This window comes from Pholcus phalangioides, unplaced genomic scaffold (assembly GCF_987345545.1).
Source record: "Pholcus phalangioides strain wild (caught in Gottingen) unplaced genomic scaffold, Ppha-v1.0 ptg000003l_1, whole genome shotgun sequence".
Classification (NCBI taxonomy): domain Eukaryota; kingdom Metazoa; phylum Arthropoda; class Arachnida; order Araneae; family Pholcidae; genus Pholcus; species Pholcus phalangioides.
In genome coordinates this window covers 56,701,242-56,815,090 of record NW_028301596.1, presented here as the reverse complement: position 1 = coordinate 56,815,090, position 113,849 = coordinate 56,701,242, and the positions used below count along the sequence as shown (strand labels likewise).

Sequence of the window (113,849 nt, the reverse complement as noted above, 5' to 3'; positions counted from 1 at the left end):
GAAGCCGCAGGTAACAGCAAGTAGCAGACAAGATGATATGAATTTTTATACATAACGATACTTTTATGCAATAAAAAATAATAAAATGATAAAAATCAATAAAGAGACCAAATAAAATGGCTACAAAACTGAGACAAAGCAAATTTTGATCTTGGCGATTTGGCATAAACCATTTATTTATGGAAACCAAGCATTTATAAATGCATAAAGCGAGACACGCAGATCACACACACACACACAGGTACTCCATACATGACTAGTATAAACACTGCTTTCGAAACTCTCTTTCTAAATGTTCATTCCCTACCCCTCCTATACATATAAAAGCTACCAAATAAAGCTCTGATTCACCCTCTTTTCTTACAAACTATACACGCAACCAGGGCTTAACAAATGGGCACCAGTCTAATATTTCAGGAACCAAGCAGACATTTTTTTGAGGGAAAACGTTAAAAAGTGATATATTTTATGCTGTTACCTCCCACTTTTCATGTTGATGGATACATTAACATAAATTAAAAAAAAAAATTGTTGTACCCCACTTTTTAGTAATCACAGAATAATTTATCAAACTGACAGAGTCCCCCCCCCCCCCGCTTTGCCTCTAGGGGAGATGTAAGTAGTGTACATGCTACAGTAAATGTAATAAATCTGGTTTATTACGCAAAATTGCATGTTTGTAAGTTTGATAAATTTCCCTAAATTAATCACTTTTACTGGCAATTATGCATAGTACCCAAGCATCGTTGATAAATTTCCCTAAATTAATAATTTTTAATTTGATAAGTACTAACAAATTATCACTTTTACTGCGATTATTCATATTACACAATTGTTGTGTCATTGATATAAAAATGATAAATCTTACTATATATGATATACTATACATGATAATTCATATGTGTATTGTATCATTATATTGGGGTATGATCCTAAAAAAAACTTGTTGTCTCATTACATCAAGGGGTCAGACTACATTCATCACACATACTAGACTCATTTGGATTTTTTTTCAAACTTATCCAATTCACAAATTGCACTAGGGTATTATGCATAATCACAGGAAAAGGTGATAAATTTCAAGTATTTATTAGATTTACCAATGACACTTGGCTATTATGCATAATCACCAGTAAAAACTAAAATGTATTTGGTAATTATTAAATTTGCAATGAAGCTTGGGTATTATGTATATTTATGCAAGTAAAAGTGATAAATTTATCAAACTCACCAAGACAATTCGTAAGTACGTATAACTGGCTATTATACATAATAACCAATTTATCACATTTACCATAACATATAAATAGAATATTTCAGGCGCCGATAGTGAGTTTTTAGTTGCCATGACGAACCTGGTGTCTGTGATTTGTCAAGCTCTGCTTTAAACATTAGAAAGAGAAGAATTATTATTGAGAAAGAAGTCGTTATAATGGTCTGTAATATATATTCACACCAGTGAATGACTTCATAATTAAGTTTGAACTATAGTTAATTGTGTATCTGCATCCACTTACACTTACTTTAATGTTCTTATTATGATACACGATTCCATGATTAACTCACTGATATATCAACACAGAGAGGCTTGAAAAAAAAATTATACACCCGCTATTCGTCAATATCATTTGAATAAATTGAGAAATGTCATGGAAACTCACATGGTTCATAGAAAGAGGAATACAATTTACTGGGAAAATACTGTGAGGTGAGGTTTGTTATGTTGGGATTCAACTGGACTAAATCCATCTTTGAAGACACAGTGTATCTTGAAATGAGAGAACAGTCATTTTTAATACACAGTAGCTACTACTTATTTACCAAACAATCAGAACACATAGCTTAATCTAAGTTCTTTAAGCTCATGCGATGAAGTCATCATCATTTTGTAAAATGTGTGCAAGCCATTGGATGTCACTGGAACTGTCTAGTATGTAGGCAGAGCAAAGAAAGTGTGGGTCCACCCCGAGAAGAATTTATGCAACACGTTCTCAAGAGAATACCACTAAGGGTTCTTTCCATCTTAGGTTGGAGCTTAGGGTGGGGGGGGGGGGGGGGTTATTAGAACACTTTCTCAATACCTACTCCAAAAGTCAAAGTTGTAGAGCCTTAATTAGGGGGCAATATGAGGGTTGGCAGACACATTGCTCACCTCAGTGATTGAAAAAATCAGCTACAGCTTGTCCTGCATGTACTCCAACAATTTTAAAGGTGCATCTACACCAGGGCTAGACAAATCCTAGGTGCCAGATTGCCATGGCAACTACAAAATTAGCACAATGGCACCTAAAATTTCCTTTGCATAGTTACTAAATAGCAGAAAAAGCTGCCGCCCAAAATGTTTGGAATTTACAGCAGAATATTTGTCAACACAACAGAGAGTAACTATGTCCTGACAAAAGTCAAAATAAACATTATTTTGGACCTTTTTCTTGTGGTAAACATTTTTTGACGCCTAAAAAATTGTTCTGGTGCATAGATTTTTTTTAGTCCAGCCCTGGTCATTAGATTTGTCCAGCCCTGGTCATTAGATTTGTCCAGCCCTGGTCTACACCCAGCAGGCTATGCACTGTCCTTGAGTGATTTGCAGAGCTCCTGTATAATGGGAACAGGATAGGTTACAATGTCTTACGAAAGAAACGGCCTTGTGGGATGTGGAGATGCAATCGCAAGTGGTCTGAGGGTGGGCAGGAAAATAGAATAAAAGCCAGACCTCCTAAATCTCCAAAACCTCCTAAAGCCTCATAACCTCCTAATAAACCACAGTGCACATCGTGTGTAGGCCCCTTAAGACTTTCTCATCCAGACTTTTACTCACCTTGCTTCTTTTTTGTGAGGTTACAGTCTCCTTGGAGAACTTGATGACATTGATGTGAAGCCTCAATCATATCCAATTTTCACCCTACTCAGCTGCTTCTGTTTTAGAATCATGACTGAACAGCATTAGCCAGCTCACTTGAAAAACAGGCCTTATTCTAGTCTACACTGTTCATGTGCAAGGAATGCAAAGACCAATTGCTCAGAAGCAGGGTAGGTAAATAACCAACTTGTGGTATGAACGACATCACCTGGCTCTGTTGCAAGGTGTATCTACAAAAGTGTGACCATCACTACAAAGCCAACCCTTATGCACACATTTCAGACATAAATAATACTTGACAACTGAGAGCTGTAATCGAAGCTTTCACCTCCAACAAAATGGTAACACCGTATTATCATAGACACATTGGGAGAAATTTTAATGAAACCTCCATCTGCATGATGATAAAGGGTCAAAGAGGTGCCATTAAGTGTCCAACATGGTTAACAGACCTAGCAGTTCTCTGCTTCTATCCAGGGCCATCTTAAGAGCAGTACGGGTCCTTGGATCAGGTGATTTTTCTGAGGCCCTACCAGGCAAATTAACATGCTTAATCTTGAAAATTTTAATCAGATCTTACCTTTTTGTGAGGCTCTCTCCTCTCTTGAGAGCTCCCAGGCCATGCTTCAAGATGACACTGCTTCTATCTATATAGAAGACCCTGTCCCTATCAGGTGGATATAATTGGAAGAAAAAAATTTAAAGAAAGAGCACATTTCAAGTGCAGCTATCGCAACGACAACATTACGAAATGCTGTATGATGGTGGTGTAGGCCCTCTTCATTGATTTTAAAATTCAAAGATATTTCTCATGCAAATTTCGCTTTCCATTTATATATGCAGTAGTGTTGATGTTACATTAATATTTTCATTATTAAAGTGTGCACTCATTTGCTTTCAAGCCCCTCTGTATTAGTATGCAAAACATACACATCAAATAGCAAAAGGGGATTTCATCAATAAAAAATAAAATAAAGCAGCAAGATTTTTGCTGTCTGAGCATTTAAAGTAAATACCATGACTTTCAATTGCATATATCGACTTGAATGAAGACGTACAAATATGTACTCTACGTCAAACACCCTGATTAGAATATGTGTGTATATAGTATATTACTTAGTACCAAATAGTTTGCAATAAACACATATGAAAATATGTTTCCTTCCAACTACAAAAAAATCAATGAAAAAGACAAAAGCACATACAAGATAAACACAAAATAACAGAACATAAAACGTACAGAGCACTCACTGAGTCATGACCACCTATGCTCCAATCAGGCACATCATGGCACCATTAAATTAGATCTGAGCATTAGATATTGCTGCCTTGTCCACTAAACCACACATGCATACTCTCATAAACATTCTTTTGGGGTGTTGGACTTATGTGTGTTTTATGTATTAGTGGTGCTGCCATCTGCCTTCCATATTTCCAAATGAAAATGAAGGATGCCAGAATTTTTGTGTTACCTAAGTATATTGTGTTGGCAGTCTGCTTGCTCTCTAGGGATAGACTTTTTAAATGGGAGAGCAAGGTTCTAAAATAGGCAGAAAACTTAAAGGCGCAAGTCTGTCTTCCATCTGAAAAGTGATGCTATATCTAGCAAAAAATTTTTTAATGAATAATGTTTTTTTGGTACATAATGTTGCGGGTCAGCAAATGCCAATGCCATCATCATCATTAAAGACACTTCCATTTTAGTGGTTCTTAACTAGGGTGTCCACAGATCCCTTAGGGGTCCTTGGAGAGGTTTCAGGGTTGGGGTGGGGGGGGGGGTCCATGAGCTTGGAAGAGATAACAGTTAACTTATTGGTTTGGCATTATTATGTGCCAGAAAATATTGTTCTGTTAAGGGGACCGTGACATTCATCTTACTGGTGAGGGGCGTAACTGGTCTTTGTGTCATTGGCACAGTATCTGTGTGACACACAAAAGGTTAAAAATGCCACTCAATTTGAAATTTTACAGGAGTTCACATTGCATTTTCCCAATTCATCACCTTAAATATTTCAAGGTTTAAAAACCATAAAATTTTCTCCAACACTTTTTAGAAACTGGTAATCAAAATTTCCTGAAAATTCCAGGTTTCCCTGACCCCATATAAACCCTACTATTACCCTGTCATATGACCCTATCAGATACAGTAGCTGCCCCTTGTAGAATGCAGAGGTGGTTCAGATTCTATGAGTGCCGAGTAGGTACACTACCACCTCATAAATGCATTAAAATCTTATCATAAGGTCACTCTAGGGTAGAATCTGACCAAACAAATCTGAATCAATATAACTAGAAATATTTATTGATTATGCACAAGACTCAACGTTTTATATACAGGGTGCATAGAAAACATAGGGCATGGCATGTTAGGGGCGAACTGTTGATCCTAGAGGTATACTTCCAATTAGAAAAAGTTTCCAAATAACGTGTAGTACTCAGATATATCATTCATTTTGCAAGGGGTTTTAAAGTCATTAAAATAAAAAAATTAACTTATTATACAGTTCCCGTGTGCCACAAAATCCAATTAGAGAGTTGTTGCTCTGTCTCTCTTGATGTCATGTTTCTAAATTCCATGCTTCTAATTGCAATATTCACTGAGATATTTGAATAGGAAAAATTAGGAAAGAAAAGTGTTAAATGTCGGACAAAACAGTTTTTCGCATTTAACACCGCTTGTTCCAAAATTGGTCCCATTTTTTGAATTTGAATATCTCTGTGAATATTGCACTTAGAAACATGGATTTTTTTGGCATCAGGAGAGATAGGGCAACAACTTTCTGATTGGAAGGTAGAGCACAGGGGGCTGTATAAAAAATTATTTTTTTTTGTACAGTCAGTACAAAATATATAACTTGCTTTGTCAAATTATACATTTTGTTCTTTTTGTTACACACCATATTTTCACTTCAAAACTGGTGTAGGGTAATTTTTGAATATCAGTTGAGAATTTTTTAATTGGGATCATACCTCTACAACGGACGGTTGATGAGATAAAAGCTGTGCTAGCACTTACAGGACACCACCCTGTATATATAGAATGTTATACATCCATTCACTTTGCTATAACAAAAGCGACTTTGTGAGTAAAAATGACCTTACAATGAGGTTTGTCTGCATCTGAAAAATCAAAATATAAAATGAGAGCTTGATGACATGATGCTTCATACTGATATTTCTTATTGCATTAAACAAATAAATGAATGTTCCACTCTCTCCCCCTCTATACAATTAAAAAATTGGTAAGCAATAGCAACCATAAATTCTGATTAGGCATCTTCAACCTTTTAGTCGAGAGCATTGTTGTGGCCACTTTTTAACCCTCAAACTGAGTGAATAGTTAGAAATGAAAAATTCCCCATGCGCTCACCCAAACAAGTATGTATATATTTATGCTGATGTATAAAGACTACAAGGTTATGCAAAGAGAACTATTAGGTCTTAATGCAGTTAAGAAAAACATTCACATAAATTTGTGTTTTTCACTCTTACTTATAAGGAAGTGTCCACGGACAGGTTAGCGGCCAACCACATGCAGAGATGGCTGCAGAATGGGGGGTGGTTTTGTATTATGTCTATAAAGCCTATTGTCTATTCCAAGAAAAAAGTGATAGAGATGGAAACTTGGTAGTGGTATAGAGGTGGCCGCCTATGGAAGTTCACTGTTATTTTTTTTTACACAATAAACTCACTTTTGAGAGACCCGTGAAAAAATTTTGAATGGAGGCCCACCAAAAAGATCTTGGCCAATGGGCCTGGCTCTAGGATGCTACTTTACCGCGCACCCACTCTAGTCATACATCACCATACAGTAATTTCCAACTAGAGGAGTTGGGTGGGAAATGAAGGTGCCATCAATTGGAGGTTGCCCTCAGGCTTGATGGGTAAAGAACTTGTTTCTGATGTTCTTCCCCCCTCCCCATTTGAACATGTGGACCTTGACGGTAACCTTCATGGTGGAAGACGGACATCTTACCACTGCACCACTCTGGCACTGGCTCTAGGATGCTGAAGCTACGAACATGGCTACCTGGGATTTGTCAAGTACTGCAATAAACATGCAATATCTATGCCCTTTTTATTCTGATGGGCGAAGACAGTGCGCGACAAACCAGAAAAAGGCTGAAGACCCCTGGTTTAGTTCATAGCATGAAAAAAAAGAAAAACATAACAATTAGAGATTCATTCATTGCAATATTGTGTTATTGAGTAAAAAAAAAACAAAACATGATTTTCTGGTAAATTTCTAGATTAATCAAGAACGACGAAATACACAAAAAGTTTTGAATGTAATCATCAGCAATTTTCTCTATCGACAATTCCACACTTTTTTTTCTAACAATATAATGACAGCACCTTTAAATAACAAAAACATAGCTCCAATGATAATAATAAAAAAATCAGACATGGTGAACCATTGAATATACGTACCACATGAAAAGATTTCTTAAATTCCAAATATATACACACATTTCCGCAACGTTGAATTCGTATCATATCTATAAGCTAGGCACTTCATACAAAACATGACTTATGGTACATACATGTTTAACTATTGGAAATTCCGAGCGAGAACAAGACAGACAAAATTACTAGATCTAAATGTCTCAAGGCACAAGTACTAAGTAATGAACTTTAATACTTTTCTCGACATACATTTGTTTTTGCTTCCACTCATACAACAGGTAAAATATTGGACTTTTATACTTCATGGACTAGTGGCAAAAGTCGTAGGTGAACGCTGCTATCCCACAATTAATTGTGACTTTTATTTTTTTTGAGCAACTATTATTTTACACTGCTATTGATCAAACTAAGCACAATCAATGATTGGTTTTTCAAACCACAAAACAAAAGCACTCCGGAGTAAATATGTTTGTGATGCATGATATGCTTATCGATGATAGTCACATAATAATTTTACTGCTGCGTGACAAGGACAGATTTTTGCAAGGCTATTGCATGGAGAGACAGAAATTTTCCAAATTTTACTATTTTCATATGGATATTTGTACTGAGGTTATTTATGTATTAGGTCATCGTGAAGTTCCAAGTGTTTTTATCATGATACATATAGCAGCTGTGTCTTTAAAAGAAATTAAAATATGTATTTTGTTCTGGCAACACTGGAAATCGGAAGTCTACGGAGATTTTCAGTCTGGTTTTAATAATGATTGCTGCATTTTGATTATTTTTTACAAGGTATTTACTATGACTGATACTAAAAATTATATTTCCAGCACTTGATGTTAACAATTTAAACCCCCCCCCCCAAAAAAAAAAACCCATAGATAATGGGAGCCTATAGTGATGATGCTTTACATGGTTTAGTTTAGTTTTAATTCTAGAAAATTCAGTCTGAAGATAATCATACTCACTTTGGCAGCATAGCCCCCTACATAAAAGACTGGACTTGGCTATGTCACACCATGTTGGACAATTCTACTCATTTTTTTTAGGTAAAGCGACTGCACATCAAGAATCGCTCGTCTCATCTCAGTCTTGGAAAACAGACCATACATATACATACTAAACTTGGAATGATACAGCGAGTCTGAGGATCGCAAGTTGAAGCAGATGACACAAGGACCGAATTTTGAGAGTCATAAAAAGAACTTTTAGTTTTTGGGTGACAATAGAGGATAACATACAGAGTTATGCATAATTACTCTTGATTTTTTTCCCCCTGCCCAATATTTCAAGAGAAAAACGCTTGGAACTTCCTGATAATTTCCTATCTTGAATCTGTCTATCATCATACATTTTCATTAAAAATTGTAAAATTAGATATGATTGTTAGAAGTTTATCCGTTTCAAGAACAATGATTTTTTTCATCACTTTTGTTAAGTAAAATTGCTGATTTTTTTAAAAGAAGAATTCACATTCTTATTACATCAGGGCTGGACAAATCAAAAAGAAAATCTAGGAACTGGCTGAATTTTTTCAGGAGATAAGAATATATTATTTTCCAAAAAACAATGTTTCTTTCTACTTTTCCAAACACATGGTGACCCACTTCCATGTCAAGAGATATGCTGATACAAATTTCAAAAATTTCATGTTGTACTCTGATTCCAATTTAGCAATCCCACATATAATATTTCAAGCGCCAACATCAATTTTTTTAGTTGCTACAGCGACCTGAGATTTATCCAGGGCCTTAACTAGGCTGGGCCAACCTGGGTGCTGGGCAGCATCCAGCCCCCAAGAAAAATGTACACTTATTTTACATAATAATTACCCTTTAAGGGATCCCTCCAAGAAAAAGTCTGTCCTGGAGGCACGAGAAGGCATGCTATGGCCCTGGATTTATCAAGCCCTGTATTACATCACTGTTCTTTCGTACAAACAACAACAGATTAGGCTGCCACCCATGGTTCAAAGAAAGCCGCCAAAGGTTGGACACAAAACCCGGTCTGTTTGAATAAGTATGTGCTCGTCGGATCTCAAATGCAGTTGTTACCAATTATGACTGTACCCCTTCACGCTTCACAAATCGTAGCTTTAATGACTATGGTAACATGTTTCATTGACATGTTGAAGGCTACCACAAAGAAGTTAATGAATAACCTAATAAAAAAAAAATATGGGAAGGTGCAAAATATTTCCGCCCACAACAAAAGATTTTTTATGCAACGATTAGTTTACTTAAACCAGTGCTTCTCAAAATTTTGCCACCCTCTGCTCCCTTACACTAGTCATAGTTCATCTTTATATAGTTCATATAGTTGCCCTGGTCATCTGCAGCTCCCCAGAATAGTCCAGTACATGTTTTGCACCCATATAAAAGAACCACTTAAATAAGAGAACAGGAACATATCAATATTGCTGGCAGGCCACGACACCCCTGACAAAGACTAGCGACACATACTTTGAGAAACGTTGATTTAGACTTGGATTTTTTTAAAGTGAATTTTCGTTGCCCATGAAACAAACATGAAAATAACATCTTCGCTTTCAATGCCTGATAAAAATTCAAATTTCTCAGATTACAATTAAGGTATTATGAGGAAAGAACTATGTATTTTTGTGAAGATTATTTGTCTTCTAAGACTACTAAGACTATTGGTCGAATATGGGTTTTTCCAAACATTTCTCTTAATCTTCTTCAGTAAAGTTTCACTCATATATGGGTCAAAAATAGAGATCATTATCAAAATTTAAAAAATTATGCTGAAATCAATGCAGTGATTTAGAGTGAAACAGAATCAATTTTGTGCTACAGAACAATTTGATCTCAAATCCAATGCGATCAAAGGGTCAAATAATACAAGATAAATTTGGGAAAAAATTCATAGGATAGTTCTATAAGGAGCGAAAAAATGGCAGCAGGGTTTGTCAGTGCTCAGTATATGGCAGATATCCTTCCCATTCTATGGCTCAAGGGCTAAAAATTAGTGACTGCCAATAGAAGAGAGAGAGAGAGAGAAGGTGGGGGGGGGGGGGGAGGTTCACAGCTCTGGAGTTTATGAAGCTATTATGACTTTTCAGGTTTTTGTGTTGTGACCGAGTCCTTCAAACAGCAGATTTTTTTGCCATTACTGCCCTGCATAGGGATAAAATGCACACTACCCAAGACATTCAAAAATTAAAAATTCTAAGAAAATTTATGTTTTATCCTGATAAACATATGTTAATTTAAAATGTTTTTGAAAATTAATTATTGTAAATTTAAATGCGCTTTCTGATAATTTCCTATCTTGAATCTGAATATCTTGAATTCCCCAAAAAAAAGATGATTCTGCATATATATGCCATGGTAATACAAGATTTTATCCACAGATATATTTACGGGAGGTGGGTGGGGGGGGGGGGCTATAGCGAATTATAGCATTGGGTTGCAAATTTGAGGAATGAGTGGGTCCATTAGTAAAATGGGAAAGGGCAGCAAAATTTGTCTAGCTTACAGGCATTATAACCAGAAATCTACCTCTACCTAGAAAGCCAGAGAATAGCTCAGTGAGTGACGAAACTAGTAACTTATAGAGTATGCAAGTATGAGAGTGACTTAGAGACAAAGGCATATTCATTGAGGCTGGGACTAAGCAAGCTTTGCGAGGACCTAGATAGTAAAGGATCAGGTCAGTGAGCAACCTACAGAGCATGCAAGCAACCAAAAGAGTGACCCAGAGAGCAAGATATCAGGCCAGTGAGCAACCTGGAGAACATGCAAGCATGTGAGAGACCAAAAGATTAACCTAGAGAACAGCGACCAGGTCAGTGAGAGACCACAAATGACAAAGAAAGTGTGCAAGGATGTGAGTGACCTAAAGAGAAAGAAGGGGGAGATATACAGTCTATAGTACAGGACAGTAAGTTTGAGAAACAAATGGTCCAGAAAACTATAATATAATGAGAGGATGGTGGCAAAATTTGTGTAGCCCACAGATGGCAAAACAGTTAATCCACCTCTGATTGCATTTGTCTTTTTACATGCCATCACCTGAATTAAGGGTTTCTACTACTCTATCAGACGAGATGTTCACAGCAGAAATGACTGGACAACAGCACTACCTGAAAAGTTATAACAGCTGTAAAAAATGCTGTATGACAACACTGTGTGAATGGCAGGAAATGCAAATATCCTGGACAGCATTAAAAAAAAGAAAATTCCACTGGGAAAATGGCAAATCTGTTGTGTAGTTTTGAAATCACATTATTCCGTAGATCCAATTCTCCCTGAGGATGATCCTCGACATTGAAGATGTGTCATACTGAGGAAGCTTGCAGAAGTAATCATATTTGAATCGCGCATGGGAAGGTAAATATGGCCAAGAGCACTAATGTAATGCATCTCTTATTGTTTTTGCAGTGACACCTACCAACACATATCTTGTGTCTATGAATCTTGTCTTCATCACCTAGTCCAGTGAATGCATTCACTTGCTGTCATTTATTACCTTATACCTTACTATATAGAATCAGTCCAAGATTGTTTTGATGTAACTACATAGTTGTGCTATTATTTGTGGCACATTTTAGCTGTGAGTAATTTGATTAACCCTTATAACTTAGAATAAAAAAATTGTACTTCGCTTAATATCCGTCAGATCTTGAAGAATGTGTGTGAATATACAATTTGATAAGTTGTAACTTTTATAAATTTGTTACTCATAATGAGATAACGAGCAAATAAACACATGAAATATTATAATCCTAGTAAAATAAAGTTATTATGTATAACAACAATAACAAATAAAAATAAATAAATGACATTATAGCTTAAAATGTTTTGTTTCAAAACCGAAAACAAACCAAGATTAATAGAGAATGTGAATCGAGATTAGTTAGGATCTCAGTCTGGTTTTTTCACCACGAACCCCCGCAACATTGTTGCTGCTTCGGAGGCATACATGCTGCTGGGCTGCTGGTAGTAGTGAACGAACCCTCCGGCTGCATCCCGTACAGACCAGAGTCATACCAGTTGATAAGCTCTGTGGCTAGAATGGTAAAGGCCTTTTCGACGTTTGTGTCATCTTTAGCACTCGTCTCGAGAACAGAAACAAGTTCTGGGATCTGTGCTTTCAGCGCTATTGCTTCCTCGAAAGTGACTTCTCGTTCATTTATTAAATCACACTTGTTTCCTAAAATAAAAAGAAACAAAAAATATTTACATCTTCAACTTTATGATGTTGAACCTGAGTCTAGCAGAATGATTAATATAATATTCAGCCACCTTGTTGGGCATTTTGCCTGTCGTGGTCTTTGTATTTGTATATACAATTTCACTTGTCCTCTTGTAAAAAAAAATAAGTCAGAAATAGTCACAACTGCAAAATTTACCAATAAGTAATATCGGGACATCAGATGCCGTGCAATTTCTAACTTCATCGACCCATTGTGGTAGATGCAAGAAAGTTGTCTGTTTGGTAATGTCATATGCCATTATAACACCATGAGCACTTCTGTAATAACTTTGCGTGATTGTTCTGAACCTCTCTTGACCAGCTGTATCCCATATCTGAAGCTGTATTCAGTAACAAATAAACACAATCAAAAAAACACATACTACTCATCAAAACAAGCACAAACAGATTTGACTTTGTGTTAAGAGAGAACTGAGAACAAGTCGAAGACCGATACAAGACTAAGGAGAGAGGTAAATATACAAGCACTTATTACTATGTCACATATGCAGATAACTTTGGAAATGACAGGTTCATGGTGATGCAGCGCCATCCCGAACCCGATTAAAATACTTGAAGGCCCTAAACACTTAAGTAATTTTGGTGCCCCTCTTCTATTTCATGCCATTAACTACAGTTCAGTGATTTTTTACAATTGAAGGCTAATAATTTTTACTTTCAGGCTTACTTCGCATCATTTAGTTTTCTTTTGCCGAGAATTCACAATATCGGATACTGCCAATTCTCACCAGCGTGAGCCATATTCCCATCTATGTATCCCCATTGAATCAATCAACTGAAAAAAAATCTTAAAAACGTCAAATGAAATTTTATATTTCAATAGCTAACAGTATAAGACGTGAATATTACAGTATTTCAAAGCATACACTTCATTTACCCGGAAGGTTCCTCCCCCCCCCCCTTCGATTTGTCTGGTTTTGCAAGGCTTTTGATGACAAAAAACCAATGCTACGTAACACACTTCTACTTTTAGTAGAAGCATCAAGCCGTATTGATCCGCAAATTTTTGTTTCAGTGCTTGACATAATTCTGGTTTCAAAATTACATTTCTGTAGCTTTTTCATTAGAATTTTGCTTGATTCAATACTTTCTTAATTAAGAATTCTAATAAGTTTCACATTCTATTTGTTAGAATTGAAGAAGCCAAGGAAACTAAAGTCATTATTACTATATCACTGTTATACAAATGAAGCTGGGGGTAGACATCTTTAGCTTCAAATGGAGCAGAGGCAGACATCTTCAGCTACGAATAAAGTCAAGGCACACATCTTCAACTTCAAATGGAGTGAAGGCGGGACTCTTCAGCCACAAATGAAGCTAAGGTAGGCATCTTCAGCTGTACATGAAGTGAAGACAGGCATCTTCAGCTGTACATGAAGTGAAGACAGGCATCTTCAGCTGGAAATGCAGCGGAGCAGAAACAGGCATCTAAAGCTACAAGCAGAGCAGAAGCAGGCAGATCTAATTTGATGTGTCAGAGAAGCGACTAATTGTGTAGGTGCGTCAGATCATCCCCATACTTCACGGGACACACAAATTTTTCCCATTATTACTCAGCTCTTGGGAAGGGCGATCACCCCACCCTCTTGACTTTGGTCGCAATTGATTTCCCCCCCCCCCTAAAACTCAGTCTCCAGACCCCTTAGCACACTTTCTGAATTTTGGCCTCCTTTGCGTTTTTCATAAATTTCAGACCCTTCCCCCACGATTTTTGATAGGCTACTTTAATAGCTGAAGGTGTGAAAAAAAACCCAAATAGTTGTTTAGGTAATAAATTTTTCTCACCTTAACGCGTTTCTTACCGACGTTGAGGGTCCTCATGGCGAAATCGACTCCGATCGTGTTACCGTGTCTTTCGACGTAAGTCCCTGTCCTGAACCTTTGGACGACACATGTCTTTCCGACACCGCAATCACCGATCATAACAATCTTGAACAAGTAGTCAAAGTGCTCGTCATCAGTCATCCTATTCATGTTATGAATCGCGATTACAAATCTCCTACAACACGGGAAAAAAATGACTCACGAAATCAAAACAGACGGCTTTGACCACTGAACACAAAATAGAGGGGCCTTTGTAACGCCCTCACTCCCCAGATGGAAGTAAAAAGTTATGAATTTTTTTTGAGTTTATTATAAATGAAATATTTCAGTTTTTTTCAAATGATACTTGGAATTACTGACTACTTACTTGACTTACTGACTAATTACTTGATGGTAATTTTATTGTCCTTATCCGATTTTTGAGAACAAAAATATTTGAAATAAAATAGAAGTTAATTCAAATAAAACTATACAAATTTCTTGATTGTTTTGGTGCTCGAATATTTCCCGCCAAAATATCAAAATAAATACTAGTGATATTTATTTGGCTTTTCTAATGCATTTCTATGGGACTCATGGCGAAGTTTCCTTCAAACAGCTGATGGATTTCAACAAAATTTGATGGTCCTTCCTTGAGCTTCGCTATCAAGTGAATATCTGTTTTATTTCCCCTCACTTTATTTTCTTTGTTTACACAATTCATATTTATTCATATTTTAAGGATTTCATAATCACAGTAGACCAGCGATTTTGAACCTGTTCGCGAGCACCGCAGTGCTCCCTGAAGCACCAAGAGTGCTCAATGCTCATGCCAGATTTTTTGCTTGCGAGCACTTGATCAACTCTTCAATTAAATACACTGTATAAATTGCATTCAAGAATTAAGATTATGCAGATTTCAAGCTCATGTTGCCGTAAAGCTGAAGTCATGGTCCGTGGTCCCTCGAACTTTAATATTGGGAAAATAAACTAAGCGACACATTTACAAATCACGCCAGTGGCCCGCGACAAATTTACAGATCATCTAAGTGACATGCAGCACGTTCACAGATCCTTAAGGTGACCCACAGTACACTTGAAGATCATTTAGCATTTAGATGACTTGAGGCTATTTACCAATTCCTTAAGTGACCCACAGGACATCTATAAATCACTTATGTGGACCTAGACACAATTCCAGATCACAATGGCAGTCTGCAACACATTTATAAATCACTTACAAGACCTGTGGCACATTCGCAGATCGCTTAAGTGGCTAGCGACATGTTTTACATGGTCACTTGAGTGGCTTACAGATATGTGTCATCGCTTAAGTGGCTCATGACACAACAACAGTTCATTTCATTTGAGTGACTCTTAGCACATTTCCAGATCACTCAAGTGACCAACGACACACTTTCAGTGACTCATACATTTTTAGATGACTTAATTGGCCCGTTGCATGTTTTCAGATCACCTGAGTGGACTGAGACATTTCCATATAACTCACATTACACTTTCAGGTCACTTTAGTGAATTGTACCATATTTCCAGATGACTCAATTTGCCAACGACGACATATTTTCAGCTCACTTGTGTGTGTGTGACTTACGGGACATTTGTAGATGATTCAATTGATTACCCAAGTGGGTTGAGGCACCGTTCCAGTTAACTCTAGTGGCCTGCAACACTCTTCTACACCAATGAAGTGGCCTGCACTCTCCTAAAGTGGTTGAGCACCCTTGCTGTAAGGGGGTGCTCAGATAAATAGGAGTACCAAGATAAATGGGACCTCTTCACTCTCATCTATTTTTTGTTAATTCAATGCAGGCCCGTAACTTGACTGGGGCACTGCCCAGGGCCATTGTGCCAAATGGGCCCCTCCCCTAATAAATGTACACTTATTTGACATAATAATGACCCTTTCAAGTGGGGCCCCAAGAAAGGCAAGCTACGGCCCTGATTCAATAGCTTAGTTCAGTGGTTCTCAAGCTTTTTCCACCCGCTGCTCCCCAGAATAGTCTACAAAAAAATCACTTCAAAGCAGGCACACAAATCACCACACCAGGGGGTCTTCAACACATGGCCTTTGAAGCTAAGATTCCATAAGCAGAATTGCACCAAATTTGGTGATTTCTAATTTTGCCAAGGTTTTTGCTCCTTGGCAACCTAGAATTTTTTTTATCACCAAATTCAGTATCGTAAAAATCAAGATGCCAAAAAAAAAAAATAAAAAAATTGACACTTCTCCTTTGGCAAGCTTGACCATTGTGAGGAGGAGTTCTAGAGCCAATGAAGAAAATAAATATTGGCCACAAAATTCACCAACCCATTACATTTGGGTTCTGAATTCTTATTCTGCAATCCCAACTAAATTTCTTTGTGCAGTTCGAAACAATGCTGGCAGCATATTTTGGGCGAGAAACTATAATTCCTTTTGCAGGTATCATGCAGAATTCTGTCAAAAACTGAAGTAATTTTCCATCCGAATGAATAAGAATACTCTCATTATTAGAAAATTGAAAAATTCCCAAAGCGAAGGATGCTCGATGACGAACAGGGTTTTGGCCTAAATAAATTTCAATAATGATGAACATGATAACGAGACCTAATACACTGGTGGTAACAAGAAATGAAAATTATGCCAAAATAGATAAGGATAGCACGTTTGTTTGAAAAAAAATATTGGCAGCATTCGAATTTTTGGAAGAACCAAAGCACGAAGGTAATTAGTTGGCGACAAGAAAGAATTGCCAAATTTGGCACGACTCGCCTTACAGAATCTTGGCTACCCGCTGCATACTTGTGGCTTGTTGAACGTTTTGGTAACATAGGTAGTATAGCTTTGTGGCCTATAGGCAGGCTCACAACTAGGGGGGAGCAGGCGGGGTACAGAAGTTACGCAATTTTCCATCAGCAACTGCAGAAATTTCACGGGTTTTCATTGATCTCAGTTACAGAATATTCCTTCAAAACAGATGAGTTTCTCGGAGCAAAATGCTTCTGTCTGCATTGAAAAGTTTTCTTCCCAATGCTTGTCATTAGCATGATCAGGAGGTGTCTAAGTTTGCGTTATTGAATTAGAAAAATCGTTGAAAAGTACTACTACTACTAAATCTCACACCTCATGAACATCCAATGAATTGATGCATGTCGAAATGTGCTCTGTGCATAGGTGTATATCTAACTTGAAGTTCATTTCTGAGTAATGCTTGCTACTATGTGTTCATGAAGCACTGCCATCTAACTTCCTAATTCAGAAGTAAACTCAGCAGGTGATTTTGCCTATTGTATTATACATGAATTTCAAATGTTGTTGGCCTCATTGTGTTCTCTGTGGAAAGTCTTTTTTTTTTATTGATAAATAAATAAATATTGATAAATAACGTGATCTTCACGTATTCCCAAGGGATCAGCATGATCCGTCCAGGGAATTTGTTAGTGTTAGTAAACATCCATGCCCGAACCAGGATTCGAACTCAGACCTGCACAGTGAGAAGCTAGTTCCCTAACCACTCGACTGCCAGGCGGCGATTCATGTATTATACATGAATTTCAAATGTGGTTGGCCTCATTGTGTTCTCTGTGGAAAGTCTTTTTTTTTTTAAAATATGAGATTGGCTCGCGTTCACGCTTTGAAGCTGATAATGCTGACCACTAGTATTAGTGAAAACCTTGAGAAGAAAATAAACTCGTCCCAACAACAAGCTGACTAACAGCAACAACTGAAAGCTGATGCACTTGTTCTCTTCGAGAAATTATTTTTGGTGTCCTCTTGTTGTAATATATCGTGTAGCAATCACTGATGTCAACAGGATGGAGATGTGAGAATATTCTTAGAGAACGATAATAATCTGAGGATGTTCTCCTAGATGTAAAAATTAGAGAATAATCGAGAATATTCATTTTTCTAAATACTAATAGTAAATAAGTAATTAAATTTGTACTAATTTTGTTTAAATTATGAAATATAACTCAGTTTTTTTTCACACTGCAGAAGCATTAAAAGTAAAACAATTTTTGGCATAATCACAACTTTTAGTTTACAGTGAGGGCTCAAAAGTTTCTGTTTTCAAGATTTTGAAAACTTTGAAAGATTAAAATATTTCTTTTAAAATTGAATAAATTTTCAGAAATAAGTTCAAAGCAAAAATTTAAACTAAAGCTGATTGGAAGTTATTCTTATAATCAATCACCTTCATTCTAAGATATACAACTGTTGTTTTTCTTCAGTGTTCATGGGTCACTCACAAAAAAAGTGTACATTCCACATTTTTGAAATGAAAAATTCAAAGTTGAACTTTAAAAATAAAATTGATCTCAAATTGAAGTCATTGGCTGAAGTCAATATTTCATAAATATTTTTCACTTTTATTTTGTAGCAATATTTTATTTTTTTGGATTTTATGACAGAAAATCATGGATTTTGTCCACTCTGTTACGAAAACAAATATCGCTCCAAAAGAAATTATTATTATTTCTTCTGTTTTTATCTCGTAAAATAATGAAATCAGCTTATTTCTTACACACGCTAAAAAAAATCAGTTCAAAATTTTTTTACTTTTTTTTGTCGTTTTCATGGTTTTTCATGATTTTTTTCGAATTAGCACATGGAAAAGTTTATTTTTTACATATATTTAGCAACTCAAAATCAAAACTTTTTATTTCTGACAGACAAGGGGTTGGTAATTTATAATTTAACATCTTAGTTTGACGTGTTCTTAAAAATTTTTTTGCCTGCGAACTGCAAAAATGCTTCCCGTAACAGAATGGACATTATTGCAGCAGAGTGAGCAGAAATGTTTAACTTAGAGAAAGATATCTCAAGTATTCTAAACAGGCCATACCAACACACTTTTATTTTCTCAAAAATTGCATACAAAATGTGATAGGGGACCCAGAGACTCCTCTATAACCTTTGAAAAACTCCCACTTCATGAGGAAATTCAAAAACATACCCCCCCCCCCTTGTAGTTTGAATTTTGGTCAGGTAAAATTATTAAAATCTGGTAGAAGTGGACTTGATCAGCTGTATATTATATCATGAGGATGATTTTTCTTTTTTTTTCAAAGTTTTTTGTTGAAATTGAATAGCAATTTGATGCTGGTATAAATCTCGCGTTTATGCCTCTCACATTACTGATCCAGGGTGGACTTGGGGGGAGGGGGATTAGACCTGGAAACAATAATATAGGAAAAGAATGGTTTCTGTCCCATAAAAAACAGAATGTATTGTTATATAATGACCTTCACTCATTCTAAAATGCCCCTTATGACACATCTTCCTGGATATGTGCCTGACAGTGATTTTAACGATCTGCACTACTTTACTTACTTAAAATTTAACTTAAAACATGATGGGAAATGTGGTAAAGGATTTAAATTGAATAGATAATTTATTTAATTTAATTTAAACCTTCAAAACCTTTTAACCAAGAAAACTTTACTTCAAATCATAGTTTTTATTCTGTTGCGTTGCTTGAGTTTTTGGAAGACAAATTAGAGCAGGCAAATTAACCTAAATTATTATTTTTTCATTATAAATTTAAATAATTGATGGGAACTTTTTATATTTTGAAGAATATCTCCATATACTTTCACTTGATGTTGATATAGAAGAAAAAAAATCTTAATTATTTATGATAATGACTTAACAGAGTGGACATCAGACAGAGAAAAATCTGGTACTAAAGACATAACGTGAATTTGCAAAAGTCAAATCCAAAATTGTTGATTAAGCATTAAAAGTAAACCTTTCAATGAGCTCAAAAGTGTTATCAAATTTAATCTGGTATAAAAATATATTTCCCATGACTAACAGAGTGGACAATTTTAATATGGGAAAAATTTCGGGACACGAACAAATAGTTTTTCATAAGAAATTTTTTTTTCAAAATTTTATTGTTAGTTTTATTTATCTATGGTACATGTATAAAATGTGATTCCAAGTTTTTGAAAAAAATTCCAGAGAGAAATTCGCACCAAAAGTATCTGTTTAACACTGTTTTTCAAGCTGGGACAGCAAGATTTCAGGGTTTTGCTACAATGATTAAAAAAAAAATTAGATACCATCTGAAACAAATTAAGAAATGCCATATGACAGAGAATTAAATGAAGTACTAGAAAAAAATTTAAATTACTACTAGAGTGCTCTGAAATTTTGTAAATAATTGCAGTCTTGGAAACGGTTTGTACACTTTTTTTTTTGGGAATGACCCACACTTTTAAAATTTTTATCACTCATATTTCTTTGCAAGTTGTCCAATTCAGCCATTTTGGTTTAAATTTTCCTGTCTTCTTGATGGAGAGAGAGAGACTACCATCATAAATTACTGGCGAATATTCTTATCAAAAATAAGCATTATTCTGAAGTTATTTATAATACTAGTCCTGCCAGAGAATATTCTCAAGCTGTGTTTATAGAAATTATTTTTATATTATATTATTATTATTTGGGAGAACTGCTGTTACAAAGTGTGCTGGAAAATATTCTTATTGAAAAAATAAGAATTGTTTTCAAGTTATTTATAATAGTCCTCTCCAGAGAATATTCTTAAGTTATATTTATGGAGATTATTCATTATAATATATATTATAATATATATATAAACATTCTTGAGAATTTATTCTCTTGAAAGACTGTTGTAAATTACTCCAGAATATTCCCATAAAAAATAAGAATATTCTCAATTTATTTATAATAGCAGTCTTTCCAGAGAATGTTCTCAAATATTCTTCTCGATGAGAATATTCTTGGGAATTTTACATCTCTAGGATGGAGTGTGTTCAATATATGCAAGAGCGGTTGAAAAATTATTGGCTTAAGAATAGGATAAATAAGTAAAAAAAGAAAAATTTAATAGGCTTATCTAAATTTTTTTAGGACAATATGTATTTTTTTCTGAGGAAAATGGCACAAAATGATGTTGCTTTCAACTTTTATGGGACTTGATGACCCTTGTCTTACATCAAAAAAAGCTACGGATGAGTGAATCCATCTGGAGCTATACACACTGAGTAGGTGCGGATCCAGGGTGATGTGAATTTCATGAGTTTTGATTGTCCTATATATTACAGAACAGAAATATTTCTTATATTATTCGCCTCTAGGGAGAGGCAGTTGTTCCCATCCCCACTCCCCCCACCAAGGATACATGCCTGAGCAAAGGCAGACATCTTCAGCTGTGAATGGAATGAAGGCAAGCATCTTTTCAACTATGAATGGAGCCAAGGTGGATATCTTCAGCTACAAACGAAATGGAGGCAGACACCTTCAGCTGCAAATAGAGCGAAGAAAGACATCTTCAGCTACAATGAAGCCGAGGTAGACATCTCAGCTGCAAATAGAGCAGAGGCAGATATCTTCAGCTGCGAATGAAGTGGAGGCAGGTGAATCCAGGGTGATGTGTCAGGGATGCGACTTATTGGGTCTGTGCATTACATCATCTCATATTTTATGGGGCAAGTTTTCTCCATATTATTCTGCTATTAGGAGGGGCGATTGCCCCTCTCTAGATCCACACTTGACACAGACATAAGTTATGTACAGTCTTTAAAGCACAAGACTACTTGGACACACCATGTTGGACAATTCTATTCTTTTGGGTAAAGTGATTGCGCATCGAAGATCACTCATCAGTGACTATGCTTTCATGTTTGGTTTCTCCTAATAGAAAAGAATGAAATCGTCCGACGTGACATTGCCAAGTTCCTGTTTCGTGCTTGGAAGACAATAATAGCATGAGTGCGAGTGACATTTTAGTGTAAGGGGTTTTTAACCCATGACCTACAATTTTATTGTTTTTTTTCTGGAAAATCAATTTGCAATGAATTTATCTGAGTTACCCTTGAATGCGAGTTTGGGCACCTCAATTTAATTCAGTTCAAATTAACATTTCCAGATTTTGAAAGAAAATTTCAGTACTGTATTCCCACAGATACATGACATCCAGTTACAGTGGATAATCTGGCCGTGCGTTAATCTACTCAGTCACCTGGGGTTTTCTCGCCAGTTTTGTTCTCTCATCAGACCTTTTTTTTACACTAATTCGCGGAAAAGAACACAAAGAGGAAAACAAATCAACAAAAAACAGCTTACACTGTGTATGTGACCTCAGGGGACTATATTCAGAGCCATCTTAAGGCATGGGACCCACCTGCACACCTCAAGCAGAGGAAACACAAATTATACCCTTTACATCTCTTTCAATAAAGGGGGGGGGGGCATATCAGTTACATTCGAGCGAGCATAACCAGTAGGGCTTATTGGTGGTTTATTTTTTTTTGAAGTTTTGTAAAAGATTTATTAAATTTTTATAGTGTAATCCTACCCTTAGTCTTGCAACATTGTTTTTCTATAGTCGTTTTCTTGTTCCAACATCCATAGTATTATCCCTTTTTTGGCAATATTTTTCTTAAGCAAAAAAGACATTCAAAACTATGACTCGATTTCACTCTTGGCAGGTTCTTGTCACTATTTTCAATTTTTCTCATCAAAGAAAAAAAATAGCTATAGCTGTTCTGGATAATGCTAGTGACACATTACTATTTGGCGACAAAAAGGTAAACCATATATTGGGCAGTGCAGTTTTAATGCATGGGCTCACCCAGTCTTCACGAAAATGACACTTGCATGTTGGCAACATCATAGTCATTTTTGCATAATGAGGAAATTAACAATAATATGTTAAGGAAATTGTCATGATAACTAAAAAAATTATAGAGCGCAGAACATACTACCATGTATATTTTTATTTCAAATTACGATGAATATAATCAAAAGTATTGAAATACATTAGTCTATGTGGGACCAAATCATGCTCTGCGACTTCTATCTTTTTCCTTATGGTCCCTAGATTTGTGTCCATGCTTGCTGCTGTGATGACCGCTCTTCTTTTCATGGCGCTTGTCTGGTGACCTTGAGCGGTGCTTATGATCCCTTTCTCGCCCCTTGTCCCTCTCCTCTCTGGACCTGCTGCGCCGGCGCCTGTGTCGGTCTCTCTCCCGTTCCCTGGAGTGCCGGCGGGGAGAGTGCTCTCTCCTGTTGTGTGGCGACCGACTCCTCCTGCGTCTTGGGGGAGGCGATGATGCAACTGTGTGGCGATTGTTGCTCCTGTCGTCGTAGGCCATCCTGTCATCCCTATACTCCGGCGCGTGGTTCCGGTGGTCGTCCCCGCGCCTCTGCAGGTCCTCGTACCCTTTCTCCTCTGCGAGCTCCCTGTCGTCGTCCTCCTCCTCGGATTCCGGACCCTCCAGGTCGTCCTCGAGGGCGCTGATCCTGGGATCAAGCTCGTTGTTCTCCTCGAGGACCTGCCTCTTCTGTATGCGCGGCAGGATTATGTCGCAGACGCGTTCCTCGTGCAGCAGCTCGTCGATGAACTCGTCGACGTGGACGACCTCGAACACGCCCTGGCGGTTCTGGCGCCGTATCTTGCGGTAGTCGTTGTAGAGGGGCTCGAGGTACTTGTAGCAGTCCAGGGAGGTGCCCACGACCCTCATGTAGGTGGCCCCGAGGGCCCTCACGTACTTGTAGTCCTCCTGCCTGATGAACTCGATGACGATGTCCTTCTCGGGCTGTATCTGCAGCATTTTCAACACCAGGCACAGGAAGGGCGTCGGTTTGATGTTGCCCCCGAAGACGCCCCCGACAAACTTCAGTTCCATCGCCTTGTCCACGAGCAGCTCCGCGGAGAGAGCGAAGCACTCCTCTTTCCAATACCGGCAGTCGTAGATCCTTGACCTGATGATCTTTTCTATCAAATACTGAGGGTTGGTACCCCTCACGCAATGGGCGTCTTTGACCGTGCGGTTCGCCATCGACGAAAAATCTCCGAGGACCCGAAAAAAACCTCTTCTAAACGAGTAATTTTACGAGTTTCATCAATAGCCCGTTATAACATATCAACGGGCAGCCATTTCCATATAAACATTACTTCATCCAGGGATGTGATAGTGATGATGATGTGTCGTATGCCACGAATGGGCAGAAAAAAAAACTTTTTATGTTTGCATGACGTCATTGTTAAGCAGCGCTACCTAACGGTTGACAGTGTAAACATTCAAATAACATTGATAACTGTTATTTCCGAATTTGAACTACACAGTGTTGTGTGATTGCCGTCTAAACCAGTGTTTCCCAAAGTAAGCAATATCGCCCCTTGGTGGGCGATAGAAGCTACGGACTTAACATAGGATCCTATGGGTTCATTTAAGTTGGGGGGGGGGGCGATGAGAGGAAAAAAAAAAGTTTGGGAAACTATGGTCTAAACCAGTGATTCCCACCGTGGGCGTGATGGAATGTTCCAAAGGGCGGTAGAAGCTACGGGTATAACATAGGATCCTATGATTTAGATTGCGTTGGGGGGCGATGGGACAAAAAAGGTTGGGAAACACTGGTCTAAACCGTATAATTTATGCTCAACCCATGACATGGGCCGTCTCAAGGGCATCATAAGCCCCAGGTGAAATTGATTTTTTTGAGCCCCCCCCCCCCCACCTGACTACAAATGTCTGCTTACCAATAACTTTACAATTTACGTGCTTGATCTCGAAAAATCTTAACCTGGCCGCATGATCATGATTCCCCCTTCTAACTTGGTGTCCCGGTGGGCGCATGCGTTAAGATGGCACTGCCCATGACCCACGGGCGAAATTTTGTTGTGGGCCCTCGGAGACATCTCTTGTGGTCTGCGATCTCAAACCGAATTTTGTATAAAAATTAACTAAGCAGCACATTCCCTGATCGCTTAAGTGACCCACCACCACCAAACCAGAACATGGCTCCCACTCTGTCCCAAGAGAGGGATATAAGCGATTAACGAAGCCACGCTGGAGAAAGCTTAAGTGACCTGCGGCTCATCTACAGATCACTTAGGTGGCTTGGTGGATCACTTATTATAGCCATGGCATGTATGAAGATCACTTGTGTGACCGACGGTACAGTTGCAGTTGACACGCGGCACGTTTACGGATCGCTGAAGTGATGTGGCGCACAGTTCCAGAGCACTTCAGCGGCTCGTGGTTCAGTTCCACATCACTCAAGTGGCCCGCGGCACGTTTACAGATCACTCAAGTGACGTGGGGCACAGTTCCAGAGTACTTAAGCTGCCCCCAGTTCAACTATCCCAAGATGGTCTCTCTGGGCGGTCAGTGGTCATGTCTGTCTGTCTGCCCCCAGTTCAGTTTCACATCACTCAATTTACCCGCAGTACATTTCCAGATCACCCAAGTGGCCTGCTTCGTTTTCAAACCATTGAAGTGACCCACACTCTGCTTAAGGTTGAACACCGTAGTCTAAACGCATAATCCCAACCAGACATGGCCAAAGGTGTCAAGTAGAGAAGAGGCTTCGTGATAATGAGATTTGGTTACAATATTCAAGAAAAAGGTACGATTTTTTCACCACAGCCAAATAAATCTATATTAGGCACATGCACTTGAGTACCCCCCCCCCCCACGCACACATTTGGAAAAATCTTTATTTTATTTGTTTAAGCATAAGGCCAAGACCATTTCTCACTCATAGAGGAAGAGAGTATATAATGTATATATATATGGGGTGATTATAAAAAAACTATCCCGACATATGGGCCCCTAACTATCATACCATTCACAGAAACTGAATGAAATTTTGGCATAAGGTATTTTGAGGTATGCGCCCAAGAATGATATGGAAAACAACAGTGTCACTCTAACAGTTACGGTTACAGTGAGAAAATTTCGAAAATATCAAATGGCAACACCAAGTTTTTTGTATTGGAATGCGATCTGCATACTGAAAAACACTAAATAGCGTTGGAATGGCACCTGTAGCACGAAAATCCCCGGAGCTAGGCAAGGAAACAGTAAAAAGGACTTTGCCGTGCACCAGAGCATTAATGTTCGTTTCATTCGTCACACCGTTTCTTCGGCTGAGATCCCAGCCTGATAAGCCCTCCACAAGGTCATGTGGGAAATTTGTGAAACACAATAAAATGCTTTATTTTATGCTGCTTCTCTGTCCTTATTGGTTGTCCTCACTTTTAGCCTATCTACCGCCGGTGATTTTCATGCTACAGTTGCCGTTCGAACGCTATTTAGGGTTTTTCACAATGAAGATCACATTCCAATACAAAAAACTTGGTGTTGCCATTTGATATTTTCGAAATTTTCTCACTGTAACCGTAACTGTTAGAGTGACGCTGTTGTTTTCCATATCATTCTTGAGCGCATACATCAAAATACCTTATGCCAAAATTTTATTCAGTTTCTGTGAATGGTATGATAGTTAGGGGCCCATATGTCGAGATAGTTTTTTTATAATCACCCTGTATATACCCGCCTATATACCTTTCTTTCTTTTTCTTTCAAACCGAGCACAACTGGCGTCTATCGCCATCTGGCAATTTACTACCTGGTGAGTTGTGCCGGAAGTGTGTGTGTACCCAGGGCTGCAACTAGATGTTTGGTCACCAGGGGCAATTGCGCATTTTGGTGCCTCCTTGTAATGTTGAAGGAGAGGTTTGAAAATAAAATTTGCGTCCCCTCTGGTTCAGCGCCCGGGGCACGAGACCCGCCTCCTCTCCCCTTAGTTGCGTTCCTGTGTGTACCTAACAGTCTGAGTGCGTATCTAGTGTTGTGTCTGATTTTCAGTGCTGCCATCTATATTTCAGGAGTGAAGCGGGTGATTTGATAGCCATATACTTATTCTCAAAAATTATACCACCAAACCTCATTATCATAGAGACGTGAACGGGCTAATGCGTTAAGATGCCACACCCCCCCCCCCCAAATATTTTTATTAACTTGACATTTATGATACCCACCAGATATTTTTGGAGTTTTAGTAAAAGAAATGCGCTTGACCCTGAAACATTTGGTTGGCTCCTAGATTTTTTCTCGATTTGTCAACCCTGCTTAAAGATATCTGATCCGCCTCTAAGGGAATATGCAGCGGTGCTCTGAAAGTCTAGAAAAATATCAGCGTGAAGTATATATATGGCTTTTCACATAGAGACGGACTCTAGCTCGGGAGAAATAATTCTTATTTGCCAAGATTAAATTTAGATAGAGTAGCGATTGTTTTCGCGCCAGGCCCAGAATCTTGTGAGGGTGGCCGGCCCTCTTTGCCTTATTACCTTAGCCAAACGCAATTGATTTCAGAGATAGGAGGTAGTCACCCCCCCCCCCATGTGGCTCGACTGCATGACCACAGCTAGAAACGCAAATTTAGTCTGAGAGGCCAGTATTCTTTTTTTGTCCCCCCCCCCATAATTTTTAACTGGAAAACAATGAACTCAGCAACACCCTTCCTGACAGAGGCGTCGGAAGTGTTTTGGACTTTTTGGTGCACCACTTGGTATTTATATAGGAAATTTTCATTTCTGAATTAATTCTAGAGTGCTCAATCCAGTACTACAAAATGTACCTCCGGTTCCGACGCCACTGCTTTCTGATTCAACGCCCGGAGCACCAGATTCCTCAGCCCTCGTCTAGTTGCGGCCCGATTGACTCTGTGTTTGAACATTATGTATAACATGAAGTTTTTTTTTTAAATTATGGAAATTTTGAATAACTTTATACGTATTAACATACTATTCACATATTTGTTGTAGGATGAGCGATTCGTTCTCTCTAACTCCACCACTGTCTCCAAATACAGAATCTGGACTGGAACAAAGCAAAGAACACTTCCAGGAATCTTCAGTGCTGAACGTGACCGTACCTCTCTTCTCCTGTCGTAGTCCTGGTTCTCTAACTTCGAATGATTGTACTTCCTCTTATTTGAGGAGCGACTATTTCAGAAAGATTTCTGAGCTGAAAGTGCTTTCTGAGAGATCAGGTGTAACAGTGAAACTATACGGTCGAGTGTTTGCTTCAGAAACTGCTCTTCTCTCTGATCATACACAGCTTTTTACTCTCACAGTCAAGAAGATCAAAGCTCTGAAGTCGGCTGCTCTGATAAACCAAAGAAATTTCGAAAGGTCAGATACTAAAAAATATTCTGACATGAGGAAAGAGATATGTGAATTTTTCTTCTATCTCAAGAACGCATTATTGAAGATTGGTTCGAAACTCGATGTCAGGAGTCAAAATTTCTGCGATACATGGTTCAAAAACTTCCTTTGTGAATTTTCCAAAGAACTTCTTCGGCTCCTGATGGTCGTCGGGAGGCTTAACTCATTACCCAGCCAAATGTTGTTCAATGGAGCATTCCAAGATAGTATAACAGCACTCGATAATCCATGTTACGAGTACTACCATGTTTCTCTCGACCTATGGTGGTCTTCCATCGAAGTGCTTCACATAGTGCAGCACATTTGTGACCGAAATAACATAGACATCGGCACGGAAATCTGCACCGATATCATCGATGACCCGAGGCATTTTTTCTTGCAAGCTACTTCGCTGATGCTGTGGGATTTATGCTTCCTGGCTGATAAAAATTATATTCGTTCTGGTGTGTGCTATGACTTAGCATCGCCCTTCCCTTGTTTGTGCGTCAAGGAATGCTGGCTCCTTTCAATCTTGCTGCTTGATAAAAGACACGCATCGTATAACGAAAGAACGTTCTGGAATTCATTACATCAAGTTTTCCAACATATATCTAACATAGTGAAAATGGGAAACTGCGAACCATCGGATGTGATCCGTAGAAAATTCACCTTGAACGATATCCAGCTGCAGTTGAACTCCACCGACGAATTCTTCCTGTGGATAATAATAAATGTAGCTCCTCTGTATAAGTATGATATCACGGGGACAAACGATCGTTCGACACAAATCAAGAGCGATCCTTCCCTAATGAAATTCATCGTCGACAGAATATTCGCTAATGAAGTTGTGATGAAGAATGAGAAAGCCCTCCGGAACATTTTGTGTCTACTGCTGCCGTTGGTGCAGTTATGGGTGTCCTGCGGGGACGTGCTCTTGAAACTGACAGATTACTTCATACAGCGAATCAACGAGCAGTTCAACGTCCCCAGCAAAGAACTACAGCTTCCTTATCTATTCAGGTCGAGCAAGTGCTGGCTACAAAAAATCCGAGAATTCCAAAATGACAGCAAAATTTCACCGTCGAAGGACAACAGTCTTCACATGTACCTGAAAATTCTCAGCGTTCTGTTCAGGACATCCACAACCGAGGAGAAGAGATTATGGTTGCAGTTCAGGGGACGTTTCTGCAGTAAGTTTACCCCGAGGAAGTTCGGAGACTTATCCGAAACGGGACTGCAAAACTTCTGCTCCGTTATGATTACCGTCGCCTGTATCATTCCTTTGGATATCTTCGAGGAATTCTTCCTAAAGATATGCTGTCTTACCAAAGCTGTTCAGCAAGTATCCAAAGACCCGAAAAAATCGTCGATCTTCTTGAAAGCAATGTTCGTATTGGTATTCATTTACCAATCAGAGGGAAGGGACTTAAAGAAATTGGCGGTGGTGATCGAGCAGGTCTTATGCATTGTTTGTAACGATTACACTCGATTGTCGAAAAGTTCAAAACAACACGATTTATCTAACGTGCTTATACTTTACGTGGACAGCGTACAGGAGGTCTTCGAATGCACCAGCAATTTCTCAGCCAGCGAATATCTCTTAGTGAATCCGACTTTGTCGAACTTCTTGAAGAGCTACCAGAGTGATCTGAGTCATATCATCAAGAGTGTCCACAATATGTTGATGGCGGTACAGCGTTTTGAAAACTCACAGCATACAGATGTAACACCAGAGGGTCAGTTTGCATCGTTATTGCACAGCATTTTCCAGAACATACTGCCGATCATTGAAAATCAAGTGAAATCAATGACACCGCCACTAGAAACGGCACAAATCGCAGCGATATTCACTTACTTTGGCCATCGTTACCCCGCCATAGTGTCTAAATTCTCCGACCACACGTTCGTTTCCTTGTTTAAATACTTCGGTGGTGCAAGCAACATCAATCCTACCACGATATGCCGATTTTTGACGTGTATTTTGAGAGATGAAACTGCAGTCTATGATGACTTGAAGCATTCCGAAAAAAAACTTCACAACTTCGTATTGCATTGGTGGTTGAAGTGCTGCGTCTATATCGTCCCACACTGCAACGAGATGAACCAGTTCACGCGTATAGTTCTCGGACAGAAAGAGGTCATAGCGAGCTTCCCTGTGGTAGAACACATGACGCTGGATGAAGGTATGGATCACGAACTCATGTGTCGCAAATTCTTCTACGTCGTTGGTGAGTCGTTCAAAGCTTGTTCCTCTCTGGAAGAGAAGAGTTTAATCAAGGATAATTTCATTCCACTCTTTAAAGATCCGTCGAATTTATCGAGGAGTTCTGGCAACAACTTCGGGATGGCTGTTTTCTCCTCCACGAACGATTTCTCGCAGTTTCTGAGAGACCACATCAGACAAAACACCTCGACTCTGTTTCTGGCTCATGTCTACAGATTGTGCGGGTGCCTTGTAGAATATTGCGCCCCCTTACTTCACAAGAGGGGCGATCCAGATAGCGTTCTCCCGTTACTGATAGACACGCTGCTTCTCCCGAACGTGGCTTTCCCGAAGGATAAATTCCTTCCTGCGACATTGACCAAGTATTCCAAAGAACAGCTCCAGTGCTTTCTGAAAGGCCTCGCGAGACTTGATTACAGAAAGGACGGTTGCATTAAGAGGAAGCTCAAAGAAATCATTGTTCATTACCTAAGCAACTTGAATAGCTCGAACAACCCCATCATAAATCTAAGTTTGGATATAGTCTCGAACAGATGCGAAAATGTCAGTTTCGAGTTCTTCATTTTCATCATGGAGATAGTCAAGGATGAAATGTCTCTCGGTATCTCTCCGAACATTGGTGTGCAGTTTTTCAATGACATCATGAGGAAAGTGAATTTGTCCGTGGGTAGGAAAATATGCGATTGCGTCTTAAAGGACCTGTTCAATTTGTACGTGAAGTTCGAAGGCACTTCGTTGAAACCTTTGAGAGATGTCCTACCGACATTTTTCAAATTTCTGAAGAACAACACAAACTTAGATTATAAAAACCATATACTCTTAACGGTTTGTCAGAGCATAGTGAAGGAGAAACTTGCTTGGTCTCAACAAAGAGTGTTCCGTCTACTTGAATACCTGACACAGCATTTCGACACTACCATGTCAGAACTGATACCTTTTCTTACAAAGCACATTGAGCATATCGAGTGCCAGAGAGGTTCAGGACATGATATGAATTTACGTCGAGAAATGAAGCGGTTTGCCGATAACATACAGCGGATCTCTTTGTTAGAGTCAAAAATTACTTGATACAGATATCTGTACATTTTTCATGAGATATATGCATTTAATAATGAATTTTTACGAATGAAATTTCTTATTTTAATATATAAAAATGATGTTGTAGCATGTCAAGCAACATTAAAAACATTTCTTAATTTAAAACATCTTGTAAATGCCCAAAACCGTTTTACACGTTGGATCGCATTAAATTTGTGAGACGTTTTTGGATTCTTGCTCTGATATGTGCTGATTCTATGTATGCATTACTTTAGTGCGCTATTTGATAAAAATGAAAAAAAAAAAAACTGCTTCCCTTAAATGGTTTCATCCACTTGCAAATCTTGCCATCATTCATGGCATTCAGACTATATGCAGACGTGCCAACTTTTGAAATCCAGAAATCCGGAGATTCTCCCGAGGGGGGTACCCCCCCCCTCCCCCGGCACTCATAGATTGATAAAAAAAAAAAAGTTCATAAAAGAATTTTTTTTTTTTTAAATAAATTAAGAAAAAGTTACATTCTTCCCCCCCCTTCCCCTCCAGGCAGGTTCTGCATTGCCCCTGAGAAGAATATAATTCCATGCCAGTCTTTCCATGCAGAATAGAGAAATCACATCTACATACTGTTTATAAAGTATGTGTTTTCTTTCGTGGATGCTATCAGGGATTGATAATCTTGGGTATATGAATTCTTAAAGGCTTTATATTTAGCTGTATATAGCTTAAAGTTTTATATTTTCTTTCTGAAGATGTTTAATCGGAAGAAACGTATTAAAAAAATTCAAATTACAAAGCTCCGGACGAAAAACCGTGTTTACCGCGCGGCTGTTAATGGAATACAATAACGATTATACAGGAATTTCGGCAACCAAGGGCTTCCCCCCTGATAAATGATTGCCGATGCTACGAAAACAAAGTCGCGTCTTTGCCAGTTGCTTAAATGTGGTCACAGAGACTTTTTCTTACGGCTGCTCAATTGAAATGACTACGGCTGTCCTCTATGGGTGTTTTCCCTAACGACGATGGTAATTATTGACGCCACGACAACGTGAAAGCTCGCGTAAAATCTAATTTTCTGCCAAAATCCGGAGAAATTTTAACAAATCCGGAGAGCGGGAGGAAGGATGAAAAATCCGGAGTCTCCCGCTTAAATCGGGAGAATTGGCAGGTCTGCTATATGCTTCACAGACATAAATCAAGGAGAAAGCATGAAATATTCCCAGATCGCCAAAGAACTTTGCTAGCTACGGAGCTCCTTAGTGCACATGACCTGGGATGTAGTTGCTCCCTTGAGCAACTGGTAGCTAAGAGACTTCGAGGAGAACTGACAAGAATTTTGTGCATTTAACAAACAGCAGCCAACACTGATCAGATGCGCCCAATGTTACAGATATAAAGACAAATCTCTCACAGTCAGTGCCACATTTGTTGTGTTGGTGAAACAGATAACAGAACATTTCGCATGTAGCGGGATGCTCGATTTAATCAACCTGTCATTTGGCTAAACCCACCATTGCCACAGTGGTGCTCGGCTGAAGTTGGTTTTCTATTGTTCCCAACTTCGAGGGGCGAATGAGCCATCTCCCTATTAAAAAGTCTCGCCACAGAGAGCAACAGGCCTACAACGATATACTTATTGAATCATTACGCTTCACTCCTGAAATACAGATTACAGCTAGTGATTGTTGGCTGAGAAACATTTTATCTCATTTATTTCTTGTTTTAAAACAAGCCTCATTTTTTTTTATAATGACAGATTTTAGAACTTCTTACATTAGGGACTGTTTATATAAGTTCGTAGGTAAAACTGTTGCATCTGAGGCATGGGGAACAAGCGCCCTGTATTTTTCGGAATGCGTCTGAGCACCACGGGTCTGATCTACAGAGGGTCCTGAATTAAACCCCCTCTACTTAAACTGAGCATTTAGATTCTAGCACCATGATAACACCATAAATCAATGAAGTGGAATGAAACACATACCAAATACAAAATGAGAAATTGATCCTCAAGTGTAATATCTTGTCGAAAAAGAACTATTGCTGGGCTGAACAAATCCTAGGCGGCAGGCCACCATGCTAAAATTTTCTTTGTGTAGTTATTAAAGTGCAAGTTGAGAGCAGCACAAAAATGCTTGAAATTTTTAATAGCTTATCTGCCAACATGAAAGAGGATCACTTATGCGCTGAAAAAGTCAAATGAAGCATTATCAGGGGTACAAGCGCCCCTCATCTTTTTCGGAGCAGCAAATTTCATTTTTGGAGCAGAACTAAAAACGAACTATATCTGCAATATAAGGAGTAATTTTTCTGTGAAATGCCAAAAGTTTTGCCAAAAATGGTTGAAACAAATAATTCTAAATAAATTTCCTTCACAAATTAAAATCCATTTAAATTTTTTCTGAATTATCTTATGTCACTACTAAAACATGCATTACTGAAATGATGAATAAAAATTATTAGACTCTTTTCAAATTAAGCAACATGCATACTAAAAACCTAGGCAACAAGAATTTCTGCTGCTTGAACACCAAAATCTTATTCATCCTGATATAGCAAAAAAAGTATGTGAAGAATATAATAAGGGTTTCCGTGAAAAAAAATGAGCTTGTCACAAAATTTAAAGGAATTATTAAATTTAAAAGCAAAATGCAAAAAACGAGAAAAATATAAATACTTTATTTACTTAAACAATTTCTCAACCTAATAGCATGTTAACAGATTATGAATCACAAGTCGCTTTCAGAAGTTCAGCATCTCAATGACAATTTTTTTCAAATATTTCATGCCCTTGAACATAAGATTTTCTATGTCTTATTCCATTAAAGCATTGGATGGACAGGTTTTTCAATGTTCGAACAGACTTTTATTTATTTGTTAATAATGAACTCTCTTTCACTGTCTGCATTACCATGTGCTGAAAGTAAAAAAGCCTTCACCAAAACTGGCAAAATTTTGAACTTTGGGCTGCTTTCAAGGTTATAAAGTTTGAATATGTCTGCCCAATATCTATCTATTCTCTGAACTGATTTCACTTCTTGTAATTATTTGCATTGTAGTGCAACCCATTCATCCCACATAATTAATAGTTCTGTTGGTGATACAATGTTGAGCAACCTCCCAGCAATACGTGAGGGAGTAATGTACCATCCCAGCAATGCACGAGAGGGAGTGCAAACGTTTCATTCTCTCCAACATGTTTTGGAAAGGTAGTACATTAATATCAAAAAGGTATCTCACAGAAGTTATGTAAAATGAGCACATGCTCCTAGTACAAACTCCTTCCTTTGACTATTGTTAAGAGTATGCCCCTACCCCACCAATGCAGTGGCGGATCGTGCGGCCATATTGGGCGCCGCTCTAGGAGGGGTGCCAAATGGAATTGAAAGGGTGAAAAAAAGCTTTGTTTACCAAAAAAAAAATGCCGTCAGTAGCGCCAAAAACAGATTCCGCATGGGTAGAAATTGTTTTCCTCGAGCCGCCCCTGTGTTCACCAAATCCGAATTTTTGCAATGTGAAATTGCCACGATCGGCAACTGCCGACGATAATCACACGACCGCATAGTGACTAGATGACAAAACTATGAATATTTTAGCTGGAGTTTTAACAGATCCCATTTTTTTTCCAATGATCTTCGAAAAATGTCGGTAATTGAAACGAGTAAACCAATCCTCTTTTCGATGTATGCGGTCTTTGAACGCAGGTTGGCAGCCGCGAAATTACCGTAATTTTCAGTATATAACCCGCAGGAGAAAAAACGGTCTCCGAAATCGGAAAATTCGGCATATACATTCAGGGACTTTGATAGCCCGCCGGTTAACGAATAACAGTATAGGACTTTATACTTCAAAGTAGTAGAACTACTTTCCAAGGTCACGACATAACGCGATTGTGGTAGATGGTGGGAAGTGAAAAAAAAATATTTCTCCTCCGTATTTTTTTTCCGTGTCTCGGAAAGAACGCGTCCCGTGAACAAAATTTTCATGCTTCTTTTTCCTAAATTCCCGGTATTTGACGCACTACAGTGCATTAGGGTACCTCCGCGAACCAGAAACAAGAATTGGCGCAAATGCGCAGGGATTCGGCGCACCATGTAGCAAGAGAACCGTTTCGGCGCAGCTCTTGCACCCCTGCATTATTTTAGACCTTTCTCTTCTAGTAAAAATTTTTTTATTGCCTAAATTTTTTTTTTTTGTTTTGCGATTTGTACAGCCCTGAACTATTGGGAAATATAATGAACAGATGCTTATATAATGGCAGAAAAATGCTAGTGATCTATAATGCCGAATTATCCGCCATAAACTTGTATCCGGTTCATGAGCCCACAGACTAGTGTTTGCCAATACACAACACTAGCTATTTTACTCCAAATATTTTTGAGGAGTGAAAATACTCCTTCAAAGTTTAGGTAATATTTGTTAAATAGTCTTTTGTTTTTCATTTAAAAAAAGAAAACCCTTCTTTTGACTAAACTACCCCTCAAAATTTTGGAAAGAGAAGTGAAATTAGTCTTCAAAATTATTTTTTTGAATAATATTGGCTCAAACTATATAAAAAGAATGGTTTATTAAATTGACGCTGCTCAAATAGAACAGAGGTTTCAGAAAGAAAACAGTATAGATTTATTCGTAAAAGTGAAAATATTTTGATACCATACACTCTGAAATAACGAAAACATACTCCATCAGATGAAAAAACAACAGATTTTTAAATTATTATACCTATAAGAACAAAAAAAATATATCAATACTTTCTTTTGAGATACACCGAAAATAGTGAGAACATCATCCTTACAATTACCATCACAGAAATTATCGAAAGATCATAAAGTCATGTAGAAATAAAAGTAGCAATGAAATGTAAGCTTAAAAAAATACATTTTTTTCGAACGATAAAAATACTGTAATCAAATATGGTCAGTCAGATCAACACATAGTAAATTTACGAAAAAGTTTTTTTTTATCAACAAATTCTATCTAAAATACAAGGAAATGACGAAGCTTCATTATGTGTAGTTGAGTATCCCAAAAATACTCTTGCAGAGGTTTCCCTCTAATCCGTAAATAAGGCAGGGCCGGAACTTGGGGGGCAACTGCTCTGGTAGAAAAATTTAGGTGAGAACAAAAATACTGTCATAAAATTAAATTTTACAGTGCTGGGGATCGCAAAATCATGTTTGCCCCAGCACAAAAATCACTGTTACAGCCCTTAATAAGGTCACTTATAGACAATGCTCATAGCACCTCATTTTAACAGACGTTTCCTGAATCCCATGGATCTGGGGCTTTAATGTACAGTGTTTCACTCCATATCAGGTGTGGATCCAGGGCAATGTGTTGTGTAGGTTTCTTGGATCATCCTGTATTTTTAAAATAGAGAAATTTTCCCACATTATTTGGCTATTGTGTAAGGCAACCATCCCTCATGAATTCAAGCCTGTTCTATAATTGCTTACAACCAATTTTCGGGAGATCTCATTATGTTTCAAGTTGCCTACATTGAAACATAATGAGGTTTAACAAGGTGTAACTTGATGTGTTATAATTGTCACACCTGAACAGCAAGCCACATTTGTTTTTTTACAAAAATTTTTTTTCTCTCACTTATTAATGCGGGGGGGGGGGGGGGGGGAGCTTTCTAAAAATATAGGGCTCTGTATGGTCGCACCTTTGCATACCCCAAGGGTGGCCCAGAAGGTGAAACAGACTAGTAAGAAAGAAGCTACAGGCGCAATATAAAATTTTGTTTCCTTGATGACAGGAAACTGAAGAACAGCGATTTTTATTTGCCAAGAGTCTACAATGAAAGATGCAAGAAAAGGTATTTTTCATTTCTTAAGCACAGAAGACTACAAAGACCAACTCCATAGTTTACCAACTCCATTATTATAACCCAACAGCAATACAACCAGGTAGATGAAATAGTTTTTAATAATTTGGTAAAATGAAGGACACAGGATAGTGGTTGCTATATATCTAGACTGTACTGAGAATTGATTTGTTTCTTATCATGCAGTCCTCAAAGTAAGAGATTAGACGTGACATGGTCAAGTCTAATCACATTGGATGATTCTATCCTTTTTGGTAAAGAGATTGCACATCAAGGATCGCTCGTCAGTGACAGAGTTTTCACATTTACTTTATCCTAGACAAAGAATAGAATCTTTTGACATGTTGTGGCATAGCTAAATCTCATCTCATGCTTGGAGGACTACCATAATGTGTTAAGGAAGGGTGGGGGAAATTCACACATTATTATTATAAAATATAAGGTGGGAAACAAAGTTCTTGATAGAAGTGATAGGTGGCGACAGACGAGCTGCAGTAGTCGTGCTTAGTCTAATTTGCATAATCATTATCATTTTGGAAACATTCAAGTGTGTTTTAGTGATATGTAAAATTTCAATAAATGGATTCCACATCAATTGACTGGCTCAATAATGGACAAGAGCATTGAGATTTGCCAATTACTGCTAGAAAAAGAGAAAAGCTATAAATTTTTTGATCTCATAATCACCTGTGATGATAAGTGGGTCTATTACACATTCCCCTCAGCAATCCTGCTGGAGTTTGCTCGGTGCGAGGGCGAAACAGGTCACCAGACGTACACTGGCCCACAAGATGATTCTATTGTCTGTCTGGTAGGATCACCCCCAAAGCAGAATATGCCAAAATCTGCAACATACATTCCAGAACAATTTGAAGGAATTTTAAGAAAAATGTAGAAAATACTATTGTGGGAATTTTAACTGCAGGACATTTTCAGTCAGCTGGGGGGCTCATTGCAGAACAATGCAAAACATTCTGCTTTTGGGGGGGGGGGGATTCACCATGAAAAAAATCTTTTATGGCTCTCTTTCCAGTGGATGGCAATCAATGTCGAAGTGTAAATGTATTGTGACTATTTGGACCTATTCATGAAATTTTGAAGCAAGGGCATCACTTATGAATCGCAAGCACATTCTTTACCCCCAAGGTAACGCTAGCCTGTGCACTGCAAAAGCCACGCATTCAAAGATTCAGGAATTGAGTTGGGAACTCCTGGAACACCATCCATACTCTCCCAACCTCGCTCCTACTGACTTCCACCTATTCCTGTCTCAACAGAATCATTTGAACAAGAGCGAAACACTTCTGAAGAGGGCGAAAGTGAGGTCATCAGTTTTCTCAACTCAAAAACTCCAGATTTTTTTAAATGAGCTTTTTAAAACATTTACACAGAGTAATTCAGGTTGATTAATAGGTTGAATGTTATAGATAACAATGGGGATTATTTCTGAGAAGATATTTCTTGCTTTTTTTCCAGAGAGAGCATCCTTTTTTGCAATCAATAAATTTCTAGCAAGGACTTCATTCTCTACCTTATATATTCAAAGAATGACATTCCGTTAGACAGTCAACTCAGATGAAGGCACGTTCTTCACAAACAATCAAATTGGCTGTATGTAGATACGGCCCTGTTAAGCAGTATGGACATGTTATGTAATTTAATTTTGTTACATAGATTTACTATGAATATCATATTATAAATTTCCATTGTTGGTTAAGTACGACAAAAGGAAGAATACAACACGATGCCTTTAATTTTGTCAAATGAATACACGAAACAAAACTAATATATGTTATAACAATGAACTTTAAATATACAGTAGACTCGCTAATCCAGCCTGTCCAGTAAACTAACATTTTTGGGCAGGTTTTCTTCGTGCATTTGAGAGAAAAAACACGTCATTGTGCAGAAGTTTATATTATTTAAATGGACTTTTCCGATTGAATTCCAGTAAACTGGCAATTTCAGTAATCTGGCACACCTTGGTCTGACATGTGCCAAATTAGCGAGAGTCTATTGTACCAATTTTTCGTTTAAATACATAATACTTTTAAGCTCAATCGCATGTAGCGAAAATCACAACATTAAACTCTTATCAAAAAATGATATTTATACCAAGATATACGTTTTAAAATCATGATATATCGTCTCGACTAGGAACTCGTTCTTTTTTAAGGCTAACACTAGCTAATTTCTTAAGAACAAAGAATTTTAAATAACACATCAAAATTACAGAAAACTTGTTCTTGAAGCAAGTACATCACGAAAATTCAAAAAAAATTATCGGTCATAAGGGAAATAACTCTTTTGCGGAACTTCAAGAGAAATTGATATATATTGAAATTATTGAGGAATTTTAAAGGTTATATAAAAATGGCACAAAAAATTATGAACTTTATGTAAATAAAACTCTCAAGCCTTCATAACAGTTCATATTTTCATAATAATATATAGTATTTTCATTCGTGAGTGCAATAATAAAAGATCCAGATGATAAAATACCCTTAACGTCAAATAAAAATATATGAGAAAACTTTCATCGGGTTTCAGACGTAATCAACCAGCAATCAGGGCCAACAACACACGCTTGTAATCACCGGATGTATCGTCCTATTTTTGACAACAAAAAGAAACATTCATCATCACAAAAATGCAGAATGAAAAGAAAATAATCAATGGAACTAATTGCTAGGGCTAGGATTTTTATGACTTGAAAAATTGCTTGAAAATGCTCCATAAAAAATGCATTTGTCCTTAAAAAAATTAAAACATGCTCTATAAAACAAGAAAAATGACCTAAAAATGTTCCTCTTCCATTTCCGATAAAGTTGACTTCAGTGAAATGATGTACTAATGAGTAATATTAACGCAAATTAAAACATCTGCACTATTAAATCATCAGTTGTAGCTTCAACTGCAATTCTTCAATTTACCAACTGCTAAATGGATTGGGCTGAATGATTCTATAGGCCTCTTATAGAATCATTAACACATCTTGTTTTTAATTATTTTGGTTTCTGTACCAAACTGAAAGTTTACTGCCTAAAAGCATAACCCACATAGGGGAAAAAAGAACTTGAGAACACAAATTTATCTATAAACTGTGGTAGCCCATGCCATGGGGAGAGTCAACTATACTCTCATTTTAGCATTAAGTAAAATAGGAGTATAGTCAACCTTCCTCTAAACAAACTTTGCAATATTTTCACTCAATACAAACTAAATATTTTTCACGTTGGATATACCAATTTACTGTTTTGTTGGTTAATACAAAATTAATTTAATACAAAATATTTTCTTTACTTCATAACAAAGTTCAACTTTATTTCATCTTGTTTTTCTGAATTGATGTGGCGATACATATAGGCAAAACAACCTACTGACTGCCTGCTCTTCGGCCAGTGACACGATAAGTGCATTCATAACAGGACTGTAAATGGATTTGTATGACTCATTTAGGGAGCTCCTGCAAATCAAGTTCATGTCCAGAGCTGTGGGTCAGGAAAAACTGGCTGTAAGTAGATTTGTATGACCCCCTTCCTCGGAAGACCCGTACACGACCCAGGTTTGGGTTACGACCTACAGGTTAAAAAACCCAACATAAATGATGAATCAATTTATAACAAAAAATATAAATCAATTTACTGCCATGTTATTTTTTATTGAAGGGGAAGAGGGCAGTGTAAGGAGAACTTGAGAGATCACCAGGAAACCTTCAGTGCAAGATTAGTATGCAACAGGTCTATGTTGTAAAATTACGTCTTTAGCTTGGGGGGGGGGGCGGGCGAAGAAATTGGTATTGTCACAAGCAGACGTGCCCACTTTTGAAATCCAGAGATTCTCCCTGGGGGGGGGGGGGGGGTACCCCCCGACACTCATAGACTTGATCAGAAGAAAAAAAATTCATAAAAAAAATTTCGAATTTTTTTTTTTTTAAATAAATTAAGAAAAAGTTACACCCCCCCAAGGCAGGTTCTGCATTGCCCCTGAGAAGAATATAATTCTATGCCAGTCTTTCCATGCAGAATAGAGAAATCACATCTACATACTGTTCATAAAGTATGCGTTTCCTTTTGTGGATGCTATCAGTGATTGATAATCTTGGGTATATGAATTCTTAAAAGCTTTATATTTAGCTGTATATAGCTTAAAGTTCTATATTTTCTTTCTGAAGATGTTTAATCTGAAGAAAAGATTAAAAAAAATTCAAATTATAAAGCTGTGGACGAAAAAACGTGTTTACCGTGCGGCTGTTAATGGAATACAATAACGATTATACAGGAATTTTGGCAACCAAGGTCATGCTCCTGATTAATGATTGCCGATAAATGCTACGAAAACAAAGTCGCGTCTTTGTCAGTTGCTTAAATGCGGTCACAGAGACTTTTTACGGCTGCTCGACGGAGATGACTACGACTGTCCTCTATGGGTGTTTTCCCTAACGACGATGGTAATTATTGACACCACGGCAACGTGAAAGCTCGCGTAAAATCTAATTTTCTGCCAAAATCCGGAGAAATTTTAAGAAATCCGGAGAGCGGGAGGAAGGATGAAAAATCCGGAGTCTCCCGCCTAAATCGGGAGAGTTGGCAGGTCTGCACAAGGATGATGTTTCCAACTATTAAGATTTTTTTTATCTCAACCTTGTATAAGTCTTCCAGTAGAAGATGGGATGGAAAGAGAAAAAAAATTATTTCTCATTGAAAATGCAGAAATATGCAAAATTATTCCTTAAAATATGCTCTATCATGTTAAAATAGTAAATATGCAGATAATAATAAAACGATATGCAAAGTCATAGAAATCCTCTAGCCCTACTAATTACAGTCAGGTCTTGTGATATATTTTAAAAACAAAGAGGTAAGTGAATAAATTAATGACATTACAGCAATTGCAGCATCCAATGGTTTCCCATAGTTTCTCTGATATTCTCCTTTGATCTGCACCATATCGATTTCGCATCGAGACACCACAACTCTTATCAAGGTTTTATCATCTGTACCAAGACCCTAAATATGAATAATAACATTTTACATAACATGAAGCATTGTCACTTTTAGGACACTGATGTGAAAAAAAAGGAGACAGTAGCATAAATAAAACCAAACATGATACTATCTTGGAAAATCTAAAACCCTAATATAGACTGAAAACTGTTTCGGAACACTCTACTATAGGTTTCCTTCTCAAAGGACCAAAATTTTTTCAAAATGAAATTACCATGGACAGGATTGTCCATTTGCAAAGACAATGGTCTTAAATCTAAGACATGATACCAGGTGTAGCATAATCAAACAGCGGGTCTAGAGTGATTTCAAATGCTGCTCTGAAAACACCCATTTTGTTTCACATGTTATGGATTTAATACTTAAATTATACAAAATTTTGCGGTTGAAAATTTATCCATCAATATCTTTGCAACTTGCATTGCATCATGATACAGTCACACTTGGTTAATTCGAAGTCCAAAATCACTGGGAAAAAGATTGAATTACCAAATTAATCTCTCCTGGATCTGTAAAATGGATACAAATTGCAACTTAATCATCAACATTCACATTAGTAATTGTCAATTATTAAAATTTTATCATCAGTTATGAAACTATTTCCCAAATTTTAATAATTTATATAATTATAATATAATTGATCTCAGCGGCTACATTATTTCACTAATCAGAATCACTGCAAGAACTTTTCTGACCATGTTTAAAGCCTCATTTACTGAATCAGTTTATGATCATTCGTTGTGAAACTGTTTCCCAAATTCTGCTTACCATTCCTACAATACAGAAAAAAAAGGGGGGGGGGCACATATGCAAATTTATTTCGAATCTGCCACACAAATTTTTAATCTTCTCAAAAATATAGACGTAGATGTTCAGAAATCACAGCTTTGGATTTGTTACCCAGCATTAGCATCCATAAAATAATCAATCCAAATACAGATATATAATCGATACTTTTCCTCTTGTCACAAAAGTGTTTAAACCTTCAAGTTTTAGTCTAAAAGTATAACTCATAACAGTGTCATGTAAATTATAAAATTTCTAAGTGATATTAATTCCCTCTGAATTATTCAAAATAAAAAAAAAAGATTTTCCTTACAAAATTATTCATATTTACATCAACTCTATATTCACTTCGCTGTGAAAGTGAAAAACCCACAAAAAATTCTTTAATATTAAGTTTTTAAATTTTATGAGTACGATTCCTGCCAACCTCTTGTTTTTTAGTTATACCCAGAAAGAAATTGTTGTAAAATGGGAGCGAAATCCGGGAGACTCAACACGATGTTTGGCAATTTAGCACTCATTATTTCATGACATCAGCAATTTAGCACTTGTAACTTGGCGACATTGACGATTTAATACTTGTTATTTGGTGAAGTTGACAAATTAACATTCGTAATTTGGCGAACAAGCTTTTTACTGGCAGAATTAAAATTTCTTTTAAGAAATATCTGGATTCGATGCAATGATGATCGATCATTGTAATTTCTGCTGCTTGCAGTGGCGCCTTTTTTCATTTCTTTTTTCAAAAACAAAAACTGCCTCACATTTGTGCTCTAAAGTTGGCAGACGAGATCAGTGGGGTCCTCAATTTCCGAAAGCTCACAGCCCAGTAAATCTCTTCTGTGCAAGTGAAAGGCCCGGCCATACACTCAACTAATGAGAAATCAATGGAAAAAATCAAACTGTGAATCACTCACAGCCCAGTGAGAATGGTGTCCTGGCCCGGTGGTTGAGAAACACTGGGAGTAAAGAGAGTTGTTAGAGTAAACCATCTTCAGATGCATGATCACGGATATTATTTGAGTTTTGTGATGAAAAGCCAGATGAGAGGCCGATAATTTAAATAAAGGGTTGTGGTTATCCCAATCCAATTTTCAGGGATGAAATAGAGCACGGGAAAATTTGAAAGTCGATTTTTAAAAAAATCTGTTTTTCTCTCCAATTTCATTAATTTTTCTGGACTTCCGGCAACTCTTTTAAGAAGAGATCGGATAGATTATCAAGGTTCGACATGTTTTCAAATTTCAAATTTCCTTTATTTAAGATTTTTAAACACAGTTACAAAACATTTAGGGGCTAAGCAAGCTTGTGAGCCCACAAAAAATATCTGATACATATCTGTCAGCATAAATAATGAGAGAGAAAAAGAAAGAAAAAAAAAAACCACACATATATATAACACCAAGAAATAAGTGGCAACAGGAATGGAATTGATAAACAAAACATTTTGGCATTTAGCAGCTTATGCAAGATAAAAGAAAATTAAATTACAATATCAAACAGAACATTTAAATGTTCTTGAGTTAACAACCAAGATTTTAAATTGATAAAAAAAGATGTACATGAAGATTGTTCTTTTATTAACTGAGGAAGTAAATTAAATATTTTGGGAGCTAAATACAAGAAAAATTTTTGGAAACGAGTTTTATTTGACCTTGGTACCTGTATAGTATGACGTCTAAATTGCATTCCAGACTTATGTAATTTCAGATTGAGATGGCCACTTCTTTTATAAAACATTTTTAAACTTTTATAAACGTACAGATGTTGCAGAGGGAGTAGCTTTAATTGATTGAAAAGTGGAAATGTATGCGTGAGTCTATTTTTACTCAGAATGATACGGATGAAGGACTTCTGTGTGACAAAAAGTGAAGAAAGATTGCTGAAGTATGTCCCACCCCAACATGTAATGCCGTAACTCAATCTACATTCTACTAATGCAAAATAAAGAAGTTTTAAAATGGATTGGGAACATTTATTCCTGATAAAATAAAATTTCCTAATGTTCCGATTTAATTCTACGCTCAAATAATTAATATGGGTTTTCCAGGATAGTTTTGAATCTAAAAAAATCCCTAAATACTTAAAGGGGTCTACTCTATTTACAACTGTGCACATACAATCCGAGATACAGCCATCTGTCACACTATGATATTTTAGGACACCAAAATCATCGAAAGTACCAGAACCAAATAACATATATTTAGTTTTATCTGTATTTAATTTTAAATTATTATTTCTAAATTATTTTAAAATTCTTTTTGTTATAAAAAACCTGTCTTGGGATAAAGTTTTGAAGGATAAATATCTTTGTAGTGCTTGCAAAGTGTGAAAATCACACACATGGTCACTGTACATTGCAGTATATAGTCAAGCTACTTTCGAACAGAGATCTCTACTTTCCAAGGTCAGAAGATAGGGCGACCATGTTCTGCAATACGCATCAAAATTCAATTTTACTCCAGATTTTATAGGAATGAAAATACTTTTTAAAATTATTTTACTTTTTTTTTTAAATTTTTTCTCTTTTTTATGTAGTAAAAAATACCCTTTTTCAAAAAATATCCCTTAAAATTATTTTTTCGGATAATTCTGAGTATGACTATGAAAGATGGGAGGAGGGAAAGTGTGTGTGGTAGTGCGAAGGAATAAAACATGCTTTCTTGGAAAGAATCGTTTCGCGAGAACTAAATATTTTTGCTGCCCTTATCCGAAAGTTTGGAAATTTAACGTGCTGAACACATATCATTTAGAACACTGTACATGCAATGCAGGTATAAAAGTATGTCAAAGAGTCTCACAACAAATAAAAATAAAAATTGCAAACAAGCGCTATTGGTCACAAAAAAATATGAAAATAAGCTATTAGAGCAGGATGTTAATTTTGGCGTAAAGTTCCCACCACTGATAGTAGCACCATTTTCTGACAGGAATGATAGTTAGAACTTAGCTATCTTCTTTTTTATTTATATTTCATTGTTAATTTTTTCAACTGCACAACAATATTCTTTTACCGTTTTTCTCAGCATATCAGAAGTGGGTGAGACCACTGGAGTTCGACCAATTGGGTGTCGTTACCTTAGTTGCACCAGTAATTGGCCCAGACATGTTCCCATCCGCTACAGGGTGGTCTTGATATCTATAAAGAAATCTTCCCCTCCCAACACTGCTTTTCTTTTCCTCCTTTTTTTACAGGGACCTTTCAGCATCAAGTACCATTAACCATTGTCACCTAAGAATCAAGTGGTTCGCTAGCTAGGCTCTCATTGTGCAGGTCTTGGTTGAATCCCAGCTCGGACATGGATGTCTACTAACACTAACAAATTCCCTGGACAGATCATGCTGATCCCTTAGGAATACCCGAGGATCACGTTATTCAACCATTCGTCAACCTTAGCAGGAAGTATTCCAGGGTGGGTAAAAAGTAATAACTTTTAGAAACAGCTGAAAGGATTTTAAAAAGTTTCAAAAGCTCTTAAAAAGGGAAATGAAAATTAATGACTTTTTAAGGATTTTTTAAGCGACGTATCAAGTGGTACACAGTCTCGATGCACTCCAGCTGAACAATGTTAAAATTGGCATTAAATTATCATCAAGAAAGAGTAGAGAAAAATATAATTTCCAAACTTTTATTAGTCTTTGAAATTTTGTTGTTTAACAACTTGATTGAGAAAAGCAAAGTCTAGCTTCTTATAGATTTTTCTGAACTGAACTAAATTTGCTCGTACATAAATCATGATTTTTTTCCTCCAACTTCGAATTATCCAAAAAACTCGAGAAAAGTTTGAATTAAACTAGATAGAACAATCAAGTACGATTGAATAGTCCAAAATTTGAATTAACCAAGTTCTACTGTATCAAATGGCATGTTCTGTGACCATTAACATTTATCAGAATTCCATTTAAAATGATGACTGGTTATATCTACTACTGTTTTGTATTCTCACATTTTATCGATTTTGATAGTTTGATCTAAATAACACTAATAAATTTGCAGATGTCAATGGTTTTGAACATGACTCAACCATTTTAGAATGATGTCTCGTCAAGCCAATTCGCAGCATTTCAGCAAAATATTTCACAGTACTAAATCAGCTGAATTTACTATTCAGACTTATGATGGCTATAATTTCCTTAAGTTACAATTTTTTTGCATGCATAAAATACTATATTTATTTACTGGGTACACCTAAAGCCAGGTCTACAACGGCTAGAATGAAAGCATGCCAGGACTCTGCCACTGGACTTATTCTGTTGCCCAGATCCTTTCCAGCTCAGCTTAGTGGCAGAGTCTGGAACAAAGTGTGTGTGTATGTATATCTAACAGTCTGAGTGCATATCTGATTTTTTCAGAGCCGCTATCTATATTTAAATTATGAGTAAAGTGTAATGATTGGATATTTGTGTTATTGTAGGCCTGTTGCTCTCTGTGGTGAGAATTTTGAATGAGGATATCAGCCTGCATTTGTGACTTGAAGTTAGGAACCACAGAAAACCAACTTCAACTGACTACCACTGTGGCATCGATGGGGTCCACACTGGCAGTGGTTGCTGTGAACCCCACTAGAACAGCCTATAACAAGATTGAACTAAGTGAGTAGTCCAGTAGTTTTCTCTATGTAGAACATGTGCTGGTACCAATCATATCGCTAGACAGCAATGCACATTAAAAAAAGAAAACACTGTTCATATAGTATGTGCACAAATGAGCCAATTTATTTTTTTCATGTACAGACTCCCAGTGGATCATGCAATGCTATGCTGTTTGCCATCCAAATTGGCTGAGCTGTGCACAGCTGCACCTCAATTATTAATCATTTTTGTCACACTACTGCCATTTTCTGCACATGAGGACTAATTTGACCGGGACCTGCAATTTATTGCCGATTCTGAACAGCACCCTTATTTTTTCATATTCACTGAGAGGTTTGTGTGCTAGCCTCTTGGTGTGGAACTCCCTGTCGTAGCAATATTTTTCTTAGTCATGTTGTCAGGAAAATTTCTCACAAGGATGAACTATCAAACTCCTGACACCCCTAAACATCCTTCGGTACTTTAGGTGAGTATCATATTGACCTGGGCTATGCGCCTGCTACACCTTGAAAATGGGTTTTTGAGATGCTTGGAATTGCATAACATGGCATGACTATAAATGGCTTTAGAGTCTGTGACAAATACTTATGTAAGGAGAGCTGCAAATAGATGACTGTACTTCACAGCTAAGAAAATACTTTTCATGTTTACCCTCTGGTAAATTCAGTATACATTAATATGTAGCTTTATTCCTTGAAAAAAAAAAGAAATTATATTTACCCTCATAGCTTTGTAGAGTTTCTCAGCAAAATATGCAGGTCTGTTTTCAACACTCAGAGCTATAATGGGGAAAAAATATGTATTACAAACCACCTGAATGTATTATTTACTTCCTTCCCAGTCACATATAATTTATAAGAAGAAAAAAAAATCTACAAAAATGATCATCGTTAAACCAGGGCCACACTTATCAAACTTAGGACTTGGTGCCAAAATAATAGTGGGGCCATTCAAGTCTTAACAGCTCCGGGCATTCCAAAAATGTTTAGAACTCCCCTTTGTCCCGATTTTATATATTTTGTGGGGGGAAGGGGAAATCACATCTATTATTTCAGAATATGTAGAAATGCTGAGAAATATCCATATAAAACATTCAAACACACAACTAAATGTAGATTAACACAAAAAATTGAAAATGATTCAGCGCTGTAGACAATTTTAAACTGATGACAGAAATGATTCCCGAAACTCATGAAAATTTTAGAATTGATGAAATAAAAATAATTGAAAGAAAGAATTCTAGAGCCAATGACAATTCAGAACTAATGAAAGAAAAAAATTAGAATTGATAAAAAAGAAAAAATTCCGGAATTGATAGAAATTTGGAACTTATGGTGAAATTCCAGAACTAATTAAAATTCAAAACTAGTGGTAGAAAAAATTCTAGAATCTATGAAAATTCGAATTAACAGAAGAAATAATTCCTGAACTCATGAAAGAAACAATTCCAGAATTGACGAATGAAATAATTCCAGAATTGATGAAAAAAAAATTCCAGAATTGACGAATGAAATAATTCCAAAATTGACGAATGAAATAATCCTAGAATAAAATAATTCCAGAATTGATGAATGAAATAATTCCAGAATTTATAAAAATTTAGAACTAATGGGGGAAAAAAATTCCGGAATTGATGACATATAATAGTTAGTGAAATTAATAATTTTGCAACTGATGAAAATTCAGAATTACCAGCATAAAAAAATTCCAGAATAAATGCAAGAAATTATTTCAAAAATTTGTGAAAGCCTCCAATAATATATGAGTGAACTTGTGAGGAAAAGCTTCACAAAGCATGGGGCCCGGTGTGACAGTACCTGTTGCGCACCCCTAAGGGGCTCTCCATTAAACCATTTGAAAGAGCAATACAATGTTGTAACAATAACTAAGCAAACATGAAAGTATAGTGTAATTCATAACAGTAGTTAATATGAACCAACAACTCACCAACAGCCATCATGCCTTTCTTTAGGTCACCAGACATCTCGTTATCGATAGCATAGGCAACGGTATGTCCAGCCAATTTCTGATATTCGTAAAACACCAACTTGAGATGATGGAAGCTCTTAGAGATGAGAATGGCATTGAAAGTCGATTCATCTGTACCCCACTGGCCAACACCAGCTTCATAAAGCATCTGGGGGAAAAGATGTGCGAAATAAATATAGATGACGCTTGATTTTATAGACCTCAAATTTACGAACCAGGCATTTTTACAAACTCATTTTCTGACCCCAAAAAATATACTACTATTTTGAAAAAACATATTTCCCCATTTAGAAACTTTCAATTTTATGAATTAATTTTTCATGACCCTATGGATTTGTAAAAACAAGCATCAACTGTATGTCATTTTGGATCTCTTTAGTTGTAAACTTCTCTTTAGTATTCATTTTTAATACTTATTCATTACAGTCAGCTCTCCATATTCACAGTTTTCGTATTTGCGGTCTGTTTCTCAGTTTTTTTTGAAAAACACTGTTGCAGTGCTTATTCTTGTATCAGAATAAAATATAAATAGTACATGTTGAATAAACATTCTACAAAAAAATACCTCCTAAAGGTTATTTTAGTGCCTCTGGAAGTCTTTCTAAAAAACTGTTTTTTACAAGTTTTTGAAAGTGAAAAATTTGATAGAAAAATTCGAAATATTAACCGTGTAACGAATCTATTTCTCCAGTATGGACATTTTTACTAACTCTGTGGCCTTATACCACATAATATGCTTTGTTTGTTTATACATTGTTAAAAGAATGTGAGAAGAGAAAATCGATCTTCCAAGAGAAGAGAACGTGAGTTGGAATGTGGCTTCCGTCCTGGAAGGTTGTCTGTTTTGAATGTGCTTCGAAATAAAGGCTTCTTTGTTAGGTTCTGTAGTTTCGTGTATAAATTGGACACCCCTCCAATAGCAAGTGTTTAGGGATATTCCGCCACCTCACGGAAAGGAGACGCACCCTCAGACACGACGTCCCCTTATAACCGTGCTTAACTTGATTGTTACACTTGCCCGTTATTACTGCATCAATGAATCCGCAAATTATCAAACCCATTTGCTCACCAATAAGATGTTAAGCGAGATGACTCGCTCTGATAGATATTTTATGTTTCACAATAAGATTCTCATTTCGGTTTTTTAAAATATCCTGCGTATATAATATGACAAGTGTAAGATCACAGATGAGATGGCATGGGGCCCCCTCCAATTGCTTTTAAAATATACCTCCATCCTATACTATCTGTACATTCATCCGTCTTAATGAAACTCAGAAACTTCTCCTTAACTCCCAACCCCATCTCATCTGAAATCATTAATACCAAAATTTGTTAATCGTGACAGTACCCAATTGTCCGTGCCCGAGTGGCATGGTGGTAAGATGCTCGTCTACCATCGTGAAGGTTGTTGTCAGAGTCCCGGGTTCGAACCCAAGGGAGGATATAGATAAGATATTTTCCCTAACGAACTCGAGGCCACCACCGATAGACAGCGCCTTCACTTCCAACCCATCTCACTAATGGCAGTAAATTGCAATATAGCGATATGGCCAGAGTTGGTGTTTGGTGAAGTAGTATCCAATTGTCCAGGAAAAATATGTTGTAAAAAATTTGTATGTTTTTTTTTCTTTGACACAAAATAAAGTGTTCAGGACTCTGCCACGAAGCTGGGCCGGAAGAGATCTCTGTAATGAGGTAAATCCAGTGGCAAAGTTCTGCCGTTCATCATGCATCAATGAATCTGAAATCAGATATATTGAGAAAGAACAACTCACAATTTGGTCAGCCGATTCTGTGGGTGTGAAAACTTTACATCGACATACACATGTTTCTCCACATAAAAAGTGCTGTTTTTTTGTGGGTGTGATAAAAAATTTACATAAGGCATGTATTGCATAATTTACACAACATAACCACCATTTTTAACTGTGCAAGTCAAGGAGCACAGAAGAGAAAGAATAAGTCACATCTAGTATTTTGTGTGAATAATAGAAAAAAGCTTGGGGTATGAAAACACTTTGCCTGAGTTGATTTAAACGTTGTTTGAATAAGGAAGTCAGAAGACACCTTGACAATAAAGAAAGTCTTTGGATACTGAATAACGCTCCACTGAATATCATATATAAAGGTGTTGAAGTCCTTTATGTGTCTCCCAGGGCTCAGCACGGATCATGGCCTCAAAACTAGTGAAAATAGTGACCAAAATATTTAAAAAAGTGACCAAAATGTTTAAAAAGTGACCCAATAGTGACCAAAATAATTTTAGAAAGAGACCAAATGGACAATGAATTTTGATTATTACCAAATTGAATGAATTTAAATTGAATTTAGTTTTCACTAAACTTTGTATTTCAATGGAGCTCATCGAAATTGCTTTTTTTACATATAGTAGTGTGAAATAAATCAAACTCGAATGCATTCTGCTAACCAGAAAAGTTTTGAATAACTTATCAAATTTATCAACAACTATGTGTGAGAGAGTAACATTACATCCTTTCTAAGTAACAGTAGTAATGCCTTCCCCCCCCCCCATAGGGGCCGTTCAAGTATTACGCCATCATCAATGGGGGGAGGGGGGTTTCCGATTTGCTGACTTTTGATGACAAGGGGGGGAGGTTGAATAAAGCTTACGTCATAAACCACCCTTTATGAAAATATGAGTTAGGATTCAGAGGGGGGGGGGCAGAGCTGATGACGAAATTTTGCTGACGGGGGGGGGGGGGTCAAAAATGGCTAAAAATTTGCTTATGTAATACTTGAATGGCCCCATATTGCTATCCACAACCCATCTTAAAATCAATTTAACCAGGAAAAATTTTCACATTCAAAGAAGGAAAAAAAAAACAATGAAATAACACAAAATTTGATGAGAGAATTTGTCCCATCTACATTCTAATGGATTTTTCTTATGTTATGCTATGAATGACAGTATACAAAATGTACTCAAACTTTTTTTAACTAGTAGAAATTGATTTACATAATTAGGTTTGTATAATATCTTCCAACAAATTTTAAGAAATTTACTATAATGATTGATTTAAAAAAAAAACTAAAATTACATTTTTAACAATATTATTTTAAATTATTAAATTAAAATATTACTTAAACTACTGAATTAAATAAATTATTTAAATTATTAAATTAACTAAATTATTTTAATTGTTAGGGGCCGTTCAAGTATTACGTCATCATCGATGGAAAGGGGGGGGGGGTTTCTGACTTGCTGACTTTTGATGACAAGGGGGGAGGGGGGGGTTTCGATAATGCTTACGTCATCAACCACCCTTTATGAAAATATGAGTTAGGATTCAGAGGGGCAGAGCTGATGACAAAATTTTGCTGACAAGGGGGGGAGGGAGGGGGTCAAAAATGGCTAAAAATTTGCTTACGTAATACTTGAACGGCCCCTTATACGTTGAGGGAGGGCAATCCATCCTTCCCCCCAACGTCAATGGCAGAGCCTACTGATGTATATCAATTGTCATCTGCCGCACCTCTAAGACCTTCAAGTCTATCTGCACCTATGACTGGACACGGAAGGGTGCGTGGGTGAGTCTACTCTTTTACAGGCGGAGGGGGCTCCAAAATAATACTGCCCTTGGGTGAGGGAGAAAACAAATCAGTTTTGAAATTGTTTGGTTTTTGAGAGAAAAATTTGTAAATATATATTTTCCTTTTTTTTTTACACACAACATACACCCCTGCAAAAAAAACATTTACTACTTTACCCAGAAACAATATAATTTTGCCCCCCCCCCTTGTAATTTTTAACAGAAAAAGACTCCGCGGTCTTCCCCGGTAAACTTCCCATGAACTTTGTAAGCACCAACGTGGCGACTTTTTTCCGCGCCAACCAATCGCCGTTTTGCGGTGGTCAATTCAAGATGGCTGACAAAGATAAAATTACAAAAAATTATATAATTTATAACATGAATCAACCAAATATGCGGCAATATGCGAAAATCGATAGAAATATATCGGGAAATACGGAAAATTAGGATTAAAATGAACACAAAAATCGAATCAACGACATACAGGGTTTATAAATGCGGTTGATAGAGTTTATGGATGCTGCTGTCAGGGCTACCTATTTTTCGCCATGTTAGCTCGGACTCCTCCCGTAATTTTCGAAGAACAAAAACAGTGAATTCGCCAACACCCGGGGCACCCGATTTACCATGGCCGTAATACGATATTTTTTCTGGAGGGGAAACATAATTTTACTGCCCCTTGACTGTGAAATTCGATAATTTTGCAAAGGAATTTATTTCCTTTTCTTAAATATACCATTCCATCAAAAATTCCATTCGAGGCATTGCCCCCCCCCAGTTTCGGATTTGATCACGGTATGTAGCAACCCGGGCCGCAAGTATGAACGAAAATTTACTATCGCCCGGGGCCGGTATCCATTTTTAATAACGGAAAAAAAGAGTAAACTCGGCACCCTGGCACCCTTCCTCGTTCAACACCCGTGGAACCAGACCCCGCCCTCTCCTATTGCGGTCATAACAGCGACTCGAGACAAAAACGTTGTAATAACTTCCGAGGTCTGAAAAGGGGATTTTTTACACAACACCGTGCGGAGAATGGAGCGCAATATGTCGATATTAAGTCAACAATCAGCATCGTGAAGATGCCCTAAATTAAGTTACGGCCAGAAGCAGATAAAGGTCAGTTGTTGACGGCCCCGGGCATAAAAAAAAATAATATTACGCCCCTTAAATTAGGAAAAAAGTATAAAGTAGGGGCCAAAGGCGCGGTTGCTGTGCCCACTGTTAAATCTGTCTCTATGTACGGCTCGCATGCAGGTTAACTGAGTTTTCATCAGCCTGATGACCAATTTTCATCTAATTTGGTTAAACTAAACGTTGAATTCGAAGGTTTTTAACAACTGGCTGTTGCGAAGATATATTTTGGAAAGAGAAAATTCAACCGGAAAGTGAAAGGATGTGGGTTCGATTCCCAGCAGGGGCAGTTGAATTTTCTCTCTTTCCAAAATATATCTTCGCAACAGCCAGTAGTTAAAAACCTTCGTATGGTAGCAGAGAGTGATGTCATCCTTCCATAAACGTTGAATTGCAGGATTCTGTGATCTTTTCATAAACAGTTTTCCTTTTCGATCAAATTTGGGGCTACGGTTTCTTGCTGAGATTTAAATCCAGTTAGAAAAATAGCACGAATTTTATTTCTAGATAGATCGCGATTTTCAGTCGGATGATTTTTTTTTTATTCTAAGTAAATTCAAAATACTTGCGAGCTTCTTTAACGTTGGCCAGCTACAAGAGTATTCTCCAAAGCGTACTAATAATACGCTTAATACGTATTAATAGTACGCATCTTTAATATGCACGCTTTGGTATTCTCCCGCTGCGCGTAAGTTAGTTTCTGCACGGGCTTTCTTTATAAACTCGCTCAATGTAAATGAGCCTTGAAATCGTCATTTCAAATATTAAAAAAAATTAACAAAAGTAACGATAGAACAAACAACAAATGTAACTTGCTCGATGCTCCAAGAAAGGAATTCGGCCCTTAGGACAAACTTTTTAAAACAAATAAAATAAAGGATCAATTTTAAAATAAGATAAAAATGAAAGAACGAGTGGGGAAATAAGAAAGAATGGTAGTAGAGGAGGGGAAAAAATTCTTTGTTGTAAATATGCCTTTTACGTTATATTTTTCCGACCGGCTTTTCCATAAAATGACGACTCTTAACTATAAGGAGCTTTCTTTCCAAGCGCCTTGAAATCAAGTTATGCTGACGTCACACGGTATGCTCCCGGGAAGATAAAGACGCCTTCATATATATATAGGGGTTCCTTGTACGATCATAGTTCAATGAAGGGAGGGAGAAAATTAGCGACCTTGAACCGGTAAAGTTCACACAAAGAAAAACACAGACAGCCGAAAAGCGCGCGAGACCGAGGTTTTTTTGGTAAAAAACGTGGAAAAAGTGACCTGGGCCCGAAAATAGGTAATAAAAGTGACCAGCTTCTAAAAAAGTGACTTTTAGGGGAAAAAGTGACCCGTGCCGAGCCCTGGTCTCCTAACGAAACATCTAGCATTCAGCTGCTTGATCAGGGGTTATGTGTACAATTATGGCTGGCCAACACATCATTCAATGATGACTCTGTGCAGGAGATCAAAAAAAATTCTTCATATGTAGAAAAAATTGCTGAAGGAAGCATTTGTCACCATACTCTAATGGATTTACTGAAATAAAGAAACAGCTAACAGGCATTAATGTTCATAATATTCCTTCAGAAAACATCGCAGAGAATCACAGGACCCTCCTTTTTACTTCCACAGAAGGCAGATATAAAAGAGATGCCAAAAAAAAAGTTTATGGCTTGTGTTATTGACGGGTTTTCTGTATTCACTGTGACCTCCGGAAAACAACCCTACAAATACAGAGGGACGACTATATTATTTAACAGAGGAAAATTCCTTCTGAAATATAGATGGCAGCACTGAAAAATTACACACAACACTCATATACAATGCATACAGATACTTATGTACACACACTTACACTTCCTGCACAACTCACTAGGTAGTAAATTGCCCATAGATGGTGATAGACCTGAGTTGTGTTCGATTGGAACGAATGAAATTCCTATTCCAAACTAATGTCACATGGAGAATATTAATTCCTAGCTTTATCGTGTGGATATATAAATCAACAAAATTTTTGCCCATTTGTAAATTGCCCATAGATGGCGATAGACCTGAGTTGTGTTCGATTAGAAAGAATGATATTCCTATTCCAAACTAATGTCGCATGGAGAATATTAATTCCTAGCTTTATCGTGTGGATATATAAATCAACAAAATTTTTGTTCTATATTTAATAATTTAAAGAGATTTGAGTCTCAAAAATCTCGAAAGAAAGAGGGAGGGAGAAAACACAGCAAAGAAATACATACCTGAGCATCTTGCATGGCCATACCTGGGTCTGCTAAGGCTTCACTACGAGCACCCTTAAGAGGAAAAGAAAAATTAATGTTTAATAGGGTATTTCTTATTGGCACGTGGAGTAACGATTCCAGGAAACTTGATAATTAGTGACGGAAGATGAGTATTATACAGTAAAAGTATGTTATAATGACAGCTCAGAATTTGGCTCATGCTATACAGAAGCTTCCTAATTTTCAACTTACTATACAAACAAAAATATTTTTTGTATCTTAAACATTAGCTCTTTGACAGTCATTTGCCAATTTGAGATTTTAGTTACAAGCCACATTCATTATAACAGACTTTTACTATATCATATAAATGTTATAAATTTGGTTATTATACGTAATACTGGTTATTATATATAATTGCTGAGCATTTCGATAAGTTTGATAGATTTTCCCAAGTTTATTGCTTTTACCAGCAATCATGGGTATTACCCAAGCATTGTTGGTAAATTTTCCTAAATATATCACTTACCTGCGATTATGCATAATACCAAAACATTGCATCTTTGGTGAAGATGATAAATCATACTATATGATATACTATATATGACAATTCATACATGTATTTTATGATTATATCAGGGTATGATCGTAAAACGTATTATCATTATATCGGGGTATGATAGTAAAATTTGTTATTATATCGGGGTTGACTATATTCATAACACACATACTAGACAAATTTGAAATTTTTTTCATATTTATCAAATTTACCAATTACACTAGGGCAGTGGCTCTCAAACTTTTGTCACCAAATTCATGGTTCATCTGCAGCTCCCCGGAATAATTAGGTAGATATTTTCCCATATAAAAGAACCACTTCAAAGCATGAATAGGCAGACAAATGAATATCTCCAGCTTGCCACGCACCCCTGACAAAAGTTGGCGACATCCCTAGAAGCCATGACACACACTTTGAGAAACACTGCACTACAGTATTACGCATAATCACAGATAAAGTAGATAGATTTAAAGTATTTATCAAATTGACCAACACTTGGCCACTGTTAAAAATGATAATTTTTTAGTATTCATTAAATTTACCCACGATGCTTTGGTGTTATGCATATTTGTCAGTAAGTGATAAATTTATCAAACTTACCAAGACGATTGGTAAATATGCATTATAACCAGTTATTACGTATATAACCGATTTATCAAATTTACCTACTCTCTGTATTACCATTTTCCGTATATAGGAGTAGATAAACATTGGTAATGATAAGCAAATACTAGCATGTAATATTCTAACAATGATCTATCACACAAAACACAGATAGAATACCTACAAAAGCAATGCAAAAAATTAAATGCAAAATTAACTATCACTGTTGCAGTGAAATATTAATTACAACCGATAATGAAATAAAAGAAAAACTTCAAATAAATTTTATCACGAACATAAGAACTGTAAAATCAAAACAAAATTGGCAATCATAAAAAAGTTTTTCGTTATGTAAGAAGAAATTCACATCTATTCATATACATTGTTCCCTTTGGTATGAGCATCCAAGAACTTCCACAAGAGAAGTAAAGGTAAACTTAGGCATAAATGAAGAAAAAATGTTTTTCAATCTTAACGTTACAATCAAATGTGCAGAGCCATCACTTAAGTCAAAAGCATCTAGGATATACTTTTGCTTTTAATGCAGTTATAAGTCACCAGAATGACATTCCAAACCGACTTATCAACCACATTGTTATACTACTGTCTTCTAATAATTCTATTGTTCCGTCTTTTTTTTTTTTTCATACTCTCACCATTTCATGAAAACAAAGATATTTCAATCTCCTTGAGCTACTCTCATTGTAATTTCAGAAGTTATAAAAATTAAGATAACATGTCACTAAATTTTGTGATCTAAACAGTCAATGTTTTACGTAGAAAAAGATGTTTGTTAATACAAGATATACAGAAAACTGACAACTATGTAGAGATACTGATTTTCGGAAAAAATTTTATTTCTGCTTCTACAGAATTATTTCTGCTTCTAAATCTGGGTATCTTGGATGTTGACCGAATGCTCTACGAACTACAGGCTATATTGACAGGATATTTCTCCATCCAAGCGCATATATACATGCTACAGTAAATATGATTAATTAGTTATTATTCATAATAACAATGCCATGCATATTTATCAATCATTTTGGTAAGTTTGATAAATTTACAAATTTTAATGGTGAATATGTATAATACCCAAGTGTGTGTCATTGGTAAATTTGATAAATACTTGAAATTTATCACCTCTATATCTGCGCTTATGCATAATACACTAGTGGCAATTGTTGAATTTGGTAAATATGAAAAAAATTCCAGAGGAGTCTAGTATGTGTGATGAATACAGTCGAACCCTGATATAATGATAACAAATTTTACAATTGTACCTCGATATAATCATGCAATACATGTATAAATTAACACGTATACTATATTATATAGTACAATTTATCATGTTTACCAATGATGCAACGCTTGGGTATTATGCATAATCGTCAGTAAAAATAAATTTAAGAAAATTTGTCACACTTTCCAAAATGCTTGCTGATTATGCATAATTGCCAGTTATGTATAATAACCAGATTTATCACATTTACCGTACTATATTTATATTATATACTGTGTAGAGGCAGAGATGAAGTTTTTCCAAAAATCGGTATCTTTACATAAAACATCCAGTTTTCAGTATATCTTGAGCAAATTCCATAGAGGAATGTGTACGAGGTACATATACGGTTAATTAGTAGATATATGAGCCAATGTGCTACACTGTGACTTTTTTTTCACAAAAATGAAAACATGGTACAAGATGCTATCATGTAAGGGAGGAGTCTCCAACCTTTCAGACCATGGCAGGCCAAATTGAAACTTCCCGCAAAGCCCGCGGCCACCAACTCATGTAATTTAGTGACATAATAGGTGCCAATGGCCCAGAGTTGAAAAGGGGCGAAAATAATTGAAAACTTATTCATTCTGAAATTATTTCTTTTATTATCAATTTTGTTTAGTTATGAAATATTTTTTTTACTAATTCTGAAAAAGTTAATTACTGATTAAATTAATTCTGAGATTAATTTTATTCCAAAATCTCTAAACGAATGCGATTTATTGATATATTATTGATTGTGAAATAGAATCAGAAATTTCAAAATTGCTTCTCTCATTGATTAATGAGTTATTTTTTTCACTAATTCTGAAATATTTGTTTCAGTAATTCTGAATTTTCATCAATTCTAGAATTACTTTAATCATGTTTTCCAAGAATTCCAAAATTATTTCTTTCATTAGTTTTATAAAAATACAATGCCACAACAGGCAAAATGCCCAACAAGGTGGATGAGTCATAATCGTGCTCCCCAGCAATAATAACTGTGCCCCCCCCCCCAGACCTCCAAGTCTATTACCGCCTATGAAATCCTGTTGAAAATTTTGGGCACTTCGATTATATCTCCCTGACTCCTGCGTTCATCCAATGTAAACACATTCAAAAAACAAAGTCTCTCTTCATAATTTGCACCCCGTGTGCCAATAAGAACACGCGTAGCTCTTCTCTGCACCCCTTCAACCAAGTTTATGTCCCTCTGTAGGCACGGTCTCCAAAACCTTACAGTATATTCCAGTCCAGGATGAACTAAGCCTCGGAAAAGTGAAAGAATGACTTTAAGAGAACCCGAAGAGATCCTTTTGGGAATGAAACCGAGCATTCTATTCAATTTTTTGACCACCACTGAACAATGTTCCGAAATCTAAGCAGCTCGTCAATGAGAATTTCCAAATCTGTGACCCTAGTTGCATCCAGGAGTGACACCATTCAACTCATAAGAGAAACATGGGTTGTTCGAACCAAAATGAGCGACCATGCACTTGTCAATGTTAAACACCATGCTCCATTCATTCGCTCATGCTGCAATCCTGTTTAAGTTGGTCTGGCGCAATTTCCTGTCGATCTGAGTCTCGATTATTAGCGACCCCATTAGCTTCACGTCATCTGTGAATTCGCTAGCAATCCTATTAATACCCTGATAGAGTTTATCGATAAAAAATATGGGACCAAGGACACTTCCTTAAGGGACACCACTTGTGCTCCCTGTTCACCATAACTCATTGTGATCTATCTCTTAACCATGATTTTATCAAATTCAGCAAGTTGCTCCCAATCTCGTGTAAATGCTTCAAAAGTTTACAATGTTGGACCTGATCGAATTAATTGTTTTTCAATGTATTTTAATCATTTTCTGAAAATGATCAACAGGCCACGACAAAAAATCTCTGAGGCCCATGCATTGAAGACCCCTGACCAGTGTTCACCAATACGCATCAAATTCAATTTTGTCCCTCCAAATTTCGTTTAGTGAAAATACTACTGCAAATTTTAGGAAATTTGTTTAATAGTTATTTTCAACTGATAACAAATAAAAATATATACCCTCGCTTTTTACAAAAATACCCCTTAAAAATTTTAAAGATGAGTGAAATTACTCTTCAAAACTATATTTTCGGATAACACTGCTCCTGATGTAAGGCACTGGTTGTTGCAGAGGTTTCAGGGAGGTCAGTGAGCTAGGATGAAGAAAACAATAAACTTACTGTTCTTACATCATCATGTGCTGAAATTGTTATTAAGTCCATGGCCTTCTCTCTCATGTTGTTAGCACAGGATCCATAGATCATAAAAGATAAAGAACTCTTGATGTAAGGCAATGGTATAACATCAGGGATATCAGAAAAGATTACCGTGGTCAGCTACTGGTGGTACTGTGACCACACACACATCCCGCTAAGTAGATTTACTAATTCAATATGGTATGATATTTTTCAAACATTTCCATTTTGCAGAATTTTGGCGAAATAGCGAATTTGACATTACATCATGGTTGAATCAGTTGTAGTGATTGATGAAAGATGCATTCAATGAAAATTTTTGTTGTTAAGCAGGGTAGGTGCTAAATTAGAGGATGAAAGGAATTATACATTCATATCAGGATTCACAACTGTACTTACTTCCTATTAATATACAAAAAAAATTGGAAATTTTAATTATTACATTATAATTAAGCAACTCTAGCTGCACTCAGTGGTGTATTTACCACCCTTTATGTGTAGGGGCATAGCCTAGGGCAGCAAGAGTTCATAGAGGCGACAAATTTGAGGAATGAGTGGCAGAAAAAATTAGTTCAACGGGAGAAGGGTGGCAAAATTTATATAACCCTAAATAAATCTGCCTTTGCCAAGCAGCGCGGTCTTTACTTGGGCAAGGCATGGGAGACCTCAAGAGCAGGCGGGGAAAAAACCCTCAAGAGAGGGATCATAAAAATGAGATCCGGTTAAAATTTTCCACAGCAAGCATGTAAGTTGGTACATAAAATTTTAAAAGTTGGAAAAGCATTTCTGGCCAGGTAGAAGGCGCCCTTGTTCTTAAGTGGCCCTGCAGAGACAGTAAATTTAGTCAGTGAGTGACCTAGAGAAATTGCAAGCATGTAAGCGAGCAAAACGAGTTAAATGGTATTACTATCCCGGATGGAACTAGTCATCAATTTGGGAATTCTCACTGATGAACGGCTTAGGTTTCCTGAACATAGGTCAGCGGTGGTCAGAAAAGTGAATATAATGCTTGGTTTCATTCCTAAAAAAGGTCTCTTCGCGTTCTCCTAAAATCATTCTTCCACTTTTCCAAGGCTTAGTTCGTCTTGTACTGGAGTATGCTGTAAGGTTTTGGAGACCATACCTACAGAGAGACATAGACTTGGTTGAAGGAATGTAGAGAAGAGCTGTGTGTGTCTTTGTTGGCACACAGGGCTTGAGTTATGAAGAAAGACACTCTTTTTTTAAATATGTTCACACTGGAAGAACACAGATGTCAGGGAATATGAAAAGTGTTATAAATTTTCAACAGGATGGATAAGATAGACCAGGAGTTATTTATTTGCCGTCAAGAAACTGCTTCAACAAGGGGACACCTGTATCGATTGGTAAGGGGCAATTCTAGGTTATGGTGTCGCAGGGAATTTTTCTCTAATACGGTTGTTAATAAAAGGAATAGCTTACCACCAGAGATCGTGAATTCTAACAAATTTTACACGTTTAAAATGAAATACAATAAACACGTTGGAGTAAATAGAGAAGCTATCTACTTATGTATAAGACAACCACAATCTTTTTTATGGGCAATTATTATTAATGTATTATTAATTTTTTTTCTTTGGGTGATATATGCTTTTATATTGGGTATTTTGGTTAAATTTGACATCCATATTTTTATGGGCATAATTTTTTCAGCCACCTCAGGGACAATATCAGATCAGTGAGTGTTCCAGAGCGCATGCAAGCATGTGAATGACTAGAAGAGTGACTTAGAGACACGGGTATGCTTGCAGGAGTGGAGGAAGGCCAAGCAGGTTATAGCACAGGGTTGCCAATTCGAGGAAATAGTCAAGAAAATTAGATAGAATGGGAAAAGGGCAAAGTTTGCATAGCCCACAGGTTGCAAAACAATAAATGTGCCTCTGGCTGTACTGTAACTGTTAGATAGAATTGGTACATCCTGATGTGTGTTCTGAGTGTGCTGTGGGCCCTAATGTATTTATATTGTCAGAGTTGTGCTTTTTTTGTCTTCCTGGCGCAGCCATGTGTCTTCTACTGTGTACTGCTTCTATGCTACTGTACTTACTTTCTATATAATACAAAAAAATTTCGGAAATTTTAATTATTATACTTTAAATTAAACAATCTAGTTGCACTATAACTGTTAGATAGGCCTGTTTTTGGTGGAAACATTCTGATACACAAAAGGTGCTATCAACTACTGCTATTACTTAACCGTACATGTACCTTGTACAAATTTCTCAGCAGAATTTCTAACAAATTGGTACGTCCCAGAATGTATGTTCTACGGTTTTTATGTGTGGCTCTTAACGTATTTATATTGTCAGAGTTGTGCTTGTTTTGTGTTCTTGCTGGTGCCAGCCATTTGTCTTATATTTTATGAAATGAAACCACTGATGCTAGCTACTGGTGTATACATGAGGGATTTTTTTTTGTACACTGCCATACATCTTTTGAACATTCTTCTCAACAATTTTAAGGATGCAGTGCATGCAGGAATGTGTTACAAGCAAATATATGCATGGCAGCACCATATTTATGTTGTAAGAATCATGTGTTTTGGGTTCTAGTGGTGCAGATAGCTGTCTGTCGTCTATATTAGAAGTGAAAAGTGGCAGAACGTAAATGTTGTCTTCCATATTTCGCCCCAACAATTTGCTTTGGACTTCTAACATTTCACCCCAGCCAGGCGTGAAATGTTGGAGTCAACATTTCCAGATCCCAAATGGAAGATGCCTGAATTTTCATTTAACCTAAAATCGTATATTGAAAGCCTGTCTGATCGCGGCAGAGAGACTTTTTAAATTGGGAACAACCCCAAGAAATTCTACAAACTATATATTAGTTAAATTTTTAAAGCATCAAGCAATACATACGGTGCAACAAGAAACCAGAAGTCGTCTAAAATGTCCGGACGTATCACTCTTGATATCATCTTCCAAAGATTTGCCATACACTATGGATAAGTAAAGAAAAAAAGGTATCAAAACACATGCATACGGGCAACTTTACGTGATTTGAATTTTTTAAAGTAAAAGAAGCAAGCAATAAGAAATATGTGGAACGAAGAGCAAATAAGGAATTATGGGAGAGAAATACTATTATTCAAATAACCCATACATCGTCGGTAAGCTTCATTTATCTGCCATATTTCATGGTTTGTTCGGGTGCACAATATCTCAATCAAAGTGTCTTCATCTGTCCCAATGCCGGACATAGCACGGTGGCATTCCCGAGCAAGGTAATCGTGCAAAGGTGTCATCATTGCCACGATTGCATCCTCAAACTTGCCGCTCAACTCACTTTTCAGATCATCAATCAAATCCTTGAAATCAAGTCATAAAACATGTAATACTCATAAAGTAATAAGTAACATTGCAATTTTACAAATGATACACAGGGTCATCACACCATCTAACTGAATGTAGCAAAAAATGGGGTGCTTAAAAATCGCTGAAAAAAAATTATTTTCACATAAGGAAATATAGGTACGAATAAAAAATTGTATTACTTTTCCATACAGCTGCTTGAAGGCGACAGCTATATAGACCCGCTGTGAATTGCTTCGCTGAACCAGAACATTGATTATAGCCTTTTCATCAGTACCTATAATACAACAGACAGTAACAAAATAATTACTACCACATAAGGATCTGTACACATTTGTACAGATGCCACAAACAATAAGAAAGTATTAGGCTCCAGGCAGGGCCAGAAATGTATTTCAGAGAGGGACAAGTATTTTGGAGGGGGGGGGGGGAACCAAAGTGATAGAACAATTGATTCAACCATGTTAATCCATAAAAATCATTCATTTTATAAATTTTCAGGGCCCTCTCACTACAGCCTTGGCTCCAGGCCCCACAGAAATGATCAGATTAACTTTTTAATTGATTTAAGAGATTAACACCAAAATAGGCATCTTCGACTAGGCAGATTTCCATTTTAGAAATAAAAAAATAATTCCTCATGCATTATTTTTTATGTATATTTTTTTCTTATTCTCATCCCCCATTATTTTCAGTTAAGTAAGATGGAAACATATGCTTCGAAAAGCAAAATATTAAGGCAATAGAGTATTCATGACTCCAGGAAGGATGACACGAACACACTATTCTATTATTCTGTACCCAAGTCAACACACCAGACATTTTTTAAATTGCTTACATTTTACTCCAACTTCATGCTTCAACTTTACATTTATTTTACTCCAATTGTAATAAGTTGCAAAACAATTATCCTTGCATAAAAACAAATAAAAATGTCTTCTTTCCCTAACGGTGAAACTTTTAGTAAAAAATGGTAATTCTTAAGAGAGATAATACTAAAAATGTCCGAAATCTGTACCCAACTCGCCCCACTTTAAAGTACATTTTAACATGCTTGAAATAAAGAACTATAACCGCAACAATTTCATAATCATTGCATCATCATCAACAAGTAGGCTATATATAGTGTGATATCTATGAGATCTCAGCTTCTTGAAGCAGCATAAAATGGAATTTGCGAGATGTTTTATTACCAAATCCTTTCATGGCCTTTCTTAGAGCTTGGGCATCTTGGTTTGGATCAAAACTTGGGTATGGCTTCACAGTACCTTGTCCTTCGTACTAAAAGACATCGTAACAATACGAATCTTACATATTTTATGCTGTTTACATCACCGATTAACAACAAGATCAAATATCTTATAAACTGAATAATTAATTATCAGTAAATATATGTGAGCATCATCCAATAATAATAAAAATCACTTCACAATAGGCTCCATTTGTTGTGATTAAAAGCAATTAAACTATTAAAAATTGGTTAAATCAATAGCACACATGGGAAAAAAAAGCTACAAGTTTCGCATTAATTATTTACTGTTATTATTAGCCTTGGTTATTAAATTCATCTCTTTTTTTGAAGGCTGTTTATAGGCAAACAGGAAAGTACAGACAAAAATATAAGTCAATTGATTTTATGCTCACGTTTGCCATTCTTGATGATGTCTGGCTTGTTGCACTCCTGTTGTATGGCACGGATTGATGACTCACTGTCGAAGTACTATATCCGGAATTGAACTGTGATGGATAATAAACAACTAAACTAAATTTCAAAAATTTGAACACATTTTTTTTTAAAGCTTAACAAAATTAATGCATGCATGCAATACTCAAGCATTCCCCTATTTCCAGTAGAGGCCTTAAGGTAGAATTTTCAGAGAGCCTTTAGCAGGGCCGTAGCTAGAGGGGTGGGGGGCAACTGCCCTGACAAAGAAAATTATAAAATTATCAAATTTTAAAGTTGTGAGGGTGGCAAAAATCTCAGTTACCGCCATGCCTTTAGGTCGAGATTACACTGTAAAAGATTGATAATTGGTTACATTCGCTCGAATGTGATAGGCCTACTGGTTGTTTTTTCAAGTTTTGTAAAAGATCTTTTATCAAATATTTATAGTGTTATCCTAGCTTTAGACCAGGACATTTAGAAGACCACTTGCATTGATATTTTTATAGTTAATTTAAAGTGCAAGAATTAAAAAAAAGTCTCAAATCAGAGTCCCATGGGCCCTGACCCCTGTATTAACAGGGATGTCACTTAAACCACAGTGCGTATCAAATTACCAAAATTTTGTAAAAGAACGCAAATTTAATTCATGACCCCTGCTGCATACTCTTACTTTGTAAGGACACAGATTGTTCAATCACATGGATTCCAAGTACTTCAGAGTTACAATGGAGGGACATCATTTAAAGATCACTATGAATGCAGCCCAGGTGCTCCCATTATATATATAGTCAAATCTTGTTATAACGAACTCCAAGGAACTAATAAAACCACTTCATTATAACAAAATTTTATTATAAAGAAATTTCAGATTTCGAATTCGGCCATTCGTTAAGTGGAATTTCAGAATGAAAAAGAATGAAGTTAAATCTCAAAAATAAATCAAAGAATCTTAAATCAATTAGGCATTGAAATTTTTTAGTTAATTTTACTTAACGTATTTGAAGCAAATAATTTTTTTTTGTACAAGTATTGTGGAAGCCGAGGAAACAACCATCAATGAAAAGGGAATATAATAATACCCAAAAGAATTTATAAATATTAATTAAGGCATCATAACTAATGTAATCAAGTACAAAAACTAAATTTTCAAACAAATAGGAAACACATCATTTAAGGGAGTGCAGGGATGGAATAAAGGTTAAGAACTAATGCACCATAATATGTTAAAGCAATTTTAATTAATGCAATCAATTACTTGTACAAAATCATGATTATAAACAGCAAATTATACGTAGGTGTAGCTCTTCTACAACAGAAATGTATCATATCATGAAATTGAAACAAAAGGGGGTGATAGACGAGCCCAAGTGGAATTAAACAACATACCAACCTTATCCTATTTCAAACCTTTTTTTTTAGTTACGACGGATAATCGATTATGGGGAAAAAAATGTGTCAAGTCTGAAAAAACAAAAATTCATGAAATTTCTAAGAGAAACACGCAGAAATCCGGAATCACTGAAACCTGAAAAGGAGGACAAAAGGGTGAATTTTCAAAAATATAGGAGAACCCTTAAAATGATTCTAAAAATAGCATGTGCTCAAGGAGGACGTCTGGTAGCACTATATACAAAATAGCCACAGGTATAACTATGACCTTGCAAAGCATTTAAACCTCGAACCCGCGGATTTAAAAAAAATTCAAAAAGCCGATAGAAATTCATTTACAAGGGGTAGATCTAATTACTCAACTACCTCACAATCACCCAAATATACGATCACTAAGTGATCAACAAATATTAATAATCACTGATACTACAAGAGATAAACACACAAAAAGTTTAATTAAGAAGTGCTATTACTTGACATCGACCATTGATGGGAAGAAACTTCAACAAAATTAAAATCAAAACTAACTAACCTCAATGGGCGATGTCCCTTGCTTATCAGTCGTGGATTTTGAACACTTCTGGACGACCCGAACCACCCGCACGGCTTGAACGAAACCTCTTTTTTATTTATTTATTTTTTCCTCTTTCTTTATCTCCACGCAACGACGACTATTTTTACATCTACACGCTGTAGACGCAAAACTTCCGTCTATACGTAAATAAAAACCCCAAAGAAAATAATATAATAGTATATCTCCTTTTCCCCTTTTACTCAAGAACAGATGCGTACAGCTCAAAAACAGCCAGAGAATTTCCTAGAAAAACGCTTCCGAGGAGAAAAAGGACACGTGTTCACACTGAAAAGGAGAGGAGAAAAAAAAAAGAATTTCGTTATTATTATTTTTATTATTTATTTTCCAGAGAAAAAAATAATAATAGTAAAAAGGAGGGTGTATTCAGTCAACATTCACTTTCTACTACCGCTACTAATGACTAATGCCATTACGCCATCGCGTGCAACAACGCTGACCGATGTATGCTTCTGCAAGAATTGTTTTCCAAAAAAAAAAAAAAAATAATAATAATATATTAACTTCTCTCTTTTCTCCATTTTTCTCCATCCAGTAAACAGTAAAAAAAAGAGTTCTCTTTACCCTTTCTCTCAACGAAAACCTGTTTTCCGGCCTTCACCGCACGAAACCTACTTTTCACCAGTCCGCCGGATGATTCACGCTCTCAATTCGATAATGTCTCACGCGAAATACACGTCATTACACTGATGACACCTCCCGGAAGATGGGGGGGGGGGGGGGAATAAAAAAAAACTACTGCATTATTAGATTAAATATTTTGTTTTGTTCGCTTGCCGTATACCACGTGTAAATATTTCATTCATCTATCCAACAACACAAACGGATGAAACACATTGCCACATTTAACCTATTAACGTGATTGCCAATCGTCATATGACACTTTCGTAACGGTGTTCCGTTCCTACGAGATAACATTTCCCAAATTTTATCATTTACCCCGATAAAAACATATTGCATGCGATTCCAATATCTTTTCTTTTCGTAGAATTCAGCCTGCTTTTTATTCTTCTTCCCCAACACGGTTTCCCAAACGGTGCGCCGAGGCAATCTGGAGTGCGGTGAAATCGCTCAGATCGAAAAATGTTATCGGTAATGAAATTGAATTTAGCGCAGTTTTTGTGCTACGACTATTAATCATAAATGTCCCACGATTTAAAGCGCGGATTCAGAGGAGGGAGGCGATCGCTCCTCCCAAGAGCCAATTGATACAAGAGAAATTTGTCTGCCCCGAAAAATATGAAATCATCCAGTGTATCGACACACAATATGTCACTTTTACAACGCATCGCCTGGATGATACAGGGCCGCCACTCGATGCTTGGTCAGACGGGGCAAGCACACATTTTAGCGCCCCCGTATAACGTTGAAGGAGAGACTGAAGGATGAAATTTGCGCCCTCTCTGATCCGGTGCCTGGGGCACCAGACTCGGCTGCTCCCTCACCCCAGTTGCAGCCTTGCCTGGATCGCCCCCCAGGGGGCGTTAACGCCCACGTTGGGAATCACTGCTCTACATTCTTTCTCTTATATATGTTACCGCTAAAGTGCAGAAATTTTACAGATTATCTAGGTATCAAATCAGTTAATCTGCAGATTAGCTAGGTAATGTGCACATTAACGGCATGACATATATGTCATACAGTAGATCTCGATAACGGACACCCATGGGACCAAAATTTTTCTCCGCTAATGGGAGGTACGATAAACAGTGCAACCTCGTTTATACGACGTTTAACTTTGCTCATAATTGGTTCCCGTCATTGTATTAGTTCCTTGGTTAAATGTTACTGCAAAAGTGATACATCGGTGATTATACATAATCACCAATCATCTCGATAAAGAAAGTTTGATTGAAGTTCACTACGTTTAACACTTTTACCGGCGATTATGCATAATTCCCAAATAAAAAGTTAGAAAGTCTGCTTTAAATTTATAACCTTTCTTCTCTTCATTAAACCCATTAATTATTTTTTCCCATATGATATGTGTATTACACATATTTTCAATAAAAATTAAATTAAATTGAAATAAGCGGGAAGATAAAAAAAACCCATTTTTCATAATAACATTATCAGTCTTCTAATGTTGGCTTTCTTCACACGTTATCAACAAACAAAAAACCAACATTCAAATTCACCATCCTGGACTATAGTTATGTTCAGTTAAGTAATTAATTAACGATTTATCATAGACCTATTTACCAACAGGGGATTAAGCATAATCTTAGTTGAATATGATGAACCCTCGGTTAATGAGCAAAATTATTAATTGGAGTTTGGAAAAAAAAATTAGAATCTACCCGATTTTACTGTCCGCTATCGAGAGTGTTCGCTAACGGGGAGTAAAATACATTAAGGCTAAGCGCTAATTGAGTCGCGTGCAGCGTTCGCGAGTGGGCGGGACCAGCCATTACCTCCTATAGATACGGTATCTATAGGAGGTAATGGATCAGCGGGACTATAGCGCAATGACGTCAACAAGCCCCCACGCGTAGCGAGGGGATGCGCATATTGGAGCACAGTTCATTCGTGAACTCTGGACGCGAGTGAGAGAGCGTTTTCCGAAAGAAACGATTTCGTGGGGCCCGGAACCTTGGCATTTGGGAGGCCAACTACTACTAAACCATACATGTACCTCGTCCATATTCCTCTGCGGATCCTCTAACGAATTGGTACATGTCGGGATGTGTATGTCTGTGTTATGAACCTAACGTGAAACTTGTTTCAGTGTAATGCTTGTTATAGTGCTGCCATCTACCACATATTTTTTGAACTATGAGTGAAGTGTAATGTTTGACTCATAGTTCACAAAATGTGTGGAAGATGGCAGCACAATAACAAGCATTACACGGAAACATTTGGGAGGCCTGGATATATTGGTCATTTAAGTTGGCATTAAAATGAAGACATAACAATAATTAAAATATAAAGGGGTCATTCAAGTATTACGTCAGCATTGGGGGGGGGGGTTTCGGATTTGCTGACTTTTGATGACAAGGGGGTTTTGAAGGTTGCCTACGTCATCAACCACCCCTTTTTGAAGATATGAAAGACGAAATTTTACTGACGGGGGGAGGGGGGGGGGTCAAAAATGGCTGAAAATCTGCTTACGTAATACTTGAATAGCCCCAAAGTACGGGAATGCTGAAAAATATCTATTAAAATACCGTTTATAAAAACGTGAACACAAAGAAATAATAATAAATCAGGATTGATGTGAAATTAGTGAATAATTTAAAAACTATTGAAAATTCAGATTTTTTTGATAAATTATTCCTTGATTGATGAAATATCATAACTAATGAAAATTCAGAAGTAATGGAAAATTATTCTGTAATTAAAAAAAACTAAAGGTGGATTTACATAAATTAATCGAAATTGAAGATGGATAAAAGGTAAAGCAAATTTAGGATGGATAAAAATTAATGGAAATCCATGAATTATGAAAATTAATGAAAATTCTGAAGGATTGATAACAATTTAAAATTGATAAATAATTCCAAAACTAATATTTAATGAAAAATAACTAGATTAATGAATTAATGAAATTAATAATTAAATTTAAGATTTGATGAAAAATAATTCCTCCATCGATCGATGAAATATCATAATAAATTAATATTCGGAATTAAAGCCAGATTCATAAATTTAATGAAAATTATTTCATAGCCTGATTAAAAAAGTGAAAGCGGATTTTTTTTCTCTAAAAATAAATGAAAACTCGAGCGGATGGATAAAAATTAATCGAAATTCTGAATTCTTAAACAATCACACAATTAGTGAAAATTCGGTGTATCATTGGAAATTTCGGAATTGATGAATCCTATAATGAATTCCGAAATGAATGAATCTCAAAATGAATTCCAAAATTAAAAATAACTCCACTTTGTATGAAAATTTAGAGCTAATGAAAAGTTAAAACTAAAAGTTAAAAACTAAAACTAACTACGAACGAATAATCTATATATATAATTGATTGTCTGTGTGTATGGTACAGTGTACCCACTGTACAAATCTACAATTTTAGATCGATCGTCACCAAATTTTGCATATAGACCAAATGGGACCCGACTTGAACGATAGGCTACTTTAAAATTTCGTCAGAGCAGGGCAAATGCTCCGAATGAGCAAAAAACTGTCGGACAGCAATGGTGTTTGGGCCTCAACAATCACTTTCCAAACGTCTACTTTGGTTACCGTGGTTCCCTAGCAATGCGTTTCAGACCAAAGCGCTTGAAGAGAAGCATGAAGCGATTTGTTGCAGACGTCTATATGCCTTTGCAGCGTTTAAGAAGTGACAGTGGTTTGTCACTCCTTTAACGCTGCCAGTATATGTACGAGTATAATAGTTTATGCCTTTGTAATGGTTTGCCACATTTTCAATGTTCCCAGTATGAGGTTTTTTTAAATGACGTCATAATCATCATCAGCATCGCTTTGAGGGTCAGGAAAAGGGTAATCTTCGTAGAAATCAGTGTAAAAATTGTCGATTTTACTGCAGAAATGCGGAAATTTAGTGGCATTTGTCTTTCAATATTCAACTGCATAAATTCATATAGTTTAGGTTGTTTTAAAATTAATTATGAGTAAGTACATCGAAGAAATTCCACAGCTTTAATTAAGCATTTTTGGAAGCGAAAATAGGCAGATGGATAACTTGAAATTTAGTGGGGGTGGGAGGGGGGGGTTGAAATACCTAGCGCTCCTTAAAAAGGGGGAAAATTCATTTCTACATTTGTTTATTTCGTGATTCGCGCAGGAAGTCACCAAATATTGGCTAACTTAGACACGGTTTGTATGTCCCTCAAAGAAAGGGCGATGTATCACGTGACCCAGAAATCCTCACTGAAGAAAACCCGGGCAGCGCCGGGTATTATAGCTAGTATTTAATAAAAATTCAGAAAGAAATAAAATAATTCAGGAATTAATTAAAGAAATAATTGATAATACCGTGTTTATGTAAATAACGTTGATATTAAACAACATTTTTCATAAGAGAATGAGAACTATCAAAATGACGGTTTATTTTTTGAAAATTCCCTACCGAATACGAAGAATCGTGCACGTGCGACACGAAATTCTAAACAGCAGCGCCAACGAGTGCGCACGTACACGCGATAAGCGTAGTGTCACTTCGCGTCTCAATTTGAGTTGGTTTCTTGATTTCCGTTGGCGAAAAACAGAGTGCTGTCCTGCGTCGTGTCGCGAACGCTGCACAATTCGAGCTTTGCCTAAAGCCCTATTCGACGTGACTACCACTAAACCAGACATGTATCTCGCCAGGGGCGCAACTAGTGGGGAACAGGCGGGTCTCCTGCCCCGGGCGCTGGACCAGAGGGGGTGCAAATTTTATTCTCAAACCTCTCCTTCAACATTACAAGGGGGCGCCAAAATGCGCATTTTCCCCGGGTGACCAAGCATCTAGTTACGGCCGTGTACCTCGTCCATATTCCTCTGCGGAACTTCTAACGAATTGGTACATGTTGCAATGTGCGTGAACCTTGTTTCTGTGCAATGCTTGTTATGCGTAGTGCTGCCACCTACAATCAATTTTTTTAACTATTAGTTTCCTTCTCAACTCATAGTGAGCGAAGCGTAATGAACGAATAATTGTAACGTCGCAGGCCTGTTACTCTCTGCGGCGGTACTTTTCAACGTGGAGGTTGTCTTGCATTCGCGGCTCGAAGTTGGGAACCGCAGAAAACCAACTGAGACTGGGGATCAGAGAAGTGTCTGTAACGAAAAGGTTCCACTGTATGTACAGGGTGTTCTGTTAATGGACTGACTAACTCAGAGGGTTGTTAGTAGGCATCAAGAGAAACAAAAATTGCAATGGAACATGGTGCCGCAAACCACGTTGAGAGAGAGGGTGAAAATCGCGAAAAACGTATGCAGACTCTGATTCCAATGGAGGTGGATTAGACGCGCGGGACAAGTTGCTTGGCCTCCGAACTTGGCCGTGCGCACGAACCTATGACGAATTTAGTAAAGTGGGGTGGAAGCAGGCCTTTTTCATTCTCGTGTAAAAGGGCCTTATATGTGGGGGATCACTAAACAGGAGTATAGAAAGAACGAACGGGGAAAGGGGTTATTATAAGGTCACAATCAGGGCCGGGATTAGGAATTTCGCGGCCCCTTCAAAAAAATTTTATGCAGTCACTCCCCAACTTATAAATTTTTCGACTACCGAACATAAATATTGAAGGGAAAAAATTGTTCAGAAAGAATTTTATTACACGCATTTCAGGAGCGCGTTGATAGTTGAGATCGAATGAAGCACGATATATTGAGAGGAAATCGCATTTTAATTTGAAAACATTTATATAAATGATTAATAATAAAATAATTAGCGTGGTCCACCTGCTAACACTTCATCGTGACTCGAATCATATTGAACAGACATTTCTGACATACTTTTAAAGCGTTTCATCATCTTTATCAAATACCGCATATGTTGCAATTCGATAAACTTTGATAATTTTTCGAATCTTTTATTGTTGTTTTTGCTTAATTAATGTAAATAATAGAAGTGAAGAAATCAAGTACTGGGATTCACAAAAATAAAGAAAAACATTCTGAAACACGTTAGAACTGTATTTGAAAATGAAGATTAATTAAGAATTACTACAGTGTATTTCCGCTTACCGTTCCCACTTAGAAAGTTTTCTCGCCGAGTACGACTTATTTTCGTAATTCTAACTTTTACTAACACTTATCGAAATTTCCCGTTTTCTCACCTACATTTTTCTTTAACGAGTTTTTGGAAAACTCTATAAGTGGGATTCACTATGTATGAGCTCTCTAATGTTATTACTGGTTTAAAACAAAGAGTTTCTTGCCACAATGAATGAACATTCCGAAGGACAGTCGAAGTTGCCTCTCTTCGGGGCAGTCGTCTTCTAGAGATGCCCATGCCACAGGCTACTATGGCTAGTGGAAGCACAACGAGATGAAACTACAAACATTCACCTTGTGCGCACTATTGGTAACCTCCAGACCAGATGGTAATTACAGTCGGCCGCCCCGTATTTGCGGTTTTTTCCCCTTTATTGTAATTTTTTTTTTGACAACACTCAGTAATCGTCGTTCACGTGTTTTGTTTACAAAATTTGAGTTGTGCTTGTTTAGGATGGCTCATTCTTCTAGTGCAGCGGTTCTCAACCTGTTTTGACCCGCGGAGCCCTTACAAGTAAAAGTACTCTACGGCGGAGCCCCGTAGGTAAAGTTTTTAATTATTCATCAGAGTTAGAGATTTATTTTTACTATTTAAAAACATTTATAATCGTTGTTTTAAATTTTACTGTTTTTTTTATTTTCCTCGAGCTTCCGCGGAGCCCCCGGAGAGCGCCCAAGGATCCTCAAGGGCTCCGCGGAGCACCGGTTGAGAACCGCTGTTTTAGTGCTACTAATAATGCTTCGAAAAGGTAAATAAAAGTGAAAACTATGTGTTATAAAAACTACGTATAAAACTACGTTATAAAAACTATGTATAAAACTACGTTATAAAAACTATGTATAAAACTACGTTATAAAAACTATGTATAAAACTACGTTATAAAAACTATGTATAAAACTACGTTATAAAAACTATGTATAAAACTACGTTATAAAAACTATGTATAAAACTACGTTATAAAAACTATGTATTATTAGAACTACGACAAGAAAAATTGGATATACTGACTTTGTTTGGTGAACGTAAGTCGATACCTGCTGTGGTCCGCCATTACGGAATCAACGAATCTAGGGAGAGTTATATCAAGAAAAAGGAATCCGAAATTCGTTCAGCTGTAGCTGCACCCGTGGCAGTAAAAACTTTGCAGCGAATACGGGATCCATGTGTTTCTCGTACAGAAAATGCTGTTTTTTGTGGGTACAGAAAAGGCGAAAAAATTTACTCTTCCATAAGGAAAGGGCTGGTGAAACGTCTATTTCATCAGAAGCTTATGCAAGTGAAGGTTGTTTCATAGATTTAAGAAACGATTCGGATCACGTAATGTAAAAATCACTGGCGATCAAGCCTCTGCTGACCAGGAGGCAGCTAGAAAATTTCCAGACTTTGCAGAAAATTATGGAAGAGAAGAGTTACGCACCTCAGCAGGTGTTTAACGCTAAATGAAACTACAATATTTTGGAAGAAAATGTCACGAAGTAAAGCAAAAGAAAAAAGCGAGCTCCTGGTTTTAAGGCAAGTAGAGATAGATTTACTATGTTGTTTTGCGCAAATGCGTATGGGTTTAGTTTAGTTTAGAACTGAGCACGTCCAGGCTCTGTCGCTTTTGCAATATAAGCTCATTGATCGTGAGATCGTGGCGTGCCGGAGAAAACTCAAACCGGCAAGCCGGCCGGGAAAGCACACCTGGTTCGGATCAACACCCCGCCAACAAGCAGCACACCCATGGCCCCCACAAGGAGTGGGCTGACCAGGCTCCAGCCCTAAGGCCCGGTGTGATTTTAACCATTTTTTTGTGTTTTCACGCTATAAATTCATCATAAATGGGCCCAGTGAAAGTCTGGTCGGGGGGGGGGGGGCGTAAAAGATCCCAGCCTAGGGCCCTGCTTCAGGATATGGGGGTCATGCCAACACCCAAACCTCCGATCCCCGGGCACATCACCGCTCGACAAAGTCAGGTCAGCACCGCGAGTGCGACTCCACCTCCACCCCGACACCCACGATAAGGCCCCGCCGGCGCCCCACGAAGGGAAACCCCGACCACCCCCACGAACCTCTATTGTGGACATGAGAGAACAATATGTTACAAGACGGGAACATCGCTCCTCATCAAGGAAAACATGGAATGCGCATGGGTACACGATAAAGCCCACCATCATTTTCTGGGAATCCGTGAGCATTGAAGGGAAGTATAAGCCAAAGCTCCCAGTGTTTTGGAAGAACAATAAAAAGGCTTGGACTATGAAAGCACTTTTCCTGGATTGGTTTAAACGGCGTTTCGTCCCGGAAGTCAGGAGGTACCATGAGAGTGAATACATGCTATTCAAAGTTCTTTCGATACTGGATTGAACGAGGAGGAATTAATGCAGCTGACTGGTCCTGAAACTGAAGCAGGACCAGATGTAGAAGATCAAGATGAAGATAAAGATAAAAAAAGCAGAAGACAAGTTCATCACAAGTAACATAGCGGAAGGGCTTCGAAAGCTTAAATTAGCAATAGATTATTTTCGTGATATAGATCCCTCTATGATAGAAAAATTGGTAGAGGAAAAGTCTTGTCAACATACTTTAACATACTTGATGATATGAAGACACAGCAAACAGAAAAATCACAACGTGCTTTCAGAAAACATCGCCAACAATTGCTGCACCATCTTTTACATTCCCTTCTACCTCTGCATCATCCTACTCTTTCTCATGATGTTCAATAAACGAGACATACCAAAAAAACCCCCAAGGTTTTGGTTATTCGCGGATTTCCGTACTCGCGATCACCCCGCGGAACGCAACCCCCGCGAATACTGGGGAAGTATTCGCGTATATAATGTACTCCAATGAGAGGGAAGGTTTCAAGGGGGAAAAATTACTAGAGATTTCTTTTATCAACAATTAACAATATCACTAACAACAATTAATAATATCAATATTACAATGTCCCTTTTCGTTTGATGCCCTGAGTATGTTTTTCCCCTTGATTAATGTAGTCCTGTTATTTTTTTAATGGCGGAAAGAAAAGCCAGACTTTTTTCAGGGGTAAACAATGTGACCACCTGCATATACTCTTTTCCTGTTTGAAATAAGCTAATGCCATGCCTAATAACGCTAAAAATGATATTATAGGGACTTCAAACTAAAAGACTTCTTTCACAGTGAATAATAGTTTAAAGGGAAAAAAATTAAATTTTAATTGAAAATTTCCAAAACATCTGTAGAGAAAGAAAAGGGTTTCTTTTGGAAAAATTGCGGCCCGGTGTGATCGCCCCTTTCACCCCCCCCCCCAAGTCCAGCCCTGGTCACAATGAAACTTTATGACGATTTTAAAAAAAGGGTAAAAAAAAAAAAAAAATACATGGATGATGGGACATGGGGAGATCTCCCAAATCTCAAAGATGTCTGCAGATTGTCTAATATAGCCTATATATAAAGACGTCCTCTCAACTTGTTAATACAATATGTATGGAAAACTGGTCGTTAAAGAGAGATACTAATGTTTAAAAAAGGAAAATTCATCTCTTCTCTCATAGGGACTCGATCCCTGTTCGCTCGTACGTCAGGGGGGGGGGGGGGGGCGAGTGCTCTACCATAATGCAAAAGATCAAAGTCTGCATAAAGTTGAAGACCTTCAAGTCTATCTTCACCTATGCTATTGTTCCCAACAACTGCTCGCCAAAACACGCAAGAATACTTTAAATAAATATAGCTTCTGTACCAGTTGCATTCAAGAATTGACGTAGGGATAATTTAAAGTCTGAGACTTACGCCAACATTGCTGTATGGATGACCTATTGAGCACAGTGAAACACATAATTTCTTAATTACATTAACACATCAAATTAGGCTCATGGTATAGACGTTTGAATTAAAAAACCTTTTTCCTTAATAAATTTTGTAAAACATTTTAATTGAAAAAAAAGCACACCAACACTCCTGCAAAACATTTAGCCTCCATAGCTTAATTTAAAATCAGATGTGAGAAGAGTCAAATAAAACCCAAAGAAAAAGTTATTCTGTTCCATTCCAAAAGTTTCTTTTGTTTCAAATTCACGAGTGAACTTTGTTTGACAGTCTCTAAGCAGATTCCAACAGTAATCTGTCATCATATGAGTATCCTATCTACCCTGATATCATCCTTCATTGTCTTTATGTCCTAGTGAAATCGTTCACCTTGTTATTCACTAGTATCACCAAGATTTTCAGGGAAACGGCTGTGCAAGTAATGAATGAGTGAGATCCTCGTTCTTCACTCTGGATCCATGAAATGAGAATCATTTGAGAGCTGTTTGATTGGAGGCCCATGAAAAGCTTCAGCTTTGAGGTTTTTCAAAACAAAGAACCACTTTCGGCACAACTCATTGAGAAGTAAATTCCTCCTTCGGAGTTATTATTGGTTTAAAAGATTGGGGATTCTACATTAATTTTTTGGCACAAGGACCAATTTCATCAAATTGCACTTAAACAAATGATCAACTGCGAATAAGATGAATTTGTTCTTGAAATGTCAGGAAAATAAAAGTATGTATGATAAAAAGGTTTGAAAGAAACAAAACTTTATAAATTGTGTTAGACTTTGTGTGAGCACTAGATTATGCTAACAAACATGGCTCCATACAATCAACTGGTAGCAGTACAGAGAAAGCTAGAACTAATTCTACATAAAAAACTCAACCACTAGTCGGTGAGTTGTATAGTCAAATATTTTATGATTTAATGCGGAATCTCAAAAAAAGTAGAGCTGATAGAGAAAAACTATTTTCATATTCGAAAGCAACACACCAAATATAGTCTAAATCAGTTTAAAAATTCCAGGCACCAAACAAATTTTTTATTTATTTTTTGTAGAGCTGTGTAAGGCAGCACTCATAGTAAAGCGAAGAGGTAAGAGTCACAAGAATTGCGACTAGGAAGAAAAAATGCATAGGGTGAAGAAAGAGATGCCCGCACATAGTAAAAGAGGCCAGAGGGGTACTGAAATGTACGGGTGTGATAATGATGATCCCTCCGCAGAATAGGGAACAAAAAAAAAAAAAAAGGGAGAAATGGACCAATCAGCACATAGCAAAAATCAGATCAAGGTGAAAACAAACAGGTTTGTTGAAATCGTGCCTCTCGGTGAGTGGTCTCTTTCCCTATTTTATCTCATTTCTTCAGTATATGCGGTGTAGAACAAACAATACAATTGCTTTCGTCACTGGTCTATTATGTGCATGGTGTAATGGAAATAAATGGTGCTTGCCACAGGTGAAAAGGTACAAAACAACTGAAAGCCAACTGCATTTGTATAGTCACTCTTTAACTTACAAACAGAATCCTTTTCAAGTACTGTCAATAACTCGGATCAACTAAGTAAAAATCATCCAAATTGTGTGCCTATTCTTTAATTTATGATCAGAAACAAAAGTGGTGGAGGGAGCTAGTCTGCTCGAAAAAATTAGACAAACATCACCAAGGTCAATCCATAATTCACCAAGGGCATCAAATCTTTCCATTAGTAATTTAAGAAGTCTGGAGGTTTTTTCACTCAGGTTGAGGGAGCTCGATCATTTGATTATTTTTGTAGCACCATGACGATTTTCTACACACAAAGGCTAATTAGACCACTACTACACCAACTTTGGTCATATATCACCATATGGCAATTACCAACTAATGGAGTTGGATGGGAAATGAAGGCTCCATCCATTGGTGGTCGCCCCAGGCTCCGTAGGTAAAGAACTTGCTTCTGATGTTCTATGCCCGGATTCGAATCTATGGACCTTTGACGGTAACCTTCATAGTGGAAGACGAGCATCTTACCACTGCGCCACTCTGGCATGACTAATTAAACCGGGACCAACAATTTATTGTCAATTCTGAAAGGCAGCCATTTTTATACTTACCGAGGGGTTAGTGCGCTAGCCCATTGATGTGGGACTCTCTGTGGTAGCGATCTTTTTCTGTGGTCACGTCAATATTTCTGTTGTACCCTTGTCAGGAAAGTTGACAAGAATGAACTGGATATCGAACTCGGGGACACCTCTAAACATCCTTTGGTACTTATCGACCTGGGCTACAGCACCCGTGAGAGAGCTCATCAGATCATACTATGATCTTTTCTCACTTATCCCATCTACATCAATGTATGTTTAATATTCATGTAACTATATTAACAGTTCTTGTGCTTATGTAACGCGTAGGTGAAATAAATTTGAATTTGAACATTTGTAAGTCTGGGAGTGGCTGCCAACATAGATGTTTCCCATAGCAAGGGTGTCAAACATTTTTGGGTTTTCTGAGCCATATTGGAAGAAGGAAAAACTGCCCTGGGCCACATTTGATAGACAAACAATAAAACAAACCCCTGAGCAGAGTAACATTTTTCATTCTTCAGGTGGGAAAAAACAACAGAACTCTACTCCAAACATCACAAAAAATAATCAGGGAATTATTTTAATTAATGTAGAACTACTTATTCAATCCCTTTTTCATGCATACAGGAGTACAAAAGAAGTCTATTTTTATCGAATCCAAAGTATATTTTCCTACTTCAGTGAATCAACATGTGAAAACAAGCGAAATACGATTTTGAATCCCCTCCTGAATAGGACAGACATATTAACAAACAAGGCGCTAACTAACACATAATAAGCACATAAAAAACATACAAAAGCTTTCAATTTCAGTAAATGAAACACAATATTCCTATAAAGTAAGAATTTCTCTTACCGAAGATGTATCAGAAACATTCTGATGAGAAGCAGGAGGATAAGCCCCGCTACCGATGGATTCTCCAGGTGGATATTGCGAGTGGAATCCAGTTGGCACAGCACTTTGATGTTGAGCAAAACCGCCTGTAGGTGGCTGGAATGTCGGATAACCTGGCGGCAAAAATGGAGTGTGACCCATGGTGGGATTATACCCAGGCGATGGTGCGCCAGGCGCATATGGGTTACCTGGAACTGGATAAGGAGGATTGGCCTGTGGAAAAGCACTTGGCACATTCATACCAGGATAAGGAGGACCTGAGTTGGGTAACGACGGATACCCAGATTGTGATGGATACCCTGCACCTGGATAAGGTGTCTGGTTACGATATGGATAGCTCATGTTTTTTTTTGTGACAACCTGAAAAAAAATGGACAGAAGCACTTCAAGCACATGTATGACATTATTGACATTGAAATGCCAGACTCAAGTTATCAGCAATAGCGGAGAGTGAAAGAAAGATAATGCAGATTCAAGAACCAAGAATTGAAAGAAGGAATCATTGGAAAAGAAAGTTTCGAAAAAATAAAAGATATAGTGAAATCTCAATAAAACGATATTTGATATAACGACAAATCCTTCTACAACAATATTAATATCAGGTACAGTGAAACATTGCTATAATGATACTACTGATAAATTCCTCTACAATGGTATTTTTTGAAGTCTTGTTTGGACATGTGTATACCCTAAAGTTAAACTGCTGTCTCTTGATATAACCATAATCCCTTTAAAATATTTTTCCGTGATCCTCAAAGTATCAAGATACCCACAGATATATCGAGATTTCACTATATTTATTACAACATAATAATGATGGAAAATACTACTTATAACCATACATGCACTTTGAACACGTTTCCAGACAGAAATTCAAATGGATCTGTACATGCCGTGCATTTGCATAGGGTTACCAGACATCATCCTTTTTGATGTGATTTTAAGCGGCCTCCTACATTTTAGAAAATTCACCTTTTCCCTCCTTTTCAGGTTTCTGAAATTATTTTCCTTTTTCTCACTCTTAAACACATATCTTGTTTTTTTCCCCACACGTGCGCATACTTTGACCAATCACAAACAAAGTTCCCAAAATGCAAGAACCCTATAGTTGCCTCCAAGCTGGGCAGACACTATTTTAACTTTTAACCTTCAGCCAGCTTGCTCCAGGTTGAAAAACCGCTTTGAAAAGAAGAAAACTGCAATATCCATTTTGAGAATACCATTTTTTGCTTGAAGTGGGGGGGGGGGGGGAAAGGGAGGGGTGTTACCTCTTCCATTCAGAAATAAATGACATAGGATGCAAGCAACATTCAATGCTGATTTCTATGGCAAATCGTCTCTGGCAAAAAAGCAATGCTCACGAAAGAAAAAAAAACTTCTGTGGGGTAAAGGCTATGGAAGCTTAGACAAAATTTTTGGCCAGAGAAAACTCACCATGATCCAGGCAAAGGCCATAAAGCAATAAAACTGTCCAGATAGTAAGAACAATTCATTATAAGCTAACTGAGGCAATCATTGTTTTTTTATTTTTTTAGTGGTTCTGTTTTAGTTGAGGAAAATTGTGGTCATCAGGTCTTTTTGGGTCCTTACAGTGGCGCCATCTGTTGTGAAAGGTAGAGGAAGGGGGAAGTGACATTATCAAAGGTGTGAGCACAGGCGTTCAACTTTCTCAGTTTTTGAATCTGGTAACCCTATATATGTTGTATGAATTATGCTGGTGTTGCCATCTGTCTTCCAGCTCAGCTAGATTGTCTTGGCTGACTGAGCAATGTTACAGATCACATGCGGCAAACAGGTGGGGATCCAGGGGAACATGTCAGGGAGAGAGAATTAGTGGTAGTAAGTGATGTATGGCGAATATACGCCCTATATTTAAAGGGAAAGATCCACTACTTTATATTGTACTCCTAGCTTTTGGAGCAGGCGATTTCCTCCCTCTAGATCAACACCTGGCTGCAAAGAACTCATAATAAGACGATCCTTGTCCAAGCAAGGATACAGAAAGAGGCGATCGCTCACTTAAGTCGAATAATATAGTTGCAACATGTCGAATAAAATGGGGTAAATTTGTCTGTCCTGTAAAATATGGAATGATCCAATGCACCCACACAATAAGTTGCTTCTAAAACATGTCTCCCTGGATCCGCCAGTCCCTGCTCCATTCGCAGCTCGAGATGTCTGTCTTCGCTACATTCGAAGTTGCAAATATCTGAATCTGCTGCATTCGTAGCTGATGATGTTCATCTTTCCTCAATTTGCAATTGAATATGACTGCCTCCACTCCATTTATAGCTGAAGATGTCTGCCTTCACTCCATTTGCAGCGAAGATGTCTGCCTTTGATCAGGTGCGGATCCAGTGGAAAAGGCTATTAGGAACGATCCCTCCTTCAAACAGCCAAATAATATGGGAAAATTTGTGTCCCAGAATGATTCAAACGTACATAATTAGCCCCTCCCGACACATCTTTCTGGATCCGTGCCGTAACCATTTACACCAGACTTTAACTATACAAGAACTAAAAATCATAGCTAGTTTTCAAACACAATATTTTTATTTTCTAACAAAACGTCATAACAATTGAATGTCATTAAGTAGTCGCTAGATTTGTTCAAACATAAGCTGAATATACACATACGAGTGATTAAACATTCACATTACTGTATAGATTGTTTTCTTCCGCTATAAATAGTCAAGACAAACAGCTTTCCAAGTAAAAATTTGAAATAAAGTGTTTTTCACTAGAATATGAATTACGTTCAACAACACTTCAGGTACGGATAGTTTCTCAATGAAATTAAATATAGATCACATAAGCTTGGAGGGCAGATGTAACAACCTGTTATTTCTGATGTTTACTGGTGCTATTTTGACAATAATTTGTTACACAGAATGTAGGCTATTTTTACCAGTGGTAAGGTTATAGACCTTTTCAATTTTTGTCTGAAGAGCCACGGTCTATAGGAATAATTATTTTTCTTACACTTGGTTAACATCTGCAGCAGCTAATCTTGGTGGAAATACAGTAGACTCCACTAATCCAGCACATATCACACCAGGGTGTGCCGGATTACAGAAATTGACAGATTATGTGAGTATGACAGATTTCTGTAAGTTCATTGAAAAAGTCTAATATAAACTTCTGTACACAGACATGTTTCCTCTCAAATGCTCAGAAAAAATAATCACCTAAAAACGCTGAATTACTGGATGGATCAGATTAGCGCATGGCCTCATTATCAAGAGTACTGTAATTTTACCTTTTTCACTACTTTGAAACATTTTGTCATTAATAAAACAATATCAAAGACACGAAGAGTACAGGTTACAAAAATTTGAGAAACGCTAGAACATAGCTAATGAGGTTTTCTCTTGGCTGTTCAGAGATAATCATGATTAAAGATGGAGTTGCATTTATGCTTGGGAAAAATGTTAGGTTCGAGTTTTATCATGCTAAGCTGTGGACCAGTGGTCAAAATTTGTTTGACCAATAAAAAGTGCTGGCAACAGTGTTTGTGGGGATCTGCAAAGAGTGTGGTGGCTTTGTTTCGAGTCAATGAAAGCAGGTTTTTACCAGTGGTGCAGTGGTAAGAGATGGTTGTTTGCCACCATGACAGTTGCCGTCAGGTATGCAGGTTTCATCCTGGGTAAAAAACATAAGTAACAAGTTCTTTTTTCCTTTTTCTCTATCGAGCCTGAAGCTACCACTGATACATAGTGGAAAACTAGCTCGGAAGTAAATTGCTATATCATGAGAGTTGATGTGTGGTAAAGTAGTCAATGGAAGCCAAGCTCGATCAACTCCGATTCTGTGGCTAGCACATATCTATGTAATCATGTGATTACATTGCATTCAAACCAGTATCCTTTATACTTTGAATAATTATTATTCCCATTTAAAAACCTTGATACAGAAATTCTTGCGTCACAATTTTCAATAGAAAAGTAGAAATCCTTCAAGTTTGCCATCCTGTCCTCAGCTAAAAGCAAAGATACGATACTCGCCACCGATCAGTCTGATCAACTTCCATTTGATTGGTTCTTGTAACAAAATGAGAATGATGCGGCTCAGAGCCAACATTTCTTTAAATACAAGTGAAAAAATCCAACCTTGGACTCGATTATCTCTGGAAAGACAAGAACACTACTGATTATGCTCTCATTGCCAATGTGGATATCTATCACACATGTGAACAAAATGCATGGAAATAAGAATTCCTTTAGGCAAGTTTTTGACAAATCAAAAAGAAAGTTTTACGCGATTTCCAGACTCTAATTTAGTCATCACATATGGAAATTCTAGGTGCCAACAGATTTTATAGTCACAATGGGGACCTGGCATTTTCAATTTGTCAATCCCTGTTTACACCAATGCGGCTTACACAACAGACAAAAATATATATATTCACTCCAAAAAGACCAAAACAAAGTTCTAAGGATATTTACTGGCGCTCCCCATTGTTTTGATGTGATGGATTTACATAAGGAGCTGGGTACACCGCAGGGCTTGACAAATCAAAAAATATTTAGGCACCAACCAAGTTTATGAGTAAAGCAAAATATTTAGCTAATGTGAAAGTCTTAAATAATTTATTTTGAACTCGAGTAAGTAGTGAACTTAAGTAGGATTTTTGGGGGTGAAGCAAACATGATTCCCCCAACCAATGTAAAATTTGATTATTTTGAAATGGTGTTTTTGTGTTCCCAGCTAAAATTCCCCCCCCCCCCCAAATTTTTCCACCTGGGGCAATAGCCCATTACCTCCCTGCAGTTTTGGCCCAGCTCCTGCCTATGCCAATAATACAATTTGGTTAATGAATTCTGGGCTTAATCTTGTCCCTGCCCAAATGCCTCAAATTTCTCGACACCCTCAGACCCTGAGTGCGATTGTAAGCCTACATACTATTAATGAAGCCCTATTGCCAACAATGTGGGTGGATATGGTATGGACTAGCACGTGATTCTGGATGTCGCTTTAACCTCCACCATGCGTCAATACAGGGCAATGTGTCGGGCATAGGCGGAGATAGACTTGGAAGTCTGGGGGGGGGCGGGGCAAGTTGATGATGTCGATTCATCTATACATATATGCATTAGATCTGTCGACTTCACCTTTGATGCTGGGGGGGGGGGGGACACGCCCCCGTATCTCCGCCCATGGTGTCGGGAGGGGGCAAGCTGAGAAATGTAAGTCAGCTCGCTTCTCTTGCAGTCTTCTGTACATATATTTCTAAAGGGTAAATGAGCGTCTAAATTAAAATGTACTGCAAAGAGACTGCATTTTACCCCACATATAGTTTCTGTGCAACAATTTACATGAAAGCACAGAAAACAAAAAGTTACAATTTTTGTGGCATTTAAGAAAGAATCACCTTTTATGCATTGAAAGTGGCCAAAGAGTGAGCATTTTTTGGGACCTAGTGCGGCGATTTGGTGTCAAAAGTTACCTAAAAATCCTTAAATTCTTTCAAATGTGGTCTAAAAAATTAAAATTTTGTGTCAAATGCCATTTAAAAGTAACCATTTTGTGACAAAAACAAGGGCAGTGCCAGGCAAGTGGCCTATTCATTATATGTCACCCCCCCCCCAAATTTATTCTGGGATAAATTCGGGGGTGATGGGACTGTAAAAAAACATTACAAATAACATACGAATAAAATGGCATCATGCAACGTATAATTTTTCAAATGTTAACAAAAAAAAAAAACTAAATACGAACAAATTTTCGATGGAGTGGGCTTAAAGTCCAGAATTGCTAAAGAGAAGTCCAAAAATATCTATAACAGCTCTGCACAATCTTTTTCTATTGGTGTGTTAACTGGGAAATAATCTTTGATCACCATAGCTGATGATACAGCGGAACAAGTGCAGAATTTACCATTTTCTGAAGGAGGCTAAAGCACACACCAAAACTCTGTTAGACGGAAACCTATTGAAAATCGATCACAGTCTAAATTACAATAAATTTTTTCCATAATATACCGTACTTTCACCATCTGACGGCAACTGCCATTTTTATGAAAAACTTCGTAATTTTTCTACATGGAAAAAGAGCTGTTTCTATTTCAATATCTTACTGTTCACATATGAAAAAAAAAAAGTCTAAAAATCTGTAAAAACTTGCAGTAATGAAATTAAATAAATAACATGTCATAATATAAACTAAAAATGTAATTTTCGTGTATAATGAAACGTAAAACAATTATAATCACGAGACATAATTTAGAAACTCGTAGTCTTCGATGTGGTAGTCCTCATCTCGCATGTCCTTCTCAACTTTGTCACATATGTCCTCGATAAGTGCGTGGAACAATTCCGGTTGATCAGCATAAACATGATGACCAGCCCTCGGCACCAGGAACACGTTAACCATAGACTCGCCCCTCATCTTTTGAATAGCGTAACCAGACTTTGAATCTATCCATGACCTTGACCCGTAGATGAACGTTATCGGCACATCTTCTTTCAGATTCGAGATCCTAGGCAACATTGGCATCCTCGCCCAACCGAAATCTGCAGACATAGTCTTGAAGGCGCTTTCGCCGCTGGGACTCTGGGCGTTGCAGTGATATATATAATCCGATATGACGTCCGGATTATTCACGAGTATGGTGAACTTCTGTATGATATCCGGGCGCACTTTCTTGATGATCTTCGGTCCCCACGGTCCTGCAATCCTCAACGTAGTCATTGGGTTGAAATATTTCATGATAGAGCCGACGACTTTGGCCCAGAGAGGTATGTGGATACGGAGCGATGCCGTCTCATCACGCTCCGGGAAACCCCACGGATCAGCCAGGATCAAGTGACGGATCCTATCAGGATGTCTGATAGCGTATGCTGTCGCTAAATATCCGCCCATGCTGTGCCCTAGGAGAATGAACTTCTCCAAGTTCATCTTCTCGCGCCAGTTCTCGATGCTGTCCAGCAGCTGGTTCTCGACTTCTTCGGCTCCGCCACGGAAAGACGGGCGAGAGCTCAGTCCAAAGCCTAGGATATCCATTGCATACAGAGGTTGATTCTGTGACAGAGCGTCCAGGTTCAGCACCCACAGACCAACTCCGGATCCCAATCCGTGGAGCATAACCAGGGGCGTCGTTCGCTTCCGGACTCCCTCGTTTCCCTGATCCTCGACGTTCATGGCGAGCGTCCGGATTCGACACTCCTTGTCTCTGTGCGTGACATCAACGTAACTCAGTTGGAGAGGGCTGCGGACGAATGACAATATGTTCTCCTCAGCTGTCTTCAGTGCTTCCTGTGACGTTGGACACCACTGTAGCCTTCCAGATATCCATGTCCAAAGGGAATCGTTAGTCTCTCTGGGTTCTTGGACCGGCATGATTTGCCTCTGGCCTCGTGAAAAGAATCCGAATATTGCCTGTAACATTACCTTCGAAAAAATACGAGGCACCGATAACAACACAATCTCAACGATAACAAATATTCTCTCAAATACAGTAAAAAATAATTTTTGGTCGATGTTTTATTAATGCGTACCTTAACTTCCCTTGACCCTGAAGATAACCGGTAAAATCGAGTTCTCTTTTTGTTTTTTCCTTGTTCAATTGAAACAACTCGAACAATAACTAATCACAACAAGGAAAATAAATAAATAAAAAAAAAGTTCCTAAGAATCATATGCAATTCATAATTGCGTCATTGTTTGCCATGTTCATAGAAATGCGTTCCCTACGAACCCGCCCCACGCGTACCTGGAAAGAACTATCCAATCCCAGTTGAGTTTACATTTGTATTTGATAATATCGAAAGTAAAAGAAACCTTTTCATTCGTCTGTTTAATTTAGAATTAAAACTTAATAAATCCAGGATTTCATCGGAATAATTTGCTGACTATACATACCGTTTTCTTAGACTATTCCGTATGCTTTGATCTTTAGTGTTTCTAACAAATCAACTGAATTTATTGATTTGGATAGGAAAAGGAAAAACAAAAAACTCGTAAACGATAAAATCGTGTTCGATCTTCATGACGACTTGTGCTGTCATCTATACTTTGACTTGATAATGCTTCAAAAAGTTGCGTCCCATGTTTCATTTTTTGGTATCGAGCAACCAACCCTGTCTTCTGGCTACTTTCTCTGATCAGGTTTGAAAATGATGGAAATTTTATATTTATTTTTCAATTTTATGAACTATTAGTGGTTATTTCAGGGACTTCATACAATTTTTTTCCCGTTATCACACATTGTACCGTTTTATTTCAACAAGATATGGCATACGAATTGTACAAGATCAGATGGGTTCTTTTCTAGAACAAAAAAGATGAAAAAATGGAAGGAAAATATTAAAAATCACACAAATGAGCGTAATTAATTGATTTTCGTATTTTTGATAATGTTTTATGGGAAAATTTCATGACTATTATTGTCTCGTACATTTGATGAATTTTTGTTTTTAAATTTATATATTCTCTGAATTATATGAATTTTTTCGTTAGATAAATTATGTACAGTTTCATTTATTTTTTAATTCTTACTTGAAAAAATAAATTCCAAAGTGTCTCCTGTCCGTGAAATCGGCGATTACTTGCGATGGACGGACGCAATCATAAATTTCTGAGCAAAGTCCAAAAATCAAAGTTCAAACCGTTAGTAGCAATTCAGGCCGGCAGACGACAGACATTGTAGTTGTTTTTTCATTTCTCTCGTTTTGTCGTGATCGAGTGTGGTTAATACCGATCATGAACGGATCGCTGTGGAATTGGCTCTACGATCGCTTCCCGAAGTGGTGCCCGACGTCCGAGAAAGCCCTGGAGAACGCCGAGCGGGACATCCTGTCGCTGGTGAAGCATCCCTACCGCTTGAAGTTCGTCGACATCGAGATCAGCGAGAGCGAAACCTACAGGATCCGGACGCTGGTCATCAACGAGGACGACGAGGAGGCTCGGAAGAACGCGCCCCTGGTGCTGTTGCACGGCCTGGGCGGCGGGATCGGTCTGTGGGTCATGAATCTGGACAGCCTCGCTCAGAACCGGGTCGTCTACGCGATCGACGTCCTCGGTTTCGGCAGGAGCTCACGTCCGCTGTTCGCCGGCTCTGCCAGTGACGTCGAAGACATGCTCGTCGACAGCGTAGAGCAGTGGTCCCGACAGATGAACCTGAAGTCTTTTATATTCCTCGGCCACAGTATGGGGGCCTACATCTGCGTCTCGTACTCCATAAAGTACCCGGAGAAAATCGTCCACCTCATCCTGGTGGATCCCTGGGGGTTTCCGGAACAGAGCAAAGCCATCGTCCAACACCAGCGGACAACATTCTACAACATGGTCATCAGAATTCTCCATGAATATTTCAATCCCTACGCTGCCCTGAGATTCGCTGGTCCCTTCGGACCTACGGTGATAAGGAAGATGAGACCAGACGTACTGGAGAAGTTTAGACCTGTCACCAACGACTTGGAGATAGTTTCCAGTTACCTTTACCACTGTAACGCGCAGACCCCTAGTGGCGAAGTGGCATTCAAGATGATGTCGAAACCGTTCGGATGGGCCCTACACCCACTGATAAATAGATTTAACGTCGACAAGAACATTCCCATAACTTTTATCTATGGTTCAAAATCTTTCATCGACTCCGGTACTGGGTTCAAGATCAAATCAATGAGGAACGGGTCTGAAGTGGACGTTATCGTCATTCAAGACGCAGATCATTTCTTGTATGCTAGCAAACCAATTGAATTTAATGCCACCATGAAATGCGTGTGCGAAAAAATAGACAAGAGGTTGTGCAAACTGTGAAGACTGCATCAATGATTTGATTCTATATATGTGTGTATCAAAAAACTGAATACGTGTTAAGTTTATTTTTCTTAGTCATTATTGCTAGGGAAGGGGGGGGGGAATTAGTAGCACAATATTGTTAGTATATATATCATCAAGTATATTTGTTATATTTTTATTTAGTTTTTAGTTCACCATGTATATATATGGTAGCCTATATTCATTTCAAATACTTTTCTTATTTTCTTACTGCCAGTCTTTGTGCAAAAATAGGTACTTGTTGGTTACCATGGTTATATTCTCTTGGTGATGAAGAATTGGCATCCCAGTTTTGTCGGGTAACAATATCTTGGTAAGACGATACAGTTGAACCTCCCATAACAAAGATGACACCTTTTGCTAATGGATCCTGTTTGCCAAGGCTTTGATATACTTTGCTATATACTAATGGACATGATAGCTTAAGAGAAAATGACTTGGAGTAACCAATGAGTACTGAGGAAATGAATTGTGAAATGTATATGTTACAGTAAATGTGATAAATCCAGTTATTATACATAATCACAGGCGGTTATGCATAGTACCCAAGTATCATTGGTAAATTTCCTAAAATTAATTTTTACCGGTGATTGTGCATAGTTCGCAAGCATTTTTATCAGTGATCATGCATAGTACTCAAGTGTCATTGGCAAATTTTATAAATTTCTCTAAATTTACCACTTTTACTGGTGACTATGCATAATACCCAAGTGTTTTTAACAATGATCATGCATAGTACCCAAGCATTTTTATCAATGATCATGCATAGTACCCAAGCGTCATTGGCAAATTTTATAAATTTCTCTAAATTAATCACTTTTACTGGTGACTATGCATAATACCCAAGTGTTTTTAACAATGATCATGCATAGTACCCAAGCATTTTTATCAATGATCATGCATAGTACCCAAGCATTTTTATCAATGATCATGCATAGTACCCAAGCGTCATTGGCAAATTTGATAAATTTCTCTAAATTAATCACTTTTACTGGTGACCTCATAATACCCAAACGCTTTTACCAATGATTATGCATAGCACCCAGGTGTCATTGGTAAATTAAAGGAGTACTTAAAAAAATTACCACTTTTGTCAGCGATTATGCATAATACCCAATCATTGTGCCATTGGTAAACATGACAAATCCTACTGTATATATGATATGAGGGCTGGACAAATCGCGAAAAAAATCTAGGCATTAAAAAAAAAAATTTAGGCATCAAAAAAGTTTTACCCGATGAAAAGGGTCTAAAATATGTGATGCTTCTTTTGACTTTTTCAGGGCATAAGTGACCCTCTTTCATGTTGACAGATATGCTGCTATAAATTCCAAACATTTTGTGCTGCTCTCAGCCTACAATTTAGTAACCACACAAAAAAAATTTTAGTGATCATGCATAGTACTCAAGTGTCATTTTCAAATTGTATAAATTTCTCTAAATTAATCACTTTTACTGGTGACGATGCATAATACCCAAACGTTTTTACCAATGATTATGCATAGCACCCAAGTGTCATTGGTAAATTTAACGAGTACTGAAAAAATTACCACTTTTGTCAGCGATTATGCATAATACCCAATCATTGTGCCATTGGTACACATGATAAATCATACTGTATATATGATATGAGGGCTGGACAAATCGCGAAAAAAATCTAGGCATTAAAAAAAAGGCATCAAAAAAGTTTTACCCAAAGAAAAGGATCTAAAATATGTGATGCTTCTTTTGACTTTTTCAGGACATAAGTCACCCCCTTTCATGTTGGCAGATATGCTGCTATAAATTTCAAACATTTTGTGCTGCTCTCAGCCTACAATTTAGTAACTACACAAAGAAAATTTTAGGCGCCAATACCTATTTTTTAGTTGCCACGGCAACCTAGCACTTGTCCAGTCTCCTGCTATACATGATAGGCCTAACTCATACATATATTGTATCATTACATCAGGGTGCAATCGTAAAATTTGTTATTATATCAGGGTCCGACCATATTCATCACACATACTGGACTCATTTGGAATTTTTTTTTTGGATTTATCAAATTTACCAATGACACTTGGTTATTATTAATCACCAGTTAAAATGATAAATTTATCAAACTTACCAAGATGGACTTTTAAGTATAATAATCGATTTATCACATTTACCATAACATATATATATAGAATATTTCAGGTGCCAATACAGAGTTTTTAGTCACCATGACAAACCTGGTGCTTGTGATTTATCACATTTACCATAACATATATATCAGTTTTTCAATTGAAAACGAACATGTCGTTGTTGGATGTTTTCCCCCCATGTATTTTACATTCCGGTGAAAGTTGGCTCGAATGTTTTTTTCCTCACTTCACCTTATCTTTAAATTATTTTTTTTCGGTAGTTTTTATTTTCAAGTAACATATATGCAAGCTATATGCGCATTGTCTGGAAACATTTTAGTGATACTTGCAGCCAAAAATCCCATAATGCTAGGTAACTTTAGTTCATACATGCTCAACACATGGCCTGCAGGTAAAGAATGACCCTCAGAGCCATCTGATGTGGCTTGGGACCTCAACCCTAATTTTGTATGAATGAACTGACACATTTCAAGCATCACATTTCCAGTTCCCTTAAGTGACTTGCGGTGGAGTTCCACATCACTTGAGTGGTTTGTGACTTATTCACAGATCCCTTACGTTGCCTGAGGTATATTTTCAGATTACTTTAGTGACCTGCAGCTCAGTTCCAGATCACTAAAGGGGCTTGTGGCACATTTACAGATCACTTAAGTAACCTGTTGTACTGTTCCAGATCAATTAAGTGGCCTACAACATATTTTAAAATCAGGGAAGTGGCCCATACTCTTCTAAAGGTTGAACACCCTTGGCATAGTTCTTCAGCTTCTTTATTCTATAGGAGGTTGTAGACAGGTTCGAGATGCAGGTTAAAATTACAGAAAGTGCATATCGAAAATCGCAACAGCTATATACAGTAGACACTTGACGATCCAGCCCTACGCTAGTCTGGCATTTTTTAGGCGGGTTTTTTTTTTAGCCCATAGGAGGGAAAGACATGTGTGTCTGCATTTCTTTGAGCAGAAGTTTGTATTATTTAAATGGACTTTTTCAATTGAATTGCAGTAATTTTGCAATTTTGGTAATCCGGTCACACTCTGGTCCGGATGTACCGGATTAGCAAGAGTCTACTGTAGACAAAAATAGCTGGAGGTATCATATTCGAATTGATTTGCTGAAATCTAATTCATTCTAGTCTATTTATTTATTCATTTTTTGGCTATCATCAAATGTCAGAACTTGTGTGAGATATTGCTGTATTAGGCTCAGGTTCCATGCAATACCAAGGCCTGCCCAACTGGAATTTGGGCTTTTTTCTGACCCCTTCAGGAAATGCAAATTAATGAAACCATAAATTTGGCATTTTATTTCTTTTGTGACAAATTTACTAGATTATGTAACTTTCCACATAACTACTTATATGAGTGGCGCAGAGGTGAATTTATGGCTTTGCCGCCTGTGGGCTACACAAATTGTACCGCTCTTCTATTCTAGTCTAATTTTCTTGATTACTCTTTTCTCGAATTTACCAACCTGGGATATAACCGGCTTGGTTTCCTCCCTCCCCCCCCCCCCGCAAGTTCATCTATGTTAATCTCACTCTTTTAGTCACTCACGTACTCGCACACCGTTTTGTTCACTCACATTCTCGCACTCTGTTTTGTTCACTCACATGCTCGCACACTGTTTCAGCCACATGCTCACACACTGCTTTTGTCAGTCACATGCTCACACACTGCTTTTGTCAGTCACATGCTCACACTGTGCTTTTGTCACTCACGTGCTCACACACTGTTTCGTTCACTCACATGCTTGCACACTGTTATGGTCACTACATTCTCACACACTGTTTCATTTACTCACCTGCTCGCACACTGTTTCATTTACTCACATGCTTGCACACTATTTTGTTTACTCACATGCTTGCACACTATTTTGTTTACTCACATGCTTGCACACTATTTTGTTTACTCACATGCTTGCACACTTTCAGTCACTCACATGCTCGCACACTGTTTCAGTCACTCACATGCTTGCACACTTTTGGTCCCACACATGCTCACACACTGTTTCGATCATGCGCATGCACACTGTTTCAGTCACTCACACGCTTACACATGCTCTAGGTCACTTGCTGACCTGATCCCTTGCTCTGTAAGTCATTCATTTGGTCATTGGCAGATGTTTGCTCATGCTCCAAGTCATTTTTTTGCACACTCAAGAGTTTACAAACTCTCTGGGACACTCTTTCGGTCAATCACTGATCTAGTCCCTTGCTGTCTGGACAGAGGCAGATTAATTGAGGGTTGTACATATTTTGCCATCCTTCTCCCATTCTAATAATTTTCTTGGCCACTTATTCCCCAAATTTGTTGCCCCCTCTGAACTTGCTGCCCTGGGCCTGCTAAGCCGCCATCCTTGTAAATATGCCACTGTGCATAGGCAGATAGAGGTGCTGGGGCAAAGATAGGACTAAAACCCGGACTCTTTTTCAAAATAATATTGTACCGATCAGGGCATACCTCACTGTTGGTATCCACACTCTTTAAAATTTAATCAGGAATGCAGGGATGCGCGTATGAATGCCCAGCGTCATCTAGAATGGATGGATCTAGAAGCGAGTGAGAAGTAATAACTGTAACCACCGCCATTACGCCAGCGTAATATTTAAGCTAAGATATTCGAAAATAATATGTTTGGGGTTTCCAATCGAGTGAGGCACGCTTATATCTTGCTCCGAGCCATATTTATTGCAGAACCATATCGGCACCGTTGTCTTGGCCGCATTTTTTGCACTCATCCGGCAATCGAGGGACCCGGGTTCGACTCCCGGTAGAGGCAGAGATGAGTTTTTCTCCCCAGCGCGACCCAACCCGCAAGGGTGAAAGGCTTATATCCCTGGAGGGACAGAGCCTGGGTCGTGACTGGTCTGTCGGGGCAAAGGTAGACAATCACTCCCTGTTCTACTGTGATCTGCTCCACCTTGTTTAATTTGCTCGAACCTGTATCTGCTTATGATCAGGGCTGGATAAATCCCAGGCACCATCCCGACTAGGTAATCAGTATTGGTGCCTAAAATTTTCCAAACATGCTTGCTAAATTAGAGTCTAAGGGTGACATAAAATTTTCTTATTTCATTACGCTACTTATTTTAACATGGGAAAATTAAAAGAAAACATTATTTAGGACCATTTGAGAAAAATGCCATGCTGGGCTCCTAAGAAATTAGGCTATGTGCCTAAATGGTTTCTTTTTTGATTTGTCAAGCCTTGTTTATGAATATTTTGATTTGTGTATGGTTGGAAATATTTATATCAATGCACCAATAATTACATTCATGTGATATTCCTGATTTATTTTTTCAAGACATGAAACTGCAATGGTATCTCTCGAGTTACGAGTTTAATTTGCTTTGAATCACTTGAATCTTTGAGTGAATTTTCCCTGTTCAAAAATAATACTTACCCCTGTGATGTTAATGATACGTATAAAAATCAGCAGGATTGTTATTTTTTACTGTACAGTGTAATCTTCGCGGAATAAAAACGTTACTTGTGTGAGACAAACGCACAAATTGTATGAATTATAGTGTGATAACCTCTGCCAGTCTTTGAAGTGAGGGCTCACAAGCTTTTTGTATGTTGAATGATCTTTTTGCTTGTGCTTTTTAATCTTGACAGTTGAAGTGTTTTTGGAATCATAATTTGGTATGCTCGTAACTCGCAGTACCATGGTATTGTCTTTTTCATTTTGGCTCATATTCGAATGATTTGATATTTACTTGTGATATAGAAAGCTTGTTTTTTATCATATTACATTTTTTATCATATTTCAAATATACATGCACAAAGTGTTCAAAAAAGTTGACTTTCATGTCATTCCCATACAATTGTATATGTATCCTCTTTTCTACAGAAGACATTGTAATTGTTTGATAGCGATCAACACACACATATCACAGTTTTACTTCTATGGTTCCCGCAACAGCTCTTCTCTTTCATTCATAAAAAAAAACTTTTGACCAGTGGTTTATAACCACATTTTCATGGATGCCTGGAGCAAAGTTTTTGGGAATGCTGGCTCTTGCTACAGGTATGATGATACCTGCTACTGCCATAGCTTTTTCTCAAACACGGTACATTATGATGTTTGTGAAACCAAAAAAAAAGTTTCAAACGGTTAGTTAAATGAGTTGCAAATAGTTTCTGGGTTGTTAGGCCATGACCGAAGGCATTTTCTTCCTGACATTTTTTCCACATCCGTGGTAGGCATTTTGAGGTTAAACACGTATGTTTCTGCGACGAGCGAGAAAGGTGTACATCTAGTGTCCTCGAGTTGTTCTCCATGTAGACTTCGGATGTCCACTGAGCTACAAAAGAGCTGAATTGGCTTGTTTCAGGGGATATGTTGTGCTCTGATTGGCCGTGTTCGACTCCTGGTAGAGGCTGGTTTTTGAAAGCGTGTCTGGTTTTCATGTGTGTTGTGTATGGGGTTTAGTCCGAGGTGCATTACTATGTTCAATTTCATAGAGAAGCAATTGAAATATTCAAGCACAACATAAATCAAAAGTAGGAGACAATGAAAATGCATTCCACATGTGTCCTGGAAACTTCAGTGGTACAGAGAGCCTAATGAGGAGTAGGGAGGAAATGACCTCGACAGCAAATCGCCACTAGACCCCCACATACAGCCAATCAGCATGACACATCCACTCAAGCCAGCCAATCTGTGGGCCCATTGGACCTCAGAAGTCTTTATGAAGAACACTTCGGCGACACTAGATGTATGATGGCTTTCTTGCTTGTTGTTAAACACAACACATGTAGGTTTAACCTCAAAAGATATGTGCCATAGACGAAGGTAAGGAAGAAAAATGCCTTGGACCCTGACCTAACAGCCCAGAAACCGTTTGTAACTCATTGAACGCTGGCCATGAAAGCCTCAGACAATACTTCCTATGGAAAAGTGTTTGGAAATTCTCGCAGTATGGAGCAATTCTGGCCTCGTGCATTTAGCTCATTCCCATCATAATGGCTCATTGGTCAAGTCTATTAAGTACAATTGAAGCAAATTCCTTCAAATAGCATTTAATAGACAGCATTGTTCCCCCTTCCCAATCATTTGATTTCAAAATTAAAAACATGATTTTCTGTTCTTAATGACATTCCTCAGAAGTTCTTGTAAAACAAAAAACAAAAAAAAAACAAAAAATCAATCACTTGTTGATATTTCTATGAAGTTTACAGTTTCCATATGCCATTTAGTAAACTATATGAATGGTGCATGTAATTGAAATATGACCTTCTCTATTTATAACCAGTGATTTGTAATATAATGATATGCACAATATTATATATCGATTGTTCGAATGTTTCACATGAGCTTCACGAAATTCCACACAGTATCCAAGTACAAAATTCTTTTTAGATTGATGTGATTGTTTATATTTTCTACGTGTTAAATGCATATCGGTATACTATACGAAATGGGTTGCTCAGAGCTGACAACAATTCCAATGTTTAATTGGCGGACCGAGAGGTGGTGATAAAAGCACAAAATGTGGTTATTTTTAAACTAATGCTTGACAAATATGGGAAAATGGACCTCTTGGAGTGGGGGTCCGTGGGCAGGTTTGAGAGTCTGTGATGGTTTTCTGTGGTTCCCAACTTTGAGGCACAAATGCGGGCCAATCTCTCAGTTAAAAAAGTCTTGCCATAGAGAGTAACAGTCTACAATAATACAATTATTCAATCATTACATTTCACCCACAGTTAGAAAAACTGATGGCAGATGATGGCACTGCACATATATAAACAAACCTCACGTCAGGTTCACTACACATACATTCCAACATGTACCAATTCATTAGAAGTTCTGCAGAGGAATATGAACAAGGTACATGTGTGGTTTATACAAATACAACGGCACAACAGGCAAAATGCCAAACGAGGTGGCTGAGAAAAAGATGCCCATAACAAATATGGATGTCATATATTTCAAAAATACAGCAACCCGATTAAAAAGGGTTTAATAATAGAGGGTCTGTGTGAGCTTGGATGAGAGAACAGTTTACTTAGTTTACCATACTAATTTCCATCACGAGGCTCCTCTATGATCGGCTGGGGCCAAAGTGGGAGAGTCTGGTGCCCTGGCACTGAACCAGGAAAGGCATCAAATTTTCTTTTTTTAAATTTAACCCACGGTCAGGTGCAATACAAATTCTAACACGTTTGGGCGCAACTCATCTGTGAGATTAAAATTTAAATTTCTGCTTAAAGTTAAGGAAAAGCACATTAAACAACTCTTTACTCAATTAAGATTATATCTGCATTTTTATGTGACTTTTCTATATTTTCTTGCAATTTACAATAACAAAAGTTTGTTTTCGATATATATATATTTTTTCATGGCCATGATTAGATGCAATTCATCTCACAGATTGTACAGAAAATAGTGATCAATATCATTGAATTAATGGGCTGAAACATATGTTCCAGCCCATTAATGAAGAATGTTGTAGGTATGTTCAAATATAATATATATCTGAACTATTGCAAGTATATAAAAAGAGATGTTGAGGAAAAATTTGGAAATCAAAACTACTGACGTAATCAGGCGCAATTTATCTACCAGATTAACATGCTTCTTGCAGAACAACAGTGCGGAGGGAAAAACAATACCTTTGTGTGAGTAATGGCGAGTCAAGAATCTAACTAGAAGTTCTGGTAAAGGTCCTTTCTCTGTAAATCCTGATGTTAGGCACGAAGAATAAAAAAACAAAATGAGTACTTCAACTCACAAATTAGATTCACCCAATGGAGGGTTAAAATTACAGTGATGGGATGCCAAAATGTATACTTGTCTCAGACGACAGAGTAAATGTTGACTAGTTGTGGCCCTACCCCTTCAGACTGATCGTAGTTCAAATACTTCATACATTAAAATACCAAACAATGCAGTGCTGCCATCTCTTGGTTACCCCATCAAATATTTGAGTAGTCACCACCTCTGTTCATTTTTCTACTTGACGTATCCTTTAATAACAGATTCAGTATTACACATTCATCTTGATATACGTATCTTTTTGTCTCGACGTGTTCTGATTTTACAATATGCATTATCGAGTGACTTGTCTATGAATGTGCAATAACGTTTAATCTGCTTTTAATGTAACCATCTGTTACGTATACAGTGAAACACATGTCTAAGGCCGGGATTACACTATAAAAGTTTTCTAAAAGTTCTTTTATAAAATTCAACCAATAATCTTATTGGTTGAATTTACTCGAATGTAACCTATGAGCTTTATTGGTTAGATTTTTCAAGTTTTATAAAAGAGATTTTATCAAACTTTTATAGTGTAATCCCAGCCTAAGACAGTCACTGTACGAGATGGAAACCTGTCTTAAATGGAATCAAATTAGTCTGTTCAACGATTAGCACTGTGATCTACACCTTTATAAAACAGAAATCTGTCTAAAACGGAATATTATTTCAGTCTCTTGACATTTCGTACAGGTTTCACTGTATTTGCTTGCATATCTAAGTATATTAATTATACAGTACCATTTTGTGTTCCTGAATTATCAAATATTCGTTTTAATTTGAAAAATATACCAATGTCTGTGAGGACAGTGGTACCATATCTACTTAATGCAAGGTTAGAACACATTTGTACAAATTGCAGTACAACATCAAAAAGAATTGCATCAAATAATTTTACATGGGTAAACTTTTTACTTTTCTTAGCACATGTGCTTGTTCATGCTTGCACGGAAAGGCGATCAAAATCGTCTTCAAATGTGCCTCGAGAATGTCTGGTATGAAAAAATTGGTGATATTTTTGGATTGCAAAAATTTATATTCGAAATTCCCTTCAATGTGAATTTTGATTGTTACAATTCTAGTGAATGCATATGAGGAAAAGTGTTGCAAATAATTCTGGTTTTTTTGGGGAGGGATTTTTCTGGTTATGTGTAAGCGAACCTTAGCTTAGGGAGAAAAGATTGAACAAGGGTCTTCTGGCATACCGGATGAGTGTGCTACCTATACACCAGAGACACTCCTTTTTTTTTTATCACACACACACATTAATAGCATACAACGCTGAGTAGAGATACTGAAGCTTCCCTTTCTTGAGGTTTGTATCAACATAACCAGAAAAATCTTTCCCAATGCATTACAGGCCGAGCAAATATCTCTAGATTCCGATATTTATTAGTAGATGGTTGAACTGAAGAACATGTGATATTTTCTTATTTGTTCTGTTGTTTCTTTTTTTCCCTCCCACGAGCAGATATTTTATGTGTAGTCATTGCTTGTAACTATTTAAAACTTGTGCGCAATTTAATTTTTTTGTTGTGCTTGGCTATTGCTTCGATGCATGGACCAAAGAATAAAAAGCTTTTCAAAAACATTGACTCGTTTGTAAAATATTGATTTTGTATACTATTGACCTGTATATGACCATTATAAGTTGAAGTATTAAATACAGACTCTATTAGAAGTATTAAATACCTTGACTCTCGTATTACCCCACATTTACGTCCTCTTGCATCAAGAATAGATATTTTTAACTGATGCATTTTGAGGAAACTTGATGTTTGATGTCACGCTTTTGTACAAATTAAATTTTTATTGTACAGGGTGTTGTGTAAGTGCTAATGCAGCCTTTATCCCATCAGCCATCCATTGTAGAGATACGATTCAAATTTTGAAAATGCTCAAAAGACGTTAAAAAAATTACCCTGTACCAGTTTTAAGAGTGAGAATACAGTGTGTATATATCAAAATAAAAAATCTAAATTTTTTACACGGTCCCCCCCCCCTCCACCGCTCCAACTTCCAATTAGAAAGTTGTTGCCCTGTCTCCTGAGGCAAACAAAAATATTGAAAAGTTTCTAAGCCCAATATTTGCTAAGATATTTTTGAATTAAAAAATCTAAGAAAATTTGGTAAAGGATAGTATAAATGAGGGAAGGAGGCGTTGTTCGTTAGTTTTTGCTGTACCATGGGTGGAGATGCGTGAAGGTGAAGTTGACTGATCTAATGTAGTACATCATGGAAGAAAGAATAACAGGAGGTGACATCAGGAACGAAAATTGAAGCCGTTGTGGCAACCCTATGGGCTGACAAGTAAGCCCAAGCAAACCGCTCTTTTCCCTATACTTAACATGTGTTTTGCCGGATCGGATTCTCTTAAAATATTAATAACTAAATAAATTTAAGCACTATGACTGTTTAATGCGTCTTCAGGTAATCTACATGATCCGATAAAGGGGAAAGATAAAAGTTTATCCTTGTATAAGGGTTTTTTATATTTTTAATTTATTTTTGAAAGGGGAAGATCATTTTTCACTCTCAACTCGTCATACATTTTTAGTTCAGCGCCTTCAATTTATTTTAAAAATTCGATGTATCACATTAATGTCTATGGAAATATGATTAATTAAAATAATATGAAGCTTCAATAAAATGAAATTTTCATAATTTTTTCTTTTAACTGTTTATTTTGCCTTTTTGTTTCGTTCATCATTATCATAGATCCGGGACATTTCGAAAGTGTTTCAGGCCCGTGGGAGCTCGTCTTAAGCTTTACATGAGGAATTTTTATTTCTGAATCAATCCTGAGGTGCTCGAGCACCTTCTGACAGGGCCGTAGCTAGGATTTTTGCCACCCGGGACAAACAGCATTTTGCCGCCCCCGTGCCTCAAAGTACTGGAAGTGCTCGAGCGTCCTCCGCCACTGTGTATTTATGGTTTTGCTGCCTGTAGGCTGTACAAATTTCGCCACCCTTATTTCGTTCCACTCTCATATTCTTGAATATGTATGATTGAAATATATGCCGCCCATCCGAACCTTCCGCTATTTAGATGTAGTATTGAGAAAAAAAATATTAAAAATAAAAAACTTTTTTTACGAGCCGCGATAAGTCATCTCTCTGGCCTATAGCCTATAGTATTTAGGAAACTAATCACTTGGGCTGTTTTTCCCCCCCCCCCTCTTCATTTTGTACCTATTACTTTGCTTTTAAAGTGGTATGTGTACGAAAATTTGACAAAAAACAGTTTCGAATTGAATTTGAAATCTAAAAATGTCTGTGCTCGAGTTTTTGTTGTTCTACACTGCTCAAAACAATTAGGGGAGCACATGGTTTTAACAAAATTACGCAAAGATGTATACCGATAAGTAACATAAAATGAATCATCCATAATTTAAAGTCTAGCAGGAAACGGAAGAAGAAAACTTCATATGCAAATCAAAGTTCATGACGTCAAAAACCAGAAAAAGGAGATAAGGGCAGAGACGTCTGTTTTACTGCCGTAACTGTGAAATTCGATTGCGCAGTAATTTTTTTTTTGAGACAAGGTGACTTGAGGATGTCTCAACAACGTGATTTACCGGAATCCATGGCATGGCGTGTTATAGGCAGACTGGAATCCGGGCAAACACAACGTAGTGTCGCGGACGCTGTTGGAGTCGCCAGAAGTGTTGTTGCAAGGCTGTGGAATCGATTCCAAGAAACAGGAAATGTTAGACGTCGACCAGGGCAAGGTCGGCCACGCGCCACTACAGCAACTGATGACCGGTATATACGGTTAACAGCCCGTCGAAACAGAACAGAGAATGCTACGCAGCTGCAAAGACGGTTGCTCTTGGCAACAGGACGAAGGGTGTCCAGCCAAACAGTACGTAATCGGCTTCATGAGGGAGGGCCCTATGCACGTAGGCCAATGGTCTGCATTCCGTTGACCCCACGCCACCGTGCGGCCCGAAGAAGACGGGCTGCTGAACATCGAGATTGGGAGCAACATGATTGGAGCCAAGTGCTGTTTTCCGATTCAGTCTGGAGTGTGACACCCGACGTGTTCTGTACGGAGGGACAGGGGCACTCGAAATAACCCCGCATTCGTTCGTGAAAGGTCACAATACAGACGAGCTGGTTGGATGGTATGGGGTGGAATCAGCATAGGCGGACGTACGGACCTGCATATCATTCGGAATGGCACTTTGACGGCCCGAAGGTATGCAGACGAGATACTGCGACCTCATGTCATCCCTTACGCTGGAGCCATTGGAGATTCCTTTGTTTTCCAGGATGATAATGCCCGACCGCATAGAGCTCGTCTGGTGGAGAACATGCTTGAAGCTGAAACAATACAGCGTATGGAATGGCCAGCGTGCTCTCCTGACCCTGAATTGGACATTTCTCGATTGGATCGAGCATGGACATGCTCGGACGACGCATTGCTGCGCGACCAAGGCCGCCTGTTACTGTCCGAGACTTGCAGATTGCACTTCTTGAGGAGTGGAACAGTATTCCCCAAAGTCTGATCGATAACCTCATCGCATCCATGGCAAACAGGTGTGCAGCAGTCTTAGCTGTTCGAGGAGACCACACGCCCTATTAAAACTCACGCATCATGTCTAAACAGTACTTTTTTTTATCGTTTACATGTAACAAAATTGTTGCCCTAAATCATCTTTTCATGTTTTTTCCATATTTTCAAAGAATTAAAGCTTAATTCCAAATTTTTTTTACGTCTTTTTTCTGTATTGCGCATTGATACGCGTGTACTATCCATTGTATGCCAATACGTGGCTGTCTCGCACGGTTTTCTTCATTTTTTTGCTTGCTCCCCTAATTGTTTTGAGCAGTGTACCTGGACTGGAAGTATTTCTACAATATTTTAATATAAACAGCTGAAAGGCATTATGTATGCTAATGTTTTGCATATATAATGTTTTTCGTAAAAAAAAAAAAAAGTCAGATTTTTTCAAACACCGCTTGTTCAAGTGTCTTTAAACATTGTCTTTCTCTCAGCACTGAGGTATTACATGCTTTGGCATAATTTTTTTAAAATTAAAATGCCGAGAAGGAATTTTGGGTCACAAGATATGGGTAAATTTTGGTTATTTTTGCAAAAGGTTCCATGTTATTGAAGTTAATATTCGAAAACAAATAACAACTAAAATTGTAAAAGCTCTCGTTCAATTGTATAAATATATCCAAAGAATTAGAGGGAAAAAAATCGAGTTCCTAAAGTGAATAGTAAATTTTTAAATAATTTTTAAAAACGGGGATGTTACTCATAGGAAAGCATGGGATGCCACGGTTTGTTTGGGCTTACTTGGTTCCTTTAATAGAGCAATCACTGGCTTCATCTGGCAACCCAGGTTCCCCATGCTTTCTCAACGGGCGCGCTGGTCCACGATATATAACTGGCCCTATATAACCGTTATCTAGGTGGTCGTGGCTGGTCGCGTCACCTCCTGTTATTCTTTCCTCCATGATTATACATAATACTGGTAGCATTAAAGAAATGACGAACCATTGTAAAGGCATATACGTCTGAAACGCATTGCTAGGGAGCCACGGTAACCAAAGTAAACATTCCGAAAGTGATTGTTGAGGCCGAGAGACCGTTGTTGTCCGATAGATTGATACTTTTCTAGATTCAAAGGATAAGTATCATTGAAACAAGCTTGATTTACTAAATAGGTTTTTGTGAACTGTAAAATAGACTCAAATCTTGACTCTCGGGGTGCTGTTTGAATTTTTCTTTCTGACATTTTTATTTTCGCACATTTCAGGCATTTGCCGATGATCTCGGACAAACTTTTAAAGTAGCCTATCGTTCAAGTTGGGTCCCATTTGGCAATGATAGATCTAAAATTGTAGATTTGTATAGAGAACACACACAAAATCAATTTTAAACTATATAGACAATACACATTTCAAAGCATTCAATTTTACTCAAAAAGTGATGTATAGCTTTAATTTCAAACAGCAACTTAATTTTTTAAAATTTTCACATTTCTTCAGAAAGAAAAGATAGAAAAGCTGAAATTTCATCTCATTAAAGTTGACATAATTCAATTTTTCATATAAACTGACAGATACACTGGGTCATTTCAGATAATCGGGGGAAAAACTTAAGGTGCAAAAATAAAAACAAAGCATTCTAATCACATTTACCTACATGAATCGCAGTAACATTTTGAAAAAAAATATATATACATATTTTGCAGTGATTAACTTGTCTTTCAATCCTCAGAACACACATAACACTTCAGTTGGAAAATAATGAAGGCGCAGGATAAATAATATATAGATAATGTATACGTTACAATAAAAGCCCGAAGAGTGGTAAAACCTAGGTTTTACCAAATCAAGTTGGTAAAAGGTGACATTTAGTAACTTTCATGAAAATTAATAAAAATGCGAATTTTCTAATTTTCATAAATTTGAAAGCTTGTCATTTATCAATCACGACGATCCTAACGCTAATTTTCATGAATTTGAACGACTAATTAGTTAATTAATTAAGATTTTAATTAGCATCTGTCACGGTCCCAGATTCCAACCAGGGGTAGAATATAGATAAGATATTCTACCTAACGAGCTTGAAGCAACCACCGATAGATGGTGCCTTCATTTCCAACGAAACTCATCAATGGCAGTAAATTACAACACAGCGATATGGTCAGAGTTGGTGTGTGTTTGGAGGTGAAGTAGTTTCTCTAAAGATAGGTGACACTCTTTAGAAGTGCAAGAAAGGGGAAGTGTTGATATGAATCAAGCATTTAAATAGCATTTCAACACTGAGAAGTGTTGCACTTACCTGCGCTTATTCATCCACTCGTGATTTCCCTTCAAAATCATTTCGATGTGTAAAAAAATTGCGAGAAAAATCACCGTCATAATAAATCTGTCGTAAAAAAATGCTGCCCCTGTAATGATGCCTTCCTAGGCGGTCACCACATGCCTACTATTAAACCAGACATGCACCTGGTTCACATTCCTCTGCGGAACCTCTAATGAACTGGTACATGTTGGAATGTGTGTGTACGTATAGTGAACCTTCCGTGAAGTTTGTTTCTGTGTAATGCTTGTTATAATGTGCCATCTGCAACCAATTTTTTAAACTATGAATGTTTTCCTCAACTCATACAGAGTAAAGTGTAATGAATGAATAATTATAACGTTGTAGGCCTGTTGCTTTCTTCGGCAAGACTTTTTTAACGGGGGAGATCGGCTCGCATTTGAGCCGATGTTTGGGAACCGCAGAAATCAATTTCAGTCGATCACCACTGTGGCGACGGTGGGGTTTGAACCCGGATCCGCGCGATGCGAGTCCGTCACTAAGACCACTCGACCACCACAGCGGCACACCGGATGCCTGGCACCGGTCCTGCATATGTGAACATTCAACAATACGTTTTTGCGAAAAACTTCTATTGGTGAAATTCCTTATGAGGGTACCAAAAAATTTTGGTGGCACGAAAAAAAACCACGTTCAACCTAAAATTACATTTTTCAAATATTCTGTCGGTCTAACTTTTGTTGCTTGAGACCTCAACCATATGCAGTTTGTTCAAAAAATGTCTTATTTTTTACAACTGTTGAATTTAATTTCATGTGTACTGACCAATGAAAAGTTAGTAAATACAGTCGAATCTCGTTATAACGAACTCCAAGAGACCTGAGAAATCACTTCGTAAGGGCCGTTCAAGTATTACGTAAGCAAATTTTTAGCCATTTTTGACCCTCCCCCCCCCTTTTCAGCAAAATTTCGTCATCAGCTCTGCCCCTCTGAATTCTAACTCATATTTTCATAAACGAAAAACTGCTCCCCGGGGTGGCGAATGCTCGTGAGTTGGTTTGTGACATTTCGGAGACTTCTCCAGCTGGCTCAGAGAGGGCCAGATCTGACTATTTAAAACAACATTGGTATGGAATGCGATCTTTTTTGCGCCCTGATGTGGCATGCTGTCGCGGGGCAGAAAACAAACTGAACATGCAATGTCAGCATCCCGGGAAGACGAACGATCGAAAGGCAGCAAAATGCCTTTCGAGACTCGCTAATAGGCCCAATGGGTGCCAGCATCGGCTTTTGTATATAATTGCAAAAAATACAACTAGATGAATAAATCGTGGAGAGACCGGCATCGCTGGGTGGTGCGCATGCGCAGCATCGGGGTTCACCGCTTAGTAAGCAGCCGGATGGCAGAATTTCATCATATCTTACAAGTCGGAACGACTTGTAAGATATGGCGTTTCCTGCTACTTTGCCAGCCTGACGGGACGGGATAGAGTCCCCAATATGGATAGGGGAGGATAGACGGTTGGATCGAGGAAGCGGAGAGCCATCGAATGTATCTCGAGGGCACCCCTTGTCGGGCACATTCAGCACTCTCCAGCACTGACCAACTCAGCTGAGTAAATGGCTTATATCCCTAGCGGGACAGAGTCAGGTCCCTGTCTGGTGAAAAAGTTAAAAGACCTACAAATGTAATTCAGTTCACCGAATTTCACTTCTTAAATATAGGTGGCAGCACTGAAAAATCAGACATAACACTAGATATGTACTCAGACTGTTAGGTACATAGGTACACACAATTACACTTCCGGCAACAGCTCGCTAAAAGCTGTGTAAAAGCTCGCTAAAAATGAGTAAATTGCCCATAGAAGGCGATAGACGTGGTTGTGCTCGGTTTTAAAGAAAAGAAAGATTGCACGCGCCACACACACACACACTGCATGATCCGCGTGCTAATGTATACACGCCTTAAGACATTGTTTAATCTTTGTGTTAAAAGAGAGCTTGCCATTGTCACGAATTGCACAACGCTGTAAAAAAGGAGGAATAATAAAAGTAACCTCTGTTACGATGAGTATTGTTACGGCCAAAAATGAAAATTGCAGACTAAATTTTAGTATTTTACAAGCTGACCCACTTTGAGATAACGCTGACCACTCGATACGACGAACAGTTGCAGCAAAATTCTTAGATCATCAAATATGGAATAGGATGAACGAAGACTTTATCTGCTCGACGCTTTTGTAAGTAGGCACGTGCATGATATTTGTTTAGAAAATAGAAAATTAAATTGGCAAATAAAAATAGAATTTTTTAAAATAGAATCGTGGTTGAGAGATAGGTCACAACGGGTTATGTTGAACGGTATGTTTTCTGATTGGACTGGTGTCAAAAATGGGGTCCCCTCAAGGAAGTGTCCTTGGCCCCATTGGCGTACGCAAGGGAGGGGGCTTGAGCCGAGATTATAGTGTTATTTTGCAGGAAAAAATGTAATCCACCTTCAGAAGGCAAAAAATTTGAACCCCCACCCCCGAGAAAATCCTACGTAAGCCTATGTTCCTCTCTGCCTCAAACTTTCCATTGTGACGTGTTGACCGAAATTAGCGACGAGTAAACGATGGTTTTATGAACATTGCTATCTATGAGAGCTGGAAGGGAACAAAGAAAAACGACGACTTAAACGGAGCGACGATTTAATAGGGTGACGACTTAACGAGGTTTTAATGTATTTCTATTAGAGCATAGGTTTCCACCATCAACTTCCCATAACACTTTCAGCGGCAATCCCGGATTATCTCGTCAAACTCGATCCGCTTTATTTCTGTCACTACGAGATATTTCGTCTTCTAAAAAACGCAATGAAGCTGTTCTTACAATACAAAACATGTTTATCCATCCCCCTCTCCAACCAATCAACTTCCAGGGGAGGAGTTAGCTCTTGTTCAAGGTTGTATAAGAAGGCGGAGGTGGAAAAAGAGAGAAAGAAATATATACAGTCAGTATATAAATGGTTCAAAAATATTTTTTTCCCCCAAAAAAAGTATTTTTCTCTTCCTATAGAAAGCCGCACATGTCATGTCAGGTGTGTTTGAATCATATATTGAGGGAAATAAAAGCGATGGGGGACGTAAATTCTCTTGTTGGGGGAAAGCAGTTATCAGCGCGCACCACACACACACAAGAATCGGGAAAAAATAATTCTTGTTGAAAATACGTGGCAATTTGTGAAGGTTTCGCAATTTCAAATCTGGCAGTTATATGAACCTTGCGGATCAAGAAAAATTTAAAAACCGCTTAAAGGGATAAAACATGGTCTCCTGTAAGTCTTAATTCGGCCTTTATTTCATCAACCGTTTTTTGCAGAGGTATGATTTCAATTTAAAAAAATGCTGAAAATATGTTCAAAGATCACCCTGTACCAGTTCTGAAAATGAAAATACAGGGTGTCACGGAAAAAAAAAATTTAAATTTTTATATGGACACCTTGTCATGAAAAAACCCAATTAGAAAGTTGTTGCTCTGTCTCTTCTGAGGCCACCAAGAAAAAAAAAGTCACGTTTCTAAGTGCAATAATCGCTAAGATATTTGAATACAAAAATCGGAGAAAAGTTGGAAAATAACAGCATAAATGAGAAAAAGGAGCGTTGTCCGTTAGTTTATGATGTTTTTCTTTTTAATTCAAATATCTCGGTGAATATTGCACTTGGAAACGTGAATTTTTTTTTTTATTTTGGCTTCAGAAGAGTACAACAGCTTTCTAATTGGAAGTCAGAGGACAGGAGGAACGTACATATGCGGTAGTTAGATTTTGTATTTTGTTAGATACTATATTTTCACTCTCAAAACTGGCACAGATTGAGATTTTTGACTAGATTTTGATAATTTTTTTTTTTAAAATTGAAACCATTCTTCTGCGATGAACGGTTGATGAGACAAAGGCCGAATTAGGACTTATAGGACACATTTGTACAGTTATGCGTACCACTACAATGAGCAGTAAAAGTTTAGGCACAACACAAATTTCAAGTTGTTTGATGTAAATTGTGAGGCTTTACACATTTTGTGCAAGATTCCAGTGACAAATTACTTCCACATAACAAAAACAAAAGAGAAATCTTGAATATTTGCTACATCATAGCATAACAAAAACAATACATGCCACAAAAGTGTAGGCACAAATTTTAAATAATTTTTTAGAAATCAGGAAAACTTTTATTAGTAACTTGTGTGACTGGCTGGCCAATTCAAAACCGAGACGTTTTCAGCTCTCAACCATTTTTTCGTTGACTTTGAGATGTGAATAGAAGCATGATCCTGCTGAAAATTTCAATTAGAAACACCCAATACTTCTCCGCAAGGTAATAAATAGCTTTCAAGTGTTTCTTGGTACATTTCTGAATCCTGACTACTATTTAAGAATACGAATGAAGTATGCCCATCATATCCAAACGCTCCCCATATCATCACTTATTGTGTAGTGGATAAAGTTCATGGACTCTTACTGAGATCAATAATAAGAATGACCCCATCTGGGCAGTCTATACATAAATTCCACTTCTTTTCACCACTGAAGAGTGTACGCAGCCATTCACCTGAATAAGACATATGGTCCAATATAATTGCGCTTGCTTAGGCTACTTTAAAGCACACCAACTCTGGTCATATATCGCCACACGGCAATTTCACACCAGTGGAGTTAGGTGGAAAATGAAGGCTCCATCCATCGGTGGCCGCCACAGGCTCGGTAGGATAAAGAACTTGCATCTGACGTTCTATGCCTGGATTCGAACCCATGAACTTTGATGGTAACCTTTATAGTGGAAGAGGAGCATCTTCATCTTACCACTTAGGCTGCGCTCATAGTGGAGAGAAGCGGTAAGAGTTGCAAGAATTTTGACTAGGAAAAAAAAAATGCATAGGGTGGAGGAAGAGATGTCCGCACATATATAAAAGAGGAGGGGAATATAGAAAATGGCCGGAGGGATCCTGCAAAATGTAAGGGTGGGATGATGATGATCCTTCCGCAAACGAGGGAAAGAAAAAAAAGGAGAAACGGACCAATCACCGCAGATAGCGAAAATCAGCAGACCGAGTTGAAAACAAACAGGATTATTTGAGTCGCGCATCTCGTGGAGTGGCCTCTTTCTCTTTTTCGCCTCGCTTCTCGAATAGGCGTAGAACAAAACGATACGATTGTTTCGTCGCTAATCTCTATTACGCACTGCAGTACCTCTTGGTCGCCTCACTATTGCGACAGAGCCTGGGTGTCTCGCGGTTTCTCCAGTTTTTCCAGCAGCAATCCCTAGATATCTCGTCAAACCTGATCTGCTTTATCTCGGTCACCCCGAAATACTTGGATTCTTAACTTTCACTTTCACTGCGGGCGACTCCGGTCTCGTGTTCCAGCCGACGGTTGACGCCAGCGTGGCTTCACGTTCAATGCATTTTCTTGTGGGACTCTAAAATGCTTAGAGCCTTGATTTTACATTCTGCACTGAAAGTGTACTTGGTTCCCAACCTCGAGGCGCAAATGTGGGCCAATCTCCCGATTAAAAAGTCTCGCCACAGAGAGTATAACGATACAATTGTTCAGTCATTACACTTCACTCATAGTTAGAGACACTGATGGCAGATGACGGTATTACACATAACGAGCACTACACAAAAACAAACTTCACGTCAGGTTCACAACACGTACATGCACATTACGCATGATTTACGAAAGCATTCAAGGTTCATGTAGCAACAATGAGAAACAACCCTTTGCGACGTAAATCTATGGGGCATATTGAGTTTGCATAAATTTGATTCTGTGCCTATGCCTATGCTTAAAATTCAATTTTTTTCCCTTGAAGTTTACTTTTTATGGAACCTTCACCTCATATATTCTAGAATATACATGATTTCTGATCGTTGATAAAATTATTAACGAAACCTATCAGTTATTTTTAATATTTATAAAGAATATATAAGTGTGTGCCTAAACTTTTGTGGCGCAGTGTACACTACGTAAGTACCCAACCACATGTTCTAGCTCAAGCGAGTTGATCTGCGCTATAACAAACCTTTCCAATAAAGAAAGGGGCTATATTAGCCTCGAAACAGCTTTTTGGTGTCGCTATTTTCTTAATTTGAGGTATAATCATTGGTGTTTTAAATTTTATAGAAAAGTACACTACGTTTGTGCTGTAAATGCTTAGCATTTGAAAATTTTCGACTAAAATTCGATTAATCGATTACATTTTTTTTTATTAACCAGTTCAGAATTTTAATCGAGATATTCTTAGCGCTATTATTTATATCTCATTTGACAGTATGTACGAGACATGTCAAATTCTAAAGCTGCCACAAGTACCCAACGCCATTTTACCGTGAGCGAACTCGACAGGAGACTCCGTCATTCCGTGTACCGACCTGCGAGGTCCGTGGACGAGATCTATCCCGACCTTTTCTTAGGAGACGCCGAGATAGCCGACAACCTGTCCGGGCTGAGAAAAATCGGCATAAACAACGTGGTGAACGCGGCTTACGGAAGTTACGTGACGAAGTTCGGCCGAGCGACTTACGAGAAGCACGGCATCAACTTCCTCGGCCTACAGATCGAGAATAGCAACCACTGCCCGATCTTTCAATGGTTCAAGATCGCGTCCGATTTCATCGACAGGGCCCTCAGGAATGACGGGCGAGTGCTGGTCC

The 113,849-nt window shown here is 37.5% G+C and overlaps 6 protein-coding genes and 1 pseudogene across 10 annotated transcripts in view; 3 read left to right on the top strand and 4 right to left on the bottom strand.

Annotated features, from left to right (window-relative positions):
- Positions 1 to 2,532: 2,532 nt before the first annotated feature.
- On the bottom strand, positions 2,533 to 14,538 carry LOC149088936 (ras-related protein Rab-43-like). 2 transcript variants are annotated; one of them, XR_016195140.1, is made up of 4 exons: positions 14,294 to 14,538; positions 12,645 to 12,828; positions 2,750 to 12,445; positions 2,533 to 2,713 (listed from the first exon to the last, which is right to left on the bottom strand). XR_016195140.1 is itself a non-coding variant. In XM_089250996.1 (3 exons), the coding sequence occupies exons 1-3, from the start codon at positions 14,480 to 14,482 to the stop codon at positions 12,171 to 12,173; spliced, it is 648 nt and encodes a 215-aa protein (XP_089107122.1). In that variant the 5' UTR covers positions 14,483 to 14,538; the 3' UTR covers positions 2,533 to 12,170. The 2 variants fall into 2 exon arrangements, 1 of the variants encoding a protein (XP_089107122.1); XM_089250996.1 differs by having other exon boundaries at positions 2,533 to 12,445.
- Positions 14,539 to 14,818: 280 nt separating this feature from the next.
- LOC149088934 (protein MMS22-like) lies at positions 14,819 to 31,784 on the top strand. Its single transcript, XM_089250973.1, has 2 exons — positions 14,819 to 14,981; positions 27,904 to 31,784. Exon 2 carries the CDS (start codon positions 27,905 to 27,907, stop codon positions 31,574 to 31,576), a length of 3,672 nt encoding a protein of 1,223 aa, XP_089107099.1. The 5' UTR covers positions 14,819 to 14,981; position 27,904; the 3' UTR covers positions 31,577 to 31,784.
- On the bottom strand, positions 23,045 to 24,253 carry Prp38 (pre-mRNA processing factor 38). Its single transcript, XM_089250984.1, has one exon. It carries the CDS (start codon positions 24,125 to 24,127, stop codon positions 23,126 to 23,128), a length of 1,002 nt encoding a protein of 333 aa, XP_089107110.1. The 5' UTR covers positions 24,128 to 24,253; the 3' UTR covers positions 23,045 to 23,125.
- A 4,915-nt stretch (positions 31,785 to 36,699) lies between the features above and the next one.
- Positions 36,700 to 89,406, bottom strand: AnxB9 (Annexin B9). 3 transcript variants are annotated; one of them, XM_089250931.1, is made up of 12 exons: positions 89,205 to 89,406; positions 81,670 to 82,068; positions 66,292 to 66,384; positions 65,841 to 65,928; positions 64,830 to 64,924; positions 64,439 to 64,643; positions 64,195 to 64,274; positions 56,677 to 56,730; positions 49,709 to 49,898; positions 48,482 to 48,540; positions 42,263 to 42,385; positions 36,700 to 39,986 (listed from the first exon to the last, which is right to left on the bottom strand). In XM_089250931.1, the coding sequence occupies exons 2-12, from the start codon at positions 82,048 to 82,050 to the stop codon at positions 39,933 to 39,935; spliced, it is 1,422 nt and encodes a 473-aa protein (XP_089107057.1). In that variant the 5' UTR covers positions 82,051 to 82,068; positions 89,205 to 89,406; the 3' UTR covers positions 36,700 to 39,932. The 3 variants fall into 3 exon arrangements, with proteins under 3 accessions (XP_089107057.1, XP_089107066.1, XP_089107076.1); XM_089250940.1 differs by lacking the exons at positions 81,670 to 82,068; positions 89,205 to 89,406 and adding an exon at positions 68,235 to 68,557; XM_089250950.1 differs by lacking the exons at positions 81,670 to 82,068; positions 89,205 to 89,406 and adding an exon at positions 68,176 to 68,220.
- Positions 84,240 to 89,193, bottom strand: LOC149088933 ((Lyso)-N-acylphosphatidylethanolamine lipase-like). The gene has a single exon (XM_089250961.1). It carries the CDS (start codon positions 89,092 to 89,094, stop codon positions 87,916 to 87,918), a length of 1,179 nt encoding a protein of 392 aa, XP_089107087.1. The 5' UTR covers positions 89,095 to 89,193; the 3' UTR covers positions 84,240 to 87,915.
- Positions 89,407 to 90,326: 920 nt separating the features above from the next.
- LOC149088931 ((Lyso)-N-acylphosphatidylethanolamine lipase pseudogene) lies at positions 90,327 to 101,968 on the top strand (annotated as a pseudogene). The gene has a single exon (XR_016195136.1). The product of XR_016195136.1 is annotated as a (Lyso)-N-acylphosphatidylethanolamine lipase pseudogene (transcript).
- An 11,511-nt stretch (positions 101,969 to 113,479) lies between these two features.
- The window catches only part of LOC149088930 (dual specificity protein phosphatase 3-like), a 552-nt gene continuing 182 nt past the window's right edge, over positions 113,480 to 113,849 (top strand). Inside the window, exon 1 of the mRNA XM_089252474.1 lies at positions 113,480 to 113,849. This exon is cut by the window's right edge and continues 182 nt beyond it. Within this exon, the coding sequence (XP_089108600.1) occupies positions 113,480 to 113,849 (370 nt within the window).

Coding starts and splice junctions, on each gene's coding strand:
- LOC149088936 (XM_089250996.1), bottom strand. CDS start 14,482: ATGAATAGGATGACTGATGACGAGCACTTTGACTACTTGTTCAAGATT. Junction 12,829..14,293: donor TCGGTAAGAAACGCGTTAAG/GTGAGAAAAATT, acceptor TACTGAATACAG/CTTCAGATATGGGATACAGC. Junction 12,446..12,644: donor TGTCCCGATATTACTTATTG/GTAAATTTTGCA, acceptor TTTTTATTTTAG/GAAACAAGTGTGATTTAATA.
- Prp38 (XM_089250984.1), bottom strand. CDS start 24,127: ATGGCGAACCGCACGGTCAAAGACGCCCATTGCGTGAGGGGTACCAAC.
- LOC149088934 (XM_089250973.1), top strand. CDS start 27,905: ATGAGCGATTCGTTCTCTCTAACTCCACCACTGTCTCCAAATACAGAA.
- LOC149088933 (XM_089250961.1), bottom strand. CDS start 89,094: ATGTTACAGGCAATATTCGGATTCTTTTCACGAGGCCAGAGGCAAATC.
- AnxB9 (XM_089250931.1), bottom strand. CDS start 82,050: ATGAGCTATCCATATCGTAACCAGACACCTTATCCAGGTGCAGGGTAT. Junction 66,385..81,669: donor ATGTTTCTGATACATCTTCG/GTAAGAGAAATT, acceptor TATCCATCACAG/TTCAATTCCGGATATAGTAC. Junction 65,929..66,291: donor CATCATCAAGAATGGCAAAC/GTGAGCATAAAA, acceptor GATGTCTTTTAG/TACGAAGGACAAGGTACTGT.